The 133764-nt window shown below is 48.6% G+C and overlaps 1 protein-coding gene, 1 long non-coding RNA gene, 1 other non-coding gene and 1 pseudogene across 3 annotated transcripts; 1 reads left to right on the top strand and 3 right to left on the bottom strand.

The window, feature by feature from the left end:
- Positions 1 to 17457: 17457 nt before the first annotated feature.
- Itgb5 (integrin subunit beta 5) lies at positions 17458 to 127266 on the top strand. The gene is made up of 15 exons (XM_085685486.2): positions 17458 to 17799; positions 32825 to 32910; positions 46702 to 46906; positions 53934 to 54183; positions 64326 to 64494; positions 80939 to 81100; positions 82333 to 82428; positions 84372 to 84461; positions 92796 to 92930; positions 100495 to 100924; positions 118328 to 118550; positions 121772 to 121872; positions 124331 to 124450; positions 125661 to 125827; positions 126759 to 127266. The coding sequence occupies exons 1-15, from the start codon at positions 17730 to 17732 to the stop codon at positions 126852 to 126854; spliced, it is 2400 nt and encodes a 799-aa protein (XP_085541612.1). The 5' UTR covers positions 17458 to 17729; the 3' UTR covers positions 126855 to 127266.
- On the bottom strand, positions 23823 to 23925 carry LOC125413246 (U6 spliceosomal RNA). The gene has a single exon (XR_007235906.1). It is a non-coding gene; the product is annotated as a U6 spliceosomal RNA (small nuclear RNA).
- On the bottom strand, positions 60470 to 60759 carry LOC125413043 (large ribosomal subunit protein eL43 pseudogene; annotated as a pseudogene).
- Positions 94354 to 98560, bottom strand: LOC125413044 (uncharacterized). Its single transcript, XR_007235808.3, has 2 exons — positions 98421 to 98560; positions 94354 to 97012 (listed from the first exon to the last, which is right to left on the bottom strand). It is a non-coding gene; the product is annotated as an uncharacterized LOC125413044 (long non-coding RNA).
- Positions 127267 to 133764: the final 6498 nt, after the last annotated feature.

Here is a 133764-nt window from a genome sequence, read left to right as displayed (position 1 = left end):
AATCGCCATGTGCTGTTTCAGCTTGTTGAAAGTCCATTCTGGGAGCAAAAGAACCTCTTTTGTCCCAAACTCAAAATGTTTCTTTAAAGTATTTCCCCAAACTCCCTATCTCGTGACTGGTGAGATGATGTGGCTGATGAAGGCCCCTGCTGCCAGGCCTGACAACCCGGCTTGGATCCCTGGGACCCACATGGTGAAAAGAGAGAACCAACTCCCACAAGTTCTTTAACCTTCGCAGTCAGGAGGCAGAGGCAGGTGGGTCTCTGAGTTCAAGGTTAGCCTGGTCTACAGAGAGAGTTCCAGGACAGCCTGGGCTATACAATGAAATCCTGTCTCAAAATAAAACAAAACAGAACAAAAACCAAATATGTATACACTTCTCTGTCCTGAGTCAGGCTGGTGTCCAATTCTGGGACATGGAGACAGGAAAATAGATAATGACGTTAAAAGACGTTGTATCCTTGAAAACAGCTAGAGGGTGAACCATTTTCCTTAGAGGTTACTCTTGTTTATCCCATGGTGTAAAAATGCCTGTGGAGGAAAGAGAAAGCTGGAAGCCCATCCGTGGAAAAGAAGCTCAGTCAGGAACTTCAGCTGGCTGCCTCAGCATCTGGTGTGGGAGGTCCTTCTGTCTATGTGTGGCTTGTATTGGCTAATGAATAAAGAAACTGACTTGGCCTATAGCAAGGTAAAAGGAAGGCAGAGTCAGGAAGAAGGGATGGAGCCACTGGAGACAGACACTACAGCCACATGGCGATACACAGATTAATAGAAATGGGTTAAATTAATATGTGAGAGTTAGCCGATAAGAAGTTCGAGCTAATAAGCCAAGCAATGATTTAAATAATATGGTTTCTTGTGAGACGCACCTCTTGACCAGCAAGCAGGGACAACCACAAAATCGAGAATCCTTCCCAAATCACAACTTTATTTGGAGCCTCTTGGTTGAAGGGGGAATGGGGGACGAAAGAGGGACGAGAGAGAGAAGGAGCAGGGGAAGGCGAGAGGGAAAAGGTGAGAGAGAAAGAGCAGAAAGCCAGAGAGAACAGGAAGAGAGAGAGAGAGAGAGAGAGAGAGAGAGAGAGAGAGAGAGAGAGAAAGAGAGAGAAGCCCAAGCAGCAGCTGCTTTTCTAGGGTGGAGAGGCTCGGATACTGTCCTGATTGGTTAATACCATTCTGCTGGTGCCCAGGGCCTCGAGTTTGGCCAGGGGCAAGGTTAAGCAAAGGGTGCTCAGCCCCACCCGGCAACATCAAAGGATTTGTTTACCTCCAAGCTGCAGGACCACCTGTGCCATCTTATAATGGCGATTTCTTCAGGTGGCTCCTTATAGTTTCTATGTGATTATTTCGGGGCTAAGTGGTCTGGAACCAACAAGCGCCCATAATGCAATAAACCTCCCTAGTTGACTTCTAGCCGGATGTTGTAAGTCATTGATTTGATGTGTGAACTTAAGTTTCCAGGAGGAGGGGGAGGGAGAGAGAGGCAGAGGATAACTGTAAAGAGAATTTTTTTAAAGACTCACGTTGGGAAGAACCCTGTGACACAGGGCTCTGGGTGCTCTATGAGTCACAGCAGGTTGTGAGCTACCTGATGTAGGTGCTGAGAACCCAGATCCCGAGTCCAGAGGAGCAGCACAGGCTTTTAACTTCTAGCCCATCTCTCCAGCTCCCACAAAGCACATCTGTTAGCTACTAGACTCCACGTAGAGAAACACTCTGTGAAAACTGACTGGCTAATGCAATCAATCAACAATGTTGGTCTAATTGCAAGAATTACCTTCAGTCAGCCAACCATTGCGATTAGCCATCCCAGACTTCACTTGGGGCACACAACCTCTCTAGTTCACGGACAGCTTCAGATTTAGTAAACTTTGAGCCCGGTTTCTAGACCGTTCCATCTGTTCACCTCTGACTCACAACGCGCCAGCTCCTAGCATTTCTCAAGCACCCTGAGTCTACAAGTTTTCTGGGCTTGCGGGGCCGTTCTTCAGAGACTCGCTGTTGTGGTACGAATACAAATAGCATTCCGAAGACCAGACGTAGTCACGCACACCTTTAACCCCAGCGCTCGGGAGGCAGAGACATGCAGATTTCTGTGAGTTCCAGGTCAGCCCCAACACCACCTCAAAAACAAACAAACAAACAGGGTCTGTAGTCCAGGCTGACCTCAAACTTAATTTGTAATCAAAGATAACTGTGAACTTCTGGTCCTCCTCCCTTCTCCCAAGTGCTGGGATTGTAGGTGTGCACCTGTTGTACAGGATTTTCTGATCGAAACGACCACTGTCTTCAAGAGTTCTGCTGAGCCTGTTTGCAAAACTTCATCACAGCTGGTCTGTTGACTGTTTACCTTCCTTAATAGAAGGGGGTGGGGAGGGTCATGGGACCCTCACTTGCCTCACCCGAGTATCTACCACCACCCCAAATAGTTGCATGCAATTCTGCCCTGATTACGTGTGGTCTTGGGGCACAGGACCAGAGAGGGTATATGTGGGGAAAGATGAGGAAAGCGGGCTGCATTCATCTACACAGCTGTGGGAAGCTGTGATTTCTGTGGGGTGCAGACCTTCCAGTGGGCTGTTTTCCCCCCTAAAACAGGGTTTCTTTGTGTAGCCCTGGCTGTCCTGAAGCACACTCTTTAGACCAGGCTGGTCTCTAACAGAGATCTGTGTGCCTCTGCTTCCCAATTACTGAGACTGAAGGTGTGTGCCACCACTACCCAGTTCTTGGGGCTGCTTTAAGAACACCAGTGTTGCTGCCCATAGCCCTTCATGGAGCCCATTACTCTATAGAGTAAGCCTACTTAACTTATTGGTTCCCCCTGGTGGGCTTCATTGGAATCACACCTCCTCAGGAGGGAGGAGTTTTAGCAACAGCACAGCTCTGCTTGGCTTGGGCATATTAAATTTTTAATCTTGAATGGTTCCCAAAGGCCCCGAGCAGACTTCACTGCAGTTTGTGCTGATACTACAAGTAATTAGGACTTCTAAATAAGACCTGGAAGAAGGAAGTTTGTTGCAGAATATTATTTTAAGACGTGTTACATTTGTTTATGCTGTGAAACATTTGTTTAAAGATACAAAGGTTGTTGCATTCATTTATGCTGCATTTGTTTAACTCTACGAAGTTACTTTGCCTGTCAAAAACACTTGATGGTCTAATAAAGAACTGAATGGTCAATAGGCAAGCAGGAGAGAAAATAGGTGGGGCGGCTGGGCAGAGAGAATGAATAGGAGGAGTAAGAAGAGAAGGAGAGGTGGACGGTAGGGGCCAGCCATTCAGCTACACAGCCAGCCTCAGAGTAATAAAGAAAGGTATAGAGACTAGAGAAAGATAAAAGTCCAGAGGCAAACAATAGATGGGATAATTAAAAAAAAAAAAAGGTAGCTAGAAACAAGCCAAGCGAAGGCTGAGCATTTATAAAAGGAATAAGTCTCCATATATTTATGTGGGAACTGGGTTGCAGGCTCCCAGAGAACAAAGAGTTAAAAAAAAAAACTACAGAAGTTAGGCCACTGGGATCCCCTCCTTCTTCTCAATTTTGCTTCCTGGCTGCCATGAGGTGGGGAGGATGGCATCCATTCCTGACATGATGCCCTGTGCTGGGCAGGCCCAAAACAGCAGAGCTAAGATCCACAGGCCAGAGCCTTGGGAACTGTGAACCAAATACCAAGCTGGCCTCGAACTCACAGAGATCCGCGTGGCTCTGCCTTCTGAGTGCTGGGATTAAAGGTGTGTACCACCACCACCCTGGCTCTTTATATGAATGTTTTAAATTTTGTTTAATTATTTTTTGAGCAATGACTCTGCTGTGTAGCTCTGGCTGGCTTGGAACTCACTGTGGAGACCAGGATATTCTTGAATTTACAGAGATCTGCCTGCCTTTGCTTTCCAAGTGCTGGGACTAAAAGACTGCTCCCCCATGTCCGGCCAATTAATTTTTTTCAAGTGTGTGTGTGTGTGTGTGTGTGTGTGTGTGTGTATGAATGTGTGTGTGTGTGACTACAAACAGGCCTACTAGTGTGTACCACAACATACACGTGGGAATCAGAGAACAGTCGCTTCTCTCTTTCCACTGTCACGTGGATCCCAGGGATGAAATCAGGTCATCAGACTTGCTCCGCAAGCACCACCTGCTACCTGCAGATGCATATTACTGGACTCCCTTTCCTAAAGCTAATTTATCCAGTGTTGGTTTTGGCAATGGAGAGTGGATTAACGTGTGTGTGTGTGGGGGGGGGATCCAGATGTTCAGATACCAGCACACTAAAAAAAAAAAAAATCACCTGAATAGATCCGGAAACCATCCTTCTCTCTGGCCAGGTTTTCCTAACCACATCTTCTGCCCTCAGCCCGGGAAGGATGGTTCCCTCCTGTTCCAGCTCATTCCTAGATGCCAGGAAATTTGGTGGTCAGTAGATGGCGCTGTCTCCTATAACTTGTAGAAAATGCCACTGGAGGAGCCATTCTTCCAAAAAGGCTTATTTCTAACGGCTGGTTTCCTCCTTCCTTCCTCCCTCCCTCCCTCCCTCCCTCCCTCCCTCCCTCCCTCGCTTTTTTGTTTGTTTTGGGACAGGGTCTTAGGTAGCCCAAGCTGAGTCTAAACTTGCTGTATAGTCAAAGAGTGACTGACCCATCTGACCACCATGTCCCAAGTGCTAGGACTGCAGGTGTACACTGCCACATCCAAGTATAATCATTAACCTTATGTTTAAGAGAGAGAGAGAGAGAGAGAGAGAGAGAGAGAGAGTGTGTGTGTGTGTGTGTGTGTGTGTGTGTGTCACACACACTCCTAGCAGGGACTTCTGAGTGTCAGCCTCAGTGTCCCCTCGGGGTTTAGAAGACTTACTACAAGGACTTAGATCTGAGGGAGAAATAAACTCTCCACTACATACTGTTCTGCATCACTTTCTTTATTCCTCTCTTGCTGGTCTCCTCCTATTCTGTAAAGCTTCCAGTTTATATACACACACAAAACAAAGGCAGTTCTCTGAGCTTGGACGTCCCTTTATCTCTGAAGGTCCCAATGTGACCTATATGAAAGACTCCTTTCCTGGCTGCATGTCCTGCCAAATGGAAGGTAATTGCAGGGAGGGGGCTTCTAATGTATCTCAGGGAACGAAGTGGCGCTATGGCTGTGGGAACCAAGGTTATTGACTGTGTAACCAAATTTCCCACTGGAGGTCCCACAGAGTGGTGGGGGGGAGAATGAATGACCCAATATACCAGTACATGGGAAAGAATTGTGCCCTCTGCTGAATCTTGCACCAAGGGAGAGTGCTTATGGCTTCACAAGAGATCTACTGTAAGAATCAGCTGATATGCAAAAGGTGGTGGGCCCAGCGCCTTGCGAACTGGGTTTATCGCCATCAGAACTCATTTGTTCTGGCGGGTCAGCCTTCTGCTTTACAAGCTGAGATCTCACTGCATGATTTCCGTGGACCACAGCCAATCCAATGCCACAGTTTGCCTGTGAAAGTCAGAGCATCTTTGGGGAGTCAGTACTCTCTTCCATTGTGGACTCCAGGCACTGACCTCAGGTTTTCAGACTTGTGAGGCAAGAGCTTCTCCCATGGAGCCATCTTTGAGCCTTAGATAGAATGGGGCAGTGGGGATCAAACCCAGGGCTTCACACATGCTAGGCACACACTGTACCAACCAGACTGCTCTGTTGTTGTCTTTCTTACTTAGAGGCTTTTGAAACCAGGTCTCACTATATAAGCTGTGGCATCCTGCAACCCACTCTGTAGCTGAGGCTGGCCTTGAGCATGTGATACTCTTCCCTCTAACTCTATATGGTTGGTACTTCAGGAGGGTGTCACCATGCCTGTCTCAGTTTGATTTTGTTGAAATATTTGCATCATTTTCGCTCGAGCATAAGAGATCCTTCATCATCTCATCTACTGGCCTTCTAAAACAACTGAGTTCTCAGTGCTAGAGGTTGAACTGGACTGCCATTCATTTCCCTCAAGCACTGGATCTGCCACAGAGCTACACCCCCAGTCCTGAGCAACACTGTTGTCACATCAGTGGCACATAAAACTAGGTACAACTGCTTAGATGATAAACATTTTATTTTTTCTTGTTTATGAAATAAAACAAGAAATAAAGCCATTTACATGGGAAAAATCCTTCGGTTAAGAAGAAAAACAAAAGGCTCCCAGTGAGAAGTTTCTGTCATTTGTCAGCTTTTATGAGGTGAGCAAGGGCTGCTGGGATTTTATAGTGTTCTCTGTTTGTCCTCAGTTGACAACCCACAGCACAGAAAACAAGGTTAGAGAGAAGCCTGGGGGGAGCCTGGAGGAGCCTAGGAGAGCCTGGAAGAGTCTGGGGGAGCCTGGGGGAGTCTGGGGGAGCATGGGGGAAACTGGGGATCTGGGGGAGCCTGGGGGAGTCTGGGAGGCTTGGGGAGCCTGGGAGAGCCTGGGGGAGTCTGGGGGAATCTGGGGGAACCTGGAGGAGTCTGGGGAAGCTTGGGGAGCCTGGGAGAGCCTGGAGCACATATGGAGTCTCCATCTCACAGCTGAGAATTAGTCTCTTCCGTTGAAGGGCAGAGACTTGGGGCAGACCATTCAAACTGTCATTCTGCAGGCCTGGGGATACATTTCCTGAGCCCACAGCCACAGTGCCCTGGTTGATTCCAGAGAGCTCTGTCGCTTCTAGATGAAAAGCAGCAGCAACAGCCAGCCTATTAGAGGGCACTCCCTGGAAACCAGGCACAGTTCTTAGCGCCTCATCTCTCCTCTACTTCTCATGATGGTTATGATGAAGGCAGCATTATTATTATCACTTAGAGACAGAGAGAGGCGAGGTAAATAACTTAAACAAGTCAGAAAGCTATGGCCAGGAATTGAGCACAGACTGCCCAGCTCTAGAGCCCAACTATATATCATTCATTCATTCAAGCCAAATTATACACATAGGTAACTTTGGAGACCCACACTGAACTGGACAGTGTCCTGTAGTTCCTGGACCTTGGTGACAGATACAGTGGAGAAAATAAGGGGTTTATATTCCCAGAGCTCTTGAACCTTGAGTCCCAAAGCTGAACAGAGCTGCCCAGGGGTTGAGATGCTTGTTGCTCTTGCAGAGGACCTAGATTAAATTCTTTATTTTTAAGATTTATCTATTTATTTTATGTGCATTGGTGGTTTTTCTGCATGTATGCCTGTGTGAGGGTATCAGATCCTCTGGAACTGGAGTTACAGACAGCTGTGAACTGCCATGTAGGTGCTGGGAACTGAACCTGGCTCCTCTGGAAGAGAAGTCAGTACTCTTAACCTCTGAGCCATCTCTCCAGCCTATACCTGGATTAAATTCTTAGTGCCCGTAAAATGGCTTGTCTGTAACTCTGAACCTATGAATTTGATATCCTCTTTTGATCTCCACAAGAACCAGGCACGTGTGTGGTACATACACATACACAAAGGCAAAATATTCAATCACAGAAAGTAATAAATAAATCTTAAAAAACAAAGTCACTTATAGTTTTTTGTTTTGTTTTATTTGAGACAGGGTTTCCTATGTAGCCCTGACTGTCCTAGAACTCACTCTGTAGATCAGGCTGGCCTCCAACTCACAGAGATTCACCTGCCTCTGCCTCCAGAGTGCTGGGATTAAAGGCGTATGCTACTACCACCTGGCTCACCTACAATATTCTTATATTTGTTACTTATTACCTCAGGCCTGGCTCCCCTCTGTGAAGACCTTTCAGCTCTTTCCCACACTGTCCTGCCACTGTCTGACCAGTTATGGTGTCCTACCCTCTATAGTGATGGAAAGATCTTTGAAGTGTCTTCCCTTTGTGTGGAAACAGCAATGTCTTCATAAACCCAAGGCCATGCCCCTCCACCCCCATCTTGGTTCTCTGCTATGCAGAAAGTCCTCCATGGCATCCACGGAATGTACAGAGCATGCTAGAACAAAGAATGTCCTGGAACATAAAAGCAAATCAATGAAATCCAGGGTAAGAAAAGGCATCTCTGGAGGTTTTGTTGTTTTTGAAACAGGGTTAAATGTAGCCCAGTCTTCAAAGTCCCGATTCTCTGACTCCATCTCTTGAACACTAGGATTTTAGGTGTGTGCCACCATCACAGCCGAGAAAGCACCTTTGAGCCAGTTCTGAGTATGATTCGCCACTGTGATGGTTTGGATGAAAATGACCCCCAAAGGCTCATAGGGAGCGGCACTACTAGGAGGTGTGGCCTTGTTGGAGAAAGTGTGTCACTGGGGGTGGACTTTGGGATTTCAAATGCTCAAGCCAGGCCCAGTGTCACTCTCTCATCCAGCTGCCTGAGGATCCGGATGTAGAACTCTCAGCTACCTTCCCAGCACCGTGTCTGCCTGGATGCCACCAAGCTCTCTGTTATGATAATGAACTAAACCTCTGAGAGAGTTGCCATGGCCATGGGGTCTCTTCACAGCAATAGAACTTTGACTAAGACCATCACCATGTGAAAATGTTTATGTGTGAGCATGCGCATGCATGCGTGCTATCACAGATGTGCTACGGCACTCTTGTAGAGGTCGGAGGGCTACAGAGAGTACGGTCTCTCCTGTAAGCTCAGGAGACTGAACCCGGGTCATCAGGCCTGTGTACGAGGCCTCTACCCACTAAGCCATCTCCCTGGTCCCCACTTCCATTCTCTTAGTGAACACACCTAAGGAATACAATTACCCCCTAACCCATACACATTCCCCTCTCATTGTAGGACATCTGCCATTTCCCAAGGCTATCTTTTTCTGTTTTTAACCTAGGTTTCAATCTGAGAAAATAATATTACAGGATGGTTATAAGTAGACATTTGGACAATGGGCCCACCTGAATATTTTAATAATGTCTCTAGTTCACTCAAGACCTGTCTCTACTGAAGCTTGCATGCTGGTGATTCAGAGTCTCATCTTCTGCTTCTATCCAGAAGGAAGGGGAAGCGTGGAGGACAGAGAGAGGAGCTCTTAGCTCTCTGGTCTGGCCTGGCAGTGACTTGGAAAGCTTAGTCGTGAGCCAGGACCCTCATCCTCTCAGCCTCCTGGCTGGTGTCACATGCCGAAAGGCATTGTGTTCCCTCTCAATGGAGACTCAATTATGGTTTAGGGATGAATGGCGCAAGGACAGCTCTAAAGTGGGAAGCCGTGTGTGGCAAGAGGCCTGGCTTGCCCTTGAGTCACATGACTTAGAAGACTAGTGGTCAGAGGTGGGGTCCTAGGGAATCCTTGGCTTCCATTTCTCAGTTTAGGAACCATAATGCAGATTCGATTAACGTTAATGGGACGCCTGCTATGTGACAGGTGTCTTCGTGTGTGTGTGTGTGTGTGTGTGTGTGTGTGTGTGTGTGTGTGACCTGAAGATATGTAAGAGAAAGATTTATTCACTCCAAAGGAGGAGGGAACAAACAGACCTAAGGAAAGTTCTAAAGTCCAGTTTGGATCTTGGATCCGGTAGATGAATTTATTAGCTTTGTTTATAGGAGTGCAGGTGATGCCCAGGCAGCTGTACCACAGAAAAGTCTGACCCCTGCCCACCAAGCTCCTGTGTTATTTATTTTTTTTAAATATTTATTTATTTATTATGTATACAATATTCTGTCTGTGTGTATGCCTGCAGGCCAGAAGAGGGCACCAGACCCCATTATAGATGGTTGTGAGCCACCATGTGGTTGCTGGGAATTGAACTCAGGACCTTTGGAAGAGCAGGCAATGCTCTTAACCTCTGAGCCATCTCTCCAGCCCTTATTTTTTATTTTTTGAGACAGGGTTTCTCCGTGTAGCCTGGACTTTCCTGGAACTCTGTAGACCAGGTCAACCTCGAACTCAGAGATCTGCCTGCCTCTGCCTCCTGAGTGCTGGGTTTAAAGGCGTGGGCCACCACTGCCCAAGCTCTTGTTTTATGCAGTGCAATGACATTCCTACTAGGGATGTGTGGCAAGTGTATAAAGATAAAATGAAGGATGCAAAGAAGGTGACTGTTAAGGATAAGGATTTCTACTCAAATCCGTTTGTGACAGCTCCCCCAGAACCACGGACTCCTTTATATCCCTTAGATGATCTGGCTAAATTAGAATAGTATGAAGGCCAAGCTCCTAGAAGTTCACAGATGGGAGTAGTAACTAAAACTGATCTTAGGCCTCATGTCCCTATGATTATATATTGGGAAAATGGTTCGATTACTCAAACAAATGCTCTAGTGGATACAGGAGCCGAGGCCTCACTAATTTATAGAAATCCAAAAAAAAAAAAATTAAGGGACTTCCTATTACAATTACAGGATTAGGAGGAAGTGAGATTCAAACAAGTCAAAGTGACAATGAGTATATGGCGACTCTCCCATAAAGAGTATACGGTAGTTATTGTTCCCACCCCTCAATAAATAATAGGAATAGACATATTGAGAGGAATGTCATTAAAATTAACCGATGGAAATTATCTTGCCATCCGAAAGTTACAGATATACATGTTATTGTAGGGGAACTGCTGCAAGAGCCTGTTCAACTTCCAGATCCTACTAAAATAGTTCAGTGTAAGCAATATGGAATTCCAGGAGGGCATGAGGAAATTACCCAGACAATAAAAGAGTATGTGAATTCAGGAGTGATGATACCTGTAACTACAGAATGGAATAATCCCACCTGGCCTGTTTGGAAGTCGGCTGGCTCTTGGAGAATGGCTGTGGGCTATAGAGAGTTGAATAAAGTGACGCCTCCTCTGGAGGCTGCTGTTTCAACCTGGGAGAGACATCAGTCAGACAATGAGAAGCCCGAGCCCGTGATGATTACTGGTGTTGCATATTCCCGTGTTGTACCCCAGTGCTTTATGAAGAACGCCTAGGGGTAAATTCCCGGGTGAAGTCCCCTGTCTTAGGGACTTCCCACTCTATTTCTTTGTTTTAAATAAGCTTCCTTGTAGAATAAATTTCTCCCTATTAACTAATTTCGTGGCTCGTGGAAGTTTATTCTCATAGATTGAATCAAAAATAAAAGTCTGGGCACAGCGAAGTGGCTAAAATTACTCACCATTACATGTGGCTGTAAGTCTACGGCAGAACTGATACAAAATTGGGTTTAGCATGCTGCCTAGGGCCTAGGGTTAAAGCAGTTGAGTGTCTCGGGCTTAGGCAGCACAGTACCCAGCTGATTTAGACAGTTCTAATTTAAGTATGTTCTCTACTTGCCCTTGTCAGGGACTCTGATGGTCTGTAATGACTGTCTGATCATGAGAGAGTATGGCATGGAAGACAATCAAGTGATAGCTTACTGGAAAACGGAGTTACTCCAGACAGGACTCGAATGACTAGCCCCATCACATCTCGCTATTTTAACCTGTCTGACTTTCTGAAACTATCACAAGACTAATTAGAAGAATGGTATCTTTAGATTAGAGGACATTAGGGTCTTCTTCTTCTTCTTCTTCTTCTTCTTCTTCTTCTTCTTCTTCTTCTTCTTCTTCTTCTTCTTCTTCTTCTTCTTCTTCTTTTGAGACAGGGTTTCTGCAGGTTTTGGTGCCTGTCCTGGAACTAGCTCTTGTAGACCAGGCTGGCCTCGAACTCACAGAGATCTGACTGCCTGTGCCTCCCGAGTGCTGGGATTAAAGGCGTCCGCCACCACTGCCCGGCTATGACTATTCTTTTTTTTTTTTTATTTTTCCATTCAAAAATTTCTACTTCCTCCCCTCTTCCCACTTCCCTTCCGCTCCCCCACTCACTCTTTCCCCCTCCAGTTCTAAGAGAGGGCAGGGCCCTGTGGGAAGTTCAAGGTCCTCCCTCTTCCATCCAGGCCTAGGAAGGTATGCATCCAAATAGACTAGGGTCCCAAAAAGTCAGTACATGAAGTAGAAACAAATCCCAGTGCCATTATCAATGGCTTCTCTGTCAGCCCCATTGTCAGCCACATTCAGAGAGTCCAGTTTGATCACATGCTCATTCAGTCCCAGTCCAGCTGGATTTGGTCAGCTCCCATTAGATCAGGCACACCGTCTCAGTGGGTGGACTAACCCCTTGTAGTCCTGACTTCCTTGCTCAACTTCTCCCTCCTTCTGCTCTTCAACTGGACCTTGGGAGCTCAGTACAGTGCTCTGATGAGGGTCTCTGTCTCTATCTCCATCCATCGCTGGACGAAGGGTTTATGATGATATTCGAGATACTCATCAGTGTGACTATGGGACAAGGCCAATTCAGGCACCCTCTCCTCTGCTGCCCAAGGACCTAGCTGGGGACATCCCCGTGGACATCTGGGATCCCCTCTAGAGCCAAGTCTCTTGCCAACCCTAAAATGGCTCCTTTAATTAAGATATCTTCTTCTCTGCTCCTATATCTGCTCTTCCTCCATCTCAACCCTCCCACTCCCCCAAGCTCTCCCCAATTCTTCCCTTCTCCCTTCTCTCTCTCCCTCTCCCCTTCTCCCCACCCCACCTCCACCCCCATGCTTCCAACTTTTGCCCAGCGATCTTGTCTGCTTCCAATTTCCAGGAGGATCTATATATGTTTTTCTTTGGGTTCACCGTATTATTTGGCATCTCTAGGCTTGTGAACTATAGGCTTAATGTCCTTTATTTATGGCTAGAGTCCACTAATGAGTGAGTACATATCATATTCATCTTTTTGGGTCTGGGTTATCTCACTCAGGATAGTGTTTTCTATTTCCATCCATTTGCAAGCAAGATTCAAGATGTCATTGTTTTTTACCGCTGAGTAGTACTCTTATGTGTATATGTTCCACACTGTCTTTATCCATTCTTCCATTGAAGGGCATCTAGGTTGTTTCCAGGTTCTGGCTATTACAAATAATGCTGCTATGAACATAGTTGAACAAATACTTCTGTAGTTATGATGGTTCTTTTAAACAAACTCCAGTTTTGTTGAAGATTGTGGTGGTTTGAATGAGAACAGTTCCCAGAGACCTGCGTGTTTGAATACTTTGTCCCCCTTGGTGGAACTGTTTGTGAAGGATTAGGAGGTGTGGCCTCATTGGAGTGGTGTATCACTGGGGGTGAGATATTAGGTCTCAAAAACTCATTCCATTCCCAGTGTTCTCTCTTCCTCCTACTTTCTGATCAAGATGTGAGCTGGCAGCTGTTCCCTGCCATAATGCTCTCATTCTGCCACCATGAACTCTGACCCTCAGAAAATGTAAGCCCAAATTAAACGCTTTCCTTTACACATTATCTTGGTCATGGTGTTTGTCACAGCAATAGAAAACCAGTACAGAAACTAGTCCTTTATGTGCATGTGTGCATGGCTGTGTGTGTGGGATCCTCTGCAGTTGGAGCTACAGGTGGCAATGGGCCCAATGCAAGTGCTGGGAATGTAACTCCGGTCTTCTCTGAGAGTAGTAAGTAATCATTCACTGAGCCACCTACCTCTCCAGCCCCAAATGAACTCCCAGTTATGCGGAGACTGTCACCGTCTCACTAAAGATCAGAAATCCCATTCAAAGGGAGGCAGCTATGAGGGACAAAGAGTAGGTCTTGGACTGAGGGGACCTTGGCACTGCTGTTTCCTCTCACGTCTGAGTTCCAGTGTCCAATGTGTGGAGTAAATGTTCTCTCTGGAGTTGTGTGAATTCACACAATAAGGATCTGATGGGGCCCCCTCCTTTGGGGTTCTCTAGGTCAGGCTCTTTTGACTCAGCCACTTAGGCAAGATGTCTATGAGACTAAGGATATAGGTACTGTTCTATAGGTAGGGACTTGCCTTGTATGCCTGAGGTTCTGGGTTCATCCCTCATAATCCCTCACATAACTATGATCTCAGCTTTCTCCCTTTCTCTGTCTATTTCTTTCCATTCATTTTACTTTCTTTTCTAAAAAAGATTAACTTATTATGCAGTGTTCTGCCTACATGTACACCTGCAGGCCAGAAGAGGGCACCAGATCTCATTACAGATGGTTGTGAGTCACCATGTGGTTGCTGGGAAGTAAACTCAGGACCTTAGCAGTCAGTGCTCTTAACTGCTGAGCTGTCTCTTCAGCCCTTCATTTTACTTTTTTTTTTTGTAAATTTTTTTAATTGATATTTATTGAGCTCTACATTTTTCTCTTCCCTCCCCACTTCGACCCTATCCCAAGGTCCCCTTGCTTCCAATTTACCAGGAGATCTTGTCTTTTTCTACTTTCTACTTCCCATGTAGATTATATCTATGTAAGTCTCTCTTAGTGTCCTCATTGTTGTCTAAGTTCTCTGGGATTGTGGTTTGTAGGATGGCTTTCTTTGCTTTATGTTTAAAAACCACCTATGAGTGAGTACTTGTGATAATTGTCCTTCTGTGTCTGGGTTACCTCACTCAAGGCCAGCCTGGTCTACAGAGTGCCAGGACAGCCAGGGTTACACAGAAAAACCTTGTCTAGGAAAACAAAACAAACAACAACAACAACAACAACAACACAAATATTTTATTATAGGCTGTTTCCATCAGCGGTTAAGACTGGCGGGCTAACAGCTTCTTCTATTATGTGGATGCCGCTTTCAGGCTCTTCCTCAGAGGTCCTGAAAGCTAACACGGGGATTAGTTTTGTCTACCAAGAGTCATGGTGCATAAGGAGAGGAAAACTGATATTAGAATATTGGGTATTCTTTTTCCTTTAGAAAGCCAGGCTGGCCTTGAACTTGTGATGTATCCAAGGATGACCTTCTGTTTCTTTACCCAAGTGCTGAGATTATAGGCATAAGCCATTGCACCTGCTCTAAACAGGTATTTTTCAAATAAGAAATGATCTCAACATTAAATATGTATATACACCTGAGGGTCAGTGGAGGGAAATGCCTTTAAATCCAGCAGTCAGGAGGCAGGCAGAACTTTGAGTTCAAGGCCAGCCTGGTCTACAGAGCAAGTTCCAGGGCAAACATTTAAGCAAGAAAAAACTGTCTGGAATAAACAAAAAACCCAAAACAAACAAAAAAGTATACCCATGTTTCATAGGCATCCTCTACAAAAGAACCTTTAAAAATATTTATTTTATTTTTATGTATATGGGTATTTTATCTGCATGTATGTCCGTGTGTGCTGCGCATGCAAGTGTCTGCAGAATTCAAAAGAGAATCACACAGTTGTGAGCTGTCATGTGGGTACTGGAAATTGAACCCAGGTCATCTAGAAGAGCAGCCACTGCTTTTAATCACTGAGCCATATCTCCAGTCTCCTATTCCTTTCATGGTAAAAAGATACATAATGTAAAATTTATCATTTTATCCAGTTTAAGAGGACTGTAACAATATTACTATTCATTTCTAGAACTTTCCCATTATCCCCACCTGAAACTCTGTATTCACGAATAACTTCCTATTCTCTTCCCCAACCAGCCTCTGGTAACATCTGTTTTGTTTGTTCTCTGTTCTGGAGCCTTTAAACAGTAGAATGTCTGGGCATGGAGGCACACTCCTGTAATCTTAACACTCAAGAGTAGAAGCAGAAGAATGAGGAATTTAAAGTCGTTCTGTTCAGTTGCAGAGTTCAAGGCCAGCCTGGGCTAGATAGAACTCCCCCCCCCCCGTCCCAGAATTATATAATTGTCCCTTTGGGTCTGATTTATGTCATAGCATGTTTTCAATGTTGCAACAAGTGTCAGAATTCAGTTTCTTTATTTGGTTGTTTGTTTTTGAGACAGGGCCTTCTAAATAGCTCTGGCTGTCCTGGAACTCACTATGTAGATCAGGATGGTCTCAGATCTACTTGCCTTTTTGCCTCCGGAGTGGTGTGTGCCACTGCATCCAGTTTCATTTCTTTTTAAGATCAAATAATAGCTCGTCATATGTATATCTGACAACTTATCTGTGAACACTTAAATGAAGAATTCTTGTTGGGGGAGGTCATGAACCACAGAAGTTCTGAATTAGAAAAGGCATTTCCAACCAGCTTTAATGCAGCTTGGATTACCCAGGAGTCATGGCTTATGGCAGGTCTGGGCAGGCTGGGGACCCAGAGAACCACCAACTAAGTAAGACAGGAGGGGACTGGTGAGAATTAGGGCAAGTTGGATCATAGCACTTCCCAGGTGCAGTTTAGGTAAATGGTGGTCTGTGCCAGGTGTGGGACAAAGTGAATCATTTCAGCAGCAACGAAGCACTCACCCTGAGTGCAGGGGAGATGGGTACTAAAGGGCCTGAACTTACAGAATGCATGGCATAGGAAACCTACTCTTGTACTAAAAGCAATATTCCGCCAGCTTTCAGAACTCCACTAGCTGAACCATCCTACGTATTCCTGCCAGACAAATCAACCCTCGGCATTGAAAGTCTTCCAGTTCAAAGGCTTTGATCAGTTCCCATTAGAAATGCCACCTCTCACCAGGGAGAAGTGTAGCCTCAAGGCCAATGCCCCGAGGGGCAGGTAATTCCAAGATAAACCTGGGCTGTCTCTACAAGCACAACTTGTTGTTGTTTTCTCCTCAGGTTGTGTGTCCCGTGTGTCCCCCCCGTCTCCCCCCCCCCCCAGTTTCTCTGTGTAGTTTTGGAGACTGTCTGGAACTCGCTCTGGAGACCAGGCTGGCCTCGAACTCGACAGAGATGAGCCTCACTGCATCCCAAGTGCTGACATTATATGTGTGCTCCACCATCGCCCAGTGCAGCATGCTTTTATTGGACAATGGTTGGCCTCAAGTGCGAATTTTAAGTCAAAACAAAAGAAGATATTACAGAACAAGTCTAAGGATGAATTCTGAGGTTTGCTATGGATTGCTTCATTTTTGCTTACCCATACTACACGACGAAGTACTATCCAGGCAAGAGTTTGGGAGGTAAGTCAAACAAAGCTCAAGATCTAAATGCCTCAGGTAGGTTTTGTACCCAGTTGGTTCTTGACCTGCAAAAGTTAGGCTGCCTTACTTAAGTTATTCTAAATTTGTGTGCAAAACAGCCCAGCAGTCACTTCCTCCATCACATTAACCCCCAGTGCCGCAATTTCCTCATCTAAATAACAGTAGGGATGTTGTGAGTACTAAAGGATTGAGTCCACAGACAGACAAACAGCAATGAGCTGCCCGCTCAGCAGTGTGTCCTCGGCTTCACCTGCGCCTCTGTTCTACGTGTCCTCCCTTGCCCTCCCGGAGCGTGGCGTCTTGGTTGAACAAGGAGGACGCCTCTGTCCCATCTCTGGCGAGGCCCGGGCTGGCATGTGCTTCTGGAATGACGAAATGGCCTGGCAGATCCAAGCGGTACCTGCCGTCCCTCCTGAAGTCATACTGTGATTGCTTTGGCCCAAGTAATCTCTGCCGGTCTAATGGAGCGCGCCCCGCCCCCTCCCGTAGCTGCTAAGACCTGGAAGGGAACCCCAAACTAGAAGTTTCGAACTCGGGACACACCTCCCCACGCAAGACTCCCAAGTGCGTCGGATGTAACAGCCACCTGGGCACCCCGGGACCTAGGCGTGCTGGCGGGTCCCGGCGCAGGGCGGAGCTGGTCCAGCCCGGAGCTCGCCCCGCCCCGTCCCGCCTAGCCGTAAACTGACCGAGTGGCGGCCCGCAGGAGAGGGGAGGAGAAAACAGAGGAGAGTGGGGCCCGGCGGCCGAGGGAGAAGGGAAGGGTCGCTGAGAGCGGGCGCGCGGGGACTCGGCGAGAGTGCGTCCTGAGCGGCGACAATTCCGGGCGTCCCGGCTGGCTAGCAGGGAGGATGGTGGCAGCGGGGCGCGGGCCAGCCCGGCCGCGGGCGCCGTGAGCCGGAGTGCAGCGCCCGGCATGCGGCTGCGGTCCCCGGCCTCAGCCCCGCTCCGTCCCCGCCGCGCGCCCCCGCCGAGCGGCGCGCACCATGCCGCGGGTGCCCGCGACCCTCTACGCCTGTCTACTCGGGCTCTGCGCGCTAGTGCCGCGCGTCGCAGGTAAGCCGCGCCGCCCGCTGCACTCTCGGGAACTTTGCTCGCCCCGTGGCCGCTTGCAGAGAGCCGAGGGTGCGGGGCACCCGGGCGCACCCCGGTGAGACGGCGGGACGCGGGCTACGGATCTGCGTTCACTGCCAGGTTCCCTCCCGGGCTGAGGAGGAGCTTTCCCTTCCTGTGTAAACAGCAGGCGTCTGGTGGCCGAGCCCGAGGGCGCTGGTGACGCGGGAGGGAAGGCCTCCCCGCCCGGTGCTGGGGCCCCAGTTCTGCGCTCGCCTGCACAAAGCAGCCCTTGTGGCCCGCGGGGAGTGATGTGGGGGCCAAAGTGTGGCAGCCCAGCCACTCCGGAGGTCTTCGGATAGTGCAACTTTCCCTACGCCTGGTCTAAGTTGAAAGTTGTCACCTCTCGCGGCAAGTCCGAAGTCGTGGCCCCACCTGGGACTCCGCCATCTGATTTTGTTCCTGTACCATGATTCACAATGCTCTGAATGGCTCTAGTTTTCTTCCGGTTAGACATTATTTGGTTCTAATGAAAACTCAAGCATTTCCCATGGCCAAGACTTTAATCTTTATTAGTGAAGTTCCCAGCTGCCTGTCTTTATCTTCCCCTACCCCAACTCTTCCCAAATTCACCCCTCTTCCCTATGTGCCCAACTTTGTATCCATTTAATTAAAGCCGGCAGAGGGGCTGCTGGCTTTGCCTTAGCCAGATGTTCCCTTGTCCTGGCGGCGCTGGAGAAGCCTCAGATACCTGCGTTAAGTTTTCTGACTTGAAAGTAGCAGTTAAGTCCCTAGAGAAAGGATGCTAGTCGGCGCTGGGGCTGCCAGGGACGTGAACTTGCCCTGCCTCCTCCAGCCCACTCAAAGCAGGAGTTTCCGAACTTTCTCCTTTCCGTCGGAAGTAATTGTGTATTGATTAAGGGTGCGCTATACACTTTCAATACTTGCTTGTCTTTCTGAGCCCAGCCGTTCGGTGCCTGGCTGCTTGAGGGGAGAAATCTGTTCTCCTCCCGCGTCTCATTTACATGAAGGAGGTTGAGGTTTCCATCTGAGAGCGGGGAGGGTGGTAGAAGAAACAAAAACATCGTTCAGGCCTCAGTCCAAACTTAATAGTGTAGCAAGGCTGTTTTTATGGGAAAATAAGTAGATCGGTGAGTCCCACCCCTTCCCCTCAATCTGGCAACCAGTGGTGCCATCTTTGGTGTTCACGAGTTCCCAGGGAAACTCGAGGAGATTTAGCTTGAATCACCACCTTCTGGAATATATCCTTGTCAGCTGACCTCACTTTAGGACAGTCTTGTAGTTTGAAGTTTATGCTCTTTTTATTGTTTGGTGGAAAGTTTTTCTTTCTGTTTTTATTTTGTGATGGTGTTTTTAAATTTTTTTGTCAGGACAGCAACCTTACATTAGTTTCGTGAAATTTAAGTTTGGGAATGGCTCTAGTTTTCTTCCGGTTAGACATTATTTGGTTCTAATGAAAACTCAAGCATTTCCCATGGCCAAGACTTTAATCTTTATTAGTGAAGTTCCCAGCTGCCTGTCTTTATCTTCCCCTACCCCAACTCTTCCCAAATTCACCCCTCTTCCCTATGTGCCCAACTTTGTATCCATTTAATAAAACACAATGAAGTCAGTTTGTGCTACCTAAATACTCTTAGCCGGGTGGTCTTCAACTTGAGCCTGGCTCTGCTTACCTGGGGCTACAATCTTAGAGAAAACTCCCCTCCTAGCAGCTATTGCCAATAGCTCCCCTGCTAGGATTTTGCTTTTTAAATGTATCCTCACCTGGCCTGTAACTCTACATATAGCAGGCTGGTCTCAAATTTACAGAGATCCATTTGCCTGTACCTCCCAAGTGTTGGGATTAAAGGAGTGCCCCACCCCTCGAGGTGCCCTTCAAATTATTAGAGGCATTCGCTTTTCATTTGTATGTAATTTCATCTCCTTGGAAGTTGCCGGGCTTCTGAACAGGATTTTCGTCCCAGAGGTGGGCCCTGGAGGGCCACGTGGCTTCCCTTTGGCTTCAGGGTGGGAGCGGCGAGCCTAGGCCCAGGGCTGTTTGGTCATTGTACCTTATCTCAGAGCCTGGGTGATTTGCTCCAGTGCCTTCAGAGTTAAGTTTTGTCCATTGCCCTGTGATCACAGCCTTGCCTTTTGCCGGTTTGTGCTGCCATCTCCCCCCCCCCCCCAAGTCAGTAAAATGATGGTAGACCACCAACCTCCAGGGTGGGTCACCTCCTTGGAGTGCCCAGGTGCTTTGCCAGGTCAGAAGGCAAGGTTCATGCTGGCCCACCTTCCTCCTTTGTTACCCCTTCCTTGTGTCCCCCCTGCCCCACCCACCTCCTTATGTCTTGAAAGGTGGCAGGAACTTTCTCCTGTTGTTTTCTCTTGCTGAGGGGAACATAATTTGAAAGGAAGATCCTAGTTACCTCGGTTCCCATGATGTTGTGAGGTTTGGTGTCCGTGTGGGTGTTCCCAGATCAGTGAGTGGATCCAGCAGGCAACAGACTTTACATTTAAGGGGCAGACTGGAAATAAGCCTGCCGTAATGTCCCACCCTCACCCACAACAGGAGGATCTCCTTATTTATTCCTGGGGCCAAGAGTCTCCAGGCTGGAATCTGACACAGAAGGGAGCACAAACCAAGGAAGGGTTGCACGGGGCGGGGCGGGGGAGGCCTCCCATGCCCTCTCCCACTCTAAGGCAGAGAGGGGAGTTTGGTCTCACTCCCGCTGCATGGCTGGAGTCAGGCTTGCTGCCGTGGTTTATTATTTTATAAGCAATCAAGTGTCCTTTTAGTGGATGCTCTGCAAATTAGAATGCTCCGAATACCAAGAGCCCTTTGTTGCATTTCGAGAATGCAAGTTGGCAGCCCTGGTTCTCCTCACCCTGTCCCTGGCCCACCGTGGTGGTGGGCAGATGCTGGGGTGGGGGTGGGGCTGCTGGAATTTGGCTGGGTTGGCAGCTCCCTTTAGGTAAGCAGGCCCAGGACACCGAAATGCAAAGGGTGGCCTCGGTTCATAGACAACTGTTTACCCTCTGGGTTTTACATTTTAACTCCACCGTCCTCAGTCAGGGGGGGGGCTTTTCTTGCTGGGGACTGAGGCAGAAGAGGGCAGGGTCTAATTAGGTCTAATTAGTATTCCTCCCCTGCTTGTTCTCCACGCTATTTAGCTACTGAGGCAACGAAGAATTAAAATATCCAAGTAGTTTGGCAAATCGCCCTTTGTGCCTGCCCGCCCTAGTAACAACTTTTTTTTTTTCTTCTTCAGCCTGGTCATGGAAATATTCTGGGAAGTTTTTAACAAGATCAGCAATGTGGGGTAATTACGCATAGCACTTAAATGATAGGGTGGCTTTCAGGGGCTCTGTGCTGTGTGCTGGGGGGGTCTCTTCACAGGTGTTTTCAGTTGGCTGGGAGAGAGCTTTGGAGAGCCCAAGGGGTTTGTTTTCCTTTCCTCCAGTAGGGGGAATTAGTTACTTTAAAGCCCCAGTTCTTGACCTGTGGGGTCGTGACCCCTTGGGTCTCACGACCCTTTCACAGGCTGGCCTAAGACCCTCGGAAATGCAGATATTTACATTATGATTCATAGCAGTAGCAGAAATTACACTTGTGAAGAAGCAATGAAAATAACTTTATGGTTGGGGTCGCCACAATATGGGGAACTGTATTAGGGTCACAGCGTTAGGAAGGTGAGAACCATTGCTTTAAAGGGTGATAGACACCCATTTGCTGGTGAGGATTCTTTTTGCTTTGCTAGGGTATGGGTTTGGGTGGGTTTGGGTTCGCAGGGTGAAGAGCCTGCTTCAAGGCGGCCAGCTGACTCACCTAGGAGGCCGAGAGCTACAGCATGGGGCCCACCTCACTGGATCCCTTTGGCAGCCTTGCCAGAGTTTCTCCCTGTCTCTGGTAAAGCCAGGGCCGACTTCTGCACCCAACCTACCCCTCAGATCCTCTCGCTCCCACTCGGAGTAATGTTAAACTCTCAGATCTCATTGATCTGCTTCCCGTTCCGCTGGATACCCCATGGCCTCCTACCTTCTCTTACCATCAGCACCTTGGGCTTCACACTGCCCTGCTGGCCAGGCTGCCTCCTGCCTGGACGTCTTCCAGGTAGCTGCTGTCGGGCTGCTTCCCTCACCCCCACAGGCCATGGTGTCTCCTGCTCAGCCCACTGTCTCCAGCCACTCATCCAGAGCCGCTGCCTCATTCCTCATGGCTTCTCCTCAGCACTTTTCCCCATCTACTGTCCTGACCTGCCCCTTCTCCATGTCCGTGACTCCCCCCCCCCCCCCCCGCCCCTGCCCCGCCTCACTCCCTCGGAGGCCTCACTCTGAAGTCAGGGTCTGTATGGGCCACTGCTGTTAGGAGGCGCTAACTGGGGGAGGGAGACCACATTGCAAGGTGTTGAGATTCTTTGAGCTGGAATCCATGATAAAGCCTGGTGGCTTCGACCCCTGAACTGTGTGTGCTGGGGAGGTTAGGTGACTTCATGACCTTCATTTCCCATGACTTTAAAACCTTAGAAAGTCCAGAAGTTTTAAATCTCCAGTCTAGAAGTTTTAAATTTCCCTGCTTTCAGTATCTTACATTAATTACTGTTGTGAATTTGTCACAACGGGTAACCATATGGACACACTCTAGTTAGCTCAGGTCTTCTGTTCTGGGATCCCGATGGGGTACCACATTACTGTCATGCTGTCTTGGGCACAGTTCAATCTGGCCTTGCTTTAGTTGGTTTTAACAGTTTAGAGTGCTGGTCATTCATTTGACAGACATTGCCCCTATTTATAGACACTGATGTTTTTTTTTTTTTTTCTTCTCTTGATTAAGAGGAGTTTTATGTTTGGGGAGGAAGATTCTAGGGGTAACTGGTTGCCTCCCTTTTTTCCTTCTCTTTTCGAGACAAGGACTCATTCATCCCAGGCTGGCCTCAAGCTTTCAGGTCCTTGAACTCATCCTTCTGCCTTCACCTCCTGGGTGCTGAGCTAAATGCTCCATTTTTGCTGAGCTGGGTCATAAACCCAGGGCTTTAAGCTAGAATCTAGCACTAAACCAACTAGCTACATCCCCAGCCGTTGCTTGTCTTAGTTGAGCTGGCTCTCGGGTTAGGAGCACATGGTGTTCTTGCAGAGGACCCTAGCTTGATTCCTAACACCCACACAATGACCTGTAACTCCAGCTCCAGGGGATCCAGCATCTGAGGGCATCAGCATACATGTGCACACATCCGCACACAGACCCATACACATAATAAAAAGTAATATAATTGTTAAAGCATCTCTTTTATTTAAAAAATATGTGTGTGGTGTATTGCACAGGTGTGTGCATATGTGTGTGTATATATGTGCATGCCAGTGAGCATGCATGTAGAGAGGCCAGAGCGGGACACTGGGTATCTCCCTCCACTGCCTTCTATCTCTGTTCCTTCTCAGTGAGCCTGGCTCTCTCCCTGAACCTGAAGCTCACCGTTTGACTGAGCTGGCTGGCTGCCTGTCTCTGCCTCCCAGTGCTGGGGTTTCAAGTACGTGGGGCTGTGCTCAGCTTTTATGTGGGTTCCAGGGATTGGAACACATGCCCTCGTGTTCGTATAACAAATCTGTTACCACTGAGTCACCTCTATGGCCTCTTGTCTCCAGTTTGTTAAAGAGTGTGTGTGTGTGCACGCGTGTGTCTTTGTGTACCATGATGTGTGTGTGTATGGAGGGAGAGGGCGGCTTTCAGCAGTCAGTTCTCTCTACCTTGTTAGGGCAGCATCTCTCTTGTTTCTGCCGCGATGTGTGCCTGAGGTACTGGAGGCTAACTGGGCCCTCAAGCCTCTGCACAGTTCTGCCTCTGCCCTCCCTCCCCCGCAGGAGTGCTGGGATTACAGATGTGTGCCACCATAGTTAGCTTTTTTACTTTTGTCTGGGGATTGAATTCAGGTCATTAGGTTTGTGTGGCACACCTTTTACCCCTTGAGCCAACCCCAGTGGCCTCCCCCATTTTTGAATATGTAATATACTCAAATGATTTTTCTTTCTGTTCTAATATGGAACTCTTCGTGAATCTGCGAGTCATCTGTGTGCAGAGGCCATGCCAATCTTCTCGGTTTTGTTCCTGGTTTTGCATATGTCTTTCCGCCTGTCTTTTCTCATCACCCATTGGCCAGGATAGTCCCCTGATGGCCCCTGTCCTGCACAGACAGTGCCTGTTAGATCCTCATACATCAGTGCTTCTATAACGTGTTAGACTTACCCGCCCTCTCTTTTTATTCAAAAGCAGCATTAAATATACTTTTGCATCTTGCTTTTTATTTTTTGTTTTATCATTATTTATATTTATTTATTTCTGAGACAGTGTTTCTCTAATTAGCCCTGGCTGTCCTGGAACTCACTCTGTCCTGGAACTCAGAGATCTGCCTGTCTCTGCCTCCTGAGTGCTGAGATTAAAGGTGTACGCTGCTGCGAGTGCCTGGCTACTTTTTATTTCTCACTTAGCCATACTTTGGGTAAACTTCGCAGCATGGTCTTCATTCTTTTGTATAGCTGCGTAGTATCTCATTGTATGGATAACTGTTTCAAAAATGGAAGGTTCACCACTTTGAGAGGTAGAGGTGCTAGGATCTAGAATTCAAGGCCAGCCTTGGCTACATAGTGACTTTGAGGCTATCCAGGGTTATGAAACCCCAACAAACCAATCAATTAAAAAATATGCAAGTCATCTCTGTAGAACTGGTGGTGTGGGTTTTTGGCAGACATCTGATGTCCAGAAAGACAGTCTGAGGATGGACAGACTGAGGTAGCACCTTGCTAGGACATAATTGAATTATGTGGTACCATCTTTAGACGTGCCTGTTTAGTTGCTGGATTCCGTTTTGGAAACCCCGTGTCTTGTATGACAAACGTGTGGGGCACAGCTCAGGTGTGGGGAGCAGCACCCCGGTGACTTGCAAGGGTCAGGGTGATTTGGTCCCTGCTTTTACTCACTTCCATTATCCCGCGGGATGTTTTGCATTAGGCCGTTACAACCGTTGTCTCTCGGCTTCACTAGCAGTTGTGTGACTTTGGACAGTCAGGGTGGGTGGCAGTGAGAGGACTGCCTAGAGCAAAGGTGACCCGGAGGGTCCTACAGCAAGTGAGACCAGAGGGTGCCGCCTTGAGCCGTTGGCTGTCGAGGGACCAGGCAGGAAGGGTTGGATTAGAAAAACATTTCACACATCTTGGACAGGCGATAGGCCGGACATGGACTGCCTGGATATAGTTGGTGAGAGAGGGGGCTGAGTCAACGAGTTTTGAAAGCAGAGCGTGTTTTTAGATCATATTTTGTAATAAACCCCAAACGAGACTTGAAGTTACCGAGCTTCAGAGCATGGAAACAGATCTGGGAGTAGTGACTGCAGACAAGGAAGGAGAGATGTGGCTGCCGGCTGGCCAGTAGCGCCTATCTCTGTGACCTAGACACAACATTACGACACTGGCGAACTCCGGCTGCTTGGCCTTGTAGTCATTGCTTCCTTCCTTTTCAAAGGTTCCGTGGTGCCAGTGACTCATGCGGCCAAATCCCAGCTCTGAAATATTAATAGGTGGAGAGCGGAGATGCCAAGGGAAGTGTCTCTGTCACTGGGATGTGCGTGGCAGGCACACAGCCTAGGGTTTGGGGTTGTGGAGCTTCTTGCTGTCTGCTGCTGGACACCCCTCAAGCTCCATGGAGCAGCACCCGTGGCGACGGCTGTAGCTCTCACCTCCCCAGTCCAGAGCTCAGACATCAGAACTCACTTCATGCAGAGTGTCTGGAATCTGGATTTGTCCCAAGGGCAGCCCAATTTTAGAGCAGTTGAATATCGTAAAACCACTTCATTATCGAGTGTGAATGTGGAGTATTAATAGAAATAACTACGAAAGCAGAGTCACTTGGTGTTTTTATGGCTTTTCAATACGGTTTTTGTTTATTCTTGTTTTTTTTGAGATAGACTCTCACTTTGGCCCAGGCTGGCCTGGAACTCATTATGTCCCACGTGTGACAGCGCTGGCTCTCCCTCCAGAGTGCTGAGATTATTTGCGCGCCACCGCCCAGCTGGCTGACTGTTGTCACACCAGGCCTCCATCATGTCAGGAATCTCTTATTAATAGTCCAGGTCTTGGAGGTGATAGACCGGAAGACTCAGGACTGTCTGTCAAAAAAGGGAATTTGCCCTGCTGGACTCTGGGTCCTTAGCCTGGACTCCTGGGGCTCAGGTAATCAGAAGTGCTAGCTGTGAATTCATGTGGTTGTGAGGGCTCTGACCACAGACTCCTTTCAGGCCTCAGTGTGATTAGCAGTGTCCTCTAGGAGCTGTGGAGCTCAGCGGGCCAAAGCCTTCCTGTGTCTCAGAGAGCGCAGGGACCACCAGATGGGCACCCTGTGGCGGCACTTGACGACTGGGACCCCTGTGGACCTCCTTCTGGTCAATAGGACTCCTTGTTCCTGGTGTCTTTGTCAGCTTTCCTTAAGTGGCAGTTTAACCAGCTCGCCTGAAAACACTCCCACTTCTAGGCTCTAAAGTTCCATAGTCCCATTACTTTGCAGAAGTGTGTGTGTGTGTGTGTGTGTGTGTGTTTAGAGATGTGTATGGGGGGGAGGGGCTAGGTGCTTTTTCCAAACAAGGTTTCTCTGTGTAGCCCTGGTTGAACTGGAACTTGCCTCAAGAGACCTGCCTGCCTCTACCTCCCAAGTGCTGGGATTAAAGGTGCGTGCTATCACCACCCAGCTTTTTGTTTTCTTAAAAAACAAGCAAAAAAACAAAACAAAAAACAAACAAAAACCCCCAAACCAGCCAGGAGGGCTTGAGTTTGTATGTGATGAGACTGAAGAGGGGCAGAGAAAAGCAACTTATGTTTCTGACAGGTAAGGGGATTTGGCCAAGACTGGAACTTTTTGCAGCACACCCACAGAGACACACCTCTGTTCTCAAGGGTTTCCGTAGATATTTGGGGATTGCTGCTTTACAACTGGAAAGGAGTCAGGCAGTGGTGACTCATGGCTTTAATCCCAGCACTCGGGAGGCAGAGGCAGGCGGATCTCTTGAGGTCAGCCTGGTCTACAGAGCAAGTTCCAGTTCAACCAAGGCTACACAGAGAAAACCTTGTTTGGAAAAAGCATCCCGCCCCCCCCCATACACATCTCTGCAAACACACACACACACACACACACACACACACACACACACACACACACGTCCGTCCCATCTCCATTTGGTACCTTTACTAACAATCTCACTCCCCACTCTTTTCTGGGCTCCAACACCGTGTGCCCTTGGCTAGCGCCATTCTGTTCTCTTTCTGTAGACTTCAGGTTCCATGAGCTCGCTGCATACAGCTATGATCGCAAGGCTACATCCTTCTGTGCCTGGCTTATTTCTTTTATCATAATATTCTTCAATGAATGGATTTTATTTTTAAAAACTTAACAATTCATTATATGTATAGACTAAAATTTCATATCATTGATTATATATCTTTAAATTAAAAAAAAATTTGAGACAGAATCTTGCTATTTATCTGCCTCTACATCCCAAATGTTGGGATTAAAGGCATGTATGTCCCTGCCCAGCAAAAATAAAAATAAATAAAATAAAAATAAAATATAAAATTTTATATTTATGTGTGTGGGTATGGGCAGGTGCGGGCCCCTCAATGCATGTGCCTTCAGAGACATCAGATTCCTTAGATCTGGAGGTATAGGTGTGGTGAGCTGCCCAGCCTGGGTTCTGGGAACCAGAGAGGCTCTTTAGCAGGAGCAGTGTTCACTCTTAACTGCTGAGCTGTCACTCCATCCCATGGTCTTACGGGGGCCAGCCTTGACTTTTAGACCTTTCTGCTTCCTCTTCCCCAACACTGGGTACACAGGTGTGCTCCACTCACCTGCTGTAGGAGGCATTGATGGAGCCCAGAACTTGCCGCATGCCAGGCGAGCACTGCACCGAGCTACATCCTAGCCCTAGATTTATAATCCATTTTGAATTGCTTTTTGCATGTGGGGTTAGGGGTATAGTTTCATTCTGTTGCATGTGGGTGGCCGCTTATCTCAACGCTGCTTACTGAAGAGACCGAACTTTCATTGTGGTTGTTAGCACCGTTGCCGAAAATCTGTTGATCATAAATGTGAAGTTTTACTTTATGGGCTCTGTTTTGTTCCACTGATCTGTGTGTCTGCTTTCTTTTCTTTTCTTTTCTTTTTTGTTGGGGGTGGGGTGTATTGTAAGGAGGTTGCTTGCTTGTTCCTGGCTGCTCAGACAGGCAGGGCCAGAGGTGGGGCTGGTTTTGAGGCAGGATGAAAAGCGGGGAGAATTTGGGGGGCCGTGAGGATAGGAGCCCCTCACTCAGGATTCTGGTTGAAGCCGCTCTGCAGAAAATCAAGAACAATCACCAGCTGTTTAAGGCTTCCTCCTTCCCATCTGTAAACCTGCAGCTTTCTAGGAATTTCGCCAGAAACCCCACCAGAAAGGACTTCCTCTAAAAAAAACAACCCTTGTGCAACCCTGTGGCTTCTGTTTCTTCTTTATCAGATTATAATCTCGCCAGAGGTGTTGCTCTTATCAAGACACAACAGGACCTGGAGAGGTGATGGCACAGTGATTAGGAGCCCTGTGGCTCTTCCAGAGGACCCAGGTTTGTTTCCTCTACTCACAGGGAGGCTAACAACCATCTGGAAGTCCAGTTCCAGGAAATCTGACACCCTCAGGCATGGCCACTGTGCACCTACATCCGTGCAGGCAAAGCACTCGTGCGCAAAAGCAAATCAAGTCTTTTCAGTAACTGCTTTTTCATAATTTATGTATTTTTATTTCTTTTATGTGCATTGGTATTTAGCTTGCATGCATGTCTGTGTGAGGACATCAGATCTTGGAGTTAGAGACAGTTGTGAGCTGCCCTGTGGCTGCTGGGAATTGAATCCCCGTTCCCTGGAAGAACAGCCAATGCTCTTAACCCTAAACCATCTCTCCAGCCCACAGTAAACTCTTGAAGTACCTTGAGAGACACCAAAATGGTCTATATGGGTAATGCCTACTCTCCACTGGGGAGCCCACACTCACACATGGTGTGTCTGACTTTCTTCTTACTTGTTATGCTTCTGCTAAAATGTCTTCAATCAGAATCTCCCAGCTCTGCTTCATAAACTGGCTAGTCCTGAAATTCTTCCAGTGTTGAGGCCCTGAGCCCTGCTTTGACCCAAGTCAAGGCCCTAAAAGATTAGGAAGCTCCATCTGCTGAGGACAGTGGGAGCCGCTGACATTCTGATTAGTGTAGCTTGGTAGTGTATTGGAAATCAGCGAGTAAGAGACCGCCAGCTTTTGTTCTTTTTATTCAAGATTTCTTTGCCTCTTTGAGATAAATTTTAGGATTCCGTAAAACAATTTTAGTGAAAAGTGCACAGGACGTGGATAGGAACTGCATGGCTCTACCGGCCCCTTTGGGTAGCAAATGCCTTTTAAACAGTTATTCATTCTTCCAAGCCTTGCACATATCTGTACCAGGGTTTTTCTTTGGGGCCACCAGCCAGCTCCCAAATAGCAACATGGAGACTTACTATTAGTTTTGAATGCTCAGCCTTAGCTTAGCTCTTTTCTGGCTAGCTCTTTTAATCCAACCTGTTTCTCTTTATCTACCTTTTGCCTTGGGGCTTTTTACTTTTCTTTCCTTCTGTATATCTTTCTTTCACTGCTTCTCACTGCCTGGGTGCTACCTGGCTTCTGGCCCTGGGGGGGTCTCCATTTTTCTCTCCTTCTTCTCTCCTTCCTCTTTTCTCTCAACCTAGATTTCTCCTCTTTAGTCTCTCTGCCCGCCAGCTCCACCTATCCCCCTCTCCTGCCTAGCTATTGGATGTTCAGCTCTTTATTAGACCAATCAGGTGCTTTAGGCAGGCAAGGTAAAACAAATGCAACACATCTTTATATAATTAAGCAAATGCAACATAAACAAAAGTAACACACCTTTACACAAAGTAATATTCTGCATCATAAACGAATGTAACACATCTCTGCCTAGTTAAAGTAATATTCTCTAACACATGTCACTCCATTTTTTTCCCCACCCAAGACAGGGTTTCTCTGTGTAGTCCTGGCTGTCCTGGAACTTGCCCTGTAGACAAGGCTGGCCTCGAACTCAGAAATCTGCTGCCTCTGACTCCCAAGTGCTGGGATCACTGCCCAGTGTCACTCAGTTTTTTAAAGCCTACTTAATGTGTGTGACTGTTTTGCTCTGTGTGTGTACATGTACCATTTGTGTGCCTGGTTCCTGCAGAGATCAGAAGGAGGCACTGAATTCCTGACTAAAGTTACAGATGGTTGTGGGCTGCCATGGCCTCTTCAAGAGCAGCTGTGCTCTTAATTGCTGAGCCTTCTCTCTGACCCTCCCTTTTCTTTTCTTTTCTTTTTTTTCTTTTTTTTTCTTTTCTTTTCTTTTTTTCTTCTCTTCTCTTTTCGTTTCCCTTTTCCCTTCCCTTCCTCCTTCCTGCCTTCCTTCCTTAAATTGGAAATCCCTTTCGTTATTAATTTATTTCTGAGTTGTTTGCTTGTGTTTTGGCATTGTTATGTATGTGATCATTTTCTTTTTATTTTTTCTTTTTCCTTTTTTTTTTTTTTTTTTTTTTTTTTTTTAGTGGAGGTGGTGGTTTGAGATGAGACAGGGTTTCTCTGTAGCTTTAGAGCCTGTCCTGGAACTAACTCTTGTAGACCAGGCTGGCCTTGAACCCACAGAACTCTGCCTGCCTCTGCACCACCACTGCCTGACTGTGTTCATTTTCTTTTCCAGATAGCTTGCTGTTAGTGTATAGGACTGTACTGATTATTTACAATATTAATTTTTTATTTACTTTTGTATGTGTACATTTCTGTGTGTGTTTGCTGCAATGTGCATGTATAGGTCAGAGGATAACTTTGTGGTTGACTCTCACATTCCACCTGTACGTGACTTCCAGAGATTGAATTTAGGTCACCATGTCCGGCAAGTGACTTTAACCACTGAGCTATCTTGTGGGTCTCAAGCTGTATAATTATTTTTATGATATTTAGTGAAACATGGGAACACTTTGCTTTTTCCCTTGTATTTCTTTACCATTGTCTGTTTAATTTTCTTTGTTTTATTTTCCTCCTTAAAGAACTGAACTGTTATCAGGCGTGTTGATACATTCTTGTAATCATAGCCATTGGAGGCGGAGGCAAGAGGATTGGGAGCTGGGGCCAGAAAGAAAAGTAAGCAAAACCAAACAAAACAAAAGTCACAAACCTTCTTCCTCCACCCAGTGTGCACTTCTGTCCTTTTTACAGAGCAGTGACCAGTAGACCCGTTGGTCTGCTAGAGACTAATTGGGTGATTCTCATTCAGAGAAAAATGCCTGAGCCACACACAAGCTCTGCTCTTGGCCAGAGGCCATCAGCACTGTTAATGACAGGAAGGGAAAGACAGCCGTCAACTCCGCCAAGGACACCTGTGCTATTGGTGCAGCCCAGTAGATTTAATCTCACTGCCACAGTGGAGACCTTTCCCCAGACAAGTGAGGTGGGAGAGGGAAGGCTTGTCTGGCTCTAGTTTCCTTCTAATTTTAGTTTCCAGCTTTTCTTTTACAATCAGGAATGTGTGCTGGATTAATTTTTAAAATTCCTTTTTTTTTTATGTTTCGAGAAAGAGTTTCTCTGTATCCTGCAGCTCTGTAGACCAGGCTGGCCTCGAACTCACAGAGATCCACCTGTCTCTGCCTCCCGAGTGCTGAGATTAAAGGCGTGTGTCACCGCTGCCCAGTGAAGTCCTTTATTTTTAAAAATTTATTTTCGTGTGTATGTACGTACACGTTGGGTGTCCTGCTCTGTCACTGTCCTCAGGGTCTCTCACTGAACCCGAGCTAGGCTGGTGGTCAACAAGTCCCAGCGCTCTCTTCTGTCTGTTCCCCCAGCAGTGCTGGGGCTGCAGCTGTGTGTATGGCCAGGCCACGCTTTTTAGGCAGGTGCTGAGGATTTGAACTTAGGTTCTCATGCTTGCGCCTCTGCTGAGCCATCTCAATAGCCCCAGAATTAACCCTCCCTCCCTCCCTCCCTCCCTCCCTTCGATAAGGTCTCATTCTGTAGCCCTGGCTGATATGGTACCTGCCTGCTTCTGCCTCCCAAATGCTGGGATAAAGGCCTGCACAACATTAAAACAAAACGTGAAATGAGTTTTGAAAGACGATCTCCCTGTGTAGCTCAGGCTGGTCCAGCTCCTGATCCTCCTGCCTCTCCTGCCAAGATTATAGGCTTGAGCCACTCCGCCCAGTGTTTTCTCAGTGCCTAACAGACACCCATTGGCTTTTCCTCCTCGACCTGCTAGTAGATTTGCTGAATCAATGGATTCCTTTATCTTAACCAGCATTGTGTTTCTTCTCTAAGGGGTATGTGTTGACATGGAGTAGCTGCAGATTTTGATGAGATGGTATCCCAAGTAATTGGATTTCAGATTTTTATTTTTAACACCTAAATGAAACCATTCTCCCCTCTGCCACTTTTCCCCCATTTTGGGGTATTCTAAGTGTAAAAGGGCCTTTTCCTTCAGTCAAGGGGAGGATGTGCTGAGTTACAGGGAAAAGAGATGGTGCCCATGTGGACACAGAAGAAGTAGGAGTTGCTAACTTAAAGGCACATGCTTGGCAGCGACTCCGGAGACTGTGTTGGCCTCAGCAAAGGAACCTTGACCTCTGAAATTAGCACCGGGGGCCTCTGTAGCCTTGCATCTGTTCAGGGAGTGACTCCCATCCTGTCCCTCTCCCAGGCACTTAAAGACTTAATTACTGATGTTTTATTACTATTAATTATTTTTGCTAGCACATGTGTGTGCATGCGTGTAAAAGGCAGGAGAGGGCATCCGATTCCCTGGAACTGGAGCTAGAGTTGGTGCTGAGCTGCCTGATGTGGGAGCTGGTGACTAAACAACGGTTCTCTGGAGAGCAACAAGTGCTCTTAACCACTCAGCCCTCCCTCCAGCCCCTGCCAGTGATGTTTATACCAGAAACTAATCAATGCATCCTTATCTTGCTTTGAAGGGCTCAACATCTGCACTAGTGGAAGTGCCACCTCGTGTGAAGAGTGTCTGCTAATTCACCCCAAATGTGCCTGGTGCTCCAAAGAGGTAGGTGTGATGAGGAGGGAGAAGAGGGAGGGGGCGGGCTGGCAGGAAACCATAGCACACAAATGTGCACCAGAAGCTGAACGGATGCTGGCTCACTCACAGGTCTCTGACTTGGTCTGGATGTTTGCCTGTGAGTGTTCTACTGCAGAATTAGACCTTCGGCCCCTCACCTCATCTCTCCAGGTTGTTTTGAGACAGTCTTATTAAGTCGCTTGGGCTGGGTTTGAATTTGCTCTCTAGCCTAAGCAAGCCTTGAATTTGCAACCCTCATTATCTCTAGTACCTGAGATTGTAGGCCTGTGCCACTAGGCCTATCTCAAAGCTTCATTCTCTGGGTCCTTTCTTGTTTCTTTTGTGTGCGTGCTGAGCCTAAGGCCTGTGCACAGTAGGCTTTGTTTAGCATCAAGCAGTGTTCTTTCCTCAGTAGACAGGGTTCTTCACTGGATCACACTTTACTTTGGTTTTCATTATCGGGGATTGAATTCAGGGCCTTGATCTACCACTGAGCTGAATCCCCAGCCCATAGATTCTGGTCCCTTTGTAGCGCCGAATGTTAATTGGAGAAACCAGATTGTGTTCTCTTTCATGTGGGAACCAGTGAGGGCTCGGCTGTGGTCTCCTGAGCGTTAGACAAGCATTCTGAGGAAGAGCTGAGCTTGGGAAGTGAGTTTCTTGTGTAACCGTTAAGAGCAGGCCTTGGGCTGGTGGTCTCCGTAAGTACCCCCAATGTAAAATAATGGCTCAGCCTTTAAAGGAAGTTTTACAAAAAAAGTTTATTCTGAACCACTGTGGCCTAGGGACAAGGATTCCAGTATGTTCTACCATGGACAAGTTAAATGAACTTTTGTAGTCACAGAACATAAAGAAGACAGACAGACATTTGCTGCTCACATTGGTGGTAGAATCTGGCAGGCTCTACCCAAGGCTGGGGATCCCTTTCATAGGTTTTCTTTTTCATTCATTCATTCGTTTGTTTGTTTATTTTTCTTTTCAAATGTTTAGTTAGACACAGGGTCTCACTATGTAGCTTTGCTGTTCTGGAACTCATTATGTAGACCAGGCTGGCCTCCAACTCACAGAACCCTGCCTCTGCCAAGTGCTGAGATTAAAGACATGTGCCACCATGCCCAACCCTCGTTTTTTTTTTTATTTTTAATTATGTATGTATGGTGGGTTTGTTCAGTGAGTGCAGAAGCCAGAGCCATCAAATCCTCTGGGCTGGGGTTACAGGTGGGTGTGAGCTGCCCATCATGGTTCTGGATCTCTGGGTAATGTGCTCTTTCCGACTGAGCCATCTCTCCAGTCCTATAGATTGTATCTTTTCTTTCGTAAAGTCAGTGATAATCGGTCTTAATTGTCAACTTGGTAGAGCCTAGAATCACCTGAGAGATGGGTCTCTGGGCATGCCTGGGGGAGGTTTTTTTGATTACGTTGAGTGCGGAAGATTCATCCCTGTGGCTGGAGCCATTCCCCTGCCTGGGATCCTGGACTGTAGAACTCGAGAAAGGGAGATGGGTGGCAGCGTGCTTCCGGCAGTCTCCGCTTTGTGATTGCGGGTGCATGTGAGCAGCTGCCTCAAGCCCCTCTGCTGACTTCAGTGTGATGCATGGTTCCTAGAACTGCGGTGGACTGTTCCTAGAATCATGGCGGACCGTTCCTAGAACTGTGGGGGACCGTTCCTAGAATAAACCCTTTCTCCCCTAAATTGCTTTTATTAGAGTCTTTCATCACAGCACCAAGAAAAGAAACCAAGACGGGGTCTATAGCCCAGGCTGGCCTCAGACTCCCGTGTAGGTGAGGGTGACTGTGGACTTCTGGTCCTCCTCCTTCCGCAGGCTGTGAGTGCTGGGACCACAGACTGTGCCACCACTTGTAGTGCGTGCACTACGGGACGGTACAGAACTAAGCTGGAGACTTAAACACCCCCCCCCCCCCCCCCCCACACACGCACAGATAGACAGAGACACGGGGACACGGGTCATCCTTGATACACGAGTGCCAAGTTTATTGTGCTCCAGGAAAACTTATACAGGGATCCTTAACTGAGAGCCATGCCCCTGCTCTCGGGATCTCACAGCTGCAGGCCTCATCAGAACCCACTCCCCTGCCATCAAAGTCTTGTGCTCAGAGCAGTTGCAGGCACATGTGTTTGCTCAGTCACTCCAGCAGGCAAAGGGTCTGAGGCAGGCAAAGAAAGTCAAGGGGCCAGGGTTCTGCAGCCCCGAACAACCACCCTTGGCTGATGTGGTGCTGAGGGTAGAAACTAGGACCTAGTACGTGTAGGACAAGCACCCTGCCAACTGAGCTGTATCCCTAGCTCTTTCATAGGCTTTTGATGCTATAGCATTCTTAGTTTTAGGATTGGTGGAGCCCGGAGTCTGCCATGCTTAGTGAGAAGCTTGTTTGAAAGTTGGATGAATACTATGGGTAAATAGATATTAAAGGACCCAAGACTGCCCAGAAAATTTTGATTCTTGACTTACAGCAGTGAGGCTCTCCTTAATTATGAAGCTGTAGTCAGGTTGCAGGGTCCTTACTAAACACTCATCTTCCTCAGAGAACACTGTTCCACAGTTTCACATGGCATGCTCTCATGAATGTCATGGCATGCAAGATGCCATGAATGACTGACATCTTTAGTTATGGCCTATTTAATGCTTATTAGATGGTTAGCCTCCATGGAATGATTTTATTTAAAAGAGGTATAGTCAGGCATGGTGGCGCATGCCTGAGATCTCAGCACTTAGGAAGCTTAGGCAGGAGGACCTTAAGTTAGAGACCAACATGGGCTACACAGCAAGACCCTATGTCAAAAGCAAAACAAGGGCTTGAGAAATGGCTCAGCCAGCAGTTAAGAACACACACTCCTTTTGCAGAGGACCCAAATTTGGTTCCCGGTACCCATACCCATGTGAGATAGCTCACAACCACCTGTAACTCCAGCTCCAGGGAATCTGATACCCTCTTCTGCACTTTGAGAATAACTATGCTTATGTGTACACATACCCACACATATAGACACACATATAACACATAATTAAAATTAGAAAGTAAATCTTACTTTAGAAAGTCAAAATGAAAATAAGACGGTCATTTTCCGTTTTCTTTTCTTCTTTGAGGCAGAGTCTCACTATGTAACCCTGGCTGACCTGGAATTCTCTATGTAGACCAGGCTGGCCTGGAACTCACAGAGATCTCTTTGCCTCGGTCCCCCAAGTGCTGGTATTAAAGATATGGTGTGTTTTTGTTTTATCTTTGGCACAGTGGCCATGCCTTAATTTACTGCTATTTCAGCCAGCAGTTGTGACTCCACAGTTACTGGCCTGCTTCTCTGGCAGCAGCCCAGCTGCTCAGGCCACAGCTTGGCATGAATTCTGTTCCCACAGGCACTGCCTCTGCTGCTGCTACTAAAGGTAGCTTTAAATATCTGTTGTTCTCATTATAAATAAGACTTGAGATTCAAAGGCTGCGGTGAAAACCTGCTAGCTCAGAGAGGTGGGGCAGCGACTAGCTGACCTTCTCTCCTTACTGACATCTCTCTGAAAAGGCCCATTCTTCCAGTCCACCAAACAAACTGTGCCACTCCAAATCCTTCCCTACTCCTTCTGGTGCATCTCTCTATCTCTTTCAGGTACCCTCTGATGCTCTATGATTACTTTCTGTCAACTTGTTGCTAAATCAGTCTCCTGACCCAAGGTTAATATTATTTAACTAATCCAAGTACAAACTCAGGGTTCACAGTGTGATCAAATATCCCTGAGAGTGTGATGCCCAGCACCATTTCTTTAAGTCCTATAGGAAGGAGTAGCTTGGGTGATGTCAGATATATTATTATCATGAAGCAGTGCAAATATTAGGTAGGCCATTGCTGTGAAGAGACAGCACACCACAGCAACTCTTAGAAAAGAAAGCGTTTAACTGGGCCTTGTTTACAGTATCAGAAGTTTAATCCATTATCAGCATGGAGGGAAGCATGGTGCACACAGGCAGATGTGGTGCTGGAGGGGAGCGGAGAGTTCACATCTGGATTGGCAGGAAGAGAAAGAGCCACTGGGTCTGTCTTGAGCATTTGAAACCCAAAGCCCACCCCCCAGTAACACACATCCTCTTGTAAAGTCACACCTACTCCCAACAAGACCATACCTCCTAATCTCTCTCAAGTAGTACCATTTCCTAATGACCAAGTATTCAAATATGTGAGCCTATGGGGGCCATTTCTCTTCAAACCACCACACCAGTTTTCCTCCTTCTTTCCTTCTGAATTTACTGCCTCCCTCCCTCCCTCCCTCCCTCCCTCCCTGCCTGCCTGCCTGCCTGCCTGCCTGCCTGCCTTCCTTCCTTCCTTCCTTCCTTCCTTCCTTCCTTCCTTCCTTCCTTCCTGGATTTATTGCCTTACAAATACAAACATGATACTCGGTCACTAGGAAAATGACATCATATACACCAGGATATATTTAGTATCAGAATTGCTGCCAGTTTGGCACAAAGCATGTCAGTAGAAGCAGGGAGCCATAAAGTACACTTTACCTAACATCTTGGCTAATGAGGGACATGTGCTCTGAACAATGTTTTACATGAATTAAGCACCATATTAATCTCATTGTAAAGTATTATTACTTGGAACTCACTCTGTCGACCAGGCTGACCTCGTACTCACAGAGACCCGCCTGCCTCTGCCTCCCAAGTGCTGGAATTACAGGTGTGTGCTACCATGCCCAGCTGAGCTTCTTGTCTTAAAGGAAATTTCCAGATCACTTTTCTAAACTGTTGTTAGAACCATGGAGACAGACTCTCCCCTTGTGAGTAAAAGAAAGCAGCCCTGTAGTTTGGGCTGGCTCAGTCTGTGTGTGGTGTGTGAGAGGAGTAGGGGTTAGCTTCTGGAGGTATTTTGTTTTATTGATGATAAAACGCACTTGTTTAATTGATGATATTCTGAGTCCTAGCGAGATAGAGCAACTCCTTCAGAGCCACACATGCGTGTCTGGGCTAGGATTTACCAGCCTCATTTCGCTTCCCAACCTCAGATGATAGTACCTCTTAGCACATGGACTCAGCAACCCCCATGCAGCAGGAAGTATATAACTGAACAAGTTACTCCAAGAAAGGAGTTTATATGGAACCAACCATTTCCTGTTCGTAGTATCTTTTTTTTGAGCCTTCTCTGGAACCATTTTTGGTTCTCTGTGACGTTCAAGACAGATCTAGGTTCTAAGGTACCTGCCTTCTGCTCACTGCTGTCCCTGGCCCACCCTCGACACTTCTGTCATCAAAGGGAGCTGCTGAGACTTCTGAGTGTCACTTGGTAAAGCTCACATAATGCCCCACACTGCTACCTTTCCCTGGGGGCCTCCAGCTGTCCCTTCTTCCCTTTGCTAACTGCTTCTGCTTGTTAAGGATGAGTTCAAGCCTGTCTGTTCTGTGAAAACTTTCCACAGTAGGCCCATCTGTCTGTCTGTCCATCCATCTACCCACCTGCCCATTCATCTATCCATCTGATATGAGAAAGGGAACTCCCTCCGCCGGACACTGAGGGCATGGCTTTAATCTGCTCATTGCTGTATCCTTCTCGCTCACAGTGTGCTCGCCTGTAGCGGTTGCTCAATAAGTATCAGCTCAAGGATTTTGTTGGATGGTTCTTTACTACATGCTGTGTTCAGGTCCTGACTTGCTCATTGCTCTTGTCTCCCAGGATCTTTGTATTATAACCTTTTCCCATGCTTATCTCCTCCTACTGGGCTGTTTTCCTACCTGTTGCCAATTAAATAATCATCTTTTCTTGTTTCATTCATATCATACCTAATGACCTTCTGAGGCTGGGACAGGAGTTCATATTTATTGAAAGAGGCTTGCTAAACAAACATGCTGTGCATCTTAGGATGACTTTGAAGGTCTGATGCCCCTGTTTTACCCGCTAAGCCTTAGGATTGCAGGTGTGTCACCATAGTCTATGTGTTTGCTTGTTTGTTTATACAGTGTCTTATGATATAGATCAGGCTGGCCTCAAATTCAGCATCTGCTCCTGCCTCCTGAGTGCTGGGGTTTTCGGGTGTGAGGTATTTCACTGGCCCACACGGCTACTGTTAATGTCTTAAAACATAGAATAAAGGTGACGTTACCCAGTACCTAGCCTTACTGGATGTGTATGAGGTTCAGACCAGGAGGGCTTCTAGTGAACTGAACCTCCCAGATGGCTGAATGAGTCATCTGGTAAGCGGCCGTTGTTGCCTATGAGCATGTTCTGGTAAAATGGGCAGTGGGTTCTGGGAGCCAGGGTCTCTTTTTTATTCTGTTTCTTCCTTTCTTGTACAACACTTCCAAAAGCCTGACCTGATACTAACAGTGAATAAATCATCCTAAGTGACACATCATTGGTCTAGTCCACACACGGGGTCCCTGGCTAGCCCACGGGGTACCCTCTCTGCTTCCACAGAGCCTCATTCTTGGCTGTACTGGAGCAGCTTCACAACTCTGGGGTGAGCTCTCCCTGGGGCATTGATTTGGGATGCTAGGGCTGGAAAATCTGGAAATGGTTTTGGTCTAACTTGTGCCTTAGCAAGACAGAGTAAGTACAACTGTGCTCTCTCAGCCCCATTCTGGGATGCTGTCAGAGCAGCAAGGTCTCTCTGCCAGGAGCATGTGATACCCAGTGGACAGCCTCAGAGAGTCCCAGCCAGAGTTAGCCAGAGTGCCTTTTTAATTTGTTTTCCAGACAGGACCTTAATCTGTAACCCAGACTGCGCTTGAACTCAGGATCCTCCTTCCTTAGCCTTATGCAGGCTGGGATTGCAGGTGTGGGCGGCGTCCATCCTCGGTCACCACTGGCCTTATCTCCCAGGGACCCTCAGCCAGGGGGCCCCACCTCTGTATTGGCACTCGCAGGGACCTAATGTCCATTTTTCCTGCCACTGTATTCTTCCATAGGAACTGAGTTGGAGGCAGTCCATGAATTGGAGGGAGCCCATGAGTTAGAGGGAGCCCGTGGTCTGTCTGTCTCAGTGCTTCCTGCTGGCTCTCTGCCTGCTTCTGCAGCATGGCCTGCTTGCCCTGCCCTTCTTGCTTTTGCTTCCTGTGGTTGTGGTGGGGGGTGGGGAGTTGGGGCGTGGAGGGGCTTCAGCCGCACTCTCTCTGCCTCAGCACCAGGCTCTCCAGACCCTTTCCTACTGAGTAGTATACCAGCTGCCTTCTGTCTTTCCCTGTTCACTGCTCTGACTCTGTTGTCATGGTCTACTCCCTCAACCTGTTCTGCTCCACCTGCCCCGGAGCCTCTTAGAACACTTAGAACACTTACATTCTTTGTCCTGTCCAGCAAGGACACAGCAAACACCATTGGTTTCTTATCTGCAGTGCTTTTTTTTTTAAAAAAAAAAATTATTTATTTATTTAGGTTTTGGGTCAGGGTTGCTCTGTGTAACCTGGCTGTCCTGGAGCTCACTCTGTAGACCAGGCTGGCCTTGAACTCACAGATCCGCCTGCCTCTGCCTTCCACTGGGACTAAAGGCATGTGCCACCACTGCCCCATCACTCATCCATCACTTTAACTGCAAATTTTGCTCTTCCCTCAGTAAATTCAACAACCCAGCCAAGAATGAAAGTGGACACTTTGGTGGTAGACTGGGGCAGCTCACATTCTCTCCACTTACATTTCATTGTCTAAAACTCAAACCACTACACCCAGCTACGATGAGAATGAGGAGATGGTGTAGCTGTGTGCCAGGACCCAAGGGAGAAGGAATTGGGTGACCTAGTGATCTGTGTCCTAGGTGGGCACGCCAGTGTAGCCTGCAGGAGGCCTGGCTGAGGAGACCATGGTCCCAGGAGGCAGGTCAGGGAGGATACCAAGGACAGAGGTAGGCAAAGTTGGCACTCAGGTCTGGGGAACGTGGGTAGGTTGCTAAGGTGAGACTGTGAAGATTCAGTGAGATGCTGTGATCCCAGACAGTACCAGGATGCTGGGAATTCCAGGAGAAGCACCAAGCCAGGCAAGGCTGCCACGGTGGTTTTGAAGTCCTGTGGGAGGCAGGGATTTGCATAGACCAGAAGTGGAAGATGGTTGGTGGGTGTGGAAAGGAAGAATGAAGGAGTGGATAGGATAGGAAAGAGGTCAGAGTATGAGGGAGACAGGTAGGGCAAGAGGAACATTCTGGGACATGGTGGTGGCAGGAAAGGTAGAGAAGCCAGTTTGTTTTTTTGTTTGTTGAAATGAAACACACACACACACACACACACACACACACACACACACACACACACACACACACGAGAGGGAAAGAAAACAAAGATAAAAATAAACAAACAAAAAACTCCAAAAACGGTCTTTGGCCAACTCACAGTGAAATGTACATTCATTGAAAGAATCTCTCTGTGCTGGGCTGAGTAATCATAGTCATCTTGCTCTACTGTGGATGCCTCATAAATATTTGTGCACTGAATTAAATGAGCCAGTTGAAAGCTGGCACAGCGATTTCCCCACCCCATTCCCCCACCCCCAGCCGCAGTGAGTTTCTGGCATACACCACACATTCTGGTTTGTCATCGTTTACCACCACCCCGCTTCCCCCCACCCCTGCCCTCGGTGCAGGACGGCCTGCCAAGTTGGAGTGCAGCTTGCTTGCGCTGGTCAGAGGCTCTGGCCCTGCTGTATGCAGTGAGCAAGGCCAGCCACAGAGACTAGCCAACTCCCCTGGACCCAGCTCCCCTCCAGCCTTCTCACCGGCTGGCCATTGCACTTCTTCCCTTTTCCACCCAGCGCTCAGACCCACTAGGGCCTGTGTTCTTTTCCAGGGCTGCGGTTTCTCAGTCTCCCTCACTGTTCCAGAAACAGTGCCCTTCTTCCTACAAACGACCACCACATCTCTCATCCGCCGCAATGCGTCGGAGTGCTTTGCAGTAGTGCAGAGATGGCCCAGCACAGAAGGGCTGGGCACTCGGCCTTGACGCCAGCCTGGTGGAGCTCCCCCGAGCACTGGCCTTGACTGCGAGGAAGGGGATTTGATTAGTGAACCGTGCAGGGAGTCACAGAAACAGAGATTTCTGTTACAGCATGACAGCACTTTCAAGTGACCTCTGAGTAGCAGGTGACAGAGGGAGGAGAGCCTGGTGTGGTGACTTGCAAGTTCAGGCTGGCAACACCTCCCAAGCCTTTCTTTGATCATTAGTGCTGTGTAAAGCTCTCAAGGAGGATGTGCGTTCCCCTTTCTGTTCTGTTACCACTATTGATCACTTGCCTGTAGCAGAGGCCCTTTGGGAGTCCTTGGGAGACTTGGATCAGGTGTTTCCATGTGGAGTCCTTGTTTATGTGGTGCTTGTTCATGCCCTAAAACAGTGAGCAGCCGCTGTAGCTGTGCCATGGCCACTGGAAGTCCACCTTGAACCCGAGGAAACCTCTTTCTGTGTTGGGATGTGTCCTCTCCTCGTTCCTGAGTGGTTTATACCTCTCTGTACCTTCCGTCCATATCAAGAAGGCATTTATCCTTCAAGTTTTATGGGTGATGGGAAGATCTTTGCATTTGGGGCTTCAGAACATCGCTGTGTTTAGAAGCATGGAATGTGAACTCATTCATTTTCCTGCTGTAGAATTCAGCATGGCTGTGGATACAAAAAACACTGAAGTTGATCCCAGATATCAGGGGATGAGATGAACTCGAAGTTCTTGGGTGACTTGAGACGTGTGGATCTTTGACTCCTCATCCTTAAGAGAGGAGTGGGCACCGGGCGACTCACTCACTTTGGAATAGGATGTGCCCAGCACTTGGCAGAGGATTGGGTGTGAGGTCTCCGTGACCTGAAGTTCCTGAGACGTCAGACATCCAGCTGCTGTGAAGACCTTCTCCATCATGAGTTTCTTTCGTGAGGGTTTCTAATTGGTTTCCAGAGATGGCTCAGAGGCTAGGAACATATTAAGTCTTTTTGTAGAGTATCTGAGTTCCGGAGATCTGAACTATATTGGCACGTGTTCTCACATGTAGATATCCCCAACTCACCCCCACCCCCACGCTCGTGTGTGTGTGCGTGCACACACACACACACACACTCTCTCTCTCTCTCTCTCTCTCTCTCTCTCTCTCTCTCTCTCACACACACACACACACACACAAACACATACATGTAACCAAAAATAAAATTTGAAAGGCTTTATAATTTGATGTATCTTTATTCACAGAGAGGTAGCTATTGGGACATTTTCTTGACTTGTATTGTTTTCACACCTGGAAGATCATAGAGCTCAGACCAGCCTCTGGTCTCCGTGGCTTTGCTTTCCTCTCTTTAGATAGTTATCTGTGCAGAAATTAAATAAGGAGCTCGGGCTAGCAGAGATCTCAGGCCTAGGGGTTTTAACACCCTCTGTCCCTTTGTTAGTCCACCAGGAAGAAATTAGCTAAGGCTCTGTTTGGACCATGTCAGAAAGATGGTCCATTTTTTAAGGTCATCCTACTTGTCTCCCATTTAAAGGTTATGTAAATGTGCCGTGCCTAGTATTGCCTCTGTTCTGTGCTGATCTGTGGCGCGAGGTCTTCGGAGACAATGACAGGTCTGACATACTGGCAGAGGTCTGTCTCTCCAAGACCACTGAGCACATCAGTGATACCGCTGCACCTGTCCCAAAGTGAGGGGCTGGGTATAAAGGGGGACAGTCACCATGCAGGTGAGATGGGCCATGCTAGGAAGAGTCTCAGTGTGGTCCGAGTGCCATTCCGTGTCCTTGCAGTCTGTAAGGGGGTCCTGAGAAGAGGACTCATGAGAAGCAGACAGGCTGATTCTGGCCTGGCTTTGACAGAGTGTAAGGTGGTTAGACCCATGGGAAGGACTGGGGGAAGATGGTCATACCTGGTGGTGGTGGGGCTCTGTGATGGCCTGGTCTAGGCAGATGCATGGCACAGTTGGAACTGTCCATCAGTCAGCTTATTTGTTTGTTTTGTTTTCAAGACAGAGTTTCTCTGTAGCTTTGGAGCCTGTTCTGAAACTCACTGTAGACCAGGCTGGTCTTAGTGCTGGGGTTAGAGGCGTGCGCCACCACCTCTCGGCCTGCAGTTAGATTTTTAGAGCTGGGGGAGTTCGGAGACTCTTTAGTTAAGGGAGCGGTGAGCCTTTGAAGCTCTAGGCAGCGCTTTAGGCTCCGGCACAGAACCTCAGGACAGCAGAGTGCCTCGTGGAGCCTCAGGTGTTGGCTCTCCCTTCCCCTGTCCCGTTTCCTCCATCATAGCAGACCAAGTGTGACTACCTGGGGGCCAGTTTGGAAGCCTAGGTTTTGAAATCGAGGCCCAAAAGTACATTCTCTCTCTCTCTCTCTCTCTCTCTCTCTCTCTCTCTCTTTCATACACACACACACACACACACACACACACACACACACACACACACGCTCCCTTTCCATGTTTATGGACTGTAGTCATTAAGAATTTTTTTGGGTTTTTTTTTCTACAGTGACTATTCTCCAGGGCTTAAACACATAAATTGTTTTTTAAAAAATTTGGAAACACTAGTCATTATAAAACCCAGAAACAAAATAACCACATGGGTCCAGAAGAGTGCATTTGGCTTTATTTATTTAAAATACTGCATGCTGGGTGTGATGGTTATGCCTACAATCTCAGCAGTGAGGAAACTAAGGCAGGAGGATTGCCACAAACTTGAGGTCAGCTTGGGCTAAAACAATAATGAACTTTAAAATCTTCTTGACTCCCCCACCCCTGACACGAGGTCTCACTGTGTAGCCCAGGTTGGCTTTGAACTCACAGAGATCCACCTGCCTCCCAAGTGCTAGGATTATAGATGGGAGCGACCATTCCCAAAGCTCTTGACTTTTTAGCCTTAAAGTTTGCAGAGATTCTCAGAGTCATTGATTCATCGTAGAACAGCCACACCCGTGATGGAAGGTGTGCCCCCACTGGATTCTTATGTTTCTGCCAGTAGTCTGGCTGGGGACACGGACTCAGGGACACGGACTCATCTGAAACTTTGCGTCCTTACTGCCAGCAGCCAGGGGTTGTGTGGCCCGGTGTTGGTATCCACCCAACTACAGAAGGGAGAACAGCTTGGGCTTGCTTTGCCTTTGCTGTAAAATGTCTTTTCCTGGTGGAACTTTGGCTCAGCTGGTAGAGTGCTTGCTTAGCATGATGACCTGTCTTTTGCCTCTAGCACCTTATAAAACCCGTCCTAGTACTTGGGAGGCGGAGGTGGGCGGATCAGAAATTTAAGGTCATTTTAGGCTACAGGTAGCCAGCTGGCCACATAACTATGCCTTCAAACAAACAGTAACCAGATTTAAGAAAACCAGACCCTTTCCCCAAAACTCCTCTCCACAGGTGTCATAGTTTATAGCAGAATAGATTTTTTTTTACTTTAAAATTAATATCTCAAACTCTTGGTGTCCCGTGTTAGGTTTCCTTTCTCCCAAATCCAAATTAAGAATCAATCTACCCAATCTCAATCTTTCTCAACCTTCCTTGGCCCCTCTCTCTTCTTTCCTCCTTTCAGGTTTTTTGAGACAGTGTCATGTAGCCCAAGTTGGCCTCAGTCTTGGTATGTAGCTGAGGCTGGTCTTGAACTCCTGGTCCTCTTGCCTCCTGAGTGCTGGGAAGTCACTGAGACTCTCATCAACACTTCATTCCATCATCAGTAAAGATGAAAATGAAAGTATTTTTATTCTGCTCATTTTGTTCCAATGAAGAGAAGATAGACACCCCCCTTGCCTCTCATCCCCTCTACACCAACCCTGTGGAGAGGGGTCGTGTGCACGCTAGGCAAGTGTGCCATCACTGAGCTACACCCCAGTTCCTTGTCTTCATAGTCTATGTGCTTTGGGATTTCTGCTTAGTCTTCCCGTTTTCCTGTTTGTTGTAGATAACTCTTTGGAAGTGAGTGATGGGCCATGTGTTTCTTATGGTTTAAGTTTACCAGATTGTAAGATTACCTTATCAGAAAAATGCAACATTTATAATTTATTTTATGTACATTGGTGTTTTGCCTGCATGTGTGTCTGTTTGAAGTTGTTGGGTTCCCTGGAACTAGAGTTACAGATGGTTGTGAGCTGCCATGGAAATTGGTTGTGGTTGCTGGACCTCTGGGAGAGCAGCCAGTGCTCTTAACCTCTGTGCCATCTTTCCAGCCCCTGAGTATTTTTTTTAATGGTAGAAGACTTTCACCGGGTGGTGGTGGTGGCACACATCTGAATCTCTGGTTTACAGAGCGAGTTCCAGGACAGTAAGTAATATACAGAAAAACCCTCTTTTGGTTTTTCGAGGCAGGGTTTCTCTATGTAGCCTTAGCTGTCCTTGGCAGTACTGGACCTCACTCTGTAGACCGGGCTGGCCTCAAACCCACAGAGATCCGCCTGCCTCTGCCACCTGAGTGCTGATATTAAAGGGGTGCGCCATCACTGCCTGGCAAAGGCTTCTAGGAGCACAGCGCTAATGCTGTGCGTTCACACATATGCTCTCATGTAGCTTTGCTTTTCTTTCCTCTGGCCTTTCATGCTCTCTTTTTGCACGGTGCTGGGACCTAACCCAGGTCTTGCAATGTAGGTAAGCACTATTTGTACCAAGCTACAAACCCATCCAATTTCTTCCTCTTGCTGAATATGTAGACAGGAGCATTTGATCACCAAAACGGAGAGTGAAAGGAGAGTGAAAGCAATCATTTTATATGCTAACATTAGCTCACAGCAGACCCGGGTAACAGGCGCTTTAGTCCATCCTCATGAGGAGTTGTCCGCTTTTGAACAGTGAAGACGGAGTGCAGGGTTTCAGACCCCACCCTGATGGCTGCCTGCTTTTGTCTTGTTTCTCCACCCAGTACTTCGGCAATCCACGGTCTGTCACCTCTCGTTGTGACTTGAAAGCAAACCTCATCCGAAATGGCTGTGGCGGTGAGATCGAGAGTCCAACCAGCAGCACCCACGTCCTTCGGAGCCTACCCCTCAGCAGCAAGGGCTCCAGTGCCACAGGCTCGGACGTCATCCAGATGACACCGCAGGAGATTGCTGTGAGCCTCCGGCCAGGTGAGTGCTCCTCAGGGTGAGTTGTGTGCTGGGGCTCAGAAAAGCCCAAGGGGTGGGGCGTGCTAATGTAGAAAATGGGCTTGATTGAGGTCAAAGCCGGGAGATGGTACTGGGAGGAAAGGTTCATACCGGGAAGCAGAGTATAATGTTGCTGGAGACGAGGCTAGGTGGAATAGCTTGGCTAGGTTCTTTTTTAAGACTGTAGTAGAGGCCTTGCCTGTATGCATGAGGCACGCATCATCTCTTCTGCAATGCACAGAATGAACAAGTAAACCCTGACCCCCCTCCCAAATGATAACACAATGTTATGGTAGAATATGTGTGTGTACATATATGCACATATATAATAAATACATACATATGCTTGTATATATACACTAAATTTATATTTAGTCTCTCTCACACACACATATACCAAATATATATATATATAGCCACACATCCTGCTAATTATTGTGCAGTTTCTAGTATTAGATAGAAAGCGAGAACAGTATTGGGTGTTATTCAGTGAGTGCAGTGTCAGGCAGGTGTGAGGGAGGGCCCAGCTCTGGGAGGTTGGTGATGAAGGTCAGCACTGGAAGGGTAGTGATGACGGTCTGGCCTCCCCATAAGGCCACACGCAAGCCACAAAGATGTTTTGGTAGAGATGAAGGCTTGGTGGGGGGGGAGGGCTGAAGACAATTGAAGTCTCTGAAGTTCTATCATCATTGTGAATATATTTCTAGAGACAGAAACTCTTGAAACCATGATGCCTCTCAAAATTTTGAAGACACAGTTTTAGTATTTACAAAGAGAAACAGGCAGAACCCTCTTATGTGAGTGGATTCTTGCCTCCAGGGAGCTCTCCCATTGAGGAGCTGTCAGATGTGTGGGGATTGGCTCTTCCATTGTAAAGCTATAGCGCTACTTTCATGCCCTGCCCCCACCTCAAAATAGCATTTGTTGAGTAAAAAGGAACACTCCCACAAGATCAGCCAAGAACAAGCCTCAGCATGACTTGAAAGATACCCCATGAAGGCCAGGTTACCATCTTAGGGTAGGTCTGAAGAAGAGAGGGGGCTGGGTGTTGAAGGGGGGTAGGGAGAGGGAAATGGGGAAGGATTTTTCTCCTCCTTTTTTTTTTTTTTTTAAAGAAAATTATCTTGGGCTAGAGAGGTGGTCCAGCCACTAAAAGTTACATTTCTTTGCCTGTCGTGGTGGCATACATCTTTATCCCAACACTTGGGAGGCAGAGGGAAGGCTATCTATAAGTTCAAGGTTAGCCTGGTCTACATTTCAAGTACCAGGCCAGCCAGTGCTACCTTATCTCAGAAACAATTCTATCCATGCATGCATGCATGCATGCATCTATCCTTGCATGCATCCACCCACCCACCCATCTATCCACTTGTGTGTCTGTGTGCACATGTGCGGAGGGCAGAGAATAGCTTGTGGAGGTCTGTTCTCTGCTTCTACCATACGAATCGGGAGATCAAGCTCAGGCTCCCAGACTTCTCAGTTCTTTACCCTCTGAACTGTCTCTCTGGCCCTTCCTTTTTATTATTGCTTTTATTTTTAAAATTTATTCTATGTGTGTAAATGTTGGCCTCACATGTATTTCTGTATCACATTCATGGCTGGTGTTTCCAGAGTCCAGAAGAGGGCATTGGATTCCCTGGAAAAGTTCCAGATGGCTTAGAGACGCCATGTGGGTGCTGGAAATCAAACCCAGGTCCTTTGGAAGAATAGTCAGTGCCCTTACCCATCGAGCTGTCTTCCAGCTCCCCTTCCATTTTAAAAAATTTTTAATTGCATGTTATTTGTGCATGTGTAGGTCAGAGGACAACTCTTTTGAGTCATTTTTCTTCTTCCATCATGTGGGACCTGAGATCAGACCCAGGCCGCCAGGCTCAGAGGCAGTGTGCCGTGACCCTCGGGACCATCTTACATACAGCCTTCCTTGTTTAGTTCTTAAGTAGTATTTTAAAACTGTTTTTCAAATTGAGACATAATTCACATATCACACAACTGTATCATTTTAAAATGTTCGGGTCACTAGTTCTAAGTCGACTGTGAAGCTGGGTAAGCATCACACTGTCTAATTCTAGATCATTTTCCCACCAGCAGTTCGAACTAACAAACTATCCTTTCCCTTCTAAACCATCATTTCTACAATGCTACCCTCACCAAACACTCCTCCTCCATTATATAACATCAGGCCTTTGATTCATCCACGTTGTAAAATGTGCTTTCAGCTGGTTCTTTTGAGCCAGGGTCTCGCTGTGTAGCTCAAGCTGACCTGGAATTTGTGACTCTCCTGTCTTGACCCTCCCAAGGCAGGTCCTGCCGTGCCCCTTACTTCATTCTTTTTTATGGCCAAAGGATGCTTCATGTTCTTGGGCTGCGCTTCAGTTGATGAACAAACTGTTTCCACTGGGTAATTCTGAACATTCATGTGCAAGATTTTTGCGGGCCATGTGTTTTCAATAATTTTGGGTCTATAGCTAGGAGTAGAATTGCTGGATCATATGGTAATTCTGTATTTGACTTTCTGAAGAACTGCCAAACTTTAAGCAGGGTTTTGTATAAATACAAGGATCATGTTTTCCATTTTATTTCAGCACTGGAAACCGTATGTCAGGATAAGAATTTTTTTCCAAAAAATCCTTAACAAAAGGCTTGAAATTCTTAAGACCTGCATTTTAAGTAAAACTTAGAGAGCGAAGCAAAGGCTAGAGTGGTTTTCAAACACTTTAACACTCAAAAGGTTCCTTTGAGTTAGTTATTCACCTATTGTTTGTGTTGTGCACGCATGATGTGTGTGTGTGTGTTGTGCCACACGTGTGCTCCAGTGCATGTGTGGAGGACAGAGGGCACCTTGTTTTTGAGATGGGATTTCTCTACGTAGCTCTGTTTGGCCTGGAACTCACTCTGTAGATCAGGCTGGCCTGGAACCTGTAGAGCTCCACCTGCCTTTGCCTCCCAAGTGCTGGGATTAAAGGTGTGCGCTACCACGCCCAGCCAGAGGATAACTTTTACTGATGGCCTGAGTTCAGATCCCTGGGATCCACAGGAATAGCTGGATACAGCGGTGTCCTATGTAACCTTAGCATTGCTGAGATGGGAAAATTAGGAAAATTGCCTCAGAGTTTGCTGGTCAGCAGCCAGGAGTACATGGGTAAAATACAGAAAAAAGAGTGACTCCGTTACTGAACAAGGTGGAAGGCAAGAACCAGCTTTGGAACATTGTTCCCTGACCTCCTCATGTCGGATGCACAATGGGAACACGCGTGCGCACACACACACACACGCACACCCCACCCCCATTTATCTGAAGATGGTAGGAGTCTTTATTTGTGAAGATCCTGTCATGTCTTGACTTGTGAACAAAACCAGTCTTGGAGCTCTGCTCTCGGCCTAACAGGGTTTACCATCTAATGCCTGTTCCCAAGGACAGATGGGAGGCTTTCTTATTAAAGGGAAGCCAGAGCAAAGAAAGTGTTAAAATCCCTTCCAGGCGGGCGGCTAGTTAGTACTTGATTACAGTGGGAGAACCTGTACTTAGGAGCGGAGCGTGGGCAGGAATCCTGTGCTAACCACAGGCAGCACTGGGCGCTGTGAAATCAGGAAAACAGGGCAAGAGAGGGGCTGCTGGGCTGGGGGTAGGGGTGGGGACCTCCTTCCTCTCAGGTGCAGGGGATCAGCGTCTCTTTGTAGTTCCCTTTATTGCCTTTTCTGATCCTGCCGCTGGTCCCGAGGTGGGGATTGTGTGGAACAGCAGTAGATGTGCAGGCCTGTAGGGCTCGCAGGTAGAGGGGGAGACTGTGGGGGAAGGGGGAATAACAAATCCAGGCATGTGGCTTGGGATGTTGTCACCCGAGGCAGGTACGCACCAGCTCTGTGGGTGAAGGTGGGGTCTGTGCCCCCTGCTTAGGCCATCAGTTAAAGTCCCAGGCAGTGTAAGACAGCAGCTTGCTGGGAAAGCGTGGAAGGGAAGAGTGTGTCTAAGCAGAGTCACACCCAAAGGTGGGAAAAGAGCCCGGACCTTTTCCTGGTAAATCACTCCACACATGGCTCGGGTGCCACCAGCCTCCCTGTCAACTTGCAAACCAGAGACGCCACCCTTGCTGGGCTGCCGGTGTCCTCCCCGCCGAGTGATGTCCCCACCGAGAGTGGATTGAGAGTTTCCATCCCACAAGAACTGCTGGTGGAACACATTCCATGATCTCCAGAGCCCATGTAGGAGGGCGTGGCATTTAAAGTCTCACATGTAATGGCTGGTGCTCAGCACGATTGGTCCTACACTGCTCACCCTGTCTCTGTCAAACTGGGAGAAACGCTCCCTTTAATATTTATATCTTCCCTGTGGGAAGAAGCATATGTGTGTGCATGCACTCTCTTGGTGAGCTATTTCTCTTAGGATTTAGTGCCAAGATGTGGGCCACTTCCCAGTACGAAGCAGGGACATCTGGATTTTATACCTCACATCCTTCTTCGCCTTCATAGCTGGAAAATTTGGAGTTAAATTTGCGTGCCTAAAGCTATAACCCCGTCAAACTGAAGTTTCTACAAGATCTTTCTGTCTCTTTTTATCCCTGCGTGAATCGCTTTAATTTAAAATTGCTTGTAATTTTTAACTTTTTGGAGCATTGGCACCAAAGATTTTCTTGTGTGAGAGCTTGGATACTTATGTGCAGTATTGATTTTAATCCACACTATGATTAATGTCTTCCTCACTGAAGCAGAATTAAGCCACAGGTTGAAAGGAACTGGGGGTCTGCTGAGCCCTTAGTGACCAGGTGTGGCTTCAAACCTGGCTCTTCAAGCTCCGAGCCTGGTGCTGCTCTGTCCATGGCTGCCTCTCAGCTTCCCTGAGTCCAAGCCACTTCTCCATCTGTTAAATTATGGCAGACTTCACTAAGGTAGTAGTACATTCTGGATAGAAGATGGCCTAGAGGAATCAGGAGGATTGACAGGTGTCAGACAGCACACCAGATCCCGTGAGGAGGTCATGAATTTGGACAGAAGAGGCTCTGTCCACCTGTGGTCTGCCTGCCTGTGCAAAGGCCAAAGCTGGGTACGCACAGGGTAGGGGTGACCTTCCTTCTCTGAGTTCTTTTCTGCTTCTCACCTCTCCCCCCACCGTGATAGGCATCCATCCCATGGAAGGACCTGCTGTGTCTGCCAGATGGGAGCCAGAGGCATACTATAGCAGTTCGGATTTCATTTTGGGGGAAATCTTGAATATTCTTCTGTCTGAGTCAGACTCCGATTGTTTTTAAAAATAGGTTCATACCAACCGGCAACCCAAACTACATCAGTCTTGAGGCAGCTCGAACAGTGCCAGTGCGTGCAAAAGCAAGTCAGGAGAAACAGCCGCGCCACTCCAGCTACCGCACTTCCGTTGTGCAAACGTTTGTCATTCTAGGCCCTGCTGTCCCCTGGAGGTGCATCCCAGCTTCAGTGGCTGTTCTGAGCATCGCTGCTGTCATGCTTAAATAAGCTTAGGTCCAGGTAGTTTATGGAGTATGTCTTGTTCCCATTGGGAGGAGGAGAGGGAGCATGGAGGATTGGGTTCCGTGTCTTGCAAGGGCCGGGACTTAGCATACGGAGGAATACTTAGCCAAGAGGGTACCAGAGGCTCCGGAGCTGTGGCTCTGCACAACCAAGTGTGGATCCCTTGGGTGGTGGCGAGGGCACTTTGGCTCTTGCATCTCTAAGTACACAAAAAAATATACCCAAATTTCAAATGCTCAACAACAGTTCTGCCCCAGGCCAAACAGGACACCTGGCAATCCTGACAGGCTAGCAAGCTGAGGCAGACAAGTGAGCAGAACTTTGAAGTGATTTGCATTTAGAAACACAGACGTGATTTAGGGATTTTTATCCTTCAGTTACTTTCCTAACTTGGGCCTCTCTCCAAACCCTGGGCGGGCGGAGGGGGGGTGAGCTAGTAGGTCTCCTCGCTTCCTCCCTTTAATTAATTCCCCCTTTCTATACCTGCTGGCCGTCTTACTAGAGAACCCTCATCACTTTCTCCTCTTATAATTAGCACACAATTTGGTAGTATCTTTTCTCCTTCTGCTCTTTTGTTAAATGGTATATACACTATATATCCTGTACATAGTATGTGTATATTCTTTGACACTTTCATAGATATACTTAATGAATTTTAGTAATTTTACCACCCACCCTACCTAACCCCCACTGTTGCCTTCTTTTAGGCTCTTTCCATTGGAGCTCTTCTTCCTATTCTTAGATCTGTGGTGTGTGTGTGTGTGTGTGTGGTGTGTGTGTGTGTGTGTGTGTGGTGTGTGTGTGTGTGTGGTGTGTGTGTGTGCGTGTGGTGTGTGTGTGTGTGTGTGGTGTGTGTGTGGTGTGTGTGTGTGTGTGTGTGTATGTGTGTGTGTATACACAGGTGAAACACAGTCCTATCACTAAATCTGGGCTAGGCTAGAGCCCAGCAAACTTTAGTGGTCTTGATCTTCCTGTCTCTGTGCCTCACAAATGTGCTAGGCCCCACCTGGCTTTTTATGTAGGTCCTGGGGATTTGAACTCAGGTCCTAATGTCTGCACAGCAAGTGTGCTTCCTCCCTGAGCCATCTCCCCGGCCCCAGGTTACTGTCTGCTTTGTCACCCCTCCCACCCCAGTTCTCTTTCATGGCTTTCCCTCCTGGTAATTCCTCTGCTTCCTATTGGTCAATGACCTTCAACCCAGTTTGCAAGGCATATTCTGTGTTCACGGCTACCCAGGGGTCTTTTTTGCCGAGAGACAGCACACCACCACCCTTCCTCAGACACACTGACATGACACGGGTGGGCATTTGGAGACGACCACCTGGGACTTCTCTCCACACAATACTCACGTCCAAGAAAATCTTTCTTTTGGGTGGTGCACCTTCATCCAAGACAAAGAAGAGTTTTAATTGTGTGTGTCTGTGTGTGTGTGTGTGGTGGGTCAGACAAGCATTCTGCAGCATAAAAGATCTTTGGAGTGAGAACCCACCCTTTCGTCTCAGCGAGTCACATGGCCTCTCTGTCATCGCAGGTGATCAGACTGCCTTCCAGCTTCAGGTGCGCCAGGTGGAGGACTATCCCGTAGACCTCTACTACCTGATGGACCTGTCCCTCTCCATGAAGGATGACTTGGACAACATCCGGAGCCTGGGCACCAAGCTTGCTGAGGAAATGAGGAAGCTCACTAGTAACTTCCGGTTGGGTTTTGGGTCTTTTGTTGACAAGGACATCTCTCCTTTCTCCTACACGGCACCAAGATACCAGACCAATCCATGTATTGGGTAAGTGACTAGGAAGAGCTCATGGACAGGCTAGTTAGTGGAAGCATGAGGCTTAGGCACTGAGTGATTAATGGCGGCCACATTATATCCTTGGCCTACATGTGAAAAAGTGACTGTCACGGCGTTATATGAGACTTATTTTCTTGCCTCACATGGCACTGTTCTCACGTTAATATATTAACCAGTGTCCTCAGGGAGCCATGGGTCCAGGAGGTTGGGGGAAGATCAGGAAAATACAAGTAGTACTTTCTCTTTGCCTGTAGTAAGTGGCATGCTCAGAGATACATGGGTTTCAGTGGCTGGGGAGATGGCTTGGTTGGGTAAGTGCGTGCTGCCCAAGCATGAGTAGTTAGTTGAGTTTGTAAATGCTGGGCACTTGAGCATACTCATGATCCCCAGCACTGGCCAAGGAGAGACAGAAAGACCCTTGGGGTTTGATGACTACGAGTCTTGAAGAATTTGTGAGGTCCAGGGTCAGTAAGAGACTCTGTCCACGGGGGAAAAATATACCTGATACTGATCTCTGAGCTCCATGTGCATATGTGCACACATGCATGTGCATGACCACATACAATCCATTCATACAAAAGGATAAATGCATTCAGGATTTTCCCTGTTGTTTATATCAACAACAATAATTTACTTCCATGTAATTAAATGAGAACCCTGTTTTTTATTTTTTTTTTAGTTTTAATTTTGTATGTGTGTGTATGCTGTGTTTGTACGTATGTGTGTGTGTGTGTGTGTGCAGGTGTGTGCATACCATGGCACATGTGTAGAGGTCAAATGGTGCCTTTGGATATCCGCCCTCACCTTCCACTTTGTTTGAGGCTGGGGATTTTTGTTGTTTGCTGTTGCGCTGCACATGCCAGGCTAGCTGCACAGGGTTTCAGCAATTCTGTCTCTGTCGTTTGTCTTGTTGCAGGGGACACTGGGGCTCCAGTTTGCACTGTTGAACCTGCCTGTCTTACTTAGAGTTTTCACTGCTGTGAAGAGACACCGTGACCATGGCAACTTGTATAAAAAAACATTTAATTGGGATGGGCTGCTTATAGTTTCAGAGGTTCAGTCCATCATCCTGATGGGGAGCATGGCGGCATGCAGGCAGATGTGGTTCTGGAATAGAGAGTGCTACATCTTGTAGGCAGCAGGAAGTCCACTGTCACACTGGGCAAAGCTTGAGTAAAATAGGCCTCAAAGCCCACTCCCACAGTGACCACTTCCTTCAACAAGGCCATACCTACTTCAACAAGGCCATACCTACTTCAAGGCCATACCCCCTAATAATGTCACTCCCTCTGGGGCCCATTTTCTTTCAGACCACCATATTTCACTCCCTGACCCCCAAGGCTTATAGCCATATGCAAAAAAAAAAAAATGCATTCAGTCCAACTTTAGTAGTTGAACTAGTCTGTAACAGTTTAGTGATAGCCATCCATAGTCTATAACAGTTTCAAACTTGTTTCAAAGTCCAAAGTCTCTTCTGAGATGCATGACAGTCTCTTAACTGTAATCCCCCTGTGAAAATCAAAATCAAAGAACAGATTTTATGCTTTCAACATACAGTGACATAGGATTTACATTACCATTTCAAAACACAGGGAAGGAAGCATAGCAAGGAAATACAGGACCAAAGCAAGACCAAAGATGAGCATACAAAATCCAAACACTGAAGCTCCATGTCTGATCTTCAGCTACCTTCAGCTTTGTTGACTACAGCACACTTCTTTCTCTTGGGCTGGTTTCACTCCCTGTTAGCAGCTCTCCTCTGCAGGTGTTCCTGGCACCTTGGGGTCTCCAGGGCAATCCAGGCTTCATCTTCATAGCTTCATGTAATAGCCTCTCCACTAGGCCTCCATTCAGGGACATCCCTGACACACACCTGGCCTCAGCAGCTTTATTCCATAACTCCTTTCTTCTGTCCTTAATTCTAAAGCCAGAACCATGTGACCGAAGCTGCCAAGTTCTGCTGCTTGCTAGAGCCAATGCATGGCGCTCTTACTCAATTATGTATTCACCAGCCTTCTGTGTTCCACTAACTAAGCTTGGCTCTCCTAAAATTTGCTCTGTAGACCAGGCTGGATTCAAACTCAGAAATCCACCAGTCTGTGCCTTCCCAGTGCTGGGATTAAAGGTGTATGCCACCACACCCAACTCTAAGCTTTTTTAAAATTCCTTTTCGTAACTTGGAAATTTAGCTGGGTGGGATCTTGTCCTGAGGTAACCACTGCCTTTATTCCATGTCTTAATCCACTTATCTCCCTGATCACGGACTCAGCTCCACTCCACTCTCTGGCCCCCCTTTTCTCCTCAAATATTTGTTCTTGCTCAGCTGGCTCTTTTTTTTTTTTTTATCATAAATCTCCATTAAAGTTGCCACTAATATCCACATGACAGAGTCTGTCCTAGACTGTTTGGAGATTTCTTCTTCCGACAGAATTAATCCCAAACTCTTCACCTGAACCTCAGGCAGACTCTGCAGACAAGGACAAAAGACAGCCACATTCTTCACCAAAATATCCCAAGAATGGTCTCTAGACCACATAGTAAAAGACTTCTCCTCTGAAACCTCTTGAGGTAGCTAGCGCCTTCCCCCATCGTAGACTGGGCCACATCCTCAAACACTCCTGACCTGACGGCAAAGGAGTTGGTTTCTCTGTTTGCTCGTGTCTCAAGCGATCTGTGAGATGTCAAGTCTGTGCGGTACAGCAGCAGTGATTGATAACCTTCCAGCCTTTTCTTGCCTGAACTCCACCTTCAGCGTCATTGAGGCTGTGGAATTTAAGGCCCAACATACTCGCTAGGTAGGGGACAGCTAAGATTTTAGTTCATACTGTTGGCAAACAGACACCTGGTTTAGATTATCCCATACGTCTCATACTGGGCTCCTCAGGTCCCTCAGGTCTCTAGGTCATGTTTCCAGATGGGGAAAGTGAGGTGTGCAGAGAATACCTTAGCGTTATACAGACGGCTAAGGGGCAGACTAGTTTTAGAGCCTCTCACACAAGGCTATTTTCTTCCTCATCTGAGATACTTCACCTGAGGCTAAGGAACAGCATTCCCTCCCAACCTCCCACAAACCCACCATGTTTGCCTAGTCTGGACTAACAGTCCCCAAATCTCCACGGCTAAGTATCTGCAAAGCTGTCCTCATTTGTACAAATTCTGAGGAGGGTTGTACTGTGCTGAGGCTTGGCACCTCTCCTTCAGGGAGCCAGGCCTCTTCCACATTGTGGTGGCTTCCTTCTGCCATGGAAGAGGGGAGCGTGTTGTTTTAAAGATCCTGGGCCTACCCAAACAGCTCCCAGCTTCAAGCTAGGTTGGGTGTTGGGGGAGGTGGTGATGTCCCAGCAGTCTGTGTTATGAGACCTCCAGTCCTGTTAATTTTACTCTTGATGCTGACCTAGATCTTCCTCAGGGGTCAGAAACCAACACAAAGATCGAAAAAGTAAAATAAGCCAGGCAGTGGTGATGAATACCTTTAATCCCAGCAGATCTCCGAGTTCGAGGCCAGCCCGGGCTATACAGAGAAAACAAACAAACAAACAAAAAATCAGAAAAATAAAAGAAAAAAACCCCAGTAAGATAAACAGTTTTAAGTATAGATGTAGTCAAAGTTCTTTAAGCATAAAGAGAAGTTAGGCATGATTTGTTAGGTGTAACTTCTTCAGGGCCACGGGTAGCCATAAACTATATAAACTAGGTTATGATTAGTGGATTTGGTCTCTGCACCCCTTTCAGCTGTCCCGAGGCCACAGTGTTGAAGTTTTGTTACTTACTGGGAACAGCAGCATCTGAATCAAAACATTTTTTGGGATCCATTGGAACAGTGATTCCAAACTCTCCTTTCTGTCCCTGCCCTGACTGGGCTCAGACAGGGTGTGGGCACCTTCAGAGATGCTGGACTGGGAGCTGGCAGAGGATCAAGGACTAGTTTGGGGCTTAGCATCCGAATAGGCCAGGCTATTGCACACAGCTATTCAGAGTTCCCACTCGAAGCCCTCCAGGCAGACACAGTGGCAGACAGTGCAGTTCTTGACAGCACTCTGAAAAGCTGTTCCTAAGACAGGAAATCAGTGAAGAAAGGGTGTTAGGTAGGAAGCCTCAAATCTAAGCCGTGTAAATCTCTCTTTTGTAAGCCAGGAAGTATCAGGAAGACACTGCAGCTCTGGGGAGCAGGCTGAGCTTCCCACCCCGGGGTCCTAGTCTCCCTGGAGCTTCCCCTTTGCAGCTTGAGAAGGGCAGCACAATCCAGGTCTTGTAATCTAGCTGTCCCACATCAGGTCTGGGGCAGCACATAGGTTGTTTGCTTTTCTGTTTTAAAGGCCCCATGAGTTAGTCACTGACATCTAAAAATCAATTAGACACAAATAACCAGAATTTCTAGATTTTCTTCACTCAGCATAGAATGGACCAGAAACACTAAATCTGAAGAAGTGCCGGGGTTGCCCGGGGGGAGAAAGAAGTAATGGAAGCATCAGATTCTTTAATCTGATTGACCAGTTTAATAACTAATCTGAGTCACTGAGGGGCATCTCTCGGAAATCCCGATACCAACCGACATTCCATTTTTGATTGCCCGTTGAAGGACTTTTTTCTTTTATTGAGCTGACATCAAGATAGATTCATGTAAAAGCACGGATGTGTAAAAACATCTCCATCACTGTTTATACGTTTCTGCCCTTGAGTCTCACCTTGGCCTTCTGGCCTCTTGTGCCTGAGGTGACATACTCTGCTTCTCTAACCCGGCTCTGCCGCGTGCTCTTGGCTGCGTCTCGGCTGGGGTTACTGTTGTTGACGTGGTTCAGAGCTTGGTGGGCTGTGTCGTCTGTGTCTGGAAGGTTCTAGCAGTATCTCTGTGATTGTTTCCTCCCTCCTGCCTCCATGTTCATCCGCTAGTAGGTGTCAGTTGGAGCTTCTCAGTCTAGATGTCGTATTTCTTATTTTTCTGCATAGAAACACTTCCCCCAGTTCCGTCATAGAAAAGCCTTTCAGGTTACAAGTTTGTTCTTTAGTTTGATCTGTACACTGAGCCATTTTTGACCTTTGTGACTGTATTCTATCTATCTATCTATCTATCTATCTATCTATCTATCTATCTATCTATCTATCTATATCGGTTTTTTAAGACAGGGTTTCTCTATGTAGCCCTGGCTGTCTGGGAACTCACTTTGTAGACCAGGCTGGCCTTGAACTCACAAGAGTTCCATGTGCCTCTGCCTCCCCGAGTCCTGGGATTAAAGGTGTGCACTACTACTCGGCTCTTTCTACAATTTTTATTTAGTCCTTTTCTCAGATCCTTGTGTTTTAGGTACTTTGAGACTTTTAATTTTTGTTGTTTGTTTTTAATTTTTCTAGTCGTTTCCCGTCTGGCTTTGGCTGCCATTCTGTGCGCTCTTTGACCGTTTCAATGGTCCTTTTCTCAGGAGTTTTAGAGCATTCTGTTCTTGAGTGTGAGGTTTGCTGACATTCCTTGGGACTGTTAGCCTCTCACGTGGTGTGAAATGTTTTCATTAGCTCATCTCCATCAGAGGCTGTTTTCCATCAAGGACCATATGTCCTGGTGTCCTGGCTTTCTGTAGAGCAGTTTTAATTCCTGCTGTTGTCAGGGACCTTTCTGTGTTGACAGTGGGGATGGTTTTCCCGTTAATTTCTCAGCTGGGGGGGGTCTCTCCTCTTCTTTCCTTTCTTTTTCTTACAAGTGCTAGGTTTAAATGCTGGCCACCATATCCCAGCGGTTCTAGAATGACGTTTTATTTTTATTTTTTATTTTTTTGGTAGAAGACCTGGGTCAGGTTTCCAGAACCCACATTGGTCAGCTCACAACTGCCTGTAATTCCAGTTCCAGGGAATCTGATGTCTTTTTTAAATTAGTTCCACAGCACCTGCATGTCCAAGGTATATAGTACATACATATATTTTTATTTATGTGTATGTATGAATGCATGTGTGTGTGGTTGGTTGGTTGGTTTGAACTCATTAATAATAAACTCCGAGTCACCAATAATGAGTTGGTGTCCCATTAAGGAAAGAGATAAAGCAGTCCTTGGTGTCATTTAACCAAGAGCAAGCCAGCTTTGACTTCTGTTTCTGCTCTCTGTCGTCTGTCTTCTGTCTGTCACATGAGTCTGACTCTAGCCTGCCTGAAGGCTCGCTTGTGAATCTGTCCCTGTTCCTAACAGAGAGCTTGCCTCTGTAGTTATTGAACAGCACAGAGAGCATCCTATGGGGAAGGAATGAGAGGGTTTTTTTTTTTTTTCATATAAATGAACCCATTTATTGCAGACTAGGCCCACCTCAACCGGTAGCGCTCCCACTGACCTTTGGGGTCCTGCAGTCTTCTGATGGTGGACTTCACTGTGAGAACTGAAGTGGCCCCAGCAGCCACTGTTTTCATGCAGGAACCACAGTGCCAGATGCCAAGGGCTCCTCTCTTCATCTTGGTCTTGCCGCAGAAAGAGCACGTGCCCTTGGCGTGCTGGCTGATTCCAGTTTCTTCACCGTTTTCCTGGGGGAGGCACTGTAGCAGGTCCCATCTCTCCTGGTGATCATGACCTTCTTGGTTCGTTTATGCATGTCTCTGGAACCTAAACCCAAGCCCAAAGAGGAAGAGATATTTTGTAGAGAATCAGAATTTTGCAAGAGATTAAGTCACTGACGCTAGCTGACCGAGATAACAAGCAGTATTAGTGCAAACATCATTGTTTATCAAGTCAATGTGATGCTCAGCACTTATGGTGCATATTCTTTTATAAGATTGTTTTCAACCTCTGTATTCGCTCTTTTCAACAAATGGCACACATGTATTGTCGGGGGGGCATGGAAGAGGACATAACTAAGATTGCAGCTGTGCATTCGCTTAGGCTTTTAAAGTTGATTGCGTGGGAATCCAGGGCATGCAAGGTTGGGTGCTACATTCTCTTAAAGGCGGGTTAGACAAACAGGCTGGGCACACAGTAGGACAGCAGTCTTAGATCTTAAGTGACTTCAAGATGTATTATTAACTGGGTGGTAAGGTCCAGCCCCTTACTTAGAACCTGTGTATGTCTGTGTTTTTCTGTTTTATTTATGTGTGTGCATGTGTGCTGGTGCCCAAGGAGGCCAGAAGAGGGCGTTGGAGCCCCTGGAGCTGGAGTCACTGGCAATCCTGAGCTGCCTGATGTGGGTGCTGGGAACTGAACTTGGATCCTCTGGAAGAGCAGCAAGCTCTCTTAGTCACTGAGCCTGTCTTTAGCCCTTAAGTGATTTTAATGTGAGGTTCTCTCTCTCCATGCCCCCCCAAAATTTATTTTTAATTATGTGTGTGTTGGGTGGAGGGGTTGTATGTTTGAGTGTAGTATCTACGGAGTCCAAAGGTGTTAGATCCCTTAGAGCTGGAGTTACAGGTGAATTCAGGTCCTCTGCAAGAGCAGTATGTGTTCCTAACCACCACACTTTGTCTCTAGACCTCATGTTTTTCTCTCTTGCGCATAGACTGCAGTGGATAGTAAGCATCCTTGCCTCTTGTAGGCTGGCGGTTGCAGACTGGCTCAGTACTGCAGGTCTTAGTAACATCCAGCTTTCTGTAGAGTTCCTGTAGAGAGCCAGGCAGCTCCAGGCTCCCCTGGGCTCCTCCTCAGATCAGCTACAAACCCAGGCTTCTTTCCCCCTCCCACTCCCTCTCTTCAGTTCATTCATTTCCGTGCCATTTTCTCTTCTCTTGTAGCCTTCAATCACAGCTGTCTATTTGGATTTTTTTTAGATTATATTTTGTCTATAATTTCTCTGTTCAGGCTAAGAGAGGTGCCTTCCATATTAACTCGTTCTACAATCTTATCTTGAATATTACATTATTTTTAGAATTTGCCTAGATCTAATGTCTTCAAACTGGATTCACTGGTTTTTCAAGACAGGGTTTGTATCCCTGGCTGTCCTGGAACTCTCTCTGAAGACCGTGCTGCCCTGAGCTTAGATCCTCCTGCCTCTGCCTCCCGAGGGCTGGGATTAAAGGTGCGCATCACCACTGCCCAGCTCTGGATTCACTTTAACATGAATGCATAGGTGTGTGTACACAGAGAGAGCTCTGTGTTTATTTATTTTTCATCTTCCTGGTTAATAGTCTTGAGTAGTTCTTCATAAATGTCCCTCCTCTGGGATTCTGTAGCACAGGCACAGTATGTGTGGGGGTAACCTCCTGCCTGGTGACTAAAACACAGATCTCCAGGCTACTCTGGAGCAACTCTAAGGGCTAAGCCAGAAATCTGTCCCAGGTGGCGTGCCGTTTCAGTGACGCCTTCCCAGTATCTGCGTGGCAAAGCTGTGTTCCGTCAGCGGTGTCCCTGACCAGTCTACAGCACACTGCCTGCAGTCTGGCTTCTCTGCGGCAGACAGAGAAGTTCTCTTTGGTTCTCTGCAGCCAGAGCAGGTCTGCTCCCTGGCAGGAAGGGAGGTGTAAGCGCTGAGGCACCATGGCTGCTCTTCTCAGCTCTTCTGGTTTCTCTTTTCAGGGAGTTATCAGGTCTCTCCTCCCGACTGACTGTCACAACAAGCACACACCCAAGGCCGTGAAGAACAGAAGGGAATAGGAGCTTGGAGGAAGAATGGAATGCATTTGTGGATGTGTTTCCCTCCCCTCTGGGCTTGTCTGTCTGTCAAATAGGTGTGGGTGGGGTCTCAGCTCCCTCTTCCAATGGGAACTCAATGTCTACACTTGTTTCTATACAATGAGGAAGCCACACAAAATCTTTGGGTGGCCTGAGGTGTGGGTTTAAAAATAGCCGACCAGTCTAAGCTTAAGGTGTTTGTGAAGACTCAGTGCAGGCAAGGGAAGGAAAGTCTAGTTGGAGAGAAAGGACTGTCTGGTGGATTTTGTGTGTGTGTGTGTGTGTGTGTGTGTATTGGCATGAGGGGGGTGGCCAGGCAGGGGGCAGGGGCGTGATCTGCCCCCAGCAGCTTGTGAGGTCTGTGTGACAACCTAGTAACAGTATTGTGACTGTTAGCGGTAGGACCACATCCTAGAGAGCCAGAGTTTGGCTCTCTGCAGAGGAGGGGAGCCTGCCTAGACCTGTTCTGGCAAGGCAGGGCTTGGCAGCAGAGATGGTGGGACCTCTCACAGTTGCTAAGCCTGTTTCCCTTCCCAGGCACAGCTTGAATGGGATTCTAAAGCCTTCCTCCCGGGCCTCTTGTTTTTCTATAGAGAGACTTCATTTACATGGTCACAGATCCTGCAGGTCTGGGCCAGACTGCCCCCCATGTCCGCTTCGCCTGTCCCCTTTACTCTGCGCCCAGCACACTGGCCTTCTGTCTCCTTTCTTCATATGGCTCCGCTAGCGTTTCTTTTCTGTGGCCGCCACGCTCGGCCCCCTCCTTTATCCCAGGAACCCATGCAAGGCCTCTCTTCCTGTTTCTGTTGCCCAGGTCATTGAGAACCACTTTCCTGTAGGAAGGGGATCACTTGCCGTATCCCCTGAATGCATGTCTTTCAACGCTCTCAGTTACAGATTCCCATTTGAAGAAATGTAGGTTCCTCTGGCGCGTGGATGCTCTATCACTGCAATGTTATAAACGAGGGATGGCGCAGAAGAATGTTTTGAATTCCCGTTCCATTCCGTATCTCTTCTTGGGCCAGCACTTTCCGGGGCTCACCAGTGAGCCCTTTGTCTTCCGGCAGCTGCACGTGTGGCCATTGTCCGCCTTGGTTGTGCCGCTGGTCCCACTCGTCTTCCGAGGCCCTCGACAAATCTTCCCCCCAGCCACAGAGTCTACTCCGATCCCCACTTTGAGCCGTTGCCCACACACTTCCGTGGTCTGGCTGTGTGCCTGCTTCCAGGGATAGCTGTTATTTATCTTTGCTCTCTCCACTCTGCTTATCCCAGAGTAGGTGGTGGGTGCTGGGTAAATGTTGATTGATGTTTTTCCCGGCACACAGTGACGACCAGAGCACTCGATTGATAGTTAGAGATGGGGCCGGAGAGATGGTTCAGTGGGTAGAGGTGGCCGCCGCTAAGCCTGATGACCTGAGTTTGATCCCCAGAACCCACTTGCTCTTGCACATGCGTGTGTACACATACACGCACGCTAAAATAATGAAGTGTGATTAAAAACTGAAAAGACTTAGAGATGATGATGAATGGAAAAGCAAATCTTCTCTTCTCTCTCTCCAGTTACAAGTTATTCCCAAACTGCGTCCCCTCCTTCGGGTTCCGCCATCTGCTGCCTCTGACCGACAGAGTCGACAGTTTCAACGAGGAAGTCAGGAAGCAGAGGGTGTCCCGGAACCGTGATGCCCCTGAAGGGGGCTTTGATGCTGTGCTCCAGGCGGCTGTCTGCAAGGTAAGGCCGGTCATGAGCCACCCAAGCACGTGGCTCCCGTCCACTCTTACATCAGAGGCAGAGCTCAGCCACACCTTGGGGAAATCTCTAGCAATCTAGTCAGCTGGACTCGGAATGAGTTGAGCTTGTCCAATCTCCACGGTGGGGTGTGGCTCTGTGCAATGGGATAGTGTCTTTGCCAGGCGACAGCTGTTCTGTGTTTATGTGTTGGCTTTTTTTTCTCATGCAGTTTTTTTAACCTTAAAGATTGCCTCACTGGGGAATCGAGCTGGGAAACAGAATCACTCAGTCTTCGGTTGTATGTCTGTGTTTCTGTTCCCTTGTTTCTCTGTGACGTGTGAATCCAGGGCATAGACCTGAAAGTTCAGGAATGAACTTTTGACTTTGAGAGGTTCCCAATTTGGAGAAATCTATAAGCGGGAGATTGATAACAACTTATTGTTAAAGTAATTTTCTGTCAGAGGAGCTTAGTAGAAGCAACAGAAGGTTAATTATTCTGCAGCTCGTTACAGAAGCGTGTGTACGGTGTCATGTGGCTCATCCTCCTGGTGTGTGTCCAGACCTTAGCAGTTCTCAGCAAAGCTCAGCAGTGCATTCTTGTTTTAAAAGATTTTTTTAAAAAAATGTTATGTATGTGAATTTTTTGCCTGCGTATATGTTAAGTATGCATGCCCAGTGCCCATGGAGGTGGGAAGAAAAGGACCTCAGAGTCTTCAGAACTGGAGTTATAGACAGTTAATTGTAAGCCTCCCTGTGAGTAGCTGAGAATCGAACCTGGGTCCTCTGGAAGACCAGAGAGTGCTCTAAACACTGAGCCATCTCTCCAGCCTCTTGATGATGAGTCTGGAAAACCTCTGGGGGTTTATCAGTGGTGGAGTGGTGGGGTTCATCAGTGGTGGGGTTGGAGTGGTGGGGTTCACCAGCAGTGGAGCGGTAGGAACTCTTAGACATTTGGGAGGTCAGGAGAGGTTAAAACCTAGCTTTGAGGCCACACACGGTGGCTGCTGCTTGCTTCCTTGGTGATCTGCGGGTGATCTCGGGTTTCTAAGTGTGTTTGCTGGGCTTGTCCTGTATTCACTTTCCTCTGTAATCCTTTGAAATGGATTACATTTCTAAGTCCACTGTTGTCATTTCTGAAATAAGAGCCCCAAACAGCAACAGAGATGGCCAAGGGGAAGGAAAAGACGTAGAAAACAGCGGGTCTCTACCCGCACCATTGAGAAGACCTGGGGGGCGCCTTCAGAGTGGGAGATCACAGTGGCGCACCATCGGGTGGCTGCTGGCCAGCAGCACAAGGCCGAATTCAGAGGTCGAGGTCCCTGGTGTTTTTTGTTTTTTTATTTTTTGTAATCTGAAGGCCAGATGGAATCTTCTGAATCATCTCTGCATCTTCCACATGTCGTGAAATAGTTTATGGATTGTACTCCCCCCACCTTTTTTTTTTAACTGACATTCTGATTTTGATCAGAGAGGCGTTGTCTTCACAGACATTCAGCCAAATTCAACATTTTGTTAGGGGAAAAATAATGCAGGAAAAAGAAGTAAGATTGCCTTCATCTCTTTACCCAGAGAATTCGGTGGATTTTCTTTTGGAGGAAGTCATCTCTAAAAACTGTAGGGGGGCGGGGGAGGAAAAACTCAGCTGCAGGTCAGGACCGGCAGTAGATGAAGATGAAGATGCTAGATGAAGAACACAGCAAGTGCTGGGACCGTTGGTGACTGGTCCCGAGAGAGACCAGAGTCCTCCTGTGCCTGCATAATCCTGTGCCATCCCAATGGATGCAGTAGTCCACCCTTTGAAGTTCGGTGTTTCAGAGGCCTCTAGCAGATTTCCTGAACTTATTGCTTGAACCTGATGAGTTATCAATTGACTGAGAGGCACCATGTGAGCCACGTCAGCCTTAGACCTGTTTCATCATGGCCTTTGCCACAGGGAAAGTTAATCATTGTTTAGAATTCTGCGGTTTTCAAATTGTCAGTTTCTCCCTTTACTTTTTCCCCACTTCTGTGCTGTGGAGTTACATTTAGATATGTATTAACACATTTCTTTCTCATATGAAATGTTCTAATTTATAATGTCATTTTTCCTGGTTTATTATATATTTTTCTTATTGTAGCAAAAGTATTAGGACTAGATCACAGACTAGCTTTTGGTAAATGACTAGGCAGCAAAATCGTACCATTGAAAATCTTTAGCAACTTGAGGGGCAGACAGGGTTGTGCATGCCTATAATCCCAGCACTTGGGAGAGGCTGGCGGATCTCTATGAGTTCAAGGCCAGCCTAGTCTACAAAGTGAGTTCCAGCCAGTCAAGGGTACATAACAGGGCTACATAAAACAAAACAAAACAAAAAAAACACCGAAACAAACAGAATCTTTAGCAACTCCTATTTGGCAAAAAAAAGAAAAATGGGCTGGTGATATTACCCAGTGGATAGAGGCACCTGTTGGCAGCCTGAGCTCTGTCCCGGGAGCCTGCCTGACGGAAGGAGAGAACCAACTCAGTCCTCAAGGTGTCCTCTGGCCTCCACACAAATCTGTGCACATGTGCACATATACAGGAAGGAAAGAAAATGCTGGAAACAGGCCAAAATGATGGCAGTATTTTTAGGTTATAGAATTATATCTTGTTTTTATGTTTCTGAGAAGTTTTTACATTTATCTAAATTTCTACAATGAATATAATTTTTTATTATGAAGCATTTCAAACATAGTAATGGGAAGAACAAGAAATTAACGCCATGTCTATTGTTTACCCTTAGTGATCACCACTCATGGCCAATCATGTTTTGTGTTCACAGAGACCCTGTCCCCCTGTTATTTCAGGGATTGCTCAGATATCATTTACAGCACCTAAGCATTTTTTTGTTCACTGGGTCTGCTCCCATTTGCCCAGGTTAGAGGCTCTTCAACTTGGTCCTGCCAGCTGGGTGTAACAGAGGGAGAAAGGAGCCCTGTGTACTTGGGCCAGAGTTGCCTGGACAGTCTGCCCTGCTGTGTGCACATGCGCTCCTCTGCTTCTGGTGACCTTTGCTGTTGGTGACGATCTGAGAACAGGCCTGACTCACAGCATCACGGGTTCTTCTTGCTCTGGTTTCCCTGGGTTGGCTTATTCATTATTAACTGTGGGACTCAGGGTTCTGCATGGCTGTCTTTTGAGAGGCTCCTTCAACCGGGCGGTGGTGGCACATGCCTTTAGTCCCAGCACTCGGGGAGGCAGAGGCAGGCAGACCTCTGTGAGTTCAAGGCCAGCCTGGTCTACAGAGCAAGTTCTAGGACAGCCAGGGCTACCCATAAAAATCCTGTCTTGAGAAACCAAATAAATAAAATAAAATCTACTTCTAAGGCATGCTGTATATTTCTTGCAAAGGTGTTTTTTGTAGAACAAGGACCCTGCTTTCACTAGTGGTGGCTTCCGCCAGCTGCTCGATTGCTGTCGGAGGCAGGTAAGGCATCCACAGCTGAGTGATGTCTCTCTCACGCCAGCATCTCTTTCCAGTGTCCTGTTCACAACTGGGTCAGAACCGGAGTGTGCCATTGCCTTTAATGCTTTATAAGCCTTTAACTGAATTTGCTTATACCTTTTCTGGGTCAGGATTATGGTTTCTCCCTTTATTCGTTTTACCGTTTCCCTCAGAACTTTCTAGAAGTTGACTTTAAGTCGCTTATTCCTTATTCTAAAATTGTACCGGTTGATGTATGATGGGTGATTCAGACTGGAGCTATGCTTGTTTTCCTGATTTCCCAAACAGGAAGCATCCAGGACCTCAGGAGGATGAGGAGTGGGTGGGGTGGTGAGCGTGGCCTCAGGGCTGTGGGTTCCAGAGTCTGCTTTTCCTTTGCAGCAGCGTCTTCAGGAAACTATTAAAAGTATTGGGTCTCTCCCCGCCTCTCTCCCTCCCTCTCTTCCTACCCCCCCCCACCATGTCTCTCTCTCTCTCTCTCTCTCTCTCTCTCTCTCTCTCTCTCTCTGTGTGTGTGTGTGTGTGTGTGTGTGTGTAGAGGGAGAGTGTGTGAACATGCGTGCGGAGGCCAGCGGATTTCATTTTTACCGTGTGGAGTTAGGGTCTTGTCTCTGTTTCTGTGCTGCAGGCTCCAGGCTAACGGGCCAGCAAGCTTCCAAAACAAAGTTTGGAAACATGAGGCAAGTCTAAAGCCTACAAGAAATGAGACGGGTCAAGAGAAGCCAAAGGGTGACTCTGCTGTTTCCACCCCCGGCCCTGCCACAGGGTACTGGAGTTACAGATGAGCACCTCCACATCAGACCTCCACATCAGGGTCTGGATCAAATTGGGTTGCCGGGCTCGTGCAGCCGGTGTTTTCGGCTGGTTTGAGCCATCTCCTGGCCCCTCGACTGTGACTTAATACATGATTCCCCGTCACTCCACTAGTTTGGTGACTTTGCTGTGCTGGGGGTTCTACCACTGACAGCTGGGTGTTCTCACACAAGGGGTGGGAAATAGCTCAGTATTACCAACAACTGGAGCGGTCATCTTCATCACCCTCTGTATAAACCAGCCGCGTGCCCGCCTCCCTTCCCGTCATCGGAGGCATCTACACATGCTGGCAGCCCCCTCACTGACCGCGGCAGGGACAGGCAGCCAGGGGCAAGTCCAGGCAGCTCCATGGGTGCCTGAGGCTTTGCTTCTCTAATGGCCAGTATGTCAGTTTCCTCGGCCTCCCTCAGGGCCGCTGCACTCCAACCGCAGCAGCCTGGAGTCTCTTAACCACTGCAGCAGGGCTCTTGCACACGCTGCTTCCTTTGCTAACTCCCTCTCCCCGACACTCCTAGTTTTCCTTCATTTTCTGTCTTCTTAGTAGAATTCATTGCATCAAGCTGTTTCCACCCCACCTCCAGCCTCCTGCATCGCCATAGCCCACACCAATATGGCTTGCTTATTCCAGCTCATGAGCTGACGTTGACCCATTACACACACAGTACATTTTACACTAGGGTTCAGTCTTGGTGTTCATTGTGTATTCTATAGATTTTAACAAATGCATAACTGCCTTCTTCTCATTACAATACTGTGGGGCTTCCCTGCCCCAAGGCCCCATGCTTGACTACCATCCCTCCCTGAACCTGCTTTTCTTAAACATCAATGCGTGTGTGTATACACACACGTGTGCGATGGGGGGTGGTTTAGAAGTGGAAGACTGGAAGTTGACCCTCTGACCTGCAGACGTACTGGGCAAGTGTTCTCTCCCACTGAGTGACCTCCCAACCCTCTGGACTGCTTTCCCTTTCTTTGCACGGCCAACCTGGTTCGCTTGTGTTGCAAATGTCAGCTTGATTGTCCATCAGGGAAATTTCCCAGATCGATCCGCCCTCTGAAGTGGAGTTGTTAGTATGGTTATTGCAATACTCTCAACTCAGTAGCTGTTCTGGTGGAGAGAAAAGTAAAGAAACTGAGAGAAGGCCCCTACTCTTAGGACTTTGTGTTTTTTATAGACGGGTTTCCCTAAGTTGCCTGGAACTCACTATGTAGACCAGGCTGGCCCCTTAACTCAAAGTAATCCACTTGCCCTGCTCCTAATCACTGGCCTTAAAGGTGTGTACCACCATGCCCAGCTACTGTTTTATTTGAATTGGGGGATCCAATTGAGGGTAAATTAAACATCCTTTTTTTAAACATTCCACTGGTCCAAATGAAATCATTGCTATTTTTCTATCGGCATCTCTCCTACAAAAAACCAAACACTTTATTTATTCATTTCCTTCCTGTAGTGCTAGAAATCACCGCGGGTCTCGCTTGCTCAGGCTAGAACACTACCACTGAGCTCCATCCTTAATCCCCCTAATGGAAAATCTGTATGGCTCAACATCCTACATTCTCCAGTGCCGTCAGCCCAGCTTGGCCCCTGCTCCCCAGCCTGCACCAGAGATACCCTGCTGTACTCTTTGGGCTTTGGACTTGAGGTGGATGTTTGGACCCTGAGTCACAGGCGACTTCTTTCCCCAAGGAAAGAAATTCTACACTGTAGCCTCATTAACCACAGAACAGAATTTTTTTTTCTCCCAAGTATATTCCATTGCAAAGTATGGTTAGAAGCAGGAAAAACAAAGTCCTAAGGAGAACATGTTTATTGTTACAGAGGGATGGAAACAGGCCCGAACGTCAGTGTGGTTGGTCATTCGGGAAACCAGTCCCACAGTGAGAACTTGATTTCCTCCGTGGGCCATGCTGCAGTTAAGACGCTTTGGCCCTCAAGCTCGGGTCTGCTGGGGAATCTGCAGTGGCCAAACAGGCTGCCCCCCTCTCTTCCCTTCCTCCTCCGCACCTGTTCCCTCTTCCTCTCAACCCCTTCTGGAAAGGTTAATGTACAGTGTTCCCTTGACAATCTGAAAGTCTGTTGAGTACTTACTGTGTACCCATGAGGTACAGCGAGGGGCTCAAAGTCTCTGTTTTAAAATGTTGATAGTAAGAAAGCAGAGATGGGTAGGTGGGTGGTGCTGGGCATAGAAATGCTGTCCTCTGAGGGGAGATACTGTGAGGAGTGTATTAACTGACTTCACCTATCACAGAGGAGGGGAAGGGCCCTTCTAGCTGGAGGGGACACATGAGTAGCCATGGGGCAGCAGCTTGGAGTCCCAGGGTTTCTGATAGGGAAGAATTTCTAACAAGGATTGCTGCTCAGTGCCAGAGCAGCTGCCTGATGAGGCAGTGAGTGGTGTGGGCTCTGAGCCCATTGGCTCAGATGCCAGAGGAAAGATTCCTGCACCAGAGAGAGACTGACTGATGCTCACTGGGGTTCCTTACATATTTCAGTAAACACACATTCTTGAGAATGGCCCCTCTGACTTGCCGTGCTCTGTGTGGTCGCTATGTGTAAATAACTTTTTACAAAATGGGTCTGTGGAGCCTTGGGCATGTTGTATTTGTTTGTTTTGTACTTGGAATTGAACCCAGGACCTGGTGCCAATTAGGCATGCATTGTACCATGGAACTATTTTTCCAGCCCACGGAGACTGTTTTTCTCAAGTGTAGTGGTGCACACCTTTAATCCCAGCCCTTGCGAGGCAGAGGCAGGCAGATCTCTGAGTTCCAGGACAGCCAGGACTATGTAGCGAGACCCTGGGTAGGAAACCCCTCCCCAAGAAAAAATGTTTCTCTCCCCCAGTTCTCCTCCCTCTTCAGCCCTCCTCTCCCTCCGCTGCTTCATTTCTCCCCACCCCTCTTCAGGATTTTGGATTGAATCCAGGGCCTCATGCGTGCTAGGCTGGTGCTCTGCCACTGAGCCACATCCCTAGCCTCCCAGTGACTTTTCTACACAGTCATTCCCTGGGGGTTTGGACTGGCAGTAGCTGGCTTGAGCCTGTCTCCTGCAGGTCTCATCAACACCCCTTCTAAGCTTTGATTGGCCACCACAACCACCTCCTCCCATTTACACTAATTTTATTTGCTAAGCACGGCTTGCTTTAAATTGATATCTAGCAAATCTTTCTGTGCCTTCCTCTGGTTGCCCACGCAGCCACCTTACTGTTGTATGTGTGTGTGTGGGGGGGAGGTGTCCCTCAGGAGAGCCAGGAACAGGAGGATGGAAACTATTCCCTGTTGTGTGAAGGACCGCTTTCCTTTGTCGGACATTGTAGCCACCAAGCGACTCCTTACATCCTCAAGAAACTAACTTGCCCCAGAGGTTAGAGACCTGTGTCCTCAAAATACAGAAACCGAACCCCCTGCACCCCAGTCTCTTCTTCCAGGCCTCAGGCTCTCTGGGGCCAGCTGTTGGAGATGAATAAGCCAGCGAGTCTGTCTGCGCCCTGGGGAGTAGCCAGCTTTTGTTTATTTTCTTAGACTGGGAAGGGCTGGTCCCCAACTCTCAAGCCCTACTTCTCCTTTCTATGGGCAGCTGAGAGAGGTCAGATTATGGGGAACCGAGCGAGGAAACAGAGGCAACATTTAAGAGAGATGAGGCATGAGAGTCCATTGGAGAAGCAGGGTCACAGAAGGGTTATGATCACTGGGCTACAAGTATATTTTTAAGCACGTGGGAAGGAACCAGGGAGAGACTGATGGGATGTTCTCCAGAGAGGGTGGGGTTTACCGGGCTGTGTTGTCTCAAGGAGGGAGGAGCCCGCCTTCCTTGGGGACAGTGAGATCAGAGCAGAGAGCAGGAGGCTTGAAGTTTTAGGATGGACAAAAGGGTACAGACTGACCACCATCTTTCTGGAGCTGTGGGACACTGTAGGGACTAGTGAGGAGGGGACCCATTGCTTGTCTCTCAGTGACTTAAGAGGCGCGGTCACCTAAACTGAATGTGGACTGAGAGGTTAAAAGCTGAAAGCGGGCTGGCAGTGTCTAACCAGCAGACAGAGAAGCCAAGTGAACCGCAGTCCTGGCCAGGTGCCAGGTTTCTTGCCGGAGTCCAGTGAGCTTCCGTTCCGCCCGCCCTTGACATTTTCATCCGAGGGCTGACCTTGGTCTGTTTAATGACATCAGTTTTGTTTACGCATTGACTTTACTCAGGCTTAGAGAAAGGTTTAGCTAAAAGGTAGACCCTTTGGGAAATCGTTTTCAAAAAGAGAACATTCAACATGAAAATTAGGAAATGCAAATAAGGAGAAAGGAGATAAACATCACGGGAAGAGTGGCTGGTGGGGAGCTTGTGAGTTAGAGGCATAGCTGGGAGTTTCTGGCTCCATGGAAAGGGTAGTGGTTGGCAGTGAGTACCAGTTACTGCCTTTACCACGCTGCAGGTATGCGGCTGGCTGCCCCGTGTGGCATTTTGTTTACTCCTTTCAGCAGCTGTGTTTTATTAGTAGTTGTTATCTCCTTCTAGAGGAGCACGCTGATATTTGTCAAACATTAAGTGCCTCGCTCGAGGTCACACAGGTAAGCTGAAGCAGCTGTGAACCCAGATCTACCAGCGCCTAACTTCAAGCCTGCAGTTGCCGCCAAGGAAAAGTATCGATGTGTGACATTCCTAGTCCCCTCCCGGCCACAGGCATGCCCTTGGAATGTGTTGTGTTTAAACTACACTCGGAGCAAAACAAACCCTTAAAAATATATGCCTTTAAAATGTTCTTTATTTTATATTATATATTGTGTGGTCTTTAAAATAACTTAACGTTCGTAAACCATACACGTAAACCGTGTATCTGGCACACTTTTTATCTTCTTTTTGCTTTGGGTTTTGAAATAGTCTCTTACATGTACCCCAGGCTGACTTCAAACCTGGAATCCTTCTGCCCTCAGCCTCCTGAGTGCTAGGATTACTCACACGTACATTCCACTGGACCTGGCCCCCTTTGAAGAAAATGACATGTGTATTTACTCAAGAAACCGTCATCAAATCCAAAATAATATCGGACTGGTGAGATAGCTCATCCAGTAAAGATGTTTGCCACCAAGCCTGACGACCTGAGTTTGAGCCCTAGGTCTCACTTAAATGGTGGAAGGGGAGAACTGAGTCCCACAAATTGTCCTCTGGCCTCCACTTGGGCACCTTGGCAGGCATGCAAGTCTCCCGCCGCAGTCAATAAGCTAATGAACGTATCATTTAGACCGTGAGTTTGTACCCCTGTCATTTCTCCTTCTACATCTCCCCTAGGCAACCACAAAGTGACTCTGACTGCACATAAGATCTACTTGCTAAAATTTTATATATACCGTACATTATTCTTTTTTGCCTGGCCTGTTAGACTCTGTGCCATTATTCCGAGAGTCCTCCTTGCTGGCAAATGTATCCACTCATTCATTCCCTTTGTGGCGTAGCATTGCACTGTTACCCAGCAGTTTAGCTGTTCACCTACTGATGGATTTGGGTTGTTTCTAATTTTTGTCTATTCCCAGAAAGCTCTGTGAATATCAATGTTCTTGTCTTTTTTTAACGGACATATACTTCTGTTTCTTTTGGGTTAATACCTGGAGCAGGTTAGCTGGTCTGATCATAGTGCTTAACTTGTTAAGGAATTGTTAGTGTGTTTTCAAAGTATCTGTATCATTTTATAATTCCAGCCGCAGAGTTGTGAGGGGTCTGGTTTCCACAGATTTTCCTCAGCCTTTGAGGTCTTTTGTTTGTTTTGGGACCAGGTGTTCTGATTCTTTTTCTGTCCCTATGGTAAACACCATGACCAAAACCCACATGCAGAAAGGTTTGTATTGGCTATGGTTCCAGAGAGAGAGAATCCGCTGTGGCCGGGGAAGCATGGTCGCAGGCAGCTGAAACAGGAAGCTGACTGTTCACATCTTGTCACACAGGAAGCTGAGAGTAACCTGAAAGTGGGGAGAGACTTTAAACACACTCAAAGCCATCCCCTAGTAGCATACTTCCTGTAGCAAGGTTGCTCCTTCTAAGGGTTCTAGGACCTTTCCAAACAGTACCACCAAATAGGGACCTGGTGTGCAAATGGCCAAACCTCTGATGACATTTCTCTCTTAAGCTACTACACAGAGTCTCACTGTGTAGTTCAGAATGACCTCAAATTCACTCTGCCCAGCCTGGCCCCAGACTCATGATCCTGCTTCAGCACCCTAAGTGCTGAGATTATAGGTGTGTGCCACAAGGTCAACTTAACTTTGGCCACTTTAACGTGCATGCAGCAGGTTCTTAATTAGTGCAGGGCTTTTTAACCACTTGCTTTGGAATAATTCATAGTCCCTGTAACAGGTATGTGGCCTTACTACCAAGTAGTGAAAGAGGAGAAAGGTAAACTGGCTAATCCTGGCCCTTGAATAATAATTTTGAGTCCCATGATAGGTTCCTTTATATGCCAGGCACTTTTTCAGATCTACTGTGTAGAAAGGCCCAGCAACAGCCATGCCAAGCAGATTCAGTTCTGTTTCCCAAAGGCTGAGAGAAACACAGGTGGAGCACAGCAGAGACTTGAACGTAGATTCATCTCTTCCAGAGATGTTGGCCTCTAGCTCCCTTGGATGTTCTGCATCATAGTTCAGTAACTTCCTTTCAAAGGAATAAAATCCCAGTGTTGTTCCTCGTCTTGAACATGGAATACAAAATGCAAGTCTTCAACACCAATAACCTTATGGACAGCCAGACAGTAGGCAGTTTATTTTGAATATAAATACTCTGGAGTTGCCGTGTGAAGTCTGCAAGCTGACAGCCTGCGTGGGTGAGTTGCCTGTGTTCTGACCCATTCCTGTGACCTGACCTCTGGGCCAAGGCTGTTGACACCATTTAGTGATCAGGAGTCTACTTAGAGGAAGTAGACTTACTGTTATTCGTGGAGCGGTGCCTGCTCCAGATGCTTTCCTTCCAGCAAACGTTGATTTGGGGATCTAGCAGTCGTAGATTAAACACTTCTGTGTACTGGGCTCTTTCCTGAGATGTCTCCTTCACTGTGCACACACATAAGTTCTGTGTGGACTGATCCTTGCTAGCCTAACCCCTCATCTGTCTGTGCCTCCACCAGACCACAGAGAAGCTGCCAAAGAAAAACGGAACCCGAACAAAGTATTCAAAGATCAGTCTCGCAAATGCCGTGCTTGTAGTTTAAAAATAATGGGAATAAAAAGGTTACTCATAATTCAACTCCAAACACATTACAGCATTTCCCCCCAATGTCTCCTGGTCTTTTAAAACAGAATTCTATGTTTCTTATGCAGTTGGTAATCACACTACAGATATCTGCTTCTTTGTTTCCATTGTCATTGTCTGCATGTAGTTTCAGACTTTTTTATTCTGGTTTATCGAGACAGGGTTTTCTTTCCTCTGTAGCTTTGGAGCCTGTCCTGGAACTCACTCTGTAGACCATGCTGGCCTTGAACTCACAGAGATCTGCCTGCCTCTGCCTCCCGAGTGCTGGGATTAAAGGTGTGCGCCACCACCATCTGGCTAATTTCAGACTTCTTATAAACATAATTTCTAGTGGGGGGGAGGGGCTATCTCAGTTCACATCCCCATGCCCATCTACTAGGATATTCATGTCTTTGCCCTTTTTTCCTTACTCCTGATCAAACATAGTTATACATAATTTCGTGGTACTTTTGTGACTAGAGTCCCATGAAATAAAATCACTGAGTTGACAGATAAATACTTCATAAAGCTAGTGGTTCTTTGTAAAGCCTGGCTTATTGAGGGGTAATTTATGTAGTGTGGTATTCTCTCTTTTTAAGTGTATGCATACACATTCAGAACGCGGAAAATGACAGACCAGGAGTCAGAGCCTAGCACAACCCTGGCAGCTCTACATCTTCTTCCTGTCCCGCCAAGAAAAGCCTTGTCCCAGCGCCTGTCCCATGACTGGCTTGTCCTGGTATAGCTGTGAAGGGCTCCAGCTCCCCACGATGTGGGGGTCTCTTTGCTGTGCCCCTTTCCTGTCTTTCTGCCAATGCCTAGCATGCCTGTTTGCCTTTCTGTTCCCTCCCTCCCTATTTCTTTTTCCCATTTCCTTGAAGGGTTCTCCTTCATCCTTCCAGAGCAGCTTGAGTTTCATCCGAATTGGAAAGGGCTTTCTCTACCTCAGCCCTCCATCACAGTCATCTCTTATCCTCTTCCTCCTCCTCCCCATCATCATCATCATCATCATCCTTATCCTATCTCCTCCTCATCATCAAAATCATCCTCTTCTTCCTCCTCTTCCCCTCCCTGGCTTCTATTAACCTTGTATTTGCCTCCATTTATACCCTCATGGTATGTTGAAGCTGCTGCTTTCATTTAAATGGAATATCTTTAAGAGCCAGAATAAGCTTTTTGTAGATCTGTGACCTTCCAAGGGATCTGGCCCACAGCAGGAAATGGGTAGCTGCTTGTTGGACAAAAGTTACATGGTTATAAACCCGACTTGTCCCGCGCTACCGTCTCGCCAGCAAGAACCACACGGAACACTAGGATCCTTCTGCAGAATAGCTTTATGTCTCTTGGGAGCAGAGCATAAGCCAACACGGCCGTGGGGACCCAGATAAGATGGAACCCATCCCTTATAAAGGAAACAGACCCTGCCCTGGACGTGTCATTCCCGGATTGGCTGACTGCTCCCAGTCCCAGGTGAAACCTCGGGAGTAGGCAGGGACGCAGCGGTAGAGAGTTACAAAGCACGTGCGCTGAGATTAAAGACGTGTGCCGCCACACCTTGGGGTCACAGAGGTCAATCTCTACCTTTGTTCCTAGAAGCAATGGAGAATGTGGTCCGGCCCTCCACATATCCCCCTTTTTTTACTTCTTTGCAGAAAGGCAACTCCCTAGGAAGGTAAAGATAGAGGTCGCACTTCCCAAAATGAAAACATAAAAATGGGCTTACACGGAATCTGTCCCTAGGCTCATGACACCTGGAACCTATCCGGCCTGCCCTCTGCCATTTTTCTGGGAAAGGGAATATACAGCAGAAAACCCTTAAGCAGAGCGACTTATCTCTCAGAGAGGGCCATTCTCTGTGCGATGCTCTTCAGCTCGACAACCTTCAGGGCTAGCTAAGCCAAGCACTCCACCCTGTGCAATGGACCACAGTCCTAGGGGTGCAGGAGCTGGTTGACTTAAACCCTACTGCTTTAGATAACCACACATCAGTAGAGGCCCCCTGTTTCAGGGCAGCCAGCGCTTGTGCAATAACCACTTTGTCCCTACAATTTTAGGATTTGAGTCAGCAGACCATCCATAGGAAAAACACTAATCCATAGCATAGGACTGTTCCAAAACATTTCCACCCCCACCCATTCTTTGAAGTAGGGGAATGAGAGACACGGCCCAGGACTGAAGTCCTACGGCCAAGCTTATAAATCATCTCTAGGACAGTAGGGAGGGGGCCCAAAATCTTATTGGTTGTAAAAAATCGGGGAGACACCGCCATCCTATGGTTGACTGGTAACAACTTCAGGAAGGCTAAGAGTGTCCTCCATCGGTGCTCTGTCATCCATCCGCAAAATGGCAGGAGGAACAGCAGCCAGGTCCTCAAGCGAATCCGTGTGTTGTGGATCACTCTTCACTGTTCGGGTCAATCGCTCTGGCAGCCAGAATGGGCTTTCTTGATCCTGTGGGAAAACACAAACAGCTCCCCTGGATCTCAATAAGATGGGATCCGGGCCTTTCCATTCATTAGAAAGCACACTTACAGCTGTATCGGCTATCTGGCGGTAGGCGCCGTAAGGGTAGTTTGTCTGGGCAGCGGCATAGTGCCCTCGCCCAGTCAGGAGGTCAAATGTCCATTGCTGTTGTTCTGGAATTAAGGCCTGAGCGTTAGCTCTGGCCTGTTCCTGGGCTGCCTCGTGCCACAGCGCTTTCCATTCCAAATATTGACCCATGCTGATGAGCAATGCTTTTGCAACTGTTTCCCAGTCCGCTGGAGTCATGGCAGACAAGGCCAATCTATCCAACTGGGCTAAGGTAAAATTAGCAGTCACTCCATACTTTCTGACTGACTCTGCTAACTCTTTGATTTGATTGTACTCCACAGGTGCATGTAATCGCCCGTTTTCCCCTTCATAAACGGGGAAAGCCAAGTGTAGCTTTCTCTTGACCTTATCAGGGATAAATGAAAAGGTCTTTGGCCCAAGGCTTTCCTCATAAGGAGGCGCCGAAGGGGCAATTGAGGGAAGGTGTAGCCTATAATGAGGCGGATGGACCGTTTGGGATAACCTCATGGCCCTGCCGTTGGCTAATTCTACTTCCTCCTCTGTATCCATTTCTCCTTCCTCTTCTTCTGCAGAAGACTTTTGGCCTTGTGGGCCAATATTCTCCCCCATTTCTACTTCCTTAGAATTCCTGGAGGGTCCTTTTTCCTTAATTTTTTCTCTCACGCGCGCGTCTAACCTCCCACTGCATTCAGTTTCTGATATTCTGTCCTGAATTTCCTCCGCCCTTGCAACAACCGCTTGGCAAGATTCATCTTTTAAGCAATTTTTGATGGAAAATAAGAGAATTGCTAAGATAAGCATCAAGGCCTGTATGAAACCTTCCCAATGCGGAGACAAGTCGAGCTCAAAACCGAAAAATCCAGGAACAGACATTACCTCTCTGATATGCAGACCCTGCAGTTCTGAATCCTTCCTGAATCCAAAGTGAATCCAAGAGATCCCCGTCGGTGCGGTGGTCAAGATTCCTCGGCGTCCCGAGGGCTTCGGCACCAGATGTCCCGCGCTACCGTCTCGCCAGCAAGAACCACACGGAACACTAGGATCCTTCTGCAGAATAGCTTTATGTCTCTTGGGAGCAGAGCATAAGCCAACACGGCCGTGGGGACCCAGATAAGATGGAACCCATCCCTTATAAAGGAAACAGACCCTGCCCTGGACGTGTCATTCCCGGATTGGCTGACTGCTCCCAGTCCCAGGTGAAACCTCGGGAGTAGGCAGGGACGCAGCGGTAGAGAGTTACAAAGCACGTGCGCTGAGATTAAAGACGTGTGCCGCCACACCTTGGGGTCACAGAGGTCAATCTCTACCTTTGTTCCTAGAAGCAATGGAGAATGTGGTCCGGCCCTCCACACCGACTTTTCACTAGGTGACCGCTCTTGTCTGCAGCAGGTCTCCAGGCCTCTGTTGAATCCCTTTTCCTCTTCTCTTCCTTGTTGTTTGACAATATATTTTTCTGTGCCCATGCTGCTTTTAAATGGGATAAGGCAGCATCCTTGCTGTTCCGACGATGATGAGTGAGAGGGTGGTACCCAAGTCCTCACCTGCCGTTGAGAGGACACCAGCCTTTCACCTTTGGGGTCTATGAATTCCACCTCCGTGAGTTCCCTATCTACTGGGTAGCATCTCTGACTCCTGGCAGAGTTTCAGTTCTTCCTGTAGTCACCAATACATTCTGCGATGCCCTTTCCCCGATAGTAAAGAGGGATCGTGTATCCCAGTTCCTGTGATAATTCCTGAGTGTCTTTGTGCAATGTTGTGACTAAAGTGGCCGCATATGAACGGTATGGAGCCCCTCCCTTGCCATGGTACTGTGTTTAGCTGAGCCTCAGATAATCCCATGCAGTGAAGCAGTAAGGGAGAAATAGCTCATCTGATGCACTCTGGGCATCGAAGTGATTACTGGAAGAATTGGAGAATTCACACCTACCAGGATAGAAGGTGTTTCTTACCATCTCTTGGCCATTCAGGTGCTTCACTCTGAATGATTCCTGTTTCAGATACCAGGATCTGAAGTGTTTAACTATCATCTTCTTCAGTCTTAGCCAGCACATGTGATGAAGACATCGGGGTGGGGTCAAGCTTGTTCTGAAGCCTGAGAAGGAATCTTCCTGAGATGTAGCCTTTGGATGAAGTCAGGCCCAGGAAAGAGGATGCTGCTGGAGTGGATGTCTAGGCTTGTGGGCCTGTGTGGGCGGAGCTTGGCGATTTCTCTTCTGTGCCTCTGTGGAGTGGGTGTTAAGTGAAAGGCCGTGCTGCTGCGGAAAGGGCATGCCTCTGATTCAGGTTTGGAGCCCTGCAGCCAGCTGCTGTCTTGGATGGTTTGGAGCCCTGCAGCCAAGTGCTGTCTTGGATGATGCCCCGGGCAGATTTGTTCAGGAAGGCGACAGCACCCTATGTCTTCCGTCTTTCAGGAAAAGATTGGTTGGCGCAAAGATGCTCTGCACTTGCTGGTGTTCACAACGGATGACGTGCCCCACATCGCGCTGGATGGGAAACTGGGCGGCCTGGTTCAACCACACGATGGCCAGTGTCACCTGAATGAAGCCAATGAATACACCGCATCCAACCAGATGGTGAGGACTGGGCAGGCTCCCCTTACCTCTCCCTGTCATCCCATGGCCCGCCCCGTCCCTGGAAACTTCTTCCTCGGTCCTCAGTGCTTGCTATGTTCTACTCCATCCTGGGGATCCAGTTTTATTCATCATTTTGTCCTTCTGACTAGGTTTTAGGTCCTCTTTGTTTACTGATTCTCATCAGGGATTTCTGTAGCTGGTTGTCTTTGCGCTGTTGTGTACCTGGTGGGAGCTATTTCCCTGGAGGTAACCTGGGAGCCAAGTGGTTCTCATAGAGAGGTGCTCTGAAAGCAAGGTGGAGCCTGCTTTCCTGAAGAGGTCTCGACTGGGATAGAAGTTAGAGGGCACCCAGCCGCAGCAGTTACCAAGATATTGCCACATTTGTTATTCAGGCTTTTCAAGAAATATATACCTTCTTCTTTTTACTCTTCTTCTTTCCTTCTTTCCTTCTTTCCTTCCCTCCCTCCCTCCTTCGCTCCTTCCCTCCTTCCCTCCCTCCCTTCCTTCCTTCCTCTTCCTTCTCCTCCTCTTCCTTCTTCTTCATTTGGCTAGGGAAGAGTTATTCCCAATGTTTTTTGCAGAACAAGTCCATTTTCTCCAACTTCAGGAGATGACCATCCCAACTTTCCAGGTTATCTAGGATGAGGGAGTCTGGAAATGGGGCCTGTAACTATAGGACCTCACCCAATGGCGACCCCTGTACCCACCAGTAGCTCTTAAAATCCTTATGGACCTCATTAAACTGCTCTTATCCTTCCTTTCTCCTCACTTGGATTCACCCCCCCCCACACACACACATATACACCTCCCAGCATCACTGCTCAATTCCAGAGATCAGTGGCCTCCTCCATCTTTCTGAGCCATGAGCATGATCTGCAGGCATTTGGCTGGCCTGTTAGGCACAGGAAAAGGAAAATTCCGCAAGGAGCACCCATAGGAAGGGTGCTGGCGGCAGATGGCAGGAGGTGGGGCTGATCTTCCTGGAGCTGTAATGGTCCCCACCCCTCCTGAAGGGATGAAGGGGGCTACAGATCACACCTAGAGATGCTCCAGTCCTCCCGCTCACACTTTGGGAGTGTCTGGTGAACCCTAGAGGGGCCTTTTTCTGAGTGTCTCTTCCCGTAACCTCTTAGTTCAGGAGTCGCTGATGACCTTGGGCCCATGCAGGTCACATGCTGGTGGTGTCCAGCTGGTTGAAACTGTTGCAGTCTTGACTTTTGCCTTGGCCTTAGGACTATCCATCACTTGCCTTGCTTGGGGAGAAGCTGGCGGAGAACAACATCAACCTCATCTTTGCAGTGACGAAGAACCACTATGTGCTCTACAAGGTACTGGGGGGCGTGGCCTAATCTGGGGCTCTTTCTGACTTAAAGCCAGTCGGCCATCAGAGTGGGAGTGGTCAGGGTCAAAGGAGGCGAATGCTGTGGCCCTTTCTAGCTATGCTTGGAGGTAATCAGGCTACGGGGACTCTAGAATGTTCCCATGGCCATGTGTGTCTTCACCAGAAGTTTGAACTGTTTTTATCTAATTTAATTAAAAGAAATACGTAGAAAAATAGTATGAACTGTCATTATCAGACGATGGCTAGAAACACGGGGCCTATTCCAGCTGAGAAGAAAAATACGAACTGAAATCCTGCACAGAGGAAACTGGAGCAGACGCTAGGCAGCCTGCATGGCTAACTCGGTTTTCCAGCCGCACGACCTCTTGCAGAGGGTGGGAGCCAGGAGTGGCCCAGGACAGTAGCCCTCCCAAAGAGCAGTCAGTGGCTGAGAAAGGAGCGATGGGCTTGTTCAAACCAACAAGTCTTTTCCCGGCTGTCACTTGGGCCACCATTTTGGCAATCACAGCGAGCTGCCAGTTGCACTCAAGCTCCTTGGAGAGTCACAGAGGACACTCAGTCTAATCTCTGGCCCCTACGTGTATGTTCTCAGGGCTGGGTGCATACGCACGCACGAACGCATGCGTGCACGCACGCACGCACAACCTATTTGGCCATGCAAGAGCTTATGTGAGCTAACTATAAACCCGGTTCACCCCTGATATCCTGTACACTGTGAAGGGGATGTTGTCAGGATGTTCTCCTAAGAACTTACGCTTGATTGTGTCTCAAAGGCTCCTGCCTTATCAGTTGTGAAAATGCCACAGTGTCTCCCTGAATTCTGGATCTTCTCTGAGCCTGAGCTTATTTTAGGCAATGACATGGAAAGACACTTACTTTTTGTTTGATGCAACAGTGTGGGTTAAAAGTTGTCCACTGCAAACTGCGTGCTTAGAAGGACTGATTGCAAGCACTGTATTGGGCTTTGTTTCACGAGGGGAAAAATCCTCCTTGACTTGTCTCTCTCAGAATGGGGAGACCTGTACAGCCTGAGAGCCAAGGGGCCTCTGTCCTGCTGTCAGCGCAGCACGCAGGAGTTGTGCTAGGACAAAGGGCTTTGTCCCAGAACCTACACGCGGGTATCAAAAGGTCTTAGGACACCCTTCATATCTTAACTTCTTACTGATAAGATAGAGTGTCCCTCAGACACCTGGGAAGTGGCCCTCTCTGTTCCTGTAGAACAAGCAGAGCCATCTAAAATGAGCCTGGGATTGCCAGCAGTGATGGTGAAAGAATCAGGAGGGCCAGGGTGGCCCCAGAGGGCGGGCGGCTTACTCGCTGTCAGCCCTTCAGTCCCTTGCACAGCTGACTGAGTATACTCACCCCACTCTTTCTTGTCTCTCCCGTGGCGCCTTCTCCATCATGTGACAGTGGCCGAGCCCAGTCTGGTCCTTACTCCTGTCCGTTGTGCACTGTGGACTCTGACAGGATGGAAGGTGTCTTAGATAGGGTTACTGTTGCCAAGATGAAACACCGTGACGAAAAGCAAGTTATGGGACAAAGGGTTTATTTGGGCTCGGCTTCCACATCTGTAGTCTATCACAGAAGGAAGTCACTCCTGGAGACAGGAACCCGGAGGCAGGAGCTGATGCAGAGGCCATGGAAGGGAGCTGCTCACTGCTTGATCCTCATGACTTGCTCAGCCTGCTTTCTTATAGAACCCAGGACCAGCAGCTCAGAGATGGTGCCACCCACAGTCGGCTGGGCCCTCCCCCGTCAATCACTGTTAAGAAAATGCTTTACAGGCTGCATACAGTCCAACCTTAGGGAGGCATTTTCCCAACTGGGGTTCCTGCTTCTGATACTCTAACCTGTGTTAAGTTGATATAAAATTAGCCAGCACAGAAGGCAAAATGGTCTTACTTTTCTTTCTTTCTTTGTTTTTCCAAGAATTTTACAGCATTAATACCTGGAACCACTGTGGAGATTCTGCATGGCGACTCCAAAAATATTATTCAACTGATTATCAATGCATACAGTGTAAGTCACTGACTGGGTCCCCATCCCCACCGCCATCCTACCCATTCTGGAACACTGAGGCCTGGAAGCTGATCTGGGTCTGAATTGGGGGCTTAGCTCTGTTCCCATCCCTTCTATTGGGGACCCCTAGAGTTCAAAGTGTGGCTGGTCTGAACTGTGTCTCTGTATCCTAAAGACTTACATTTGGGCATCAGGGAAGATTTCCGGCTGGTTGCCCCCCCCCCCCCATCCCCTCTCACGGTCTGCAGCTTTGGTTCCTCACAAATCATAGTTTACCTTATCCCTCTTGTGACTTCCTACTCAGACCAGAATTTTTCTCCTCCCTTCCTCTACACTTTATGGTCTTTATTTCTGTTTGACTCTCTCCCCCACCCCCCACCCCCTACCCTGCCCCTTTGAGGCAGGGTCTCTCTCTGTAACTGTGGCTGACCTTGAATTCACTGTGTTGACCAGACCGGCAGATCTCCGTGAGTTCAAGGCCAGTTTCTGCCTCCCGAGAGTGCTGGGATTAAAGGTGTGCACCACAGGCCTGGTTCTAACTCTGACCTTTAAATCCTCACCTCAGAGCCCAGAGCCAGAGAGGCAAGGTTTCCAAATTAACATACACCTTTAGTGGTTTTTACGCTTTAGTTCACTTTTAGCAAGAGAACAGTTAGAGTCATTTACAGGGAGGGACTCAGCAGATGCTAAACAGTAGTACATGAAAATGGGGTTTGAGAAGTGGGTGCTTGCATTTCAAGCTCTGGGCCCCTGACTAATGAAACCAGAGTGGGAATCAGACTTCCTGCCCCACGCATTCACCTCTTCTCCTGTGACTGTCATTCCCTCCGTGACTGTCAGAGATAGAGAGCCACGGGGCAGAGGGACTGTTGCTTTCCTCTCATGGCCTGGTGACCACAGCTTCTTTCCTGAGGAGGAGTAGCCTTGTCTGGGCTCTGTGAGGTGGGACAAGGACATTTTTCCTGGCTTCTCTGGAAGAATTACCTCCCAGAATTTCCGTGTTCAGCTAGCTTCAGATCCCACAGACCACTGGGCATTTGGCTCCACCAGAGCCTGGCCCTCTGCTCCTGTGACTTTGGTTAAAAAAAAAAAGGGGGAGGGGAATAATAGCCAGTCATGGTGAGCATGTCTTTAATCTCAGCACTTGGAGTGGCTGAAGGCAAGATGATTATGAATCCAAGGCCACCCTTGGCTATACAGCAAGACTTTGTCTTTAAGAAGCCCATAAAAAGGGGGCAAGCAGTGTAGCTCAGTGGTAGAGCACTTGCCTAGGATGCACGGACTACCCTGATTCCATCGCCAATACCATAAATTGGCTCTGGAGAATTGGCTGTGTGTTGTTTGCAGGGATGGAGACACCCTCTGTCCCCAAGTAGTGTATGTAGCTGAGTGTTTTGTATGTTCATGCTTATGTGTGGGAACACTCAAACCAAAGTATAGTGAGGTCTCCTGGATGCTTGGGGTGCTGTTTTTTAAAGATTTATTTATTTTCACCTGATGTTTTAAGTGTTTTGCCTACATGCATGTATGTGCATCTGGTGCCTGCTGAGGCTAGAAGAGGGTTGGATCCCCTGGAATTGGAATTCTAGGGGATTGTAAACCTCCATGTGGATGCTGGGAATCCAACTGGAGCAGCCTGTGTGGTGTGTGTGCCTGGCTTAGGGGTGTTCTTTGTGAAATTTGTGCCACTTTCTCTGATCAGGATTTGTTGTGTATATATAAAATGGTTTCTTAATGGAAATCTGGGGACCTGGGGGTCAAGGAGCCAGGGGATCAGTGGGGTGTCCCCTCTGCCATTTAGGAGCTGGGGTGGAGAAAATATTTTTAGGCTACATTAGGAACTGGAGTGAATCCAGTTTCCCTGGGAAACTGTGGGGCCTTGGCATTGCTGCTTTGCTCTCTAAATTAAACTGCCTTCTGGGAAAACCTGCTAAGAAATGGAGCACACAGCAGTAAACATTGGAAACTCCACTTTTGAAACTATGAAACTACTAGACTACCATTAATAAGCAGGGGAAGTTCTGAAAGTTTCGTTCAGGCATAAGGGACACACAACGGAGCGTTCACATTTAAATAGGACAATCTGCTAAGTTGGGGACATGCACACACCCGTGAAACTTTCCCTCTTGTCAGTGTGTTAGATGTGCCTATCCCCAAGCTGTGACCCTCTGGAGTTCCCTGTGTCTGCTCCCGTTTTGTCGAGATTGTAGGAGATTGAATACGGACATCTGGAACTCCCGGGTGTTGGGGGCAGAGCCCAGCTGGTTGCAACCGTGCTGTGGAATGCTGTGCTCTGTCACTTGGGAACCATGGCAGTGTTGCATAAGAAGACACAGAGGTTATGTTGGACTCTGCCCTGGTTGCTGACAGAGAATTTTAAAGCCCCTCTGTCCTAACTTTTGGTCTTTGACCCTGGTTCCAAAGCTTCAAAGATGCCTCTGCCTTCCCTAAGGGACAGAAGCACCTTTTGCTTTAGTGAGATGACTCCTCGTGACCCTCCGAATAGCTTCAGAATGGGCAAGACATTGGCCAGGCCAAGGCAATGGGGGTTTGAAACTTTCAGTATCACTCTTGACCTCCCTGGAGGGGATGTGGCAGAGATAGAGTTGACTACCATTGATAATAACTTGAGCAGTCTTGTTCATATAATAAGGCTACCATAAACTTCCCAGAAGGCCTGGGTACACAGCATGTACACATGGAATTGTGTAGAGGTTGGCACACTTGGTTCCACAACATTCTTGCACACATTGCCTCATGTGCCTCTTCCACCCTTCTGCTGAGCTACCTTTACTAATATTCCAGTAATCGTATATAAGGTATTGTCCTGCATTCTTTGAGAGCATCCTACAAAGTCATTAAAGCAGAGATCATGGTAGGATCCCTAACTTATAGCTGGTCATAAGGATAAGTGACAGCCTGTGACTCTGAAGGGAAGAGACAAACCTGTGCTACTGAGCCCACAACCTGTGGAATCTTGACACTGTTAGAGTCCGACATTATTAGAGTCACATTGGATTAGGGGATAGCCAGGTGCTATCCATGGAGAGTTGCTTTTGTATGTGTAAGGGGTTCAGGTGGGGGAGTCCCACCCACCCCCAATGTCAGCAGTGTTGTTGCATGGTGTGGAAGACTGAAAAGGAGAGAGTAGGAAAAGTGGGGTGTTTTCCCTTCATCTTCTTGCTCCTGCCTGTCTGGCTGGTGGGAAGGCCTGCTGGACTTGAGGCTCCGGTGCCTTTCCTGCCTCGGAGTCTACATAGACCTCTCTTGCAAGAGGCGAGCTCTGGGCAGAGGCGAGGCTCTCAGTAGCTCTGGCTAGCCTCCCTCCGTGCTTTCCCACCGCCAGGGTCCCCCACGGCTGTGCGTGCTGGCGCTGCCTTGATTCGTGGTGCGTTTCATGAGTCACTCCTCCGTGACTACGTGTGGGTCTTGACTTTGCTCCCTTGAGTGTTGGCAATGGCTCTGTGGGGACGCTGGAAGATTCTGGTCAGAGTCTACATAACAGATGAAAAGGTTGTGGTCTTTGGCCCAGTCTGGTTTGTGTGTGTTTTTCACAATGTGGAATTGTCAGCTCTTGGATTTGTAGCCTTTTTCCAACTGTGCCAAACTCACTCTGTTGCTCTCTCTGCCTGAGAGTGTTTGGCAGCACAGAGTCTTGCGCGGAGTAGTGCTGAAGAGAGATTCTCTTTCAGGGCCCGGGCCTGGGTGCAGACTCGGAAGCATCATTTGGGCAACAAGAGAGGCGGGCGCTCCTGCTTATGAAGAGCGGCACCCAGACAGACAGTGCAGGGCCTCTCTTTTAAAGTGGGGGAGAGCAGGATGGGCTGCAAACCACTGGAGTGCAGTGGAGGGTGACGTCAGAGCCTGTGGTGGATTCTGCCCTAGCAGAACACATGTTTCTCTTTTGGTTGTTGCCTTAATGTCTGCTCCAATCCCTACCCCTCCCCCCAGCAGCTGACCCAACCTAAAGCAGTTTCAGATGTGACCTAACCTGGCACCGGGTATGTAACACAATAGTGGTTAAAGGGCTGACATTCTTGACATTGTCTTCCCTTTCCCAGATGGGGGTAAGAAACCATCTCAGGGGCAAAGCTGGTAGCCATTGAGTAGATTCATGAGTTACACATGAACGGCCTCGTGCATAAGAACCGATTCCTGTGCCTTTGATCCTCTGATATGTGTTCCCTTCATTCTTTTCGGAAACGAATACATCTTAGGAAGCTAACTGTGGCCAGCATCATATGACACATGGCAGCAGGCCATTGAACCAAGCACAGCCCTCCCCTGCGGGAGCTTGTGATGTTTGGGGGAGACTGACCCTTACAGCCGTGGGATGGGGCGACCTGGTGATTCACACTGTCCAGAGTCAGTTGATTCTGAAGAAAGAAGCCTGTGGACATAGGATCAGAGTGAGCACTGAGCGGAGGAGAGGTCCTGCCTGCCTCAGGTTTTCTTACCATAAATGAGAGGTCTGAGCTGAGTCTTCACAATTCCTGCACCTGAAACAATGAGGGAGGTTCTGATCCCAGAGGCTCTGTGGCAAGCCAGAGGCAACCAGCCAGACAGAACACAGACTGGGGACTTATGGCCCATGTAAAACATAAAGCTCTCTTTCTCCTTTATTTTAAAGATTTTTTAATTTAGTGTGTGTGTGTGTGTGTGTGTGTGTGTGTGTATGTGTGTTTGCCTACTTGTATGCCGGCTCATCGTGTGCATGCCTGGTGCTCTCGGAGAACGGAAGAGGCTGTCAGATCCCTTGAAACTAGAAGGAGAGAGTGGAGGACAGAGAAGGGGCCAAGAGAGAAGCCAAATGATGCATATGGTCACCATGTCAGGGTTATATGGGAATGAGACGCTGAAGCAGTCTAGATAGGGGTTGATACCAAGGAAGTCTGGAGGCCAGCATAGCATGCAGTTGGGTCTACCACAGGTAGACATTTGGTCTGAGTGGTTTTTGAACCTGAACCTCTGGAAGAGCAACCAGTATTCTCAACCACTGAGCCATCTTCCGAGCCCTGTCTCTATACTTCTGTATAAATATAAATAAATACAGTGCATATGTGTGTATGCATTTTTCCCCTTTGTGTATGGGTATCTTCATGTGAATGCATATGTCAATGAATGCTCTGGGAGTCCAGAAGAAGGGTTAACTTCCCTGGACCTGGAGTTGCAGACGGTTTTGAGCTACCCAGTGTGGGTGCTGGGAGCTCTTCCTCTTAAGAGCACCCAGTCCTCTTAAGCCCAGCCCTAATACCCTTTCATCAAAGATTTAATCTTCGTTTGGCCCAAACCCCTGAACATAACCATTGATAAAAAACATCTATGCTTTCCATCCATCTATCCATTCAGCAAGACCCTGTGCTGCATCCCGGAGTGCAAATGGTCCTTAGAGCTCACAGTGCCCTGGGAAGGCGGATCCGTAAATAGCTAATCATATTCAGCATAAATAGCTAATCATATTCAGTGGGAGAGGATGGTGTGTGTCGAGTTGCACTTTTGCGCCCTTTGGCCAGTTAAGGAATGGCACTTCGGAGAGGAAGCAGCTTTCAGAGGGATAGTATTTTTAGACTCATAGAAGCCTTCTCGACAGTTTGCTGCAGAGAGAGACAAGTTTTTGTGGAATGTTTTCAGCAAGCTGTGAATTTGCTGGGCAAACTGCATATTTCATGTATTCAAGCTTAGCACCACATGCTGGAGTTAGCGAGGGAGCCTGGGTAGGGGGTGGGGTGGGGGGAGGTAGCGGCAATTCCGCTTGCTCTTCATGGGGCAGCTTGACTTTGTGTCTCCCAGAGTAAGTGAGTCCTGCTGTGTGTATTATAAACAGACTTATAAAAAAAAAGTGCCTGATAAAATATGACTTCTAAATAAAGCCAGTTACATCATTTGGCCTCAGTTTCTAAAGCAACGTGTTTCATAGTGACTTGATACAGGGTTTCATTATGTAGCCCTGGCTGGCCTAGCACTTGCTATGGAGACCAGGCTAGCTCCAGCTCATGGAGATCTACCCACCTCTCTCTCCTAAGTGCTGGGATCAAAGGTGTGTGGCATCACACTTGGCTATTACTTAGAGATTTTTTTTGGTAAGGGCCGTGTGTGTGTGTGTGTGTGTGTGTGTGTGTGTGTGTGTACTCATAATATTTTTATTACTTGATATTTCATATCATACATGTATGTAATGTACTTTAATCTTCTGTTTGGCCCTAGCCCTGCAGCATCTTTTGCTAAAAGCGCCTCAGTTAAGGATGGGATCTGCTGAACCCCTCCTTCATTTATGCCAGAATTGTGGTTTGTGTGGTTCTGTGCAGACAGACAACCAGAGTTGCCTCGGCTTCATGGGTCCAATGGCCGTGTCATGTTCAGAAGACACTTCACAGCGCATTTCCCCATCCTCTGCCTCTGACTTCCCTTCTGCTCCCTCTTCCATGATGTCCCCTGAGCCTCGAGGGGGTGACAGGGTGATATGCATGCCTCACTTCGGGCTGAGCCCTCGCTGTCAGTAATTCTCAACACCCTGGACAGTCCCGAGACTCTGAATCGTCTGCTGTCCCCTGCAGCAGAAAGTTTCCCGGCCAAGTCTGAGCGCGGCGCTTACTTACGAATATGAACATAAACATTTCACAGGCACTGTGAAACCTGATCATTTAGCAGAGCAGCAATAGCAGGTTCCCTCCTGGTTATGGGAGGATTTTAAAAACCAAGAGGCGTATAAAGCATTCCACAGACCTTGTATAAACTAAATATACGTGGGTTTGTGACACCCAGGGAAAAGAGCGGATCACAGCCGAGCATGTTGGCTCTTGCCTGTAATTTCAGCACTCAAGAGCCAGTGGCAAGAGGATTACAGAGTTCACGGCCAGCCTAGACTACGTAATAAGACTCCTGTTTCAGAAACAGGAATTCACGAAGAAAACACAGCCGTGGAGCGGCATTGCCAGCAGTCCCTTGCAGGCCTCCTCCTATCACTGTCCCCAGGGGTAGCTAGCCATCACTTCTGCCTGTCTCTGAAGTTCACACTCGACAGCAAGGATACATTCCGAGAGACACATCCTCAGGCGAGGTCAGCCTTGTGCAAAGAGGATAGCACGTGCAAACCTAGGCGGTGGAATGTTGTACCGCGTGACGCGTTTCTCTGTTGCTGCCTTTCACTCCTAGGCCACAAACCTGTGAGGCTGGCACATACTGAATACCGCAGGCAGTTCTAACAGTGGTGGCCATTGTGTCTCTGAGCATACAGAAGTTATGTACTAAGTGACGGGAAATTGCTGGCACTCCGAATCTCTTGGGACCACTATTATATATGATCTTCTGTGGACCAGAGTGTCCTTATGAGAGAATAAATACAGTGTCTGCTTCTTTTCAGCAACATTGTACGCTTCAGTGTGTGTTCACACAGTTGCGTTTGATTTATTCTCTCTATTGTAGGCGCTCTGCTGTGTAGACACACTGAGGCTTACTTCAGCCTATTCTGCTATTGGTAGGCTTTTGATTGCTTTCCCGATTCTTGCTCTGAAGTTGCTGTAGGCATTTTTACCAGTGCCTCTCTGGCCTGCACATTTCTGTTGTGAATAATCCTCAGGGGAATCTAGGACTAAGGTTGGTCTGAGTGTTAGAAGACATTACCTATTGCTTTTCCAAAAGCCTACAACCCGCTTCCACTCCAGCCAGCAGTGTGCGGACTCCAGTTCCTCCCCGCTCCGTCCCATGACAGGCTACTTTCAGTCTTTCTTTTTTATATTCTGCTTTAACATATCGGTTTTCCTTGGTGTTTATTTCACTCAATGTCTCGAGACGCTAGTCTACAGAAAAGCGTGGATTCTTTGATAATGTAGTTTCAGACTCACACAGGATGACCTCACCCAGGAAGGGATTGGGTTTGAGTATGAAAAAAGGTAGGGTGGGTCCTGGATGAGTCGCCTTTGCAGGATAGTAAGGAGCTAGCCTGGGGGAAGGCAGGTGCTGTCCTGAGTGTGTGTGCACGCCTGTGTGTGCACGTATACGCGCAAAACCTAGAGAGAGCATGACTAGATTTCAGTAACTGTGTACCTGAAGTCAAGGATGGGGGTGAGAGGTGGTTCTGAGGAGGCAAGCGGGATGCAGGATAAAAGCCTTTTGAGGGAGATATTATCATTTGACAGATGGACCTTTATCAACCATTGCAAGCTCCCAGAGGGAGGCCCCAAGTCAGGTCTATGAAGATGGTGTATACGATGCTTCCCGCCTCTAATTTGACTTGAGCCTCCTGAATTAGAGGAAACCATGAGAAAGCCACTGTGGAGAGCGCCTCACTGAAGTTGTCACTGAGTACTGAGGGCTTTGTTTTCTCCCTTTGTGCAGAGCATCCGGTCTAAAGTGGAGCTGTCAGTCTGGGATCAGCCAGAAGACCTTAATCTCTTCTTCACTGCCACCTGCCAGGATGGCGTGTCCTACCCTGGTCAGCGGAAATGCGAGGGTCTGAAGATCGGGGACACGGTAAGTGTTCATCCCCACTTCATAGGAGCTCTTGTTCGCCTGGGTAATTATTCTCTGATAAATTGTAGTTTCCTGGAGTCCTCTAGAGGCTTGTGTTCTGCCTTCTGGCTCAGCATCCTTCCAAGGCTGCCCTGTGTTTTGTGGGACAGAACAGAACTCTAGTCCATAGACCCCTCAGGGCATTGCCACCGGCAGCTTCCTCGGTGACGCTTGGTGTTCTGGCCTGACAGGTGCAGTCAGGTAGACGAGGACAGACGGGAATCTGGGGGCATGGCTTCCATTTCTCATCTTTTCTCTTAGCCACTGGGCCAGCCCTCCAACCCCTCCAGTGAGCTTCGCTGACCATGCCTTTCCTCAGGAAATAGAGCGAGGGAAAGCTTCTGTGTATACTCTAGAGAATCTGGGTAGTTTTTACTAATGCCAGCCAACATGGCGGTAAGCTAGCTCCCCCTGCCCCAGGAAGTCCTGAGAACATCTGCATGTGTCTAGCCAGGATATTAGGCTCTTCTCCGTAGTTGAAATTTTCTTTGGACTTCCAACCAGCTCCCAAATAAAGGCTTGGGGACTTATTATTAATTGTGAATGCTCGGCCTTAGCTTAGGCTTGTCCCACTTGCTCTTTTAACTTAATCTAACCTGTTTCTGTTCATCTACGTCTTGTGTGACCTTTTACCTTTCTTTCATTCTGTATGCCCTACCTTCCTGCTTTCTCTGTGTCTGGCTGGCTAGCCCCTGACATCTCCCTATGTTTCTTTTTTTCCTTTCTCCTTTTTTCTTTCTTCCTCAAGCCTAAATTCCTCCTCCTGCTTACTCTCCCTGCCTAGAAGTCCCACCTATACCTCCTCCCTCATTATTGGCCATTCAGCTTTTCATTAGACCAATCAGGTGCCTTAGGTACGCAAGGTAACACAGCAACACATCTTTACATAATTAAACAAATGCAGCACACCTTGATTAGTTTAAACATATATTCTGCAACACTTCTCTCTTCCTCCCTGTGGTGGCCCTTCACCCACTTAGGACCACACAGGGAAATGTCCCACCTTTTCCCAACCCTACTACAGTGGTGTCTGACCACCAAAGGAGGCAGTTCAAAATATAGTCTGGAAGGTGAGACTAATAATAAGGAAGCAAATCCTTCTCCCAGACAGATTTTCCAAATACATTTCACTTTTACCAACTTGAAAAGGTCAACTTGTCAGGAACATCATTACAAATGATTATTTATGACAGTTAACTCAGGGGTCAGTAAAGAACAGACTAATGCCCACTCCATCTTCCTGTTCATTCAAACAACACTTAAGTTTCTATGGACCAAATAGAAATGGTGATAACCCCTACCTTCAGCAATAAATAATGTCAGTATAAAGATGTATCAAGTGTTTCTTCAACCATTAAAGAGACTCTTTTAAATAAAACTTAAGTAATGTCAAAAGTTATATTTGTATTGTTTAGGTAAATGATAGTAATTTCTTAGTCAAGGTGAATTAAGAAAAAAAAAACAAAAGTCTTGTTGAACTCATGGGGTTTAAAGAGACAGCAGTTGGGACTGGTGAAATGTCACAGGCTTGCTGCCAAGTCTGGTGATGACCCGACTTTGATCCCTGGAACCCACATAGTGGAAGGAGAGAACTGACTCCCACAAGTTGTCCTCAGACTGCCACACGTATACCGTGGCATACATACCCCGTGCCCAAATTAAATGGCAAGTAAATGTAGGGACAACAAAGCAGGCCTTTCTGAAGATGGCGGGTGGTGGGCAGCCATCAGTGGAAAAACAATGTGGGGGTGAATTCTGTAGATCTCTGCACGAGATGTGTGGTGCAGCGCCACTGGGCGTCAGCAGGCAGGCAGATCTGTAGCTGAGGAAGCATGCTTACTCTTGTCAGACCTGCTCATCAAATGTGCCAAGGTCACAGAGCTGGGGCAAACAGTTTCTCTTATAAAGCAGGAAAACTAAGATTTAAAAATTGTTTTAAAAACTAAGTTATGATTAATTAGTTAACTATAATTAGCATCTTATATTTAGTTTAGAGGTTTAATAGGACGGAGGGAGTGCAGTCTGGTAGTGTTTTTTGTTTTGTTTGTTTTTTAAGATAGGATCTCACGTGCATCGTGAGTTCTGGGCTAATCTGGGCTACGTAGTGAGATTCTGTCTAAAAAACAAACAAATGGCTTGCTAAGAGCCAGTGAGATGGCTCAAGAGGGTCAAAGCGCTTGTTGCCAGGCCTGCTGGACCACATGGATTCTGTCCCTGGGACTCACGTGGAGGAAGGAGACAACCCACTCTGCAAATTGTGTTCTGATCTACACATATGTGCCAGGCCACGTGTGCTCCCCCATCAGACCCTTACCAAGATAAAGAAACGTGTTATAAAGATGTTACTAGTGTCCCAGTTGGGGCTGTGCTAATAGAAAATCTTTGGAACCCGAGATGCCCGAGATAACGGTGGCACTCTCCTGGTCACATGACTTGTGGTTTTAGGGTGGGATCTTTTTAGAAGGGAAAGTGACAAGCAGATGGCACTAAGAATTGGCTAAAAACAGATCGCAAAATTGTGCTTGTGGACAATGCCCTCATGAGTCAGAATGGATCTGACGTCCCTTCATCCCACCTTAAACAAACATAGGGAAATCGCAAGGATCGTCCATTTGAGGTCCCTTGTGGAATACAGAGAAAACACATTTCATCCCACGATGGGCAGGAAACAGACTGGACAGTGCACATTTCTGTGTTCCCCTCTTAGCTTCCTGTGAGGAAGACATTGCTACCCTTGTGACAGATTAGGGAATCTAACCTATAGAATTGGTGAACTGAAAGCGCGAAGCTGAGGCTTTCTGTTCTGTAGCCTGCACCCCACACCACCTTACACAGTGACCCGTTCTGCCATATGCATTTCAGGGGATGGAGTGTGGTGATGGACCAGAACCTTCACCAGGGAGCAGTGCCCTCTCCGTCCCTGTCATATCCAGCTCTGATAGCCATCAGCATTGGTGGGCACAGAAAACCTTAATCCTGATGGGCAGCCTGAGACTCGAGGAGAGTGAACTGCCCAAGCTCACAGAGCTCCCTGTAAGCTGTGGCCTCCCAGCCCAGACTGAGCTGTTTCCATCTAGACCAAGTCCGCTTACCGACCACAGCCTCCCTGGCACAGGGAGCCATGTTAGCTGCCTGTCCATGGGAACTTACAGTGTGCCCAGTCGGGCTTTGCTGCCAACTCTTTTCTTTTTCAACATTGATTTCTTTTATATATGTTGCATGTGGGAGTCAGAAGACAAATTGCAAGAGAGGGTTCTCTTCCACTGTGTGGGACTCAGGAATGGAACTCAGGTCCTCAGGTTGAGCAGCAAGTGCCTTTACCCACTGAGCCACTAGCCAGCCCTCATTTCTGTGTCTTACAGTAGCTTTTCAGCTAACTAGCGTGCTCCATGTTAACGTGTGAAAATCTGAGGCTCAAAGAGGAGCCTGCAAAACTGGCCCCAGGTCTCACTACCAGTGAGCAGCAGGCAACAGGACCCAAATCACTAACGATGCTACAGCCCAGGCCTTCTCCTTAGGCCTCAGGCACAGTGGAGTGAAAGCTTCAGAGACTTGGGTGAGATCATGGCCACCGTCCTCCAACCCACTGTGCGCAGTTCTCATTTGTTTGGCTGGGAGGGCTCAGGAAATCAAATGTCTGGTAAGCAGAAAAAAAGGATTTCAAATGGAAATTTTCCTCCGCACTGAGAAATCTCTGTCGTGATGGGATGACTTTTCAGAGCATTGAAACAATGATAAAGACGGTGTTTTCACCAATCCAGTTGCCTTTGGCCCATTTCTCTTTGGGATCCAGTGGCCACAGCCCTATGGCAATAGCAGCCGGTCCTCAGGCAAGCCTCCGCTGGCCCTTTGTCTTCTCTCTGTCCCGGTATTGTCTCCGTGTCCAAGGGCCACAGTCACATGGCCCCTCTGGCAAGAGCTGTGTGGGTTTTGTTGTCTGGGTATAGATGGCTGCAGAGCCGCTCTTTTCCTGAGCTGGGTGTGTCGCTTGTCCACCAGGGTCATGCAGATCCTGAGGGAAGGGCTTTCTGCACTGTGTGAATCTGGAGCAGTGAAAAGTGAGGTCTGAGGATTGAGAATTCTACAGGGCAGCCGGGTATGGTGGCGCACACCTTTGACCCTAGCATTCAGGAGGCAGAGGCGGGTGGATCTCTGAGTTCCAGGACAGCTAGAACTGTTACATAAAGAAGGCCTGTCTTAAAAAAAAAATCAATCAATCAATCAATAAATAAATAAATAAAGGAGTTTTAAGGGGCTAAAGAGATGCGCTAAGGCTAAAAGTGCATATTGCTCCATATTGCTCTTATAGAGGACCCATTGGTTGACTTACAACTACACATTGTTCCTGCTCCCAGGGATCCAGTATCATCTTTTGGACTCTGAGGGAACCTGCCTCACATGTATGCACACACAGACATACATTTATACACTTAATTAATTGATTGATTAATTAATTTGGTTTTTTTTGGGTTCCTTGCCTAAGTTTTGAGGTGGTCCCTCTCCATTCACCGATAAGCCTGACTGGGTTGACCTACACCCTGGGAGCTGGCGTTCTTAGGAACTAGCTGTGACAAATCAGTATGCAGGTGGCAGCTTGCTTTAGCACCCCGCACTTGGCCCAGTGCACCGCTGTCACGGCCTTCACACAACGTATCCCTCTGCTCTTGTCCACTCCTAGCGGCCCCGTACTTGGGGCCCACCTCTGCTTTTTATTTTATTAAGATCTGAGTGGACTTCGCTTTCTGCAGAACCCTGGGGTTAGGGGTTCTGTATAGGGTTTGGGCAACACTTTTGAGAGGGTAGGCTCCCCCATTGGAGAGCCAGAACCATCCCAATGAGGTTAAGTCACCAGTCCGGCCAGAATGGCTAACTGCATCTGTGACCTTCGTCTAGACTTAGTCAAGACCTGTGGAGCCCTCAGTATCATGCTTGGCCCTAAACCTTAGTTACCAAGGAAAGGGGAGCCAAGGAATTGTATTCCAGTACCTTCTAGCCTCTCAGGGTTTGCTAATCCAGTAAGGAAACTGAACTGTAAGGATGGGAGAGCAAAGCAGACCTGTTTGCTGTTCTGACTGTGCTTTTTATAGCATTTCTGTGTCTAGCAGGAGCCAAGACTGAGACAGACAAGGCTTCTCTCCAGTTATCAGACAGCAGGCTCCAGGCCAGACAGATAGACCTCTGGACAGAAGCCTTGACCGAGGAGGCCCTGAAACTCTGCTGGGGAGCCAAGCTCTCTTGACTTCCCAGCCAGGCAGACAGTGCGAGTTTCCATGTCCTGGCTCCAACTCACAGGCTCCCAACGCTTCTACTTAACCCGGCACATGTGGGCAAGACTAAAGAGTCTGCCTCCCTCCCTTCCTCTCCCTCCCTCCCTCCCTTCCTCCCTCTCCCTCCCTCCCTCCCTTCCTCCCTCTCCCTCCCTCCCTCTCTCTCCCTCTACTCCCCCCTTACTTCCTTTCTTTCTTGCTTTGTGAAGGTGGGTCTTCATGGGGAAGGTTGTGTTCACAGAGTCAATAGCAAGTGCCCTTGGCCCTTGCTGCAGGCCGTTCTTTGCAGTCTATTGAATTCCTGATCTCTTCATTCACCAGGCACAGAAAGTGGCAGGAAGTAGCAGCCTCATGCAAATGACGGGGAAGGGATGATGTCAGCCTCCCAGAGTCTCCGCTTCCCTTCCTTCTTCATGGCCCCATGGATAACTTTACTCAGACTCAGCCCCCAATCCCTGCCTGTGTGCAAGCTTAGCACATTCCCAGCTCAAGAGAGAAAGCTTTGGAGAAGCCTGTGACAATCACTCTGGGGTCACCATCATGCTGTCTTTGCCTTGAGCCAGGCAGCCATTCTCTCTACCCGGATCATTGCATAAGCGTCCACCCCATTGCCCGTTCTAGGAGATAATAGGCTAGAGAATTCAGGCCTGTTTTAGGTGAGCACCATCCCAGTTGGCTATGTAACCAGACAATCCCTCCGGCCTCATTGACTCCCTTGAAGGGAAGACAGCTGCTTCTGGGTTGTATGAAAAGGATGCTTGTGGGAACGCTCATGTGTATCAATGCGTTGTCACGAACAGATTTCAATGCTGTGTAGCTCCCCCATCTTGTTTCCTTTCCTGAGCGACCCTGGACTTTGGAACTCAGATTTGATCTTGTCAGTCACTTCCCTTTTCTTCATTCTCCCTACCCTCCATAAGGATAATGGATGTAATGGGGTTAGCCTTGTCTGCAGCTAGTGTGGTCCTTCTTCTGTCTTTCCTGGACATTTTCCTCAGCTCACCCGTGTTAAAGTACCCTCTGTTAAGTATCATGATGGATGCTGAGACCTGGGTGGTTGTTGTCAAGACCTCTGGGGCTGTGGTTTGCTGGGAAGCCTGACTCAGGCCTGTCTTGCTCAGTATCGCTGCCCTGAATGTCCCCAGATGCCAGAGAATCTGGGAAGAGATCTTTAGGAAATAATGCTTAGAAAGAAATCCAGTGCTCACAAATGACCATTATCGCAGTTGCCCACCAAAGCAGGCTATTGATGACGAGTCCCAGGAAATAAAGACACCAGCCCAGATAGAAAGGTCCGCTTGAAGGAGTGGCCAGGCATGCCTGCTTGAGACGGGGTCCCCTCTTCCAGAGGAGTGCATCTCGGTGAGGTTCCTTCACCGCTCGTCCTCATTTCTGTGGAGTCATCAGGGCTTGGTCTGAAATAAAACAGGAGATTCCATCCCCACATAGCTCCTGCCTCTGACTAGGTATGGTGTCGTGGTCTAATTCCTGGAAGGCTCAAAGCAAGCCTCTACCAGCCTCCCTTCCCCTCCAGACTGTGAGCAGCTGACAGGCAGGCTCCTGTCACCCTGCTAGGTCCAGCTTGCTCTCGGGTCAAGGCAGCCTTTGAGAAGCTCCTCCCCAAATGTTTCATTTTTTTAGTGTCCCTGTGTGTGATAGCTACTCAGGCGGTGAGTGTCCTTTACAGCCTCGGGACGGTGGGCTGATGGGACAGGATACAGCTGTAAGAACCGTGCTTGCAGGGAACTGGTGTGACATCCCGTCTCTTCTCCAACAGAGAGGGGGTCAGGTGACTGTTCTCTGCCCTGCAGCTCCTGCCAGGGGGCACCACCATCCCCCAGCATCTAGCCCACTGCATACATTAGAAGCTGGTTGAATGGATGGGAGAAGAGATGTGTACAGCAGTGGGAAAAGCATGAGGACGGGATGGGTGATAAAGGGGAGAGCCAGAGCCATGCACATCTTACTCCTTGTGTATTTCTTCAGAGCCTTGGGGTCTTAAAGGTGATGAGAATAGACCTTAATTCTTAAAGGTGATGAGAATGCCCAATTCCTGTTGAATATTAGCGTAATCAACTCCTCTTGTCCATAAGATACCTGCGATTGTCAACCTGCTGTCTCTTCCTACCAGGGTTCCACCTGTGTGCTAGGCAGGGTAGATCTCATTAGGGGTGTATGTGGCCATGCCCCCTGCAGGGGAGGGGGGAACAGGAGCCCTGGTTTGCTATGGCTATGATGTCTCCTCTCCTTCTACCCAGGCATCCTTTGAAGTTTCCGTGGAGGCTCGGAGCTGCCCAGGCAGACACACAGCCCAAGCTTTCACCCTGCGGCCTGTAGGGTTCCGGGACAGTCTGCAGGTGGAAGTCACCTACAACTGCACGTGTGGCTGTAGCACAGGACAGGAGGCCAACAGTGCCAGATGCAGTGGGAACGGAACATATGTCTGTGGGCTGTGCGAATGTGACCCCAGTTACCTGGGCACCAGATGCGAGTGCCAGGAGGGAGAGAACCAGAGCGGGTACCAGAACCTGTGCCGAGAGGCAGAAGGCAAGCCTCTGTGCAGCGGACGCGGGGAGTGCAGCTGCAACCAGTGCTCCTGCTTCGAGAGTGAGTTCGGGAGGATCTACGGGCCCTTCTGCGAGTGTGACAGCTTTTCCTGTGCCAGAAACAAGGGCGTCCTATGCTCAGGTAGGCCTCTGCCCCCTTACATTTGTTCTGAGCCAGACCCAACCCTGCCCTTTTCAGGATGGTGGTAGAAATGGTCACGCCTCTGGCTGGCCTGGGAGGAGACCGGGGATAAGCCTGCCACTGGCGCATGGTGGATGCCCACATGTGGAATATAACATCAAGTCTGAGGGGGTCTGCCGTGGGTCCGTTCTGGCAGGGCTCGCCTGCATAGGGCACCTGATGGGTGGGGATTGGCCATGAAGGTAGAGCGTGAGGTAGGGGAGAGGTGAAACAGGTCAGGCACATGTGATGGTGTAGTATTATGGGATGTTACCCATGGAAAGCACAAGTGTGTAGATGTTAAGAGGAGAGGGGGCTTCCTATAAACAGAGCTCCTATGAGACAGGTTTGAGCACACCTTGAGGGTGGTGGGACTGAAATGTTCAAAATTGGTTTGTGAAGTGCAGGATATAGGAGTGTCGTGGATGAAGGCACGGGAAAAGATCGGAACCCATGTGCCAACTCTCCCACCATCAGCGTGATGACACATTGGTGTTAGCTAGATGGTTCTGGTTTGCAGATTAAAGCGGGCTCAGGAGTGGCAGGTGTGGAGTTGTGAGAAACGAGACTGAATGAAGTACTTAGCACAAGCCTGGCACAAAAGGAGCACACTGGCTCCCATATGGGTCAGAGCCGTGCCCTGGGAGCTGGCAGTACCAGGCTTAGCCTGTGGGTCTTTGGGCTGTGTTTTAAAAAACTCCACATGGTGGGATGGAGTTTCCCCCTCCGCTTAGCTCTGGAGTCAGATATAACCGCTGGGAATGGTTTTGCTCCAGAATGCTGCTCAGCCTGCGTTCCCTGGAGTAGATTTGCCCATGCAAATCCATCTGCACAGTGTGGTAGACAGAGCTTCACTTGTCTTGGACATTAGGTTTTCCCATCTCTAAAAGTGACCCAACATTGCTTGCTTCTGCCTTACTTTGAGAATGGAAGGAAAAGACATAAACAAGAAGCCCGAGTGAGCTCAGAGCCCGGCAGGCATGGGGCAGTTGGTCCGCAATGTGTAAGAGACCTCTGAAGGGAAAGCTTAACAAGGGAATGAGCTCCCTTGTTTATCCAACCACCAGAATCCATAGTTCTGAGTTACTATCTTACACTGTAGAGTTCTGCTGAAGTGTGTATCTGAAAGATGCCTACACCCATCTAACCCTGTGATCCCCAGGCTCTCATGGGCTGTGGATGCAGAGACCAGGGGGTGCCAAGATCTGAAGCTCTCAGGTGAACAGCACAGCAGCTCACTGACTTTCTAAGGTGGGGTGTCCCCCAGCATACAAAAGTTACGCTTGGTCCTTAAAGAACTCTTGGGAAATGGGAAGTTGATGGAGGTGGGGTCAGGTTGTGCCGTCGCTCTCTGTGGTCACAGGATAGGGACCGTCTGGTGAACCAATCAAGGGGGCTTTTTCTCCCTCACTAGTTCACATGCACTCCTCCCCAACCTACCTACCCTCTGTGTTGTCAAGAGAACTGCTTTTCAAGAGAACCGAGGATTTTTTTCTTAAATCTAGAATGTCCTGACTGACGGAAAGCAACGTTAAAATCATCCGTGCGTTCATCTCTCCAAGGGGGATTTTCTTTCCTTCCCAACTTTTCCTTGTTAGTATCCGCGTCTGCATCTGATTTCATGTGTGGTCATTCAGTCTCCCTTTCCTCTGGAGAAGAACTCGGATTACTTTAGTTAATTGCTGATCAGAACATTCTTGACTCTTATTGTACATTCAGCTAGACCGTCCATCTCTTCACTTGAAAAGCCACACTAGTTGAAATGTGGAAGCTCTCCAGGTCTTCCTGGAGAAGGGGGTGTCTGCACTAAGGCCATTGTTGGGTTTGTGCATTTAAGGTGAGTTGAAAGCAAGCGTGGTTCTAGACAGGGAGCTCAGTGGCCCACGCTCCTGCGGGGAGGAGTACCTCATGCTTCTTGTCTCTCAGACCATCTGGCTCTTTCTGGACACTGCTGAGCAGTGGTGAACAGTTCCTTCCTCCAGCTCTGGCTACCCTGGCCAGCCTGAGCTTCCGCTCTGGAGTTGCACACACTGGTTTCTTGGGGGTTACTGCTCCGCTTGGGGTTTTCATGGGAGACAAAGCCTATTTCCTAAGCACTGTGCTCCTGAAGATGCTGACTCAGGCTCTCAAACCATCAGCCTCAGCATTCTCTGGCACTTCTCCTTCCCCCTGGCCCCTGCAGCCCATCCTGGAAGTGGGTCTTGTGGTTGAGGTCTGTCCTGAGGAGGTGGGAGGGGCTGGGCAGTGTCCTGAGGAAGTTGCTGAGTCAGAGTCAGGGCCAGGATCGATTATCCGATTATCCGGTTCTTCCTCTGCAGGACTTGCAGTCCTTGACCCCGACTGAGAGAAGGAGGAGAGAAAATACAAGAGCCTGTGGGTTTGGGATAGGTTTTCCATCATCAAAACAGCAGGCTGGGTTTGGAAGCCAGTGAGCATTTTACTGTTCCTGTGCCACACCGTCATGGGACTCCCGCTGTGGCTCTCCTCTGGGCTCTAGAAGTAGCGATTTGCAGAATAGTTCTGTCCCCAAAACATTTCCGTGTGTAACGGGAGTTTTCTGAGGCCCTTGTGAGGGCTTCTGTTCGTCTGGTTCTTGGAAAGTGTTGACCCTTCAAAGTTTCTTTAAACATGAGAAGATGTCTGGGTCTGGTCAGTTATTTTGAATGCGGTAAAAGAGACTCGCTCAGACTTTGTGCTTCTTGGTGATTTGTGTGCCCATCAGTCATCTCCTGGGATCTAGTCACTCTCTTACGTGAAGCTGATGAGATTTTTACATTTAATAATCTGACGGCCACCCTACCTCTTGGGTCTCATAGGATGAGAAATTTGAAATCCAATCAGATGTAAAATTTTGAGCAGACCTTTTTGATCTTATGGCTGAGGCCCCCGAAGTACATTGTAATAGGGTTGTATAATTCATGCACCACCTTTATTATGTGGTAGATATTGAGAGCCCAAAGCACACCAGTAGATCTTTCCCAGAGATGGAAAACGGAGCATGGCACTTTCTTAATAAGCCAGAGCCAGCATCCAAGAACAGATCCTGGGTCCGCTAACAGGTCTCAGGAGACTTAAAACAGTTCTCGAAACTCTAGCTAAAAGTCTCCTGCAATTAAAGGCTCAGCTCTTAGGTTCTTGCTTCTTAACAAAGGAAACACTGTCCATAAGAACATTATCCAGGTATGTCGAAAAGAATTTCTCAATTCACAGCGATTAAGTAGGGCTTCCAAATTTAGCCTGTAAGGACAGATAGTTTGCATTCAAAAAAGGTAGGCCTGGGAAAGGGGCAGTTGTGGGAACTGTTTTTCCTCTGAAAGTAGTGGAGTCAAGATTTGTAGACCGGCAGGTAAACTCAGGAGACTGGATGGTAATAACTTTACCTAGTGCTAAGGACATGTCAGTGATGTCTCCCTTGCTGTCATTTATTTAGGCATACCGCTGCCTAACATTCAATAAGAATTTGTTATACCTTATACATTGATGACCCCTACGCCAAGCATTATATTCTGCATGAATTTCTAAGTTTTTGTTGCCTCTGGAATTTTTCGCTGGGGTTAAAGAATAGGCATATAAAACATAGCAAGCTTCTTCCTGCCTCTTCTGGATGTTTCCGCGAGCTTGAAAGATGAGAAGCAGTGGGGTAGGCCGTCCTGAGCACCTGCCTGGCTCCATGTCTGAGTCAGTTCTTGGGGATGGAGTTGTCTCCCTGCTCAGGTCCTATTTCCAGAAACTTCTTAATAGGTCACCAGTGATTCTGAAAGGGGAATGATCTAAAAATTGGGTCCTGCCCCTCCCCCATCATCCTTTTCTCTCTGTTTGGAAAGGGAACTGTGCAGATAAAAGACCTCATTCCCAGGATTCTGGGATCCATAAATTCATGAAGTTTGGCTTGAGAAGAACATAACAATATTTAATAAGCAAAAGATGCAAATTTAGGGAGACCGTGAGGATGCCAAAGCTTTGCTCTCTGTCATGCAGGTATAGGTACTATTAGCCATTAAACACAGAGGATAATGGTGTTAGAAATTTTTCAATTCATGCTAGGCGGTGGTGGAACATGCCTTTAATTCCAGCACTTGGGAGGCAGAGACAGGCTGATTCCCATGAGTTTGAGGCCAGCCTGGTCTATAGAGCAAGTTCCAGGACAGGTTTCAAAGCTACAGAAAAACCGTCTTGAAAAACCAAAAAAGAAAAAAGAAAGAAAGAAAGAAGAAAAGAAAAAAAAAGGAAAATTTCAACTCTTAAATTTAGAAGTATGAGAGACCTCTGGGGGTGGAAACTAATTGTTCCTAGTGCTCTTTCTTCTCTGTCTCGGGAGCTGAGCCAGCATTTGTTTGGTCCTGGTTTGGGGTACTTCAGTACACTCAATTATTGACAGGGACAGGGCAGGGTCTGCGGATGCCTTGTGTCCTTTGCGGGGAGTGACCCCCTCCTAGGAACACTGCCCTTGGAGCACTACCCAGATTCAGAAGGTCCCTGGAGTCTGGAATCGCTCGGGTTGTTCTCCTTCCTCTTGTCTGGGGCACATTCTGGGGTTCCATTGCCCTCCAAGCTCATCCACAGCCCCACTCCACAAAGTCCTTCAGATGAGCTCAGCCATGTCGCGTTCTAAAGAAAGACCTGTGAAGGTGCCCAGAACTGACCTCAGGCAATGGGCAGGCATAATAATATAAGGAGAGGATTTTAAAGCATTTTTTATGGGGATGGAGAGATGAGTCAGGGGTTAAGAGCATTGGCTGCTCTTGCAGAAGACCTAGCTTTGGTTCCCAGCACCTATCTGGCAACTAGTAACTGCCTGTAACTGCAGCTTAAGAAGTTCCCTGTGCCATCTTCTGGCCTCCTTGGTACCATGCATGTGCACATACATACGTGCAGGCAAAACACTCCTACCCATAAACACATGTTTTTTTAAGCGCTTCTTATGACAATGGGACTGTTTCCTTGGGAATAGATGGATGTTAGTGTTTTGCATGCATTGCTAAGAAATACTAAGTAAGAGGGGTTTTGTTTATCTTGGATCACATGCCTTTCCTAATACCAGTCACACATAAGTAGGTCAATATGTATTATCCACTTTGCAGAAACTGAGGCCCAGAACCTAGACTAAAGTTCCTTGAAATTTAAAAAAAAAAATTAAAAAGAGGTCTTACTTTGTTGCCTAGGCTGGTCTTACCCACTGGGCTTGAGCAGTTCTCCTGCTCAACCTCCAGGCTAACTGGGAGGTGTACATCACCCTGTCTCACCTGCTTCATGTGATTCTTGCCTGCAGGCGCAAACCAGGAGAGCCTTGAACTGCCTTTCACGCTGTGGCCATTTCTTCCATGGTTGCCTTATTTTGGTTAGCTTGTGCCTTTGCCCAGACCTCTGGATTCCTAGTTTAGTCCTCAATGCCATCACCCTAGCATTTAGCCCATATTTCTATTGCTTGCCTAATTAGTCTTTATCTTGGTCAAAATTTTAGGAACTACTGTGTCTGTTTTCCTAAAATGAGTCTCTCTTGAGTTAGATTCCATCACTCACAGTAGAGCAGGACTGAAGGACACGCATGGGCAAGGCGCTGAACAAGGTACCCATTGTGCTGTTTATGACTCTTGTTTGTGGAAGGCACAGGGTGTTCCTCTCTGGACTTGGCAGATATCTGACTATTGTTATGATAATGTTGAGCCCACCTTTATTTTTTTATTTTTTATTTTATTTATTTATTTTTTGGTTTTTCAAGACAGGGCTTCACTGTAGTTTTGGGGCCTGTCCTGGAACTAGCTCTTGTAGATGAGGCTGGCCTTGAACTCACAGAGATCCACCTGCCTCTGCCTCCCAAGTGCTGGGATTAAAGGCGTGTGCCACCACCACCGGGCGAGCCCACCTTTATTAGCCTAGTCTTGTCAGGTGAGCTGCCAGCAAGCTTATGGAGTTGTTACTGCCTTACCCAGACACTGCCATACTATTACAGATCCTGCCTAAGAGGAACTGAGGAGGATGCTGTGAGCCACACCCTCACTGATTCTGGCCCCAGGCCTTGGTCCAAGAAGTCTCTCTCCCCTGGCCCTAGTGGGCTCTTCTCTGACCAGCTGCCTTCCTGCTGGCTTAACTTGGCTTCTGGCAGCTGAGCTGCAGTGTGGCCCACACATATGGCATTTCAGACCAATTCTGTCCGGTGAGAATGCTGCACCAGGCGCAGTGGCCAGTTTGGGGTGGAACTGGGCAGTGGTTCACCAACAGCAGCAGTATGACACTTTGCCAGTGGGTGTGACCAAGAGGGTGGTGAGTTCACACTTTCCGAATACGACCTGAATCTCCCCAAGGTGCCTTCCAGGCAGATTGGGCAATTAAGCCAACCCCAGGGGGTGGAGCTGGCATCCCTGTTTCTTTTGGCCACAGCCTTCTGTTTCTCTTTCTGAGTCAGCACTCTTGGGGCCTTGACAGGGACTATGGTGTATTTTACCCAGAAGTATGCAGATTCTTTGAGACTAGAAAGAAGAGTTCATTAAAGAACATAGGATTCTTTTGTTTGTTTTGGTTTTTTGAGACAGGGTTTCTCTGTAGCTTTTGGAACCTGTTTTGGAACTTGCTCTGTAGTCTAGGCTAGTCTCAAACTCAAAGAGATCTGCCTATCTCTGCCTCCCAAGTGCTGGAATTAAAGGTATGCGCCACCACCACCCTTTTCCATCTTCCCCTCACTGCCGTAATCTCCCCAGGACAGAGAGCTGGCCTAGAAGCCAGGCTCTTTCTCTGCCTCCCTCACGGATATTAATACTATCATCATGGATCTAAGGGGCCAAGGCCAGGAAGATCATGGTATTCTTTGGGAGGGCCCTGTGGCATTGACAATGGAGCCTTAGCTTCCAGGACAGTGCCGAGATAGCAAAGTAATGTGGGAATTTACAGAAACTTGGCTTACAGCAGTGCCACCCTGTTTTTGTCATTGTGATCATCGCTTGCTCCCCAGACATAAGCATGGAATCCAGACACATGAAAAGCAGAGGGTGAGAGCCACTCAGGGGAAACACCATCAGTTGTCCCAGAAAGCCAAGGACGGAGGAGTAGCTGGCCCGGAGACCAAGAATGAATCGCTGTGTGACTGCCAGCTGATGTGTGTGCTGGGAGACTGGAACAGTGCATAGGAGCAAAGCAGTGGGGCGGGGGAGCCTGCGGCTTCTGTCGGACTGTGGGGAGGGCCGTGGGAAAGGAAAGGAGTCCTCAGTTCTCTTCTTCATGGCAGCCCCAAAGCCTCTGGAGTTTGTGGATGTTTGTTGATAATTTGAACTGTCTCAAGGATCATGTCGAAGCCCATAGGAATCAGTGGTAATCGGTGTTCAGAAATGTCATGTTCTTTTTTTTTAATTAAAGTTTTATTTATTATGTATATAATGTTCTGCCCATATATATCCCTGAAGGCCTGAAGAGAGCACCAGATCTCATTCCAGATGGTTGTGAGCCACCATGTGGTTGCTGGGAATTGAACTCAGGTCCTCTGAAAAAGCAACCAGTGCTCTTACCTTCTGAGCCATCTCTCCAGCCCTCTAATGTCACTTTCGTAATGTTCATCATTGGGAGTTTCTTTCCCTGGGCCTTGAGGTCTGTCCAGCCATCAGCAGCACATTCTCAGTGTTCTCTGAGGCCGGAAACCATGCTAGGTACCGGTCCCACACAGATAAAAGTTTATCAGTGTGTGGGCTGATGGGGTAAGGAACACAAACTGAGAAGGAGTGCACTTTCCAGGGTTTCTTTGCATATACCTTGCTGGCCTGGAATGCACTGTGTAGACCAGGCTGGCCTCTGCCAACTGGGTGCTGAGGATACAGGTATATGCTACCTTGTCTGACTCTGGTCAGCTTCCAGACATATTCCATTTTGGAAGGAGGGAGGGGGATGAATAGGGAGGGAGGGCAAGAGAATGAATGTGAAAGTCAGGAAAGAAAATCAAAACGGCTCCCCTCAAGTGCCCTGTTCACTGGCAGTTCATCCTTCCTCTCCGCTCCCAGCCATGTTTCTCAGCACTGTTTTCCGCAGGTGCCGGCTTCATTGGTCATCTCCCCCTCGGCCCTGAACTCAGTCCTATTTAGATTCAGCCCCCGTCTCCTTTGCCAGTGTCCTCTTTTCCTGCCTTCCGTCTCCTCTAGCCAGCTGCCCATTAGAGCTGCTCACACGCTCACCCCATTCTCTCTGGGGATTACCCTCTGGGGTACCTCCAGCAACCCTAGATTGCTCAGCTGCTCACACTCCCTCCTGAGTTCTGGGAGCCCCTCTCCAGCCCTTACTCTAGAATGTCCCCCTCCAAACTTTGTTCTTCCTCCCAGACAGGCTCTCCCAGGTTGTCTTTGTCTCCCTTTTGGTTCATCCAGTGTGAAGCAAAAGCCTAGAAGCTGCCCCGTATCTCGCTTTCTCCCCCACCTTTCCATCCATCTCCACTGACCCATTCCACTCCTTGGAAGTCCGTTCCTCCCCCTCTGCAGCTACCACCCCAGTGTGTGTGCTGTCCACACTGCAGCCAGAGCGATGCTTCCAAAACAAGACTCTGCTCGTGCCGACTCTTCAAGGCTGGCCAGACCCTGAGATGCCTAAAGAAACGGGCAGGTGGAGGATTCCAGGAGGCGTGGGGGAGTCGGGTGGTGGGCATCTTTGCAGAGGTGCATGAGGTGGAAATGCAGGTGTTATAATCTGCGGGGGAGAAGCCACTGGCTCTTAAACAGAAGTGCAGCACTGCCTGGGTCATACCGCGGTTGAGGAGATCACAGATGCCCCGGAAGTAGACACAGACACAGGATGGGAACTCGGAGAGGGCATGGGAAAGGGAACTCGGAAATTCACGTCTTCTAGGTCATAAGAGTTCCTCCTCTAGCTTCCTCAGGCCCTGAACGATCAAGTGAAGTTCTTGCCAGGTCCTAAGCAACCCTCCTGCTCCGCTCAGCCCTACCTCAGATGCCCTCCCTCCTCCACTCTCTCTAAACACAAGGCTTGACGGAGGCATGCCCCAGCCTCCCAGCCCCAGTAGTGAAGGTGGAGGATCAGCAATTTATCTGTCCCTGTTCAACACAGAAAATAATGGAAGCCATGGCTGACTTAGTGCCTCTGGTGGAATGAGCCAGGCATATGCGTGATTCTACACCATCTTCACCATATCAGGCTTTGACTCTCCTTAAGTATTTAATTGTCCATCATAACTGGCCTCCCCAGAGAGGAGTTCAATCTACGTAATAGTTAGAAAACTACATAATAGTTAGAAGTACAGACTCTTGTGCTGGGTGTGGTGGTGCACGCTTTTAATCCCAGCACTTGAGAGGGAGAGGCAGGTGGAAGTCTGTGACTTCCAGACCATCCTGGACTACATAGCGAGGAGTTCCAGGCCAGCCAGGGCTAAATAATGAGACACCATCTTAAATAAACAAACAAGAAAGATAGACTCCTGTTGCCAAGTGTTCTACCGCTGAACCGTATCCCAGAACCAGAGAATAGACTCCAGAGTCAAACGAAAATGCTTCATATCCCTGCCAACGGCCTGCTGTGTAGCTTGGGTGAACTTACTTGGCCTGTCATTTCCCACACCTGTTAAAATTAAGGTAATAACGTACTCATTACATAGGATTATTGGGTAGACTACGGTAGTTTGTGTACATGACTTAGAGTAGTAGCTAGCTGTGTTAGCTTTCCGTGCAGTGACACACTGCCCAAGAAAATCAAAGAGGAGAAAGGTTTTCTGGCCATGGTTTTGGGAGTTTCGGGGTTGTTTCCTTGTCTCCTATGTTGAGGCAGCATAAGGGGCCTTAAGCCTCATCAAAGCTGAGAACAGAGAGAAAGAAAGGCTAGAGGCCTAATGCCCTTCAAGGGCACCCCCGCCCCCCGCAGTGACCTAGCTTCCTTCCACCAGGGCCCACACTGTCCCAGTAGTGCCACCCTGAAGAGCAAGCCTTAAACACAGCCGCTTTGGGACACAGTCCCAGTCCAGGTGTATGGCTAATTGCCAGTGTCCTGTCATTTGTTCTGAGGAGATACCTGTGGCTGATCTAAGTGAGAGTCAATGTCAGAGCAAACCATCCATCTCTGTTCCGTGCTTACAAAGCCTTCCCCCTCCCTGCAAGGTAGACAGGCGCTCTCTCTGACTGGGGGAGGCAGTGGTCTGGCCAAACCAGCAAGAGAGTGCTGAGATTGCACGGGGCAGAGCTCTCTAGACTAGTGGAGCTTTGTGGAGGGGCTGGGGAGGATGGCATTCAGCGGGGCTCTCTAAACCAGCAGTGCCGCTTCCCTGTGGGGGGGGGCTGTCCTGAGCTCAGGAGAGCTGACAGGAAACTGTTGCAGGCCTTGGACCTAGCTCCAACTGAGAGCCCCCCCCCCCCCCATGAGGGAGCTGGAAACATCCGTGCATCTCAGAAAGTGTCTCTGTCACTAAGGTCTGTGCAGACAGGGAAAGTGTCAAACAGTGAGGTAGGGTCAGAGACACCCTGGCCAGCCAGGGACACATGAGGACATCTCTGCTCCATTACATAACTTTAGCCTGTTTGTCAACAGAGAACCGGGAATAGTGTATCTCCGGAGGGATTGCCCTTTCCTGTTCAAAGCTCCAGTTGGAGTCCTGGGTGTGTGTCTGGGCACATGGTCAGTCCACCTGAGAAGACTGCATGCAGCCTGGCATCAGAGTGCCCAGGATGCCTGGGTGAGGAGGCTCCCACTCTTCCCACAGGCCCAGAGGGAGACTATGGGCCCTGGCTCAGGGCTTTGCAGGAACACACACACACACCACAGCACATAAAGGTGTCACCTTGGTTCCTTATTCTCATGACAGTTGCTGGAAGCCCCCCACCCCCCTTGGCCAAAGGTTTCACTCAGATGTCTGGAACAGAAGTGAGACTGGAATTGTGGTACCAGGGAAGTTACCCCAGAAGGACCAGGTCTTTCAGCACATACTCCCACTATTTCTTTAGCCACTTCCTGTTTATGGGTCTGTTCTGAGGCTGAGAGGGACTGTGGGAGATTGACAGCTGAGGAACAGCTGTGACAGAGAGGGCACGAGAGTGGGAAGGCAACCTCGACCTCAGCGCTGTGAGGAGAGAGGAGGCACAGCCATGGGGGAAGAGGAGGAAGTGTATACACATGAGGGTGAGATGGGGGGTAGAGGTAGGTAGGGGCCTTGAAGAGAAGGGCCGCTTCCAGGCTGAGGGCCATCTTCCCTTCAGCCTTCCCACAGTCAGAATGGGGGAGGAACTGGCTCTGAAGACTATGACTTCCGCCCGCTTGAGACTCTTTGAGTTGAGTCTAGGAAGCTGAGACTCATTCTCCCTTCTCCCATCAAGCTGGCCCCTCTCTTCTCCAAGCCCCTGAAGTGTCCAGCCTGTGGGTGAAATAGAGTGGGAACTTCCTTTCTGGGCTTGGAACTGAGGCCCTGCCCCCAGGGTCAGCCTGGCAGCGGGGCCTGCCTCGCTTTGCTGATTCAGAGTTTATAATCAAGTTTGAATTTGCTGGTGTTGAGGGCACCAGGGAACTCTCCGGGCTGGGCTCAATTGGCCTTTGTGCTGTCAGCCACTCCACCTAGACACATGGCTGTGGTCCAGCGGTCCCACCTGTCCCTGGTGCTGGCAGGCCGTGTGGGTACTTTGTCCCGGGCATTGCTACCTCAGCTTGGGTGTGGACCAGGTAGCCTGTGGGAACTTACAGCTTCACGGGCCTTCGATCAAGTTGGCACGAAGCCTCCCTCCTGCACGGCAGTAACAATAGGGATGAGGAAGGTGGTATTTCCTGAAAGCCAGGCATGTTGAAGTGTTTTCTGCAGGCTGGCTTACCTCACAGTACCACCTAGGAAGGAGGCGGCTCTCCTAGCCTCGCTTAGAAATAAGACACCAAGACACCAGTCTTCAGTGCGTGCAGATGGGGGAGGGGGCGGCAAGGCAGAGTCTGATCCAGAATCCTGCTGGCCACTGCCTCACATTTTAGCGGTTTCATTGTGTTTCCCACTTCTCTTCCATGGCCAATCTCGGCTTTATATGGACACCCCGCCCGTGCTTGCCCTGAGCATGATGTCCCCATGAGCACAGAGTGGGCTGGGGAGGCTGGGCAGCGCTCCTCTCTGCCTCAGTCCTTGGTTCTCCCTCCTTCCCCTCCTCCGAGGTGATGCTGCCCAACTGTCGGATCCTCTGTTGTTCTTGTCGCTGATGCAGTCTCTCCTGTTTCCCCGAAGTCCTCGGTGCCTATCTCACAGCTCTCCCTGCTGTCCAAGCCCCACTCACTGTACAGGGCAGCCAGTTCCTTTTTTCATTTCCTGGGCATTGCCACAAAGTGCCATTTTCACTGCCAGGAAGGGAAACACCACGGAGGGTTTAGGGACTTATCCAAGGTCACAGTACACAGGAAGGATTTGAACTTGATCCAGCCCACACCCCTCCAGCTTTCCATAGTCGTCTCCTCTTTCGCCAGTCCATGGTTCCTTCAGAGTTCAGTTTCCTGAAGAACGCTCTATAATACTCACGCTTGCTTCCCATCCTGTCCTTCCAGCTTGCCTGAAGGAGATGTCTGTGGGCACAGTCCCGCATGCTTGCCAGCCTGCTGGACCTTGGGACCTTGTCCTGGGGCCCCACTAGCTGCCCACTTCTTGATCTTCACCTCCATGAAGCATTGATGCCGAGCTTCCTCTCACTGGCTCCCCAACTCCAGCCCAGGCCTCTGAATAGCCAATATTCTGCTTGGTAGAAGCGGCAGGGAGACTTGGCCCACAGCCCATACAAGCACCGTTTTGTGAATTCTGTTGAGCTGAATTTCTATATAATTAGGCACATTTACAACTTCCTGTCCATTTAGCTGCCAATCATTCTGACAAGGGAGGCGCTGATCATAAGTTACATGTGCAGTGATTCATGGTGGTGTTTTTACTGTCCGTAATATCCTGTCTCTGTGTGTGATAAAAATATATTTATGTCTGCATAACACTGAACAGGCATCATTGAGTTCAGTGCCCGCTGTCCCGATAGCATTATCATTTGGCTTGACTTCAAGGAAGGGGTCTCACTTTAGGTCCTCTGGGCCCTGTAGTGGTTATTGATCCCGGAAGCTGGGGCAAACATCCCTTGTCACTTTAAAGCACAGGTTTCTAGGGCATGAGGAGAGGGCACAGTTGTGCAGATCCTAAGATGTTGGAGATGTTTGAGAGTGGACATTGGAATACGGATACACCGTGATCAGACCGGTGGGGTCCTGATGCTGTGCAGGTTCGCTTCCTAAAGGAGAACAGGAAGCTTTAAGCTGAGATGATACTAGTTAACCTGCTGTAGTGCTGTGCTGTGGACTCTGGGGCTCAGCCCGCCTCCCTGGGAAAGATCACTGTTATTAGATAGGAAGAGCAGCCAGTATGAAGGAGGCCACAGTGGCACGTGCCACATTTCACCTAAGTGCTTTTAGCTTTGATGTGTGTTCTGTGGTACTGGGGATGGAAGGCGAGGCCCTGTGCGTGTTCGGCACGGGCTACACCACTGTACCGCCTCCCTAGCTCTTTTGCTATCTTTAAAAGGTAGCAAGCAGCCCTAGGTGTCATCAAACTGTCGCTGTTAGAATCTCTGCCGGGGACCAGACTCCCTTAAGGACATGAGTGATTGTGGTCTCCACAGTGCCACCAAGTATAGGCCTTGGCTGTCCTTTCTCTGTTGGCTTTCTTTGAGTTTGCTTTGGAATTCTCAAGTCCTGGAAACCAAAGAGCCACGTGTGGGGATTTTCTGTCCCCCCACAGCCCCTCCGCTGCTGTGCCCAGCCCTCTCCCAGGTAGCCTGGACTTTCACACTGTCTACTTCACAGCTGCTTTTTCTGCTTGCTATATCTGCACTGCACTGAGGGTGGAGGGATGCTTTCGGGACACATTGCAGCTCTGGCAGGTCTCGTTCCCTCCAAGAGCCCGTGGTGGCCTGTCATGTGTCGCCAGCTTCCACCGTCTCTTGCTGTCTGGATCTGGAGCTCACTCGGCTACAGTACTTGGGCTGGGTGTTTGGAGCTCTGTGACCTGCAGGATATCAGATGTGCTCACAAGCAACTGGGGCTTCCTTGTTGCTCAGCCATCATGGATGGTGGGAGCCCAGAGCTGTCGGCAAGCTCTAAACCGAGCGTGCCGGAGCTACAGCAAGAAGACCCGTGCGTGGAGATACTTGGTCACCAGACATCAAGGCTCCCTTCCCTTTTGCACAAATGCTAAATCTCAAACCCAGCCCTGCCATGGAGTAATACACACCTCCAAAACTTGACTATCTTGGGATGTTGTTTGAAATTACATTGTGGACCACTTTATAATGCTGCCAAAGATAGAAGTAGAAAGAAAACAGTGCCTCTCAGTGAAATAGCTCCTAGTGCTCGGAAATAGCCCTAGCCGTGCCTTCTGCGACTCTTCCACTCTTTGTAGACGGTTGTGCGAGCTATTGGAGAGTGTCAGAATCATACTGCATAATTGTTCCCTGGCTAAACCTGGTGGGGCTTCCAGCTACTGGGGAGATTGAGGCAAGAGGTCAGGACTCCAAGGCCTGCCTGGGCTATAGTGCGAATTCAAGGCAGCTTGGTCAGCTCAGCAAAAGCCTACCTCAAAATAGAAAATGAAAACTGAAACTCTTCCCCAAAGTAGAATTGCATTAAATTCTATGAAATGCATTAAAAAAAAATATATATATATACATGATGAATGGGTAGATATGGTAAAGCCACCTGTAGTACCCTCTGGCAGAGTACAAGAAATAGCCTTTACCTTTTTACAGGTTTCCCATAATGAAATGTTGAGCAAAGGTTGTCTTTAGCCATGAACCACTTTAATTTAATTTGAACAATGCATATCCCCAGGGTGAGAGCGAGGAGAGCTGTGTATTTTAGATCCGCTTCATATTTGGAGACTCCTGTGGGGGACTCGCCGTTGCTCAAGTCACATGCTGGTGGAGAGAAGGGGGTCATCCTGAATCCCATGAGTCTGTGACCTTGTACGGGCACTTCCCGTGGCATCCACATCACATGCCAGCTCCCGGGTAATGTGAGCTGCATTCCTCCGCCTCCTCCTGGCCCGCCTGGCATTTTTCCCTTCCCAGAGGCCTGGCCATATGCCTTAGCCTATGAAATGCTCTGTGGCTCGGAGCCCTGGGGTGAGTGGAGAAGCTGTCGTGTGAAGGAGGGCTGGGACACAGGGACACTCCAGATGGTCCCCTGGTCCCCTGAGCACATGAGCCGGAGGAAGAGGGCCAGGAATTTGAGTGACCAGTAAAGAGTCTAAAGTTGGGTCCTAACCTGTACTATAAGTGGATAATTAGAGGTCAGGAGCATGCTGGGTCCCACTGTCAGAATAGCAGACTCTGGAGTGAAGGTGAGCACACTGAGCCCTGCCATGATGGCGCCCAAAGCTGTGCTCTCCAGTCTTGCACTCGTCTGTGGCTCCGTACATGGAAACTCCTGGTTTCCTTGGTAACAGAATACCAAGGGGGAAGATAAACAGTCAGCTTTTTTAAATGAGCTATTTAGTGGGTGAAGAGATGGCTCTGTGGCTAAGGGCACCTGCTGTTGTTGAATAACCCGAGTTCAGATCCCAGCACCCATGTCAGGAGGCTCACAACAGTCTGTTAAGTCTAGCTCCAAGGGATCGGACACCCTCTTCTGGATCTGTGGTCTCCCACCGGCATATGCACGTAACCACACACAGAGACACACCAATAAAAAGTGAGTCATTTATAGCACTGAACTATTGAGATCCCCAAAGGACCAAGGGCCAGTTGTGCCCATACTTTTCAGGACACTCACATTGTGCCCCCTAGTTCTTACACAGTTCTCCAAGCAGTGTTGATGCTGCCCTTGATACCTGCAAAACCTCGAGACGGTGCCTCCCTGTCCCAAATAAAATGATCTACGCTAGCTGTGCTTTTGTTTTGAGTGTGTTCGCTAGGCGGCCGGCAAGGAGTAAGTAGCAGATAGACAGCAAAGACATCACATTGTGCATGTAGGCCATCCACAGAGATGCCTGGAGGAGCCCAATGGAGCGAGCAAACAAACACCATGCACACTGCAGAGATTTCCGATTGAGAGTCCCAGGCAGAGCAGAGGGCGTTCTGAGGATGCGCCTGTGCACTTTCTTCCCACGGAGGGCATTTTTATATCATGGGGTAAACAGTAGTAACCTCTGTTGCAGACGGTTGACCTTGCTGCTGTTCTCAAGAGCACAGTGTCTAAAACACCCTCAGCTATGTGCTGTCACAGGGCCAGGGGACATTTTCAGAGGACGTTTGAAATAGACATGCTTCTGTTTTCAAGCGTCCACTTTTTACAAGCGCATGGCAGTTGGTCAATTTAATTTCTATTATGCCTCCTCCCTGACGGGCTGGGGACAGGACCCATCCAAGCAAGGAGAGCTAGGCTGTCCCCAGGAGGTTCTTATGATGGCCAAGCCTGCTCTGGAGGGTGTAGAGCAGGAGTCCAGGCTAAGGACACTGGGCTGGCTTCCTGGGCTCTCCTGCAGCTAGCTGGCTGACCTTCCATGATTGTCTCTTCTGCGTGCCAGTTTCGCCTCCCATGAGTTACACCTGCTGTGTGGGTTCCTGTGAGAACGGATGGAGCCAACAGCACCACAGTCCCCGCCAGACATGACCGCGAGAGCACTCAGTGCCAGTGAGGGTTGAGGCTCCACAGCCCTCTGTCTGGAGACGCAGGGCCCCAGAGCCAGAAGTCAGCATCTTGCAAGGACCAGTCAGCATCTTGCGAGGACTTCCGAAGCAGGCTGTGCTTGGTTTCGATTGGGCCAGTAAGAAATCACCAAATGTTTTGTGCATCCCAGCAGTCTGGCTCTGTTCTCTCAGAGTGCTGGAGGTCAGACGTCCGAGTTTGTTTCCCCGGGCTGAAGTCGGGGTGCCTGTGTGGTTGTGCCCCCTCACACCCCTGGAGGTGATAGGCTTGTCCAGCGTCTAGGGCTGTGTTCCTTGCATTTGTTGGTTCTCATCTTCAAAGCCATTTGCAGAGTGTCTTGCTTCTGTCGTCCGTAGTCACCTTCAGTCCCCGTGCTCCTGTCGTAAGGACCTCGTTGCGAGGTTTAGGGCCCACCCGAACCGTCCAGAAGAGGCTGCGCTGCATATTCTTGTCTGCAGATGTGCTTTGCAATACTCAGTTTCTGGAGTGGAATACGGGGGACTTTTTCCATGCATCAACTGAATCGGGAAGCTTTTCTGGTTTTGTGTCGTAACCTGACCAGGGTCTGGACCAACCGAAGCACCAGTCTAGACTCTGCCAGGTCATGCATACTGTCCTCTTGGCTCTGAGGACCAAGTCAGTGCCCTATTCTCTGTGGGATTCCTTACCCCGGTGCATGGCAGGCACTGGGTGGCATGTGCTCATATAGAAAGACCAGCCAGCCCTGACTGATTTTCGTGCGTGTCCTTTTAGGCCATGGCGAGTGTCACTGTGGAGAATGCAAGTGCCACGCAGGTTACATCGGGGACAATTGTAACTGCTCAACAGACATCAGCCCATGCCGGGCCAAGGATGGGCAGATCTGCAGTGACCGTGGCCACTGCGTCTGTGGGCAGTGCCAGTGTACAGAGCCCGGAGCCTTTGGGGAGACGTGTGAGAAGTGCCCCACCTGCCCAGACGCTTGCAGCTCCAAGAGGTAAGGGCCTGCTCTCCACCCTCGCCCCAGGGCTGTCCTTCAGCAAGCAGCCCTCTCCAGCCAGCGGCTGCCTGCCAACACTTGTGCTAACAGTCTAGCACAATAGCCGTGAAATGCTGGGGGTGGGGTGGGGGGAATCAGGGGAAGAAAAGTAAAACAGTTCACAAAAGTAGGTTCACAGATCCATTCTAAGCAAATTTCGATATTAAATGAGACGAAACTGGTGCTGGGTCTAGACGAACCGGAGCCTTGGGTATGCTATAGGATAGTCTGTTCTCAAAAGGGACTGAGCCTCCTCAGAGCCCTGCATCTCCCAAACAATGCTTCATACACCAGGCCCGTGGGAACTGCTGCCTTAAGCAAAATGTAATCAGATGGCAAATGGGATGGAAAGGCACCGACCTAGATAGCGATGCCTGCAAGGGCTTTGGACTTTTTCCTGCTCTATTTATGCTGTTACTATCGTAGGGCAAAGTGTAGAGTTTATCTAGGCTAAGAGGCGGATCACACCACCTGATGACCGTCCTGGGCTCTGCTCTGCACGCCTGCCACCAGGGTGCTTGGCAGATCAGTTGCAAGAGTCAAGTCACGGTACTGCCTGGAGCACAGGCGGGACATTGACTGGAAAACAGCTGTGTCATCCTCGGTGCTGAGGAACCAGGCAGCCAGGGAAGCTGGGCACCAAGCAGAAACAAGGGGTGTTGCAGGCAGGCAGTGTTACTCTTTGGCGGAGGAGCGCAAGTGTGTGATTTTCTTTTGGCAGGTTTCCCTGCTAACGTCTGGCCAGGCTGATAATGAAGTGAGTTCGTGCTCGCACAGCCTGTGATAACTGTATTCAGAAACGTTCGGAGTGGCTTGACCCTCCCTGGCCATGTGCCCCAGACAACCGAACCTGCCTGCAGATTGAGAGACAAGATAGGCAGGGAATGTGGCCCAGACACCAAGCCCGTGTGGGTAGAATCCCAGCCCTAGTCAGCAGTTGTGTCCAAGGAATCCTCTGGCCCCATAGTTCCCAGCAGACCCTGGGGAGTGTGGCTCCCACTGCTCAGGGCCTGTGAGGCTTGTGGGGAGGGGGCCAAGCAGGGGCAGTACACACAGTGAAAGGAACAGAAGATTCCTCTACCTTCTTATGGAGCCTCAAGCAACGTAGAGTTGTCTTGGGGGAGTTAAGAGGCCTCAGGGAAAAACAACCCTTGCTTTGACTGTCTGAATTGCTAAGAAAGCCCAAAGATAGGGACTGGCCCTTCTATCCCAGGACCACACTGCCCTTCTGTGTTTTTCATAGCCTAATGGATTTTTTTTTCTTTTTTCTTTTTCTTTCTTTTTTTTAAAACCACGTTCTTTTGATAATGAAATTTTAGGCCATTTCCCCCGCTTTCTGTTTTCTGAGAGGTTTTGGATACTTTGGTCCTTCATCCCTCGTGTTCTAGAACTAACCAAACACACCCTTCACTTTGGTGAGGTCACACTCGGCTCCAGCTGATTTTAATTAACATGCCTTGCACAAACGCTCTGCTTGTTTTTGGAAAGGAGCAGACATGCTTTCATACAGAACGGCGGTGCAGTCTGAGTTGCCCGGGAGCGGGGGCCCAGTTCTAGGCTGCTGTATCCCCGTGGGTTGTATGGAGCGTGTCCTAGAAGTGACCTGGAGCTGTGGCCATCAGGGAGCTGAGCATCTGAGGGGAGCCGTGGGGTCCAGCCAACTGGAAACAGGCATCCTGTTTGCCTGTGTGTTGATCCAGGAAGGCTGGCAGAAGGTCCAGCAAGGGTCAGCATGAATGACCAGAGATAGGGCCACCCCTTTCTGGCCCCTGGCCAAGCCTGCCTACCCGGGGGGGCGGGGGGGCGGAGGGACAGGAGACAGATAGGAGCCTTACTGCCTGGCTCAGACTCTGGAGTGTCTGTGTGAGATCAGCCCAAGGAGAGGAGCAGTTAGATTCCTAAGCCTGTCGGTGTCCTCTCGAGAAAGTCATGGCCCTCTCTTTATGATCTGCCCACTGTTTGGTCCTTATCGATGTCCAGAAGGTGGTCGGAGCATGTCCAGGAGGCAGAACACTGGGAGGAGCCCTCATCTGCTTCTCCTCTTGGGCCTCAGCTTCCTCTGGAGAGTGGCCCTACTGTATGATGGTGCTCCCTCCGGTACCAGGGACCTTTCTAGACACCCAGCTCTTTTGGTCCCATGGAATAAGCAGAGTGACCTGCCTCCCTTGTAGCTGGGGTTTTGTGGGGTTACCTCTCACTTCAGGGTCACAACACCTCCCCTGCACACCTGGCTCTAGAATCCCCGCTCTTGTGTTCTTAGACTTCCAAGTGCCCTTTGCAGAGCCCTGAGACTTGCTTCCCCCCGGGCTGCTTGACCCCTATCCATTCTGTCTGCCGTGGAGTTTGTTTTTCCTCCGGCACCACCCTGATCCTCCCAAGGAGGCAGGGATCCTTCCTCTCTCACAAACTTTAACAGTGGCTTGGCTGAGGCCTGGCCACCCACCCACCTGTGTTCCCCAAGTTTTCTATTCTGGTGTAACCTCAGGCAGGAGACTGTGTGGACCCAGATTTGGTGCAGAAGGTAATATCTGTTCAACAGGGCATTTTAATTAAGCATCTTCACAGGCAGTCACCCAACAGTGGGTGATAGGGAGCTGAGAGGGCTTCTATATAAGGAAAGCCTCTGCTATAAAATGTACCATCTTTAGTGTAGACTGGTTACCAGGTAAGTGGCCAGCAGGCCCTGAAGGACGCTGGCAGGTGGACACTGTGTGGGCATGGCAGGGTGGGGAGGGCAAGGTGCCCAAACAATGGTGATCGGACCTTCCAGGCACCAGACTTGCCAGGAAGCCCCATCCTAAAGATTGTCTCTGAGGGCGTGACCAAGCTCAGGCATCGAGGCTTACTGCTAAAGTCCTTTGGAGAGGACATAGTACAGCGCCCTGTCCAGAGAGTGACATGCGGGGATGCTAACACTGAGGTGACACAGGGCTTCAAGCACTGGCCCCAGGGACGTGGCGGCCCTCCCAGGGCCCAGAAACCTCTTCCATGTAGCTGACTCCTTGGCCAGTTCACTGTAGCGGAGTGCAGATTTGGTTTCTGCTGTTGGAATTGGGAGAATATGCAGCCGGCAAGTTGGCCTGTATGCCAGATATGCCTCTAAACTCACACATATCTCCCTGAGACCCTGGGGCTTTGGGACATGACAGAGCAGCTAATGACCACGTTCATTTTCTCAGAGACTGTGTAGAGTGCTTGCTGCTTCACTCGGGGAAGCCTGATAACCAGACCTGTCACCAGCCGTGCAAAGATGAGGTGATCACGTGGGTGGACGCCATCGGTGAGTGCTCTGGGTAGCTGTGGATAGCGTCTAGGGAAGCAAATGGCCAAGCCTTGCGTCGAGCCCAGCATAGCTTCCTTGACATAATTGCTGGCTCCCCAAGGGGACCGTGGGATGGGATCCTCACATGCTATTGGCAGGAATGTCATGCAGAAAATCAGTTTGGCAGCTGCACAAAAGGCTACTCGCAGAATCATCACACATACTAGCGACTCTGCTCTGAGGTATATGCGCAGAGTTGGGCCTGATTTTCACATGTTTATAGCCTTGGCTGTACTTGTCAGTGGTCCGTTAACGGATGGATGATGAAGCAAATGTTCTATATCCATCCATAACGGGATTTTATTTTTAACCGCAATGAGGAGCACTAACGTGATAACACATGAGCTCCCAAACACTGTGCTAAGTGAAGGAAGCCGCACAGAAAAGAGCATAGGTATTATTATATGATGCTGTTTGAAATGTCCACAGTAGTCGGGCGGTGGTGGCACACGCCTTTAATCCCAGCACTCGGGAAGCAGAGGCAGGCGGATCTTTGTGAGTTTGAGGGCAACCTGGTCTACAAGAGCTAGTTCCAGGACAGCTAGCGCTGTTATTGCCGAAAAACCCTGTCCCAAGTAGGCAGTGTCAAATTGAGAAAGAATGGGAAGGGGGGAAAATTGAGATTATATGCTAACATGTGCAGATGTTTCTGGACACTGGTATAAAAATAACATTGTGAGTTTCCTAAATTGGCTACATTTTAAAATAATTAAACAGTTCCTGAGGGACTGCATATCTGAAGAGGGAGCGTTCAACCAAGGCTCACCAGTGCTAGCTGGCTTGCCCTCCGCCTTGACCCCCAGCTGCTGTAAACTCCTGGCCCTCGCTCTGTCTGTCTTGGTCTTGGCTTCTCTCTGTAGACTCTCTTGTTCCCTCTTCCCTGGTTTTGATTAATTGCTTGGCCTGGTCATGGCATGGAGTATGCCGAGTCTGTTATCCTGCAAACATCAGGGAGCACCCACCATGTGGCCAGTCCTGTGCCAGGCTCTGGGGAGTTGAGAATTCTTCGCAATCTCTCACGCTCCTGCCTTTTGCCCCTCCCCTAGCTTGCTCTCCAGGGCCTGGCTGAGCTCCTCTTGCATGAAGCACATGTAGTTAGGAAAGAAGGGCTCCCTCGCCACCTCCCACAAACAAGCCTACCCTTTGTGTGAAGTTCCTTCCTAGCCCAATCCTCTGAGAGGACTCTGCAGAGAAAGTACATGACTGACCCATTATTTGTCCCTAGGCAGGCTGGCTGCCTGACTTGCTTTTTTTTGTTTGTTTGTTTGCTTGCTTGCTTATTTATATTTGAGGCAGGGTCTCATTATGTAATCCTGGCTGGTCTGGAACTCACTCTGTAGATCAGGCTGGCCTCAAACTCACAGAGACCCACCTACCTCTGTCTCCCAAGTTCTGGGATTAAAGGTGTGTGCCACCACGCTCAGCCTTATTATTTTGTTTCTGCTCTCAACTATATATGCCAGGTTGACTTCAACTTTCTATCCTCCTGCCTCAGATTCCCAAGCACTGGGATTATAATTGTGTGTCATGTCCAGTTCTTCCTTGTGCTTTTAAAAACACACATCCGTATCGAGTCTGAGGGGGCTGAGAGAGAAGGTTGGGTATTCATTTGGCCAGCCACACCCATTCATCTACTTCCTGATTGAAGCTCCTATTCAGCCGGGTTGAAAAGGGGAAAGGAAGCACATTTAGTGTCATAGCATTAACCTGTGGTTGTGGTTTGGGACCAAGATGCCCTGTGGCCTGACTTCCTTTTCTCCAACCCCATTACCTCCTAAAGATCAGTCTTCAAGCCCTTTCCGGGGACCTCGTGCTTGGCAGGCCAGTGACGCTGTCCACTCTGGTCAAGGGTGGTTTGCAGAAAGAGAAGGGCTGTGGCAGCTGAGGAAGGATCTGTCAGGAGTGAGACCCGCCACAGGCAGAGCTGGTTCTTGAATGGCCTGACCTCTCTGACAGGGGCTCTCGGTATCAGTGTGGAGTACCGCCATGAAGCCAGCCTCTCATGCAGAGAGCCTCGGCACCCAGCTCTTGGAAGAGCGGCCTCTTGTCTTCTTTCATCAAATTAGCCCTGGAGACTCGGCTGGTTTCCAAGGGCAGCCACTCCCTCAGGCTGTTGTATCCAGTCCATTCACCCATGCCCACTCCCAACCATTGACGGCTTCTTTCATTTTATGTCAGCCCCAGCCAACACTTCAGAGGGCTGACAGTCCTAATGGGATCCATATGTCCCCAAACTAATAAACTCAGCCCAGGGCCTATGATCTCCATGTGAGGAAACTGAGCTCTCTTTAAAGTCCCGTGGCCCCTTTTAAGCCTCCCATCCTTTCCTGAGGTGCTTAGTTTCTACCTTCGTCCGTCGGCGGTTCGGCATTTCCCAGAGAGATGCTCAGGGAGTTTCTGCTTGCTTCTCTCCTAGTCAAAGACGACCAGGAGGCTGTGCTTTGCTTCTACAAAACTGCTAAGGATTGCGTCATGATGTTCAGCTACACGGAACTGCCCAATGGGAGGTCCAACCTGACGGTCCTCAGGGAGCCAGGTAGGTGAGAGCCCGAGGGGCCGTCCTGGGCCTGCTTTCTGGTGCCCTTCCCTATGTGGTGGTGTGTGCCTGTGAACCCAGCACTCTGGAAGGTTGAGATGAGACATTCAGGGCACTTAAAGGCCAGCCTGGGCTACACAAGACCCTGCCTTAAAGTGTCCATGAGAAGGCAGCCGATCATACTGTTGAGGCAGAGGGCTGGGGTCGTGGAACTATGGGAGTGCTGATGTGGAATGTCACCATGGAAGAAACTTTAGCATACTTGGTTAAGAGGTTTATAAAAAAAAAAAAAGCCAGGTGGTGGTGGCGTATGCCTTTAATGCCAACACTCAAGAAGCAGAGGCAGGTGAATCTCTGTGAGCAAGTTCCAGGACAGGCTCCAAAGCTACAGAGAAACCCTGTCTCAAAAAACAAAACAAAAAAAGAGATTTTGCATGGAGGGTGCCGGGCAGATGGTCTCCCAGGGATGAGTTGTCCATTAAGTTGAGGGTCATCTGGGACTAACAGCCCGTGCCTCAGAATGACTGGGACTTCTATATCAGCCTTTTCAGTTTTTGAATTGGGGCGGAAGCAGAAAAAGATTTGCAGATCCAGGTCACAGAACCCAGTCAGCAAGTTGAGCCGGGCTCCCTCTGTGCTGATGTCCAGAGGCAGAGGAGGTGTGGTCACAGCCCTGGCAGTTGCCTGTGGCAGTGAGGGCTGTGCTTACGAAGCCCTATCTTTGCTTGGAAATAACCACATTCGCTCCTCAGAGCTTGTCACTAAGGGCTTAGAAATGCCTGGCCCTAGCCCAGCACCTTCGGAAGTGGTGCACACTATGTCCTGCCTGCCTGGTTTGTCCCCGGAGCCACTGATGTGAAAGCCGAGCCGTGGCCCTGCCTCTTGCACTGGAGCTGGGCCAGGCTAGAGCCTCCGGGGCACAGCCCAGTAGGGGAAGTGTAGCCATTCACCAGGGTGCTCAGCTGCCACGCTCGGCTGTGTGAGCTTGGAACAATTACCGAATTCTGTGAATCTTTTACTGTCTGTGCCTTGGGGAGACCACCCACAGCCACCCCCCAGCTTTCAGTCACACAGAGGCAACATGAAGCAGGGCGGGCAGAAGGGAAATTGTCTGTGGGGGGCAACCTTTCACCTCGGCTGTAACTGAAATCGGGGTGGAAACCGGAAGGATGCTGATGGCTTCTCTCACCTGTCTCCTGGGCCCTTCCAGAGTGTGGGAGCGCCCCCAATGCCATGACCATCCTGCTGGCTGTGGTTGGCAGCATCCTTCTGATCGGGATAGCACTCCTGGCCATCTGGAAGCTGCTCGTCACCATCCATGACCGCCGAGAGTTTGCCAAGTTCCAGAGTGAGCGTTCCAGGGCCCGCTATGAAATGGTGAGTGAGGGATGGGGTAGAGAAGAGGCTGCTGGCCTTAGAGCCAAAGCCAAAGGCAGCCAGTATCTTTGATATTAGAAACAGTCAATCAGATCAACAAAGAATGGTCTAGGTGTTGTAGTATATACCATATACACCTCCAGAGGCAGCAGGACTTGCAAGTTCCAAGTTAGCCTGGGTTTCTTACCAAGACCCTGTCTCAAAATAAATATAATTAGGTGCTGTAGAGATGGCTCAGTGTGGTTAATAGTGAGTTCAATTCCCAGCAACCATATGGTAGCTCACAACCATCTATAATGGGATCTGATGCCCTCTTCTGGCCTGCAGGCATACATGTAGATAGATGTGTGTGTGTGTGTGTGTGTGTGTGTGTGTGTGTGTGTGTATGATATATATATGTAGTTTTTCTTTCTTTTTTTTTTTTTTTGAGTGTAGCTCAGTGGTAGCGTGCTTATGTGTCCTGCCCAAGGTTTAGTCCCTAGTATCACAGAACAAGCAAACAAATGTATGAATGGTGAAGAATCGACTTCTTCCGTACTGGGTGGGAGAATCACACACCCAGAAACCTCAAGGACATGTAGACCCCTGATTTGTGTGGGGTCTGCTGTAGGGCAAAGTGCCAGAGGCGGGCTCAAGCCCTCAGGTCTGGTTGGATGGTCATGTGAACAAGTCCTTCCACCCCAGGCACCCTGCACGTTCAGGAGAGCAGAACTCAGAGGAAGGACCTCTGACTCCCTAGAGATGGAGCCTGTCCGTTCAGACTACAAGGCAAGGGGAGCTTTCTGCCCGAGCCCTCCATTTCAGAGATGAAGACTGAAAAGCAGGGAGAAGGGAGGGAATCTCCCAGAGCCCAGAACGAGCCCGAAGCAGGCATCCCTGCAGGTGCTGGACCTGAGGTTGAACTGACGTCTGTCCTCTCTCACGCTTGCAGGCCTCAAACCCACTGTACAGAAAGCCCATCTCCACACACACCGTAGATTTCGCCTTCAACAAGTTCAACAAATCGTACAACGGCTCGGTGGACTGAGGCTCCTTCTGGTTGGCTGGAGGGGGACCGAGGACACAGACTGATGGCGTCTTGGATTGCTTTCCACCTGCTCACGCTAGCTAGGCGAGCAACGAGATGCCCTTCATTGAGCCTTGGGGGACCTGCTACCCACACAAGAGGTACCTGGCCATGACCCCTGGCGGCAGGCCGGAGGCCCGTGGGGCCACTTCCCTTCAAGCCAGGAGAAGCAAGGAGACTCTGGCATTCTCAGCTTCCCTGCTGCCTCAGGCTTGCTGTCTTTCATGGCGTGCTGAAGACTGGGCTGCCCCTCTGTTCCCCACCTGGCCAGACAGACTGGTTTCTGGAAGAGTCTGCGTGTACAAAGCTAACGCTCAGCCTGGCTTCTTCGGGTTGGTTGTTTTTTCTAAGAAATAAAAAGGTCACACATGTATGGCGTAGCTCTGATTACTGGCTCCCTGAGGACTGCCTGGTGTCTGGGTGGGGGGGGTGGAACTGGGGAGGCACCTGTTGAAGGTATTGCACCTTGCAAATGTTAGCCTTTCCCTCCTGTCTGTGTTTGTTTAGTGCTTTTTGAAATGAAAAGGAAAGATTGTCTGGATTGTCTGGGAAGTAAAGACTGAAACCAAGCAGCTTTCAGTTGGTGTGGTGGTCTAATGAAAATGCCCTCCTGTCATAAAGCCTATAGGGAGAAGGTGGCCTTGTTGGAAGAAGTGTGTAACTGAGGGACGGCTTTGGGGTTTCTTTTTTTTTTTTTATAATTTTTAATATAATAGAGTCCATCATGTCAGAAATAAGGATCACATTGTATCCGCTGTCAAGAAGTGAAGGAAGATGCGTGCTGCCCTTTAGTTTTAAGACAAATGAGGCAGAGAAACAGACAGATTTGATATCAACAGGCTGAGACTGCTTTATGGGAACAGCGATAGGGTTCAACCTTTTTGAGGGAAGGCTTTGGGGTTTCAAATGTTCAAGCCAGGCCCAGTGTCTCACTCTCTCTCTTCCTGCTGCCTGCGGATCCAGATGTAGGACTCTCCAGCACTGTGTCTGCCTGTGTGCCGCCATACTTCCCGACATGACAACAGTGCACTAAACCTCTGAACTATAAGCCAGCCCCAATTCTAATGTCTTCCTTTATAAGAGTTGCCATGGTCTCGTGTCTCTTCGCAGCGACAGAAGCCCTAACTAAGACAGTTGGCTTCATACACTCCAGCCCATGCCTCCCTTCCTGAGTGATCTAGAGTGGTCCCCGGTGGAGAACAACATGTCTGTATGCTTTCTCAGGGACAGGACTAGAACCAGACCAGTACTCCAGGCCTCCCCGAGGTGCTTAGGCTGTTAGGGTGCCGTTGGGCCTGCTGGGATTTGCTTAGAGTTAGAAACTGTACAAAATGTCTTAGACTATGTAAATAATAGACCCTAACCGTGTCAAGTTCTTTGGTCCTGCCTGGGACCCAAAGTTCAAATTCACCTCAGCTTGTCTCCTGCAGTGCCTAACTCTTTAGAGCCCCTTCGGAGATGAGTGGATCCCCAGTAGCTTCCTGACCTGTAATCAGGCTGTGGCAGGGGAGGTGGCTTGCCAAAGATCGGGCTAGCTGAGGACCTTGTGGTACTAAGCCCTGGGCTCACAATGCCCTGCTTCCTTGACAAAAGTTTCACTAACGTTATGATTCTTAAAAATTGATTTTTAGCCAGGCATGGTTGTGCACACCTTTAATCCAAGCACGGCAGAGGCAGAGTCTGGGGAATCTCTGATTTTGAGGCCAGCCTGGTTTGCAAAGTGAGTTCAGGGACAGCTGTTCCACAGCTCTGTTCCACAGAGAAGCCCTGTCTCAAAAAAAAAAAAAAAAAAAAAACCAAAAAATTCAATAATTAATTAAAAGTAATTGATTTTTAAAATAAGTTTATGCGAATAAGTGCAGCACACGTATGCCTCGTGCATACAGAGTCGGAAGGGGGCACTGGGTCCCCTGGAACTGTACTAACCTGTTGTGAGCCATCAAGTATGTTCTGGAAACCAAACCTGGGTACTGTGCAAGAGTCGTCAGTAACTGCTGAGCCATCTCGGCCCCTCACTAATGGTTTCTGTTACTGTAATGCGTCAGGTCTGTAGAACCTTCATTTCAAATCAGTTGTAAGCTTTGGACCAAATCTCTTTTATGTTCTTGGCCTGCTCTGGGGTAGACACTGATTACCTGGGACAAAACACTGATTCTGAGTGCCCTTCCTCTTGTGGAACTTAGAGAAGGGGATGTGAATCCCTTTACAAATATGAAAGACAATAAAATGTGGCTTTTTGAGGCTTTCTAAACTGGAAAAAAAAACCCCACAATTTCGGGAAAAAAACAAAACTTAGTTTCTCTTCCATTTACTTTGGGGTCTCCAGGAGACCAAGAATTGACTTGTTAAAATCCTGCTTTCTACAGCCAGTGCCTTGAGCATGTGATGCTCTTGAGCCACAGACTCAGGGTCATGGGGTCCTTTTTTCCACCTGATGCCTAGGTTAATTAGGGGTGTTTTCACAGCGACCCCAGAGGAAGAGGTGCCTGTGAAGGGACCAGCTGCCCACGGAGTCCTACTGCCCCCTGCTGGAAGTTCTTGGCATAAGCAACCTGGAGATTGGCCCAAGACCGGCCTCATTTCTTAAGGTTGCATAGTGAGCCAAAAGTGATAACAAGAATGCTTCACTTTACAAAATCCAACCTCCGTGTGTCTGTGTGCGTGCGTGCGTGCGTGCGTGTGTGTGTGTGTGTGTGTGTGTGTGACATGATTTAAGATAGGTCCAAGAACAACTTTATGGAATTGATTCTTTTTGTAAGTTCCAACCTTGAACTCAAGTCTACAAGTTTACGAGGCAAGTAGCTTTACTCGCTGAGCCTTCTTGTTGGCTCCATTGTGGGTTTTGTGTTTTGTGTTGTTTTTGTTTGTTTGTAGTTCAGACTTTCTTAGTTAGAACTGTGCAGCCTAGGCTGGTCTTGAACTTGTGGCAGTCTGCTTTCCCCCATCTCTCGAGTGCTGGGATATTGGTGTGCACCACCATGCCAGGACCAGACCTGCCATTTGATAATTTAAAAATTATAAAGGCAAGCACTTTACTGACTAGCCTACTCACCCAGCTTTTGTATTTTTGTTGATTGCCTTGAATGACGCTTTTCCTAACTAAAAAATCCTAACTGGACTAGATAGGAAACAAAATCGTAAGGGACAAAGCATTTGGAATCATATCACTCAAAGGTAAACACCCTTGGCCTTTGCTTTGCCCTGGATCTGATTGCCTCCTGAAGGCTGGAATACTGAAGGTTTGGTTCCTTAGCACTGTGGGAAGGGGCTTTGGCATGAGGCTGCTGAGAGGTCTCCAGTTGTTGGGGGCATGCCCTAGCTGTCGAGCTGCATCCCTGTTCTTCCCCTACTTGTTCTGCACTTTTCCCACTCACGATGGTCTCTCAGCCTCTTACCTTTCCCTTGTCATTTCTATATCTTGGTGCCACTGTCTCAAAATGTTGACATATTTCTATATCTTTGTACCTTTGTCTCAAAATGTTGACATATTTTTATATCTTTGTACCTTTGTTGCAAAATGTTCACATGTTTCTTCACTCTATCTCCATAAATGCAAGTCTTACTTTTAACACAGAACTGTTTTTGCATCCATTTTGAAAATATTGAATTTTAGTTCTCAAGACAAACCAGTCTTATTTGTTGTTCTAAGCTGTAGGAACAAAGACCTTCCAATGGTTCCTTTCTATGGAGAACATTTGTGTCCTGTGCATTCACAACAAATCTCCTTGCCCCTGTGCAGGGCAGAGAACACCTCAGTGGGCACTGCCCTGCCATGACACGGGTGTGGCCACAGGTATTACCTGTGTTCTTCCCCTGCACCAATATCCTCCGGAATGCTGCTTCCTCTGCTGCCCTTGGCTGTATACACCTTGAGAGGACAGCTAACTCTGTTAGGATAGTTAAGGCAAAACCCCTTACTGTGTATGTGGGGGGGGGGGGGGTTGCCGTGGACTAGGTGTGGCCACCACTTCTAAGATGTCTATCAAATGGATAGGCACTGAAGGAGAGAGAAAGGAACTTCTGTGGTTTTTATTAGTTTGAGACAGGGCCTTGCTATGTGGCCCTGGCTGGCTTGGAATTCACTGTGTAACCCAAGCTGGCCTCAGATTTGCAGCAAATCCTCCTGGTTAAGCCTCTTGAGTGCTGGATTACAGATGCAAGCTGCCATGACTGCATTTTTTTTTTAAAAAAATTTGGACAAGGCTGTTCTATGTAATACTCAGCGATCTTCCTTCCTGCTGCCCAGGAGTTCTCGGATTATAGGTGTGAGACACTATGCCTTGTCAGAGGAAGGAGCTTTATTTTTAGGGATTCAGTGCTGATGTGGGATTCCCCTCTGTATGTTACCATTGGTTAATAAAGAAACTGCTTTGGCCTATGGTAGCACAGAATAGAACCAGGTGGGGAAACTAAACTGAATGCTGGGAGAAAGAAGGTGTAGTCAGGGAGACGCCATGTAGCTGCTGAAGGAGAAGGATGCTGGAACCTTAAAGGTAGTCCACAGCCTCGTGGTGATATACAGATTAATAGAAATGGATTAATTTAAAATGTAAGAGTTAGTTAATAAGAAGCCTGAGTTAACAGGCCAATTATATAATTGTTATATAATTATATAATTGTGTTATAACTAATATAGCTTCTGTGTGATTATTTGGGTCTGGGCAGCAGGGAACAAATGAGCAGTCTCTGTTTACACAGTGCTCCCAAATCTGTCCTCCTCCAGGAAATGATAGGCACTCTGACGTTTTTCTGTGAGGGGAAGCCTAGGCATGGTTGGGGTAGAAACAGCTTAAGGAGCAGGTGGTCTTGGCCAGGCCAGGGGTCTGACTGGTTACTATGTCAGCTCTGGTTTTCAGGGGTGCTGGAGAAGTTTTATCATGCGCATCCCCTGAGGGGAGCAGCCTGTTTCCCCCCCCCCCCCGAAGCGATGGCCCCTGTTCCAGGGGTCCTTCATAGGTAACTGCCCTCTTATACGGACTGATCTCTCTGTGGGATGGCACATTCTGTTAGGCTCACTGCTCATAATTAGTTTTGGTCCTTTGTCATAAAGATGGCTGCTAGAGGAACAGTTAGTCCCGTTATCCTTGGAACCCAAGGTAAATCCAGAAGAGAATGATGGGGGGGGGTGTCAGCTGGGTGGCACTCAGAGGGCAGAGGCAGGTGGATCTCTGAGATTGAGGCCAGCCTGGCCTACAGAGTGAGTTCCAGGACAACTAGGGATGCACAGAGAAACCCTGTCTCAAAAAGCCAGAGAGAGAGAGAGAGAGAGAGAGAGAGAGAGAGAGAGAGAGAGTCTAAGAGGAACAATGAAGGAGTTAGGCCAGTGACCAGTGCCCTTGCTCAAGACCTCCTGTCGAGTCAGCCCCATGGACCACCTACGGGTCAGCAGTGTGCATTCCAGGCTGCTGACTGGCTGCCTTGGGAAGCTCTGCTCCTGCAGAGCCAAGGAGACACAGGTGGTTCTGGGAGGCCTGCCCTGCTCCGGCTCCAGTGCTTGCCCTTTATTAGTCCATGCCCCACCCAGCTTGAGACGTGCCCTTCACCTGTGCTTCTGCGAGCTCCTGCAGCACCTGTGGTCAGAGTTTAGCGGCTCGTAGATCTGGCAGCCATTTTAACCAGTAGATGCAGGAGCTGTGGACCTCTGCAGACCATCATCTTCAGCACGGCTTCTGTCTGCGGTTTTCCCTGCAGGGCAGGACCGACTCACATCAGCATCGGTCAGGGTAAAAGCTGGGCCAGGGTTGGCTCTGAGACTGAGCGGACTCCAGCTCTGAACGATAGCTCTTAACAAAGAGAGAGGGTGGGGGTGGGCTGGAGCTGGAGGGGGTGTGTGTTTGAATTTGAGACCAGGGAAAAGCGCTCTCTCTCTCTCTCTCCCTCTCTCCCTCTCTCTCTCTCTCTCTGAATTTGAGATCAGGGAAGAGCCACTCATCTTCCAGAACCTCCAAGAGAACCAGAATATTTGGATCAGAGTGAGGAAAAGAGGCGAAGCCCTTACTCCCACCACAGCAGAAGCCCAGGATCATGAACATCGGTTTTTGCTGAGTTCTTTTTACTCTACAGCCCGCATTTTACATATGAGAGGCCATAGCGAGAAGGCTCTGGCCCCACACCAGGCCCAACAAACCAGACCGAGGCAGTGAACCACAGTAACAGGCTCTCCTGCAACAGTAAACTGGGTAAGCCATAATAAACAGGCCAACCTGTAGCCCATCAGTTCCTCCTGGCGACCCGCTTCTGTGAGGCTCGGCGCTGTTGGTTGCACCTGGAAGAACGTGCTCCTGTGGCTGCCAGGTGGGACTCTGCTGGCTTCCTGCTGCCACTGGGAGGCCTGGGAAGATGGGTGCATTTCTAAAGCTCCGTGGATTTGGGTATGAGGCAAGTTTCAGCAAATGTTTTAGTCTGGGCTATGAAAGTCCCGACAGAAACCAGCCTGGGTTCTGAAGAGGAGGGCTCAGTGTAGTGACTTCAGCAGGGACAGGACTGGGTCCTGGAGAGACGTCAGGGTCACTAGCTTCAGCAGCGACAGGACTGGGTCCTGGAGAGACACCCTGTCAGACAAAACTGCACTAGGCTCAGTGGGCTGGTCAGAGTTTAGGTGGAGGTCCTAAGTCAAGGGAACCAGGGATTCTGCTTTCTGGACCCTGAGACTGGATTATGCCATGAGAGCACACAGCCTGGGCTCATACCTCGCTTGTGCTATGAGAAGGTCTATGACTTCAGAGTGGGCTGTCTTGGCTAAACAGAAAGGTAAGAAATGCTCCTCCATTTAGAACTGCAGCCAATTTATGGGTTTTTGTTGTTGTTGTTGTTGTTTGGTTTTGTTTTTAGATTCAGGGTTTCTCAATAGCTATGGAGCCTGTCCTGGAAC

The sequence above is a fragment of the Myodes glareolus genome, chromosome 2 (genome assembly GCF_982192425.1).
Source record: "Myodes glareolus chromosome 2, mMyoGla1.1, whole genome shotgun sequence".
NCBI lineage: Eukaryota > Metazoa > Chordata > Mammalia > Rodentia > Cricetidae > Myodes > Myodes glareolus.
This window is presented reverse-complemented; position numbering and strand designations above follow the sequence as displayed.

Bases quoted from the DNA above. Each gene is read 5' to 3' on its own strand.
- Itgb5 (XM_085685486.2), top strand. From the start codon at position 17,730: ATGCCGCGGGTGCCCGCGACCCTCTACGCCTGTCTACTCGGGCTCTGC. The intron at 32,911-46,701 runs GTAGGTGTGATG...TTCTCCACCCAG, and splicing joins GTGCCTGGTGCTCCAAAGAG to TACTTCGGCAATCCACGGTC. The intron at 92,931-100,494 runs GTAAGTGTTCAT...CCTTCTACCCAG, and splicing joins GTCTGAAGATCGGGGACACG to GCATCCTTTGAAGTTTCCGT.